Source organism: Diceros bicornis, chromosome 9 (assembly GCF_020826845.1).
Source record: "Diceros bicornis minor isolate mBicDic1 chromosome 9, mDicBic1.mat.cur, whole genome shotgun sequence".
Classification (NCBI taxonomy): domain Eukaryota; kingdom Metazoa; phylum Chordata; class Mammalia; order Perissodactyla; family Rhinocerotidae; genus Diceros; species Diceros bicornis.
This window is the reverse complement of record NC_080748.1, coordinates 33863016-34007194: the sequence shown is the minus strand read 5'-3', so window position 1 is coordinate 34007194 and position 144179 is coordinate 33863016. Positions and strand designations below refer to the sequence as shown.

Sequence of the window (144179 nt, the reverse complement as noted above, 5' to 3'; positions counted from 1 at the left end):
AAGCCATGTCTCCTCTCCCTAAGGGGGAAAATGCACCTATGCATATGAACACACAATTTTGAGTATAATTTCAGGATTTGGATGGGGGATGTTCCCCCGGAACTCATGCTTTAGAGAAATAATTTTCCTGTACGTAGTCTGAGTGCTCAGCCTGGCACTATGGGGGCACCATCTATGTTTCTTCATGTCCCTTCACCAAGACGACTCCATCAGGATCTCAGCTGCTTCTCTCCACAGACAGAGACAGAAATTTAGCTCCGAGACATTGGTATATATTAGCCCAGTGTGTTCTCGGAAGGCTGTATTGCAAAACGGTTCTTCCGTTGGCCATTCACCTCTTCCTTCCTTCTCCGCCTCCACCTCCTCCTCTTCTTCCTCAAAACCAACCTTTTCCTCTCATTTTACAAAGGCACATCATTAATTTTGAGGTGGCTTAAAAATTCTGATGTGCCTTTGAAAAACATCTTAAAAAGGCACACCACGTAATTAACATAAGCTCAGTGAAATCTTTTAGTTTTGTAGGGAAAGAATCTAAGGTACTTATTACATCCCTGCAGGTGAGTGAACACTGTCACCTTGTATAAAAAACTGACCAATCACTCCCTCCAGCGTTTCACTTTGTTGCAGAACTGCTAGTTTAGCTCCCCAGTATATGTTACTGGTTATAGATGGACATAAACTCAGTTATCATCCATAGCATCCCACCTTTCAGGAAACTTAAAATTATAACCACTGAAGGATGAGGATAATTGGAAAAAATGAGCCAGGCGAAGAAGGACCAAGTGCGGGAAAAGAAACTATGACTCCAAAAATTCACAGACCGTGACAATTGCAAAAAACATGATATCAGCAAATGTGGTGATTTTTCTACAGCACTCAAATTCCTGTCCTGTATGTCAACTGAAGAGAATTTTGTCAGAAGGATATCACACAATAATCCACACACACCCTGAGGTTTTGAAATTTTTTAAAATAGCAGTTGAATAAAAAATTTAAATAGAGTCAAATGTCCCAATTTGTCTGTTACCTCTCTTGGTGATATTTTCTGATGATAGACAAGTGACCACTTTGTTACACTGTTTAGTGTCCATATCATTTTTATACTTATTGTACATTATATTGCTCAGACTTAATTTATGAGCAATTGAACAGAGGTATTGCCCTTTTAAAGTATCTTTCTAGGTGTTTAAAAGTTGCTGAGTGAAAGAAAAGCAAAAGGAGGGCATTGTTGAGCAATGGGTTTTAACAATTCTTCTGCAGTTGTGGACTCCATCAAAGATCTAAAGAAAGTGATGGCTCCTCTCCCCAGGGGATAAAATGCCCCTATGCATATGCACACATAATTTCAGGGTTTAGGTAGAGGAATGCTCCTCCTAGAACCTCTGCTTCAAAGAATTAATTTATTTTCCATGCACTGGTAGGAAGATCGCAGTTTTTCTAGCTCATGCATCAATGATCATTTTCTCCTCTTTCAGGCAATAAGGCTACTGAAAATAAACATTAAATAAGCAAACCAGGTGAAGTCTAATAGAAAATAGTCAATCTACTTAAAAGAAAATGAGGGTGAACAACCACACCTTTCTGTAGGTTTTTATTTGGCTTTTATGGAAATCTTTTGGGTGTGGGAATTCAGTGTTTGTAACTGTTAGATTCTCTCATCCTTTGAACCTGGTTATGTGTACAGAGCTGGAGAAAGAGGTACAGGTCATGGGTAGAGGATTAATCATTCATGCAAATTACATTTCACTGCATATTTTACCACAGCATTTCAGAAGTATTTCAAATAAGTGCCTGCCTATTTGAGATGTCTGGTAAATGTGAAGGAGATCAAAGAAATTGCATGGACCATGATTTCCATTCCATTTGCAAGACTGTTGAAAAACTCTCACTGCCATTAATAGTCGTTGCTCAGAAGTGGTCTGAAAGGGGTGTGGTTTGGAAGAAATATTGTTTACTCTGCAAGAAATATTGTTTTCTTTGTTCTGCTACTACTGAGAAACTTGTAGTGTTAGGGAAAGATCTCATCTAATTGCTCTCGTTAGATTTTTTCTCTGGAGAAACTGGACACCCATACCGTAATGAATGCAATAGATCATCTGTATTTTTTTCTTCCATTTGTAAAGATTAAATCAATAAGCCCTGCCATACTACACTAAAATAATTTACAAATAAAAGAAATATTAACCAGATGTCCATGATCTAGACTTCCAGTTCTCCTTCTTCTCTTTTCTTGCCTGCTGTTAAGGAAATGCACTTTGAATAAGTGCCTCCACTAAAGGGTAAGCTGGATGCTGGGAAAAAGAATAAATCACCTCTCCTGTTGGTTAAGAAAATGTAATGACAATAATTTGAGAAGGAGATGTTTCTCCATAATAGTTGTTGTGGTCACCACCACCACCACCACCTCCACCACCTCTTCCACCTCTACCTCCACCCGCACCAACACTACTAGCATCACCTCCACCTTCACCTCCACCACCACCTCCACCACCACCACCACCACACCACCTCCACCACCACCGCCTCCACCTCTACCTCTACCTGCACCTCTACCACCACCACCACCACCTCCACCATCACCTCCACCTTCACCTCCACTACCACCTACACCACCACCACCACACCACCTCCACCTCTACCTGCACCTCTACCACCACCACCACCACCTCCACCATCACCTCCACCTTCACCTCCACTACCACCTCCACCTCCCCCATCCCCACCACCGTCATCACCACCGCCTCCGTCTCCACCTCTACCTGCACCTCTACCACCACCACCACCACCTCCACCATCATCTCCACCACCACCTCCACCACCACCACCACCACACCACCTCCACCTCTACCTCTACCTGCACCTCTACCACCACCACCACCTCCACCATCACCTCCACTACCACCTCCACCCCCCCATCCCCACCACCATCATCACCACCGCCTCCGCCTCCACCTCTACCTGCACCTCTACCACCACCACCACCACCTCCACCTCTATCACCACCACCACACCACCTCCACCACCACCTCCACCTCCAAATCTACCTCCACCCCCACCACCACCATCACCACCACCTCCACCTCTATCACCACCACCACACCACCTCCACCACCACCTCCACCTCCAAATCTACCTCCACCCCCACCACCACCATCACCACCACCTCCACCTCCACCTCCACCTCCTCCATCACCATCATCATCGTTAACACCATTAAGCATTACCATATGCCAGGAATTGTGTTGGGTGCTTTGTTTGCACTATTTTAATAAAACCTCCTCTTTCATGTGAGGAGGGGCTTTTGCACATGCTAGTTCTTTTGCTTATAATGCTCTTCCCTACCTTTTTCTGGTTAACACTGACTGACTCATCCTTCAGAGAATCACTCAGACATCACTCTCCCCTGAGAAGACCTCCCTGACTGTGTCCTTCTCTGCCCCCTTACCTTTCACCACCACTAAACTGCAATCTCTGGGAGGGCAGGGACCATATCACTTTTTGCTCACTAGGCGGTGTGCAGCATACAGCACACTACCTAGTACATGGGACTTTGTAATTGTTCAATATATGTTGTAGTTGGGCCATATATGCAGCCATATAGCCAGGAATTCAGGGTTCATTCCAGTACTTTTCTGGCACTAGAAATTTAACCACTGTTATTCTGCCTTCCCCCCTTCCTCCTCTGCCTTCCTGCTCCTCTTCCTCCTCATCACAACAGCATAGTGTAGTAGTGAAAGTGGTGGCTTCACATTTAGACTTTCTGAGTTTAAATCCAGATAGTACATGCAAAAGACACTAACTGCTCAATATTTATTACTATTACCAAGATTGCCTTCCTCCCACTTCCAATCTGTGGGTGGGGTTATGTCAAATCAGATATGCAGTTGTGTCATTTGAGTTAGGCGGGTCCCCTGCTAATGTACTGATACTTTAAGACTGACAGTACTGATCCAGAGAGGCGTATAACACATGGAGAATTGGATGAAATCTGTTAAACTAATAGTTTATTATGGCTATGGAAAAGGGAAAAGATCGAAGACTACTTATGCAGATAATGGTGATGGAGGGAGGATTCTGATTAGAGGGATCTTCAACCTATGAGGAAAGTTTGGGAACTGCCTGAATGAATGGTTTTAAGTTAAGGTATGGAGAAACCTTGAATACACTGCCCTAAGAACTGAGAAGGGCTGAGGATAGTGGATGAGAGAAGTAAAGTGTACCTAGAAAAGTTCTGAAAGTGAATGGTGATTATTAGTAAAGATACGAAGTGTGATGGGAATTCATCGCAAATACAGAGATGGATCCAAACACTAGGTGACCAAGATAAGTATTGGCTAAAATGATGATGAATTAAGATAAGCATGGATTTGCTTCATGTCATTTTCTTTTGTTTGTTTGTTTGTTTTTTGATTAGTGTTTTCAAGAGTAGGTTATACTAATACATTGAATATATTATCACCCTCACATTAAAAATCAACTAACAAGGGAGGTTATAAGAAGGATCAAAAGCTGTCTTAAATTTATTAAACTCATCATGACTTGACAAACTCTGGATTTGCAAGGTCAACATGTGAGAAATAAATGAGAAAATTTTATATATCTGTGTACATGTTGCAAAATAGAGAAAAATCAACATATCCTAGAAATTGGTGCTATAATTGCAGGTTTAATTTTACCAGTGGTTATATTTCTCATAGTTTCCTGTGTTGGAGTTGATGGCATGGGAATGAATGACCACAGAATTAGCAATTATCCTATAATTTAAAAAGTGTGGTCAAATTTGTTTCTGTTAGCATTAAGTTTTCCGCTTGCATAAAAACTTGCTACACAAAAGATTTGTGGAAAATGGATCAGTCTCATGTTCCCTAGCGTTAGAAACTAGTGAAGATAGTGATATCATTAAATTCACTATCTTTATGAAAAAAAGAAAAGTGATGGCTGATTTGTATCTCTAAATAGCTACATTCATTAAATTCCACTCTCTTACAACACTGAGATTTGGGAGAATACAATAAAAAATGTTTTTCAATTTAATTTTGCTCAATAAAACTGATTAAGATGATTTTGGCCATTCTATGTAGTTTAAAATAAAATAGTTTAAAATAAAAAACTGGAAGTCTCCCAGAAATTTATTCCACCTACGGTAAGCTCATGCTCCCATATTGTTATTAACTTTCCCCTGGTTCTAATTCCTTGGGGCAGAAAATTCGCAGTCATTTCTTTATACCTATGACTTTGCCAGGTGCAGAGAAAGTACCCAATGAGAATTGGCTGATGAGGATGAGTACATCTCTGTGTGTTGAAATTCAAGTTCTGGACCACTGACTTAGTGGCTAACTACCTAGACAGGAATGTAGGCAGGGAGACCTGGATTCACTATCAAAGAAAATAGTCACTATGCCATTTTCTCACTCAAACGTGCCTTGGTTTTCTTAAAGCAAATGAAGCTGGAAGTGTGCAGTGTTGGAGAAGCAGGAGAACTAGGTGCTTTTCTAGAACTTTGATCAGCTCATCTTTATGTACCTGGGATTCCTTGTCTGGAACATTTCGGTCCATGTTACCTTTCAGTGATGGTGGGTGGCGGTGGTGGCGGTGCCCTGTTCCTGTAAGAGAAGCTCAGAGGTGGGTCGTGGGATGCAGGTGTGTGTGTGAAGACACTTCCTGCCTGCCTGGCCCAGGAAGAAGATGGAGAACAAAGGCCAAATTGTCTCCCATCCAGAGATGCTTGAGAAGCCAAATGCCTTGAAAGACAAGGAGCCTGGTTAGAAGTTCACTGACCTTCAGCTGCAAGGGAGGCAGAGGCACTTCACTTCTCTCATTTGTAACCGGACGACCCTGCCCTCAAAGGGCCGACTTAACCATTATGAACACAATTAGTTCTTTAGGTATTGGAGTAATTGGCTTGTTTGAATTTGAAAGTAATAAAGAATCATTTTCTTTCCTGATTCTAAACATAATGTATAGTAATTGCAAACATTTTGTAGAATACAGAAAAATATAAAAAAGATAAAAATCACTTGGAATCATCCAGAAATTATGTTTAACCTTTTGGGATATTCTTTTACTTTTTCCATAAATAAATATGTAAAAGCAAATGGGAACATAATGTTGTTTGGAACCTTATTTTTTCCCTCTTAATATACTGTGATCACTATCCCATATCCTTAACTGATTGTTAATGACTGCACAGCATAGTTATATTTATCTAAACTCTATTTTTGACCATTTACGTTGTTTACAGTTTTGGAATTAAAAATAACACAATGATGAGTCCTCTTGTCAATAAATCTTTCTGAATATCTCCTTGTGGCACATTGTCTACAGTAATAACGTTTTTTACTTATAATCAGACAAAAACACTTTTAAAAAATCTTTAAAAGATTATTTTTAAAAATGCTATTGACCACACACATATATATACAGACACATGGTAGAAAAAGATCAATAAATTTAAGAACACCTCAGGCCTGGCTCAAAAGCTGTAGCTGCAGAATTTTCCAATCTTAGCCTTCCCACGCAGTTACCAGCGAATTGTGACTAGACAAATCAGAGAAAGAATACTTCGTTTAAAAAGCATCACCTGGGGTGAGGTTACCCTGGAGAGTGGTGTATTTGTGATATAGTGAGAATAATTAAGTAAAGTCCAATTTGATAAAATCTCTCCTTCTGTACTTCACTTTTTTTGGTCTTAGGGGATGAGGGAGAAGGACAATTTCCAGAGCTGATTTACTGAGATTTTCCACAAGCTGGCATTATGCTTATTTCCCCTCAGCCTGGCACTATGGAAGTCTTTCATTTTTAACTTCCTAGTCCCTGTCTTTTACTCAGGATGGAAAAAGGGATCTCAAACCCTGCCCTTGCATTGTATCTACAAAGGTTTTGCAGTTTTGAAGAGAAATGAAGAGTTTAGCAAGTCACCAGGTATTAAATTCCACCCATGTCATTACTCACGTGCATCACTGAACAGCCTTTACTGATTTTATTTCAGTAACCTGTAAACCTGCCATGAGTCTTGGTCAATGGGAAGAACTTGTCTCACGTGACTGCTTCCAGGGCACCCTGATGTGACAACGCTGGAGCAGCACCATGGGGACCTAGAATAGTGGCAAGGGGGAGAGATGGAATGAAACAGAAACTGAAAAGTGTTGGCACTCCAGAAGAATCTCGGTTCTGGGCTAGAATGGTGAGCCCTTTGGACCCTGGGTGCTCTGCTAATATCAGGTCTGCACCCACGGCTGTTGCGGTGTAAACCCAAGATGGTGGTGATGTTGGTAAGATGCTGAATCCTGGCTCTTCAGCCCTTTTCTACTTTTTTCCTACTTTGGTAGCTTTATTTCACTCACATGCTCACTGTTTTTTTCACATCTCTGCATTATCAAGATCTCCTCTCCAGAAAGAATCTGGTAGATTTATTACCCCCACACTTTAGCAGAAGGCAGGGATTGCTAAGCTGGTAGGGGAGGCAAATTCCTGGCTTGCCTCTGAAATTATACCAGTCGTAGAGGGCTCCCTTTCTCCTTGTAAGGAGAGTGATGATGACTCTTTCTTCTCCACCATCCATGGAGAATGGTAATTTGTTGGTAAAAATGGAGTGAGGGTAGAGTAGGTGAATATTCATTTCAAGTTATAAATCATGATACTTAGAAAATAAAACACTTGCTCCACATGAGCATTTTCTGTGTAGGTCATTTGAAGCCAAGAATAGGAGTGATATAATAACAGGGCTCCAAATTGATCAGCAGATATATTATTCTCTTTTTTTCTTCTCTTCTTCTGGGTGTCCTTGAACTCTGATTCTCTGGACAGGGTTGTTCAGGCATTCCTCACTGCATAAAGATCCACCTTGGGACTTACATTCAACCATTGCTGTTGGGGTCTGTGTGAAAGTCACTACTAGAGTCAGTCTATAATGCTAACAGCATGCACCCTCCATCAGCTAAAAAGCAATGTCCTTGAGGCATACATTAATTCATAGGTAATAGAACTGTATATTAAATTTTTTCTAATCACTGGAGTTACAGTGAAGTGCAGCTCAATAGGCAAGGAGGTTCGTAAATCATAACTGATGAGGAGAAGTCGTTTATTAAACATCTTAAACTCTGAGATTCCAGGTGGGTTGCAAGGATGCTGGGAAGAAAAGCTCAGGAAGGGGAAGAAGCTAGAAGTTCAGCATGCAGCACTGGCGTGAGTCAGGCACGGGAAGCTGATGGACACCTGTATGATCTGTGCAGATGTGTCCTGTGCCCAGGTGCACCCCAAAAATAGAAGACAGCCAGATTAAGCCTAGAGGTGAGAATCCCAATGGGTCAGGCTTTTTGATGGATTTTAGCATTATGTCCCAAGAAAGGCACACTTTCACAAACTCATTTCCTCATATTCAGGATTTTAGACAGTTTGTCTCCATGGCTATGAGAAAATGAAAAAAATTAACTGTGAGATGGAGACTCTGTCAGTCTTGGGATTACTGCCATTGAACTTTCTGGCCATGCAGGAGTAATTTATTTCTCTGGTCTGTTAGAGCCTGGATGGGGTCTACCTCAGCATTGATATTACTCCTGGTCAGGTGTGCCCTGTCTGTTTGGATAAGTCACAGTCTGAAGTTCATCTTTATTGATCATCCCATCATGAAGTTAATTATTTCTTAGAGTCTGAAGTCAGGATTTGTTGTGAGTTCAAGTGGGATCAACCTCGAATTGTTGAAGAATGGGAGGATTACTTTTTCTGTAGACCGGAGAGTGATTTTCAAACACTCGTTAGCAGTAGAATCTTTTGACCAAACACAATTTTATGTGGAACCCTGGTATAAAATAGATAAAAGTGTATTTCTCTGGTACCCCTGGAGTCTAACCGTGGAACTTTACCCTAGGAGACAGCATGAAGCCTTCTCAGGATGAGATATACTAACCAAAGTGGAAAATTCCTCTCCGAATTTGTACGTGAGCAGAACCTGCTTGCACTAAGTGGTAGCACATGGAAAGAACTTGGCAACGTTGAGGGATGTCATAGGAAGCAACTCTATGAAACTCATTTTTGTGTTTACTATAGGGATGTTGTTAAGGATGTGGTTGATGACATCCCACAGTGTTTCCTTTATGAAGATCTGCTGAAGAAATTTTTCTCTTCCCTCAGGACTACAATTAACCACATTTCTCCTGAGCAACTGGGTAGTTTACACATTGTAGGTACTGTAAAGTGTGGTCTATCTCCATGCATACCTATAGGGTAGGGTTCTCAAACCTTACTGCACACTAGAAGGATTTGGGGAGCTTTTTAAATACAAATGCCCAGGCTCACCCCAGAACAATTGCATCAGCATCTCAGGAGGGGTATCAGTATTTTTTAAAGTTCTCCAGGCAATTCTAATGTGTTGAGAACCACTGCTATGAGGCCTTATGACATGTAATTATGGGCATTTTCTTTTTCTAATTGCCAAAGTGTTCATTTCCTGTATGTCTTTGTTAGCCTTGTAAATCTTGCTTAGAAAGTGAGTGGATGTGCATACATATATACACATTAGTTTATGATGATTAAATAAAAGAGTAGGAATAGTCACTTTCTTTTAGAGTAAAATTCAGTTATTCTTACCACTTTCTCCTATAGTACACATGCTAGTTTGGGTCCTTCAAGAAGCAGATGCTAAGATGGGACTAGATGTGCAAGAAATTTCTCTGGGGAGTTGCCTGGGAGGGAAAATAGAGATGGAGCTGAGAAGGGCTAGGAGAGCAGTCAGTGCTAGATGTAGATCTGACCTTTAGGAGGGAGGGAGAGAAGGAATAAGACTGGGTGAAGAGTCTCAGCTTGCAGGGCAATTCTGGGTAAATTTGGCAAGGCCAATAAGGAGCCCTTGAGTCCAAGTCACAAGCCAGAGGAGCTCAAGGCTCCCAGGGACAGGCCAGTCTTAGCATCCTGTCACTCTCAACCATTGTCTGGGAGCACCCAAAGGAAAGGCTGCCTCGCGCTGCTGGGATGGTGGATTTCAGAGCATAACACCTGGAGCCATAGGTCAATTATGCTCCCTGCAGTTGGAGATCTGAGAGGCATGTGTTTATGGCGGCCATAGTACATCTCCTGATTCCCTTCCCACTCTGATTCTTCCCATTATTTGTGTTTAGAAATAGCAAGGGATTATGAGGGATGAGGATGTGTGACAGGAGGATGAAAGAAAGCAGCAGAGCCAAGAAAGTGACAAATGAGGATGCAGGAAGGTGGCTGCAGGGGGCGGAGTGGGCATTGCATAGAGCATTAGTCCTGGTTCAGCAACAGATCAAAGAGAAAGATGTGGGGTGGGCGCAGGAATGACAACTGAGGGAAGAGCGATACTTCCAGAATGAAGAATTTGGACAAGGAGTGAAAAGGACCGTGCTGGTTAGAACTTGACAGAAACCATCAGATTAAAGTATGGCTGTCACTTGCACATGAAAAATGGAGGCATATTTCAACCTGGGGCGGCTACCTCACACCCGTTACTTCAGCAAAGCACGTTTTGAACTTTAATATTAAGAAACGTACTTTATTTCTCTAGCATAGTGGCTTTCTTTCCTCGTTTCATGTTGTAATCACTGAAGAGCTTAAATATACTGATGCCTGAGACCCCATCAGAATAATTACATCAGAAGTTGTGAGGGCAAGCACGGACATCCATGTTTTTTAAACGCACCTCAGGTGACGGTAATGTGCAGCCCGGGTTTAGCTGATTTAGCAAATGGATCCAAAAACTATTAACAAAACATGCGAAGGGCCCACGAAGAAAATGTACATTTATTCACATAAATATCTGAGAATAATTTGAGGGTATGGGCATTGTATAAGTACTTCAAAGTGCTAAGATTTAACATTTAAATAATCCATGAAAATTGTATTTTCAGCCTGACTCTCCCTGTTTGCATCAAAGACCATAATAAAAACATTATCTGCTCTGCCACACCAAAATTATGGAAAGAACCACCTTCCACTCCCTTCTCACATTTTCTTCTGGAAGCAGGATGAGAACAGGTTTCCATTTCTTAACAGGCCAAAGCAGATATGAAGCAAGGATGTTGCTTGCATAGAGAGCACCTTGCTAAGGGTTTGTTTCAACAATCATTCATTAAAAATTTACCCTGTGCCTGGTACTGGGCAGGGCTCTGGAGCAGATGTGCCACAGAACAGAACGAGGAGTGGTGCTCCCAGGACACCTAGACCCAGCCCTGATTGAGAATGGGAGGGCCTGGGGGTGCAGCTCTAAAAAAGGCCGGGGCCTTCATAATGGAAAGGGGAACGCCATTTAGATAGAGATGAACCACCTGGAAGGCGGTACAACATTGACTAAAGGACTGGTGGTAGGAGTGTAGTAGTTTCATTTTCAGTACAAATCAGCAATCAATCGTTCATAAAGAAGATCCTGTGAACCAATAATGTGCGAGATACTTCAACTGATTTCATAGGGGAAGCCCTGGGATCTGTCTCATCTGCTTTTTGGGGATTCCCTGGTTCTGGCATGGAGAGAGTTGTCTCCTTTTCCCTGAAAATCCCTGTGGTAGGCAGAATAATGGCTCCTCCAAAGATGTCCTAATCTGGAAACCTGTGACTACGTTGCATTATTTGACAAAAGGGACTTTGCAGATGAGATGAAGTTAAGGATTTTGAGATGGGGATTGTGCAGGTAGGTCCTATCTAATCACATGTGTCCTTAAAAGAGGAAAACCTTTCCCAGCTGTAGTCAGACAGAGAGATGACAGTGTGACCTGCCATTGTTGGCTTTGAAGATGAAGGAAGGGGCCATAAGCCAAGGAGTGCAGGCAGTCCCTGGAAGTCGAAAAAGGCAAGGAAAAGGAATCTTCCCTAGAGTTTCCAGAAAGGAAAGCATTTCTGCTGACAACTATTTTAGTCCAGTGAGACCCACGTTGGATTCTGACTTACAGAACCATAAGATAATAAATTTGTGTTGTTATAAGCCGTTACATTTCTGGTAATTTTTTACAGCAGCAATAGGAAACTAACACAGTCTCTGAAGGATCCCAAAACCATTTGCAGAAAGAAGAGACAGGATGTTAACTTTTTTTGGTTTCTATTTTTTAAACTTTTTATTTTGAGATAATTTTAGACTTACAGAAGAGTTGCAAATAGAATAGAGTTTCCATATGTTCTTCACTCAGCTTTCCATATTGTTAACATCACATATAATAATAGTAAAATGATTAGTATTAAGAAATTAATGCTGGTACAATACTATGAGTTAAACTACAGGTTTTATTCAGATTTTGCTAGTTTTTCCACCAAAGTTCTTTGTTTCTGTTCCAGGGTCCCACTTTGCCTTTAGTCGTCCTGTCTTCTTGGTCTCCTCCTATCTACGACAGTTTCTCAGACCGTCCTTGTCCTCAGTGACCTGTAGAATTTCCTTAGTTTGGGTTTGTCTGATGTTTTCTCATGATTAGATTGAGATTATGTATTATTGGGAAGAAACCACAGAGGAGGTGTGCCTTTCCCAGGGCATCCTATAGGGATACACTATGTTGATTCACCTCATTACTGGTGATGTTAGCCTTGAACACTTGACTACAGGTTTTTCCACTGTAAAGTTATGTTGTTCACTTTAAAATTAATACATATATATTTTGGGAGAGATTTTTGGATTCTATACAAATATCTTTTTTCTCCTTAAACATTTGCCCACTAATTTTATCATCCATCAGTGAATCTCGCCTGAGGCAGTTACCATTGGAGTGGAATCATGAGACTTTGTGGTCCCTTACTCCTTCTACATTTATCAGTGAGCGTTCTTAAGGAAGAGGAGTCCCTTCTCAGCCTTTTATTTATTTATTCAGTTATTTACTTACATCAGCGTGGACTCAAGGATATTTATTTTATCCTTTGGGTTGTGACCCAATGCTATTGTTATTTATTTTGTTAATCAAATTACTTGAGAGTAGGCTTCTGTGCCCTTTCAATGTGCCTCCATCCATTTTTCTTTTCTTTTCTTTTTTTAGTATTGCTTGTGTTATATTTTTCCTGCCCCAGCCCTGGAGTCAACCACTTCTCCAAGGAGTGCCCTAGTTCCTTTTATTGGAGAATAATATTTAGAAACCAAGATCTGGCACTAGATGTGCTGATTGCTACTGGGTTGTCACTGCTCCTAGGCCCCGAGAGCAGACAAAGCTATCTGTATCTATTTATGTGTATATACATATATTTAAAAATCAGTTCGTACTGATTTCTCTAACTCTAATCCAGCACCACAGGGTTCATTCTAGCCTCCTCCTTTTTCTTGTTTAGAACTTGTTTCTCTAACTGTGAGAAACCTGGCTTTCATTATCTACAGTATGTTTACTTTATTTTTTATTTTTTGAAGACAGTATATTTTCCTTGCGAATCTTACCCCCTCCATCGACCATATCATTGACCAATCCAGGCTGCCAATGCTGGTCAGGTTCTAGGCGGAATGTTAGGGTGTTTTTCTGGCTTTATTGTGGCTGGTGGATCCATGGTTACTGAGTAGAGCCCTGTGGTGGATCAGCGCCATGGAGGGACTGCTATCATCTGTGGAGCTTGGACTTGGGCTAGTCCTTGGGAAGCTGGGGGAGGTGGTGGTGGAGCTGCTGCCCACTGACCTGAATCTACAACTTACTTCCCACAGCATCCAGTGGGAGACAGTGGTGTGTCCACTTATTGCCTTACTGATGGGTGTCTTATTTCTACTCAGACTCGTTCAGTTTGTTAGAAGCCGACTTTATTTAAGGTATATAAAGCAGCTCTCAGAAATACTGGCTGCACAGATCAAGGAGAAACGCCGAGTTGTTGACAAGCTTAGGGCTACTAAAAAGGAGTATACAGAGATTGAATCACTTTTAGAGAATGCCAGGCTAGAATCAGAGTCTTTAAATATAACCAGTCTTATAGAAACTTATAGAAAGGCGAAGAGGACCAACTCAATGTTGATGGAGGAATTAACTTCCCTGATTCAAGAACTGAAAGAAGAGAGATCCAAATGCTTGAAACAAAAAGAGGACGCGGTGGAGATGCTAAAAATGCTTCAGTCCCTAGAAGAGGTGATGAGACTCACCGCATCACGAGGAGCTTTTCCAAACCTGCCAGGAGGCCTACAGCCAAGCCCTGATGGTCCCTTCCACAGGAGTGGGCCAAGGCTTTAAAGCAGCCCTGTTCTGTCCCCTTCACTCAGGCCCCCCAAGCTGCCAGGCTGCATCCACCCACCCTGACCTCCATCAGAGAGTCATTGAGGCCTGTGGATCCAGGGGAGCCCCCTCTCAGATGCAGTTCCTCCACCTTCACATGCCGGATCCAGCAGTGAGCTCCTTCATCGTCCATTTCTCCAAATCTAAAGAATATTGGACTTCCTGAAGCAGACCAAGAAATGTAGGACTTTCTCTTCACAAAGAGTTTGAATTATCTCTCATTAGCAATGAAAAAACTGTGTACTGAAGAGACTAATCTTTTACTCAAATTGAATCCTCATTAAACTACATTTCTCAAGGAAATGTTTTGTTAATATTATTTACATAGTCTTATAAGTGAACCCTTTATATTTTACTCTCTATATAAATATTATAACTTGAAAACATATGCAGTTTATCAATAAAGACTTTTAGTTATCAACCGCAATATTTGTTTTCTAGAGTTGTATTACGTAATATGTTTACTTATTAGTTCAACCCTATTATGAATATAAAATAATTTCAGAATTGTGAACCCATATCCCTTGAGGAACAAATTTACCAACTACAGTGTTTGTGTGCAGTTCTTTTTGTATTTAACCTTACAGTATCCAGTCAAAACACTGTTTTCCAAAGACACTTAGGTCAGCTACTTTTTTCCCCACTGCTTAATTTTCTAGCCATTTTTGCAACTTTTCTATTATTTTAAAATATAAGATGACATGCAATTCACTCACTTTCATGTTCTCAACTTGAAAACATCCTTTTTGAGCAGGACTAGTGCTGTTGCATCTAGTCTAACTTTGTCTCAGAGAGGGGATTTGGAAATCTGGGCTCTAATACTTTGGCATTCAACTCCGCTGGTCCTAGAGGAAGCCATTAATTCTGTAAAATAAGTCCAATAAATCACTATGCAGGGCTCATCAATCTTGGATAGCTCAGACAGTTCCAGCCACAAGTGTCGATTTCCAGCCTTACCTGGTTATTTACTGTGTGTGCATTTCACTCTCATAACTAGATTTCAAGCTTCCTGAAGGCATTAATTGTCTGTACATCGTTTTAGCAATCTACCTTGGCCACAACAGATGTTCAAATAATTTTTCCATCTTTATCTATGATAATTCACAGTATGAGATTATAGACACTGAGTGAGTTGGGTTTTGTGCTACCAAAAAAGAGGCAATTTCTTCTTCCACCTGGAGCCCTCTTTCCTGCATCCCCTCCTGTCCCCCTCTTGCCTGACTAACACTTCTGGTAAGTTTAGACTCAGCTGAAGCATTCTTGGACTTTCCTCTTCCCTCCATTGTCATTGGGGAGCCCAAACTCTCTTTCTCAAACATTATGTGCAGACTTCCTGGATAAAACTTATGACACTGTGGTGTAATTGTTGGCTTTCTTGCCCATCTCCTCCACAAGGTAGTCAGCTTTTTGAGTGCCAGCTCTGGGTCTTCTTCATCTTTGTATCCCCAAGCACATGGCCTACAGGGAATAGATGTTCGGCAGGATTTCATTGAACAAATGGACAACATTAGTGCCTAGAGGAGTGATGTTTCAGACGCATTAACATGTGTTGTCATCTGGTCTTGGGAGCAGGACAGTCTGACCCTTGGGGACAAGTGGGCACTTGCAAACAAAACTCAAGTATGATGCTATCTAACTTGTGGGCATTGGACTCATTGGAACTGAAAAATAATTGGGAAGAGAAATAATATTTATCAAGCACCTACTATGTGCCAAGAATTACCAGATACTTTACATGTATCATCTCATTGACCTTCAACAACCTAAGTCAAGTGACTTTTTGTCATTGTCCAGAAGAGAAGCATCCAGTGTTGGAAGGTGGGTGGTTAATAACTTGTCTAGTACTCATAGCTCTTAAGTGATTTCAATCCACCTCCATCTTCCTCCAAAATCAATACACTTCCTGCTATACTATGTTTTTTGGAGGGATAGAAATGCATTAAATTAATCTGTGAAATTACTGGAAATGTAAATTGAAGAGCTTTATTTTGTAAAAATAATTGAAAATGAATAAAAATCCTTAAATTGAGGTCAAGCTGCATTTTATTAGCAAATTAGTCAGATGCAAAATCTCCTATTTTTGCCAGTAGTACACTTGACAAGTCCACTGAATACTAACTGAGATCCTTGAATTATTTTGTTTACTTTTTTTTTTTTTCAGTCTTTTTTTTTTTTTTGTGAGGAGATCAGCCCTGAACTAACATCCGCCAATCCTCCTCTTTTTTTTTTTTTTTTGCTGAGGAAGACGGCCCTGGGCTAACATCGGTGCCCATCTTCCTCCACTTTATATGGGACGCCGCCACAGCATGGCTTACCAAGCAGTACTTCGGTGCGCGCCCGGGATCCGAACCAGCGAACCCCGGGCCGCCGCAGCGGAGCGCGCGCACTTAACCGCTTGCGCCACCGGGCCGGCCCCTATTTTGTTTACTTTTAATACAGGCTTAAGGATAAAACTTGAAGGATCAAACTTGGCTGGCACTTAGACATCCCACATATCCATCAGAAGTTGTAGTTGTTGTTATTTTTGTCTAAAATTCATGACCTGTCACTCTTTTTTTCAGAAGATTCAAACAGCCAAAATGTCATGGTATCATTGGTTTCAGTACAAGAATCCAGCTGAGCAAAGGCTTTCCTCTGATTTCCGTGGTCTTACTTGTTGGATTGGAGCAGTTGGAAATCATTAGAATGTCGTCCAACTTTTATTGGGTCTAAACTTGGCTCCATGAAACTTGACAGAGAGTGGTGAGGAGTTATTTTTTATGCCCAACTTTTTTCAAATAGATTCTTCAAAAACACAGTTTTTGTTCTTCAAATTACTATGATTGGAATGGGGGAGATTTGTTGCACTTCAAAATATTCTCCAAATTTTTGTGTTGCAACTAGCTTTGTTTTCTAGCCAATTTTGTCTGCTTGGCAAGCAAGTTATTAGCAAGAGCATCTTCAAATGAAATACACGCTTTCACTTCCCCATGGCTGACCACTCTTCCACTTCAGAAGACACTCTTTGCCCTCCATTAGACTTGCGAGAGGTCAGGCCAATACTTTCCAAGACAGTGTCCCATTCAACAAAGTATAATCCTACTGTTTCATCAAGCTGATTAAAATGTTTTATTACATCCTGTGACAAATAACCTTCTTACTTAGAACAAAGAATAATTGGGAATGAGGAAGTGGAAAATGATTTAAATCATTTGCTGGATGAGAAATATAAACAAGTAAGAAACCTTAGAAAAATGGTTAGCGGTTATTCGTAAGCCTTCTTTACTGCAGCCGGTCTATCTAAAGAACTGTGTCTAAAGTGATAAATTCAACAATTTTTCTTAAGGAGTGAAAAAACAACCCTCAGCTTCCTTTCTCCTTTACTCATGATTATATGGAAGCATTTGGGTGATTGACTAAATGAAAGACAGATTGAAAATCTACAAAATAATCTCAATTTAGAAGCAAATCATGGGGCTACCTTTTTGCATTAGATATGCTCATGAAAAATAAAAATCCACCATTTGAGCTGAGAAATAATTTTAATAGCTTGTTGAAACTAAAGTCTTACAGCTGTGCTTGGTAAACTTTCTTCTATTCTTTTTTTTTCTCATGCAAATAAAACCAAAGAAAAACATACAGCCATGCAAACCCCACCTCAGGCAAGTCTGAGAATATATTATTTCTCAGAACTCAGTTGGATTTATGGTCTATCTAATGTGGACTCTGCTCTTAGAAGATAAATATAGGAAATAATTTCAAAAGGATAACACTTTTGCTTAAAACAAACACAGCTTTCTGGCTCTTCCTTTCTCTTACCATGCCTCTAGCCCCAGACTTTATTATCCTCATTCCTAATTTTTTTTTTCTTTACTTCAGCTTTGGGCCCTAAATGGGTTCTGGGTACATGATAAGTACTTAGTAAATTTTGTGGAGTGAATTCATGAGTTCTGGGGGAAATAAAAACCTCCTTGTTGCATACAGGAAAAAGCTGCCTCATTATTCTTCAAATTATCTCCCAGCATAAGCCAAGCCTCCATAGGCATTAGCTCTATTTAAGTCAGCATTGTATCACTGTATCACTTTGACACCAGAGCAGTAATGCTGGAGTATCACTCAGGGACTGTGACGGACACACCTGAGCCAAATCAGGTCCCAGCACAACACACTCAGAGCTGCCCTCCATCTCATCAGAGGGGTCAGGAGATTACACTGGAGGGTTTAACTGGAAAAAAGAATTACAGGAAGCACTTTTTCTCCAAACCCTCTTCCTATACTCCAGTACACACCACTCACACACACCCACGCCCATGTCACCTGTGAATGTCAGTTGTTTACACACATGCTATGGTATGTCTGTTGTTTTTGCTTTATCAATATTCTTTACCTATCTTCTGGTAATAGAACCTTATCTTTTGGGAATTACCTCTCTCTCTCTCTCAGAACATGCTGTTTTTGTGTGGCTAACCACACTACCCACCCAAGGAAGAGTTAATCATCATCATCATTATCACAATTATCCAAGTATCTAATTTATTGAGTGTGTAGTATGCACTAGATTTGTTCTAAACACTTTAAGTCTATTAGCTCTTTTGATTTTTGCAATACTCATATAAGGTTGAATGATTATCTCCATTTTACAGATAAAGAAAATGATTCACAGAGCACACAACCAATATAGAGAGGAAGTGAGAATTGAATCCAAGCTATTAGGTTTTGGAGCTTCATGCTCTTAATCATATGTTAGAATGCCCTGGGTCAGGCCAGTAATAGTATTTCTTATACTTGGCCATGGCAACTAGTTGACATATGGCTATGTGAGCCAAGCTTGGTCAATGAAAGCCTCCCCTGGGACTTAGGATGGAGATATCAGGAAAGAGATACATTCTTTTTTGCTGGAGTGCAAGACTGGTATGATGTAAATCTGGAGCTGCTTGTGACTTTCTTCCCCCTCTGGGGAAGAGTGTGTCTGACAATGATGCCACCACAGAGGAAAGCAGACCTTAGAGAGAAAGAGATTCCTAAGGATCTCATCTGAGCATCTGGATCTCTACATATCCAAAGCTAGACATTGCTTATTCTGTTTGTCAGCATGAATTCGTTTTCTTTTTTCAGCTAGAGTTTTAGCTGATACACACCAGAATCTTACCTGATAGACACATATACACACACTCTCTCTCTCCACTTGACAGTCAAGAATATTTTCTAAAATTCTTTGGAGTTCTAGCAGTCTGTAGGTCAACCATTGTTGGAAAGAGGTCTTTTGTTAAATGCAATTCTGCTTCTCTATAGCTGTCACCTGATTATCTTCTTTCTTCCCTGGATGCATCCCTAACAAATCCCTTCAGTTATTCAGAGCCAGCTATCTGTTTGGTTAGCATGTTTATGGATTTGTCTCTCGGTCTGAATCACAGAAGTCTCAGGTTCTGCCTACTTCTAGTATGAGCCCTAACAGGTAGAGTTAGGAAGGCTCAAATTGGAAATAGCATATAGCAGACTTCAGCTTGACTTGCCTCAGGGTCTCAGTGAGGCTTCAGTGGAATTGAGTTTTGACAGGCAGAGATTGACCAAGGCAGAACCACGGGCAGGGTCAACAGGGTCAGACAGGCTGTGGGTTGCTTACACACTAGAGTCAAGACCAGATAAGAGAGTGAGGCAGGCTGAGGCTGAGGCTAGATTAAGAACACAGAAACAAGCACAGCAGAAACAAAGGCAGCTGGGAATCTGGGATTGACTTTTGCTATTTCTCCCACCCAGATCCACTCTCCCTTCTTGGGAGTACAGCACTCTCATTGTATTAAGAGACCTACTCCTCCCTTGCTTTTTGTGCCTGTGGTTCCAGAGAAGCCGAAGCCGACTCCTCCCTGGGATCCTGGGTAGAGCTTGTGCACTAGGCTAAGTCAATCAGTGTATTCCATCTCCCAGCCGCTGGGATAGGTTATGGGAGGCACATGACCATCCAAGCAAGGCCAAGACAATGAATTCCAGAATGATTGTTTGAGTAGTTGGGAAAGTGGACTCAATATTTCTGGTTGGACCCGAAACCCAAAAAGATGTAACGGCTGAATCTGCTGCCACCATCTTATTACCATGTGTACCCTATGTCTAAGGAAGACAAAGATATGAAATTGAGGGAAAGAGAAAAACTATATCCTAATGACATTGTTTGGGCCCTGAATCCAGCTGAACCTGAAGCCATCAAGAACTCCTGTTAGACCTTTTCATTAACTGTGTCAGCAAATCCTATTTTGATTTAAGATAGGTTGGTTTGTGTCATCTGTCCTTTGCAACCAGATTGGTCATTTGCTGATACAGGATTTCTCAGAGTTGGTCTCATTACCAAATTTTCTACCCATGTACAGCTTTTGAGCCAGAGTGGCTCAGGCTCCATAAAAATGCCATAGTTGTACTTTTTTTTTTTCAAGTAAGTATATAAAGATCATTCTTTCTGGATGAGAGCAAACGGAGAAGGCACAGGTGAAAACAGGACTAGGTTGAGGGTATGACCATAAGGATGACACAGGATGCCCTCAACAGCCAAGCATCCTTCACTAATCACAGCCCTTCTTAGATAGAGATGGTCCAAGAGATGCTTCCAAATGGCAGGTCTGGTGTGGGTGGGCCCAGTAGTCCTGAACAATGGCTCAGCATTCAAACTCAGAGTTAAGACCATGGGATGTCCACGCAGTGGTCTGAGTCCTGGACACAGGATCCCAAGGACTATGAATAAAAAAGGTGGTTGGTTGAAGTCTCAAAGGAGTTGTCAACCAATCAATGAGAACATTGGTTTCCAGTGGTAATTGAAAGCTTCTGAGACTCCTGCATCCCAAGTATTCTTCAGTCTATTGCAAGTACCATCACGTGGCTGGATTTTAATTGCCTAGGATGTGTGTGTGGTTTATGAGGTATACCTCAGTGAAGTCCTCTGGACTTTCCAGATTGTCTCATAACCTTGGCCTTAGTGTTTTCTGACCTGGTTTTTCCTGCGGTTGCTGGTTCAGAGCACATAAGGGATGTAGCCCATTGGCAACCCTGCCTAGTTAGCTGGCTCATATGAAAGCTCACCCTGTATAGAGGAGAGAGATGCCTTGTCCACAGCTCTACGAACACTTCTTCCTGGGCTAGGAAATAAGCTGGGTATTGCTATGTCCTATTGCACTTGACCCAGGCATTTGTAGAAAGGAACCAGGGCTGGGACCATATAGTCTCAGGGTGATGGTCCTGAAAGCTCTAGCCATGGAGTATCAGATGATGGACCTGGTTCATGTCCATAGTCTTCTGCCCTGTACCACAGACAGTGTGGGAACTGCCATCCCACTGTGAAGGGCTGGATAAAGGCAGTGTTTTAGCTGTGGTGTCCGCAGGTTGAGTCACAGTAGACTGGAACTGAGATAAGGCAGGACATTGGCAACAACAGGCAGGCGGGAGTTAGAGTGAACATATTCACCAGCGTAAGTGGAATGACGGCTTGGTCAGATGGAGGCCCCTGATAGGACATGGAGGCTGGGCTTTATACACAAAAATCAAGGCCAGGGAGGGACAGAGACCAGGCTTAGTCGACATGGGAAATCAGGGCTGGAGAAGCAACAGAAACAGGAGCGTGATCAGGGATCAGCTCCAATGAGTAGACTTGCTGCTTTGCCGAGACTCAGGAGGCAACTGCAGACTTTTATCTTCCCTTATCCCCCTTCTAGAATTGTTCTAGGCCCTAGAAGTCTAAGGCCCTACCTCTTCCTGAATCACTTTTCTTCAAGAACTGTGTGTGCTGTTCAACATTCTCTAGGTGGACCCCTAGAGGGCCAATATGGGAAGTTTGGCTGGAGGGGAGCAGGGGCTGGTTCTTCCAAAGTCTCAAATTTCCAGTGGATTATTCCTATCTATACTCACTTAATCTTGGAAGGTGAGTTCTTGGAACATTGTTGTTTGTTTGAGCCTCAGCTGTTCCTGTCGGAGAAATCACTTTTAGAGCTTTGTTTTCTGTAATGATAGGACTACTTCAAAAATAGGAAATTTCTTGATGTCCATAGCTATTTGATTATTTTAAGCAACAAACTAATATATAAAATGCTACAATTTTTTTTTTTAGGATTTATATCCTTCTTCCTTATAAATAGGGTTTGGGGTAATTTGAAAAATAAGCATTCATAAACCGAGGCTACTGAAATTGAAAAGGAAAATTACAAGCTATGCAGAAGGTGAAAACCAAATGGGTTACATTATCTGATACTTCTAAATAAACCAGTTCCATGGGAGATACAATCTTTTTCCTGGTACTGAAAGGAACATATTGTATATGTATATGTCCTAACCCAAGGAACACATTCACTGGACAGTATCTTCAACAGCAGTTTCAGAGACAATGGAATAGTGCTCATGAGTACAAGCTCTGATGACAGGGTGCATAGGTTCATATCCTGGATCTGCTGATTTCTACTTGTGTGGCTCTGGGCAAGTTGCTTAACCTCTCTAGGTCTCAGTTTTCTTATTTGTAAAATGGGGACCATAATAGAACCACTTTCATTTCATTGTCAGAAAGATTAAATGAATTAATATATAGGGAAATTAGAATAGTGTCTGGCACATGGTGAGTGCCAATCAATAAATCTTCTCCTTCTTCTTGCTATTTCTTATAGCAATCCTAAATAGAGACTTGAGTCCAACAAACCACTAGTTCAAGAGTGGTCCAAGGGCCTCTACAGATGAGCTTAGAGGCTCTAGGCTAATTCTGTCGTAGATTACTTCCATACTCCTTCTTATCCTCCAACTTTCGGTGGAAATTTCTTTCCAAAGCCTGGCTTCCCATTTCCCACAGCCAAATTCCCAGGACCCTGTGCCCCCACTGTCCCTTCCTGGCCTTGGAGTTCTCTCTGCAGTGTTTGAATTACACTACCTATTGTCAGGTATTCCTGTCCTGTTGTTCTTTTCTCCCATCTCCTCTTTTATGCCTTGTCAAAGCTAGCCTTTCCCAAGTACTGACCGCTCAGGAAACTAACAAGTAAATATGGTGGACTAATTCAAGCTAAAGTGTTTGTAATGGTTAATTTTATGTTGTCAACTTGGCTAGCCTATGGTGCCCAGTTGTTTGATCAAACACTAGTCTAGATGTTACTGTGCAGGCGTTTCTCAGATGTGATTAACATTTAAATCATTAGACTTTGGGTAAAGCAGATTACTCTCTGTAATGTGAGTGGGCTTCATTCAATCAGCCAAAGGCCTTAAGAGAAAAGACTGAGATCCTCCAAAGGAGGAGAGAATTCTGCCTCCAGATTGCCTTTGGAATCAAGACTACAACATTGACTCCTGCCAGAATTTCCAACCTGCCAGCCAGCCCTGCAAATTTCAGACTTGCCAGCCCCAACAATTACATGAGTCTACTCCTTAAAATAAACCTCTCTCTTTCTGTATACACACATCTTATTGGTTCTGTTTGTCTAAAGAATCCCAACTAATATAGCATTAATACATACGTGGCTAAATGTCTTAGCTTCCTCATTAACATTTACATTTTAACAAGGGCTAAACTTTAAAAAGTGAGCAGTGTGAACATTTCTAAATAACCCTGGAGAGCCAGTTGAGGGGAGAGAGGTACTTCCTAGTGACTTTGAAATCATTTTATACAGGCAGCAGCCTATTCATGAGATGGGCCCTGGGCTAGTCCATATTTGAATTTATTTCCTCCTCTCCTGAAGCTATGCATGGGACATGTAAAAATGACTAGCTATCAGCGCATACCATGCACATTTCTTTTAGTCTGGGTTAATATTTGAAAATCATATATAAAGAAAAAGTCTTCATTTTGCTCCCTGCATCTGCTGCAAATGTCAGTGTAATTCACCTATTCGTCATAATCATCATAACAGCAAGGTAAACATGAATCATTGTTTCCTTAAGAGTCTGAAAGGAAACAAAATCAAATGTTTCTCTGAAACTTCTTGGAGGGAAGCCAATCTTCTACCCATTACATTAAGGCAGAAAAATCAATCAGTGCAAAATCAAAGTCTTTTTCTTTTTTAGCTTTTCATGCGGAAGACTGTCATCAATAAATCTTTCAGAGTCATCATTGTTCTTACAAAGGTAATATCACATCCTTTCAGAAATGAAAGAACAGTGATAACGTAGGGGCAAGGTGGACTTTGGAAAAGAAAGGAACTCCACCTGGGGTGTGATAAAATACCAAATGATTTTGGTTTCTACAATGCAGACCATTATTATGGGGATGGTGTTTTCTCTGCATGAAAATGTAGAAAATTTGTATTCACTGAGAGAACATAGTTACCATATTTCTTTTTTATTGTTGATGTTTTGACAACCACTTATCCTCATCCATTCTTGCTTGCTCACCCACTCTTTTCTCCAATTTTTGATCTGCTTTGTGAAACCACAGATATCACCTGCTGCATTGAGCAGAGTTTGTGATTCTGTATGTGAGTGAGTCAGGCGATCCTCTCTATGAGATTGAAGAAGGAAGTTTGCAATAGAAGGACAATAGGCAGAACAATTTTAAGAAAGGTTTACTACCTGGGACATGACTCACCTTTTGGGAAAAGGCTTAACTAACCCTGTGGGAGAGTTGGTTGAGAGTTAACTTTTCTGGGAGCCATCAGGAGAAGGTGAGTATTGGCTGATGGATAGGTGAAGGAGGAGCAAATCGAAAAGTGTAAAAGGGCCAGGGGTTTGGGCTGTAGTCTTCAGCCTGATTTCAAGGGTAGCATAAGGTATTGCCAAGTATCATGGAGCCAGTGAAGAAAGGCGAACTGTTGTTTTATTAGAAATAATATGAAAGGTGAACTGTTGTTTTATTAGAAGTAATATATTGAGATAATTATGCAAAGTACTAATTAGTAAATTTCTCCCCTACCTCTGTACTTCCCAAATCCCTTTGCTTATATCCTGAAGGCCTCTTGTCCCCCAAGCCTGAAGATACAGTCATTCATTAGCCACTCGCTGTGGCAGCAGAAACAAAGGCTGCAAACTCTGGACAGGAGCTAAGTGAGAGACAAGCATCTAGAAGCAAAGGGCAGGGCAAGTCTTTCCAGCTCTCGTAGACTTTGGGACAGATGCATGGGGTCAGGAGGGGAGGGAGGATGGCACAGAATGCCCCCACCTATAGCAATGAGCTTCCTTTGCCCAAGCTGGGAGCTTGGTGGATGCTGAGTGGCCACAGACTGCTCCTTCTTGCTGCTTTCCTATGGACAGTGCCCATTCCATGACTCAGTTACTCATCAGGGTGATGTGAGGGTGGAGATCTGTCCGTCTTCAGTGAGGCTGGGACTGGGTCCTTCAGTGAGAAGGGACAAGTTGGATCTAGACTAGGGTTTCTAAACTTTATGTATAAAACATACGCATTATATATTGATATTTTGGATTGGATAATCCCTTGTTGTAGGGCTGTTCTGTGCATTGTAGGATGCTTAGCAACACCCTTGGACTTTACCCTCTAGATGACAGTAGCACCACCATCTAAGTTGTAGTAACCTAAAATGTTCCCAGACATTGCCCAATGTTCCTTGGGGGGGCACAATTGGCCCCCCTGCCCCCCAGTTGAGAACCACTGGTCTAGACTGAACCTTTTTGAAATCTCCCACTGAGCCAGTACCTCCCTCTCTCTCTTTCCTTCTCTCTCTTCTCTAACCTGTCCTCTCTTCTCCATTTCCAAAACCTAAGCCTAAGTTACAATCTTCTCTCACCTGGACAGCTGCTGTAGCTTCTCTCCTAACTGGTCTTCTGTATCCCCCCTTTTACCCTCCAAAAGTCAGTTCTCCACCCTGAAGTCACAGTGATCTTTTTAAAAATGTCTGTCCTGTGCTTAAAACCCTTTGGCCTTCCCATTTCCTTAAGATGAAGACAAAATACTTTGCCACCTGACTTGGCCCTGCGTGACCAAGCTGCTCTGCAGACTCCTCTCCCCCATTCACTCTCTTGTGCTTTAGGCTCCAACAACCCTGCTCTTCTTTCATTCTTCAGATGGGCTGTGACTCATCCAGCAACATAGGGCCTTTGCACACGCTCTTCCTCTGCTTGAGACCCTTTCCCTCTACATATTCTGCTGGTTAAAGCACAGTGTTCCTTTATCAGCTCAGGCATCACTTCCTTGGGGAAGGCTTCTCTGCTCAGAAGGAATCAGGGTCCTCCTGCCAAATGCACTAATATCAGTATGGAGGCTCCTTTGTAGCGCTTACCCCAGCTGTGATTTTACACTAGAGGGTTATAACTAATTAACGTCTGTCTTCTCCTCTGCATTGTAAGATGTAGGAGGCTAGTGTTAACTGATATCCTCCCTCCCTCCCTCGCTTTCTTCATTTTCTTCCCTTCTTTTCTTTCTTCCTACTCCCTTCACTTTTTGTGGACACAAGTCCACATGAGTCTGCTGAGCCTGATCTGTAGCCACACCCCCCACCCTGACCCAGCCTGGGCCTTCTAGAATACTACATCTGTTCTTTCGGTTATTTATCTTTCAATCAATCTCCCTTTCTAGCAACCTACCATTAACCCTCCCACCCTTTCTGTGGGCTAAGAAGTCTTTTGAAGGAACACTGAGTTGCTGGAAAGATTCTGTCCAAAGCTCTCTTTATAGGACCCCTCTAAGGTGAGGGTAAAACCCCAGTCTTTTGTTCAAAGCAAAGGGGGTCCTGAGCCTTCCAATCAAGTCTCAGCCTGCTGCCCAGGGCCCTAGCCTGTGCAGCTGATGATAAAAAAAAGTTAAAAAAATTTAAAAATCAGACAGTGGCACAAAAGGGAAATCTAACTCATTGCGTGATTTTTCAGGCAAATTCTAGCAGGGCTTTTCGTGGTAGGCAAGAGAAAGTTAATGATAATGGCTGATAGCAGTACTGCTGATGGGTCGTGAACTTGTCTGGCTCCTCTGTTTCTGGTTTGTGGTTCTATCTCAAGTCTGTAATGACATATAAAATAATAGACAGCTTATCCTGGTCCTTCCTCCTCATTGCAAATCACATCTCTCAAGACAACACACGAATTTACAGTATGTGAACATGTCAGCAAAAGTCTGCATCGCTCAGTAGATTGCTACCAATTCGAGACCTCACACCTCATGTTTAACTGAAACCTATTTGCTCCACGTGCTTCCACTTTAAACTTGTGTTTCCATTTTATCTTTCTTCTGTCTCAGTCCCTTTAGGCTGTTGAAATTCACTATTTCCGGATGAAAGCTTCAAAAAGTATTCTATACCAAAGAGTAATGAAGCCATGAACTCTTCTAGTCTCGACAAGACAGTGCTGGGGATATAGAGATAATAATCCTATTGCAGGAATAACAATGGGAATTATTACAGATCTCTATAGGTTACAAGACACTTTTCACATCCATTATTGCATCACAATGACACTTGTGGGATGCTAAGAGAAAACTCAAGGCCCCAGGCAGAGATAGGAGAAATGTTCTTCTCCGTTGGAAATTCCGTTTTATTAGGATTTCTATCGTAAACACCTGGGGCCACATTCTTGTTTGCTTCACAAACTCAAGGAGAAATGCTCACTGAGAAAATTCATAGAAGAGCTAGATGGGGGAATTGGGCTGCTGTCCTGGTAACTGGTTTAAGTGCCATGATTGCAGAGACTGTGTCTGTTTTCTCCAACATTATATCCCTAGAGCCTAGCAGAGTGCTTGACATTTAATGTTCTTAGTAAATATCTGTTGATCTTCTGTGTGTGTAGCAAGTAACACAATATGGAGGTGGGTGGGAAGCATCCTACAGAGATGGGATATAGGAAGAATAAAATGTGAAAAATGAGAAAAAGGGGCAACAAATGAGCTTCCATTATCTTCCTTAAAAGTATTTCCTTTTCAATTATATTGTCCTTCTTGGGCTGTCTTTCAGAGGCCTCCCTAAACGATTGCTATTATTTCCATTTTTCATAGCTGGAGAAGGAACAACACAAAGCATGGATTCCCTTGGGTCATTTGGGGAATCCGTTCAATCTTTTCTCTGATTTAAAATATGCTTGTTTCCTTTTTGATCTTAAATAGATTCATGTCTGTCTAACATTGTTAGACAGGGACAAAAACTGTGCTACAGAAAACGTCGTGGTCTAGTCTAGTGTAACGTAGGATTACTTCAGTAGAGAGATTTTAGAAGAGTTGAGAGTCACTTGTTTAAAGGAAGCAACCTAACTTACAGGAGTGATCAGTTCTCAATTTGTGTGAACAAGTTAAAATTTTTCTTTTGAACTTCTGTGACCCTGGAGGCCTTAGTTCTGTTGGAAGAATTTTCCCAGAACTTGGGGATGAAAGTTTATCCACCTTCTTTTTCCTTCTTCACTAGCGTATGGTAGACATTATAACAGGAGTATGTTATAAAGTTTTTCTTAAGAAAGGAGATGTTCGTTAAGCACTAATTGGATGCCCAGCTCTTCAGGATGTAAGAGGACCCCTTTGTGGAGCTGAAATCTGGATGTGAAGCTAACAATCTAGTTGAGGACGGTATATATGCACAATAAAAAGGCTGGGGATGCAGCCCGGGCCTTTGAGGCTCAGAGCCTCCACAACTGTCTTTGCTGCTCGGGCTTGTTATCCAGCACGTTCTGTTTATAGTGCTTCGGTTTTCTTCTCTATTCCAATTCCCAGGCTGTGTCACGGTGCTAGAGATTCAAACCCACTCACACAGCATATACACAAGCAGTTCCATGGCTGCCCTTTTACAGTCTCACATTCTTTATCTGCATGACCTACTAGAGCCACTCCAGGATTTTTGAATCTAAATCACTCACTGCTAATTTGCAGAGTGATACCATTTAGATCACTAATTTGTGTCCATTTTTTACATTTGCATCTTGAGGATGTTCTTACTTATGCCACAATATAGTTCTAGAAGGAGAAATACAGGGAGAGATAAGGAGGATGAAACAAGTCATATTTTTATCCCCAAAGGAAACTCAAATAAGTTTGCAATCGCTACTACATTTCTTGGAACCTGTGTCACCATTGATTGTCAGCCTAGCAGTATTCATGTACTACGAAGAAAGAAAAAAGTGCTGCCCATTGAACTATGACAATGCTTTCTTATCACATCAATTTTAAGATACATACCAATCCTGGAGATATTAAAATGTGAAAAAAAAATTGACAAAACATATACATGCATTTTACCTATCAATAGAACCAGTGCTGTGCCCTGCCCAACGCAAGCCACTTTTCAAAAATTATAAAGTAGGGTTACCAATTATATGAACTGTTATTTTAGAGGCATTCTGTTTTACTGCATTTATTGTCATGTGAATTCTGAAAGCACAGAACTTGTGACAGCTGTTTTCATGAGTAGCGGATAGACATGCTCTAATGCTCAGCATTTGACTTACGTTACAGTTTTATTCAGCTTCTATGAGCCCATTTATTTATTTTAAATCCAACATTCTTTCTATGAGAATTTCTTTTAAAATAATAGCCACTCTTCGTGCCTCCCACAAATAACCATCCTTGCACGCTTGCTGCTGACTCGGCACTGGCAGTTAAACACAGCCTCTTTCCCAGGGCTGTCCTGGCTCTGCGTCCAGCAGGAGCGATGCTAAAGCAGCGTGGGCCACAACGTTGCGACTCCCATTGGCCTTCGTTGTACAAGCTCATCAATCAGACTGTTGTCAGTCTACACTTAAAAGTGCAGCGAGGTTTATATTTTCCAAGACAAAAATATAAGAGTATTGCCTGCTTCCTTTTTTTCATTTTATAATAGGAAACTCTGCTCAGTAAGGAATATACGCAATTAAAGTTGTGAAAGGTGACTTAAGAGCCACTGTGAACACCTTATAATAAACTGTCATGGAATTTTGATGGTTTGCTTATGCATCCATCAGCCCAACTTTCCACAGAGGGGCTGGGACAGAGAACATTCTATATCCCTTTGTTAATTTGTGGGACACTAGCTATTATTTACTGAGCATGTGCCATGCACGGTTAAAAGCAATTCATAAGCTTGAGCCACTTATTTCTCATAACACATACAACAGGCAGGTAATATTACTAGCGACATCTCACAAATAAGGAAACTGGGTGTTATGTGTTGAGTTGTGTCCCCTCCAAAATTCGTACGTTGAAGTCCCACCCTCAGTACCTCAGAATGTGATCATATTTGGAGATAAGGTCTTTAAATAGGTAATCAAGTTAAAATGAGACCAATAGGGTGGCACCTAATCCAACAAACTGGTGTCCATGTAAGAAGGGGAAATTTGGACACAGAGACAGGCATGCAGGGAGAACGCTGTGTGAACATGAAGATGCCATCTACAAGCCAACGAGAGAGGCCTGGTGCAGATCTTTTCCTCACAGCCCTCTGAAGGAACCAACCCTTCTCATATCTTGATCCCAGACCTCCAGCCTCCGGAACTGTGAGAAAACAAATTTCTATTGTTTAAGCCACCCAGTGTGTGGTATTTGTTATGGTAGCCCTAGCAAACTAATCCACTGAAGTTATGCAATTTGCCAAGGATCACCCAGATAATGGGGTCTGTAGCTCAAACATGAACCTTGGCGTCTGAGTCTGAAACATGGGCTCCATCTAACACCACTCTCTACAATCTCTACTGAGTCATAATGGAATCTCTTCCTGGGCTTCGTGCTCCGTGAAAATGGATGAGTCCATCAGCATAGGGTTAGTGATTCCTATATAATTTTAACATCACACAGTAACTGTTTGTCTCCTATGTCATTACTATTGGTGAAATACTGATTGTATTATTATTTCCCAGGGAGAAGCCAGAGCCAAATTAACCCTGTCCATCTCTCCTACAGTCTGTAGGCCCACCCTGGAGCCAGAAACAGACTTCAGGGACACAGTTGCCCAAGTCTTCCTCTGGGTCTGGTGATTAGGGTCACTATGACTTGTAAATGAGGTGCACTGCCTGAAGACATTTCCAATCTTAAAGTCCTGATCATGTCATTCAACTGCTTAGAGACTTGGAAGACCATCCACCACCTTGACATGCAGGATAAAGTCGCTAATCCTTTACCACACACAGCATTGCCCTGGCCTACGTTTTCAGTCCTCACCAGAGAACCCAGGCCTTTCCCCCCATCTGCAGGCACGTGCAGGGGTGTGTCCACACAGACACATCCGGGCTCACAGTCCTGCTGGATCACCCTCTTCATCCAGGATTCACCATGTCTTCTCTCACACTCAGGTTCTTACTCTAGGTGTTTCTTTGACTTGAAATTTCCTTCTTGTCCCTTATTCACCTACTGACATCCTACTCACTTGCAAAGTCCAGTTCAAACCTCACCTTCCCCAAAGGCATTTCTCTTATCCCTTCAAATAGAATTCTTTCCCCTCCAACTCAAAGTCCCAGGGCCTAGTTCACAGTCTGCCTTCAAATGGAGACAATTATGACTCTGTTATGGCCACGAGCTCTTAGGAGACACGGTCTTTGTCTTGTCAATTTTTCTGTATTCTCCACAACATCTAGAATGATCTTTTTTATACAGTAGGTACTCAGTTAGTTTTTGCTGGATTAAATGCAGGCTCTGGGTCACCCCAATGAAGGCTTCCAAATACACTCCAGAAGATTCACCAACCTTCAGGAACAAAAAGCAAAGACCTAGAGCCTTGCCCTTGGCTTTCATTTCAAGCAGAGCCAGCTCGTAAAGGCAGGGAAACTCTCTCTCATGTTTTTCCTGGAAGATAAAGTGTGGGCCTATGATCACCAAGTGTGCTTTGTGGTCTCAGTTTCATTGTCTACCAACTTATAAGGTTGTATTTTGTTTCTAGACTTAACTACTTTGTACTCTAGGAGTTGATAATACAGTGTACCCTGGCAACAATTCCTTCACCTTAGGTCATGAAATGACAGCTCAGATAACATGGTGGCCCCAAGCAGAAACAACATTCAATGCCAAATTGGAAGTGCATATGTCAAAGTCTATTTCATTTCTCTAGATTGCTTTCTTCTTAAGGAATGAGAAGGTAGCACAAAAGAAATATGCTTCCCAGCTCTTGGGAAGTGACTGTCCAGTTTAAAACCACTCCTGATCCTTGTAACTCAATCTTGAAAGCAACTACTTCATTAGCAGTATGATCAAAAACTTACATCCCTTTTCCCTATAATAAGTTCATTTTGAACTTGATGGAAATTTTCAGCTCTGAATGGCAGCTGGGTGTAATTGTTAAGTGCATAGAACCTGGAACCATATGCATGGGGACAAATCCTGGCTATACTACTTATTAGATCTTAGGAAGCCTGGATATGACTTAACTGTCTGGACTTCAGTTTCATTGTCTGTAAAATGGGGACAGGGGACTGTTTTAAAAGATTATTATGATAAATCAACTGAGTCAACAGGTTGAAATGCATTGACTAGTAACAAGGACATAGTCAGTGTTGGATTTAACGTTAACTGTTACTATTTCAAAGTGTTCTCTTCACCAAAGAAAGAAAACAGTAGAGAATATTATTGGCTTCTGTTATGGATTCCGTCTCAAACTTCTTTTCCTCTGCTGTTTTTTCTTTTCAGAATATGTTGGAAATTATAAGCAAACCTGCAAGTGATGCATGTCTATTTAGTTTCATATGCAACCTCATTGTTACTTCCTGGCGTCCTTCCAAGATATCTTACAAGTTATCAATCTCGCCAGGACAGTGTGTTTTCTGACCACTTCCCCTTTGCAATTAAGGACTGTGACCACTCGCTTACGCACAGACTGAGAACAGCAGCCTTAACCCCAAAGGAGGTCAGAAACTCCCAGCTCTTCCCGCCGAGGGGGCTAGCTGAGAACCCGATACTGTGTGTTTAAGGCTGTGGCTACGACTGTGACCATAGAAACTGGGAACACCCACCAACACCCTGTTTCCCCCTGCCCCACTTCCTTCACTTCAATGCCATTAAGCATGGTTGCAGTGCGTTTGTGAATGTTTTGAGTGGAGTTAGGTTTCTGGTGTTTATTGTTGAATTGCTAAAGATTTGGAGAGAAGACAAACAGACAAGCAAAGAAATAGACGGAAAACACCCCTGGACAGACTAGCACAATGAGCAGACATGCTCAGGACGATCGGGGGTCCACAAAGGTCTGGGCTCTCACCAGAGCCCCAGGATTTGGTCAGTTGCTCTGCAAATAAAACCTGCCCTAGACACACAGTGAGGAGGCTTTATTTGCATAGGAAACTTGCCAGTCTGGCCTTGCAGATAGTAGGTCACAGTCAGGGGGGTGGTGAATTTTCCTATTTACCATCTACCTTCATGGAAGCATTGAATGTGGGGGCTAAAAGAGGATGGGGAGGGCCATCTTCTCTTCTCTTTCCAGAGTTGGTGTGTCAATTAAACCCAAGGCTTTGCCTCTTTACTCTCTGTATTGCCTCTCCCCCATAGCATGCAAAGCATAGAGAAGTAAGATAAACTCACGAAGACTTCTGTTCTGAGCATGTGGGAGGGCTTGGGAGTAGGGCTGGTTGGGTTGGTGATAGAAAGGTCAGGTTGCACTGTGTTGTCCACAGGTTTCCCAGCTGGGCAGGAAGGCTTCTCCAACTGACTTCATCACAGTGCCTCTCACACATACTCACCCACATAAACTAAACTCCGCATGGGTGGAGGATGTGTCTACGCTGTTTGCCATTGTATGCTCAACATCTACCATAGTGCCTGGCACATATCAGACTCTTAGTGCATATTTGTTGAATAATAAATAAATGTCTATTAATAGACATAAATACATATCAATTGCTATGGTCTAGATTTAAAATATCCAGTCCCATTGTCTTCATATACTCCTTTGTGTACAATCATGCTAGTTTTTTGTGTAGTCAATATGGTCATTGTGTCTGTTTTCTCTTTTTTATTGTTGAACTAGGGACAGCAACCTTCCAAGATCAGGGGAGAAAATACACTTGAGAGCAGCCTATGAAGGCTGTGTGTGTGTGCGTGCGTGTGTGTGTGTGCGAGTGCACGCGCATGTGATTCCTGGGAGAATGGACTCCAAAGTCTCTTCCATCATATTTCACGAGTCTTATAGTATGCAAGCTGCTCCATCCAAGATAGATTATATATTCCTTGGGAATCTAGAATCTTATCACTCCTTTGAGAGGAGCTTAAAGTTTAAAGAAACTGAAGTTACTGGATCTGGTGAGGAGGAAGTTGAATGGCACACTTTAACATGGTGAAAGGTTATGCTCTTTGAAGATGATGTTGGCTGCAAGAGTATAAATTATAGCTTAATATATGAATCAAGAGCCTTAAAATTTTACCTTTTCATCTAGTAATTCTTCTAGGAATATAGCCTAAAGATATAATATGGAAATCAGTGAAAGTTCCATAGCCAGTAAAGATCATCACATCATTATGTATGAGAGCCAAAAGTTGGAAACAATTTTAATGTCCAGCAATGGGCAATGGCTAAGTAAATTATGGGGTGCAGCCATTGAAGTGGAAAGTAGGACACTTTGTTGTGGCTCTTCTGATACCATGGATATTTTCTGTCCCTAAAGAACAAACCACTGAATTCATAAGTTGACAAAAAAGTTATGTATTTAACACGTGCCTCATCTCTGGAACCCTACTTCTTCTTACCTTTGACCCTGATCCCAGAAACTTCAGCAATTGAGTGAGTTTTAGAGATTTAGAGTTTTAGCAATTGAGAGAGTTTTAGAGAGGCTATCTGATGTACAAATAATTTATAATTTAAAATCAAAAGCTTAATGATTTATTTTCAGTGTCACCAAGTAGCTATGGATGTTAAAATAAACATGACAACCAAAAAAATAGAGTCAATCCTTTACTTACGAGAGTAATATTTACAAAGAGCACTTATTGATGGGGAGGGATACTTATAACAATATAAAGCAAAACAACAGGACACAAATGTACATGTACAGTGCAATCTAAATAATATAAACACATTTATATAAATATATACAGATATTCATATGCTAAATTATTTACATTGATTTTCACCAGTGAGAGATTGTGAGTAATTGCTTTATTCTTAATATTTTAATGTCTTTATATAGATTGCTTTTATATTAAATTAAAATATAATAAAAATATTAAAAAGTAATTAAAATTACAGTGTGATGGATTGGGTTAACTATGAAGAAGAACTTTTTTTTTTTGTAAATAGACTTTTTTTAGAACAGTTTTAAATTCACAGAAAAATTGAGACGGTATTTCCTATATACCCCTTCACCCAATTTCCCCTATTATTAACATCCTACATTAGTATGGTGCATTTGTTATAATTAATTAACCAATATTGATACAATATTATTAACTAAAGTCTGTAGTTCATTCAGATTTCCTTAGTTTTTACCTAATGTCCTTTTTCTGTTTGGGGATCCCATCCAGGACACCACATCACAATTAGTGTCATACCTTTTTAGGGTACTCTTGGCTGTGACAGTTTCTCAGACTTTCCTTATTTCTGATGACCTTGACAGTTTTGAGGAGTACTGGTCAGGTCTTTTTTTTATTGAGGTATAATTGATATATAACATTATATTAGTTTCAGGTGTGCAACATAATGATTCGATATTTGTATATACTGTGAAATGATCACTACAATAAGCATAGTTAACATCCATCATTATGCATAAGAAAAACTTACTGATGGAAAACGTTTTTAAATATTTGAAGCGAGCTCCTCAAGTAAAATGTGTGAATTGTGGGGAAACGATGCCCACTTTTCTCTCTGAAGGGTTAGTGAATCTGAGGAATGGGCAATCTGGACCACTGAATACCTCTTGTGTTCTAAGTATCTGTTAAATTATGGAGACAGAACAAGGACAGCCTAGCGCTGCAGCAAGAAATGGCCATGGTTTTCCTGGCAAGTGCTTTACCAGTGAGGTGGCTTAAATACCTGTTCCCAAGGGCCCAGCGCTCTTCATAATTTCCCTATTTTTTACCACCCTTCCCCGTTCAAGTCCCCTTTCAGTATAACCCCCCATTGTAGATGGTGGACCCCCTCAGGGCTGGAGCGGATCTACTTCTCCTATGGTCTCCCATGCATCGTGCAGAGCTAGGTGATGAGCGATGCAATGACAGATTTAGATAACAAGGCCAAAACAGCCTAAGCTGAATGTTTTCTTACCTTGCACTTGGCTCTGACCCCTACTCTCAGTCCCTGAGGTCCAATTCTCTCAGGATATAGATTCAGACTAGCACAGGCCTCAGGAGAGGACAGGAGAGTCTCCTGTGGTCTGTATTGACATTTGGGGGTCTCTAAATATGGGCAACTCTTCAATGTAGTGGTAATAAAATGGCAATACTGAATAGCAAAAGGAATCACATACTTGTGATGGGAAAGGGAATAAAGACATCTCATCTTCTGAGTAAAATTAAAAGCAATACCATTAATTTCCTTAATAATTTTGACTATTTTGGGGCAATATATGGAGGAGGGTATTTTATGGAGAAGGTATTCTATTCCCATGGGTCTTGACAAAATACTCCTTGGATCAGAAGCATCTGGTAAGAGCTACTCTCCATAGCAGCCTGGGTTTTCCTAAGGCCAACTTTGGAAGAATTGGCCTGAATTCTGGGAACCCCTCAGAGCTTCACTGGCCTCCCTGGGGGCAGGCTGGATCCTGGGAGATGTTTTCTGGGGCTACTAAAGACTCGTTCATTCTGGGCAATGGGAAAGGTGGGAGCAAAGGGAGGGAGATAGCAAATGAATTGCCCCAACTTATTTGCTACATTTTGGATAAAAGTGTCCAGGGCAGGAAAAATAGCTCCAACCTGGGGCAGAGGAAAACCCTGGTGTTTCTTCTGGCTCTGTGTTCAAGATAGTAAAGGAAGATACCAGACGAAGAGATCATACTCCTGCTACAAAGTTTGTAGCCCTACAGAAATGGAGCTGGAAGACGCCTGTGTTAGTTTGCCAGGGCTGCTGTAACAAAGTACCATAGACTAGGTGGCTTAAACAATGGAAATTTGTTTTCTTACAGTTCTGGGGGCTAGAAGTCTGAAATCAAGGTGTTGGCAGGGTTGGTTCCTTCTGAAGGCTGCAAGGGAAGGATCTTTTCCAGGCCTCTCTCCTTGGCTTGTAGATGGCGGTCTTCCCCTTGTGTCTTCACATCATCTTCCTTTCATGTGTGTCTGTATCCAAATATCCTCTTCCTATAAGGACCGCAGTCATATCAAATTAGGGCTCACCCTAATGACTTCGTCTTAACTTAGTTACCTCTGTAAAGACCTTATCTCTAAATATAGTCATATTCTGAGGTACTGGGGTTAGGACTTCAAAAAATATGAATTTTGGGGGGTATACAATTCAATCCATAACAAAGCCCATTCATTTCTGACGATGGTAAACTCTGGCATAGAAGTATTCTCCAATCTTTAGCATCCGTAGGTGTGGGGTCCTCAACTCTTTACACCAGTGAGAGAGGGGTAGAGGAAATCAACCGGCAAACATTGCATGCAAGACTCTACTCTTATAGCGGGTACTGAATGAACCACCTACTCATTCCCAGCCTAGATTGGATGTGCTCTCCTTCTAAATGGAGCAGTTGCAGAAAAAGCAAAGTTTTATGGTGAATCCAAAATAGGCTGAAACTATGAAGCTGGGCAGTTTGGCTGTGTGGTAGAGCCCATTAATTATAGTGTTTCCTGATCATGTTTATTTGTCTAAACTCTTCTTGGTATTGCAGAGCTGCCCGCCTTGGACATTAAACAACAAAAAAGTGAGAGCCCATGCAGCAGTAGTCATCTACCCTCTGGCTCAGGTCTATGGTGGGGAGGCGCAGGGAGACACGCTGCAGCCCCCTGGGATGGGGCCCTGCACAACATGGGTTCACCGGGTCCCATGGAGAGAGACCTTCCTGAGCACAACTGTAGGGCAACTGGAGGGGTCCCCAGGACCAGCTGCCATTTCACTCATCATCAGCCGAATGCTTCACAAATTAAACTGATGGGTTGGGAGTAAAAGGGATGGGTGACAAGGCGAGAGAAACACTCATAAGTCCTTTCCTAAATGTCTTTTGTCCCTGCCCCAGACTGTGGTAAAATAGAACAGGGAGCAGCTGGCCAGCCTTGTTTGTTTAAGATGTTGACTAATCTCTGAGTTCATGTGCTGAGCTGGTTCATGAAGTTCCTGAGCTTTTATTATCCTTGGACTTTTGGCACAGTGAAAATGAAATAAGAAACTGGTACTATCTTTAAAAGAAGCCTATGAGATTGAGTGAATTAAATGTTTGACTCCAAATTAAGAGATACAATGAATTCAAAGAAATTTGCATAATATTTGTTGACAGTTACTCTGTGCCAGGCACTGTGCTAGGCTCTGGGATTGGAGTAATATTGAATTTTCTTCACAGCTCAAGGACTCTACTCATTTGGGCTGCCTCTAGAGTCATAGGGCCATACCAATCCTCAGTTTCTGTGAAACAATGTTTTAAATGCAAAATACCAATAAGCAGATATAATTCAGAGATAAGGAAAAGTGAATACAGATCTATGCTTTCCAATATGGTAGCCACTAGCTTCAGTGACTGGTGAGGAACTGAATTCCAATAGAATGTTCTATTGGACAGCACTGATGTAGATAATGAACAAATAAATATGGGTTCATATGGAATATTTTTCATTTCAAAACATTTTGCAAACTTCAGCCTATGACACCTGGAAGGGCCAGTTAAGATTGCTGATTTATATCTCAGGACTGGAAGCAACCTTAAAGATTACCCAGATTAACTACCCATCTGATGATTAATCCACTCTACAACATTCCCACCAAGCCTCTGACTACGTTGGGCTTTAAAATTCCAACAGCAAACATTTGCCTTTTAAGGCAGTGAATTTTATCAGTGAAGTCCCCCTAGTCCAAAATGGTTGGTATAATTTAGTACAAGGCTCTCAGAAATGCTAATTTTTCTTTGAAAATATTAAGGAATTCCATATTCTTACCAATGTCTTTATGGATGAGTAACACAATTTCCATTACAATTGTGTATAAAAAGAGTAAATGTCAAACGTAAATGCAAATGTCAAAAATAAAAGGAGGTTATGCAGTCGCCTGCCCACTTATCTTGCAGTATGCTAATAATAATTAAAAAATCAAGGTTGGAAGCATTAACACCCAAATAGACGACTTATTACTAATAGTGATCTTACACATTTCTTAATGATTTTCTTTCTCAAAAATATTTCACCATTGAAAAATGAGCAAATTTTCCAGATCAAAAATTAAGCTTACCTTTATAACATCCACATCTTGAGATTTATAATCAATCATAATAGAAATATCTCCTCAGACTATCTCTGCTTGAGTAAGCAGGGCAAACTGCTGTACTCCAACTTTTTCTCAAAGTCTTATCATTGTCAGAATTACAGTACTGAGCCAGGCCAGCCCACCACTGAGGCGCACTGGCTGCGTGACCCTGCAGCCACCCTACTGTGTGTTCCTTACTTGTTTGGTAATTCTTTTGATGCCTCCGCTGCTCTCACCGATCATTTCTAACTGAAGTTGGCTATCCATCACCATAGGGGAGATTTTATCGCTTCAATTCTTCTGTCTCTTTTCACACATACTAAATTTATGTTTGAAGATGAGGAACTGAAACGACTATTCTAAGATTCCTAATCACTGCCACTAAGTACAGTGCATAGACTTGGGGACAGCTCTTTTCCTCAGTGCCCTTCCTCTTACTTCCAGTACTGACTGGTGTTGACAGAAATCTGACTGGTTGAGAAATGATGATGTGTAATTGTCATAGTAATAATAACAACACAATAACAATAATAACACTAAGAAGAAGAAGAATGGTAAAAACAGTAACATGCATATATTAAGTACCGTCCTAAGGATTTTGGGTATGTTGACTTGTTTTGTATTCATAAGAACTCCATAAAGTACATATTGCTTTCTCTATTTTTCAAATGAGTCAACTAAGGCCTAGAAACATAAGTCACCCAGCCAATAAGTGGCAGAGCCTGGATTTAATCACTAGACATATGGTCCCAGAGTCCCTGCTTTTAACTGTTTTGTTTTAGGATAGATTTCTCAAGTTTTCACTGTTTAAATGAGCATGGATACATGCATATTCAGCAATCATTTATTTCTATCCTCTATTTTACATGGGAACTTTTGGTAAAACCCACGTACCATTTTATGAGAGGTAGCTTGGTATCACAGAAAGAACATAAGATCTATAGTCAGACAGAACTGATGTAACATTTGTTCAGGCATTCAATACATATTAGTTTGAACAAAGTGCCATTTGAGTATCTTCAGTTTTTAGTCTTTTCTTCTACCTTTCCTAGAAGGCTAATAGTGCCTTGGTTGCATATGACTGTGTAATACATATTTGTTGTGCTGGTGCTGATGATAATATCTGCCATACTGGATATTTCTGAAATATATTTGCTCAGAAATATCTTATAATACGTATTTTTGCATCTGTACTGCTGCTTCAATATTTCAAGATTCAGGAGGACTCTCTTTATTCAACAACGCTGATTAAGTGCCTACTGTGTGCCAGGCATTTTGCTAGGTGATGAAGGTACAGTAATGAATAATATGGATTCCATGTCCTCAAGGCTCTTAGAGTTGACTGGGGAAGACACTCATTATAAGTGACTGTAATGAAGAAAGTGATAGCATAAAGGTGAGTGAGGGATAAGAGAGGAAGGGTTCTTAGAAAAATCTAGGGATTTGGGAAACCCAGGAGGAGATATCATGTGGGCTGAGACTCAAAGTTTGAAGAAGAGTCAACCAAATAAACAGAAGTGGCAGAGAAGACTTCACAGGCACACCTCAAACCTGCAAGTGTGAAGTGGAGCTCCTCCAGCCTGCTCTTCCTCCAGGGTTTCTCATCTCAGTGAGTGGCACCCTTCAGCTGCAGAAGACAGAGACCTGCGGGGTATCTTTGACTCCTTCTTCCTCACCCTCCACAGCCAGTCACCAAACCCAATGCACTCCACTTCCTAAATGGCTCTGGGACCCACTACTTCTCTCTTCTACTTCTGCCGCCACCACGGTCGTTTCTTGCCTGTGTTTGGCAATGGTCTAGTAACCAGCTCTCAACCTCCAGACTTGCACTGCCCATCTCTTTCCACCCTCCCCTACACTCATTCTAAATTGCCAAAGCACATTCTAAATTGCAAGCAGAACATGCATTTCCCTGAGAAAAAAACCGTTCAATGACTCTCCATTGCTCTTAGAATCAAATTCAAATTTTTATCATGACTGACAAAGGCTTGGTGATTTAATCCCTGTCTATTTTTCTAGTCTCACCTTCGCTAATCCCTTCCTCACACCCTGATCAAGCTATACTGAATTTCTGTTAGTTCCTTGAATACATCCTGTTTTGCTTCTAGGCCTTTTATGTGTGTTTTCTCAATAGTTTTGGATAACCATTACTCATTCCACAAGTCTCAATTTAAATATGGCTTCCTCTGAAAAGTCTTTTCTGAACTCCCAAGTCTTAGTTAAGAACTTCTCTTATGCACTCCCAGTACACATTTTACTAATTTCACTACATGGTAAGTGTAACATGCTTGTGTAACAGCATGTTAAATTGGGCACAAGATATTAGGTAGCAAAAACTCCCATATTTCAAAGAAAGATACTTGCAGAAAAGGAATCTGGGAACCATATTAAGGATATAAGTGATTGAAAATGAAGTAATCAAGAGACAGTTTCTTTAGAGAATCTATGAGAGGGGTTTTGAGAGGACCAGTTGGGGAGCTTGATATTTGTTCTGAAGATTGTGACGACAAAGAGACTGGGATCTGTCCCACGTCTGAGAAGACTAAAAGTAAATGATTGTGGCTGAAGCTGTCTGTCTGGTGGCAGAGGTAAGATGAAGCTATACTGGGAGCAAAATGTTTTCACTGACAACAGGGCAGAAGTGTGTACCAGGGAGAAAATGTGGGCAACCAGGGAGGAGACAGTCTGAGGATAATATTTAAAGGGACTCCATCCAAGTGGGCTTCCAGCCAGAGACAGGCTGTGGCCAGAAGAAAGAGAATAGGATGTATTATTAGTTACAGAAATGGAAGGGGAGATTATAACTAGTTAGCCAGAGGAGAGAGGAATTCAGTCAGCTGTTTTTGGTGGGAAAATCTTCAAGGAAACGTGAAAGTGCCCCATGAAATAATTAGCTCTGAAAACTCATTCACAAGCCCAAAGAGCACCAATCTAGGTTATAACTGTACCAGTCAAATAAGACCTTTGCTATCCTTTGCCACTCCCTACCCTACCCCATCCAGAGCACCCCTTTCACCGATGGTAAATTTTCCAGACTTATAGTTCTAAACTGTGGGAAGGAAGAAGATTTAACTTTAAATGGAATCAAAGTTTTTATTATTAAACTGATTCCTTCCTTTAATTATCAAACTGAGTATGTTCTCAGGACTAAAAATGACCAGAGAACTTCTTATTATTTAAATGTGGACAAAGAAATTATAATACTTGCCTCAGCTTTCCAGCTAAAAGGAAAAGAAAAATATGGATTACTGAGTGGTTTTAAGGTTTTCTTCTTTACCTTTGGTTTTCAGCATTTTGATATGGTGTGCCTGGGCATGGATTTCTTTGTATTTATCCTGTTTGGAATTTTCTGACTGTTTGAATTCATGGGTTGATGTCTTTATTCAGTTTGAAAAATTCTCATTGTCGTCTCCTCATATGTTTCTTCTTCCTTATTCTTTCTCTTCTTTCTGGAACTCCAATTACACATATGTTAGACCATTTGATAATGTTCCACATATTTCTAATGATATATTCTGTTTTATTTTCTAATTATTTTTCCTCTATGTGCCTTGGTTTGGAAATTTTCTATTGAACTGTCTTTGAATTTATTCTTTTTTTGTATTCAGTCTGCTATTAAGCTATTCCAACGAATACTTGACTTCAGATATCTTATTTTTATTTTATTTTCTAGAATATCCATTTGTTTACTTTTAAACTATTCCATTTCTCTCCTGAAATTATATATCTTTTAATTTATTTTCTTTATCTTTTCCACTATTTTCTTTACCATACTTATAACAGTTATTTTAAAATCCTTGCTTACTATCTCCAATATTTGGGTCTCTATTGGTCTGCTTCTATTGGATGTTTTTTCTTCCTCTTGATTATGGACCACACATTTTGGCTTCCTATCATGTCATGTAATTTTTTAAAATTGCATACCAGACATCATATATAAAAGAATTTATGTAGATATTATTTTGCAGCTAATGTAAGGAGGACTTCAATCCAATCAGGAATCGAGCTAGGTTATAACTTTAATCAGTTTTAGTGCAACTCTAGTTTCAAATATCTTGAAGGCTCTACTTAGCACTTATTGTAAATCTTTCTCTTCAGCAATACTCTCTCACATACACCGTGAGACTTTTGAGACATCTTCTTCTATCTTCCCAACCCAGTCCCCCAGGCTTGTAAGCTGCCCAGTACTTAGAAAAAGTCATGTGGAGGAGAAAACAAGTAGTTGGAGAAAACGAGATGGGCATTTGGAGTTCCTCCAGATTTCAATGTGTCATGTCTTTTCCAGCAGTACCTCTGCCTGCAGCAAGCTTGACCCTACACCTGCCTGGGTTTGCTTGGCAAATGCTTCCAGGGAAGAAAGTGGCTATTGACACTTCCTCATCTAGGAAAGATTTTTTCCTATAGAATTTAGTCTCTTTGGATTTCTTTGCATCATTTTCATCTTTGCAGCTTGTTGATGTTTTTTAAAAAATATAATTTTTTTTTTTTAGTTTATCTGGCTTTGCCTCATTGTTATGGTTACGGTGCTAGCAATGGTCTGTTGAGATCTACTACCTAATAAATAAATAAAAGCAGAGTTTACTGACTGGTCTTAAAGGTCTCATTGCAGGGGGAAAATAATATACATCCTTTTCTTTTATTAGGTTTTATTCTTTCAATGTAAGTGCAACATTTGTCTTAGACTATAAGCTTTGTAAGGACAATAACTATGTATCCTATTCAGCATTGTACCTTCTATGCCTACCGCAGTGCCAGACTCATAGCTGGTATTCAGTAAATGTATGTTGAATGAATAAATTATCGGCATGAACAAAGACATAGGAGTTTGAAATAAATAACATAGTGTACAAGGAAATTATGTTATTCTTTATGTTCTAAAACTAGAACTTTAAGTACAAGGCAGAGAGTGATGGAAGATGATGTTAAAGATACAGATGGGGAAAAATTAAGGAGGGGTTTGTAAAGAGCTCAAATTTTATCTTAAGTAATCATGGGCCACTGACCAGTTTCAAATGGGGAGATTATACAGCCAGTTGCACATGAGAAATAGATCATTCTGGAAATGGGTTTAAGTGGGAGAAGCTTGGTGGCAAGGAGGACGATAAGGAAGCCACTTTATTAGTACTATAGGCAGGAAATGATGAAAGGCTGATTTAGAGACAGAGAGGAGGGAACAAGCATTCTGGGGAGATGGCAGCATAAGCAAACACCTTTGACACCCTCCCACTCCCATCTCAAGCAATAAAGCAGAAGTACGTGGGGATGGAAGGCTTACCTGAGGCTTCACATCCTGAGGATTCAGTAGGAAAATAGAAAAGCACATGCTACTTTCCAGACAAAATTATTTATAGCAATGAGTAGTCTTAAGCATTAATAGACTCCGGAAAATCTGAAAAAACAATCAATCCCATAGCTTACTGAGAGGTTCTGGGCAGGTGATCCCCATGCATCCTGAGAAACATATGGAATAATTTGAAAGTCCCAGCTCTGAGAGAATTCCGCCAGCATCCTTAAGCCAGCCTCCTGATGAGGCAGCATCAATCTTACCCATCTCTTCCTGGTGTCGATCACTGCCCAAGACACCTCCAGTAACCTGACATATACAGGTACTATGAGGACTCACATTGGTGGACATTGGTAGGGAAAGAAATGTCAAATGTCATTGAAAGGATCTCAGGAGCTTGAAAGAGGAACCCAGGCCATATAAACAGAACAGCTGCTTTACAGAGGAGATTTAGTAAAGAAGCAGATGTGAATTTAAAAACGATTGTAAGGAGAATTCTTAAGGAGATACAAGAAGGTATTGCAAAAGATCAATGGGAGAGAAAAAAAGATTTCTTGAAATAAAATTTAATTCTGAATTTAAAAATCCAACAGATGACCTGAATAATAGAATAGAAACTGCTGAAAAATGAAATAAAGATCTAGATCAAATAAAGAAACATATCCGTGATGAAAAGCAAAAATAAAATAAATGGAAATTATAAGTTAAACAATAGGGATCATGAGAAACACAGACCTAATATGGTGAAAATAGGAGTTCCAATGAGAAGGAAAGAAGAAATAATAAACAATTATTTCTTGAGCAAAACTGAAGAGGAAAAAGATTCAGGAAATCTAGAAGATAAATACAATAAGAGTCTTTAATATCATTAATACCATTTGATTATGTTTTTAGAAACAACTACAATCTCTCTGATTAATTTCTGTATTTCCCAAAAGTTTATTTAAGGGGCCTAATACTTCAGGTGTTTTCATTTTTTTCTTTTTTAAATGATGGATTTTTCTTATTAACAGGCACAGAGTAATGCTCTTGGGCTTTAACTTTGTGCTAAGTTAATGAATGACCAATTGTTGCTGATTTTACCTTTTTTATAGTTTTATTTATTTATTTATTTTTCCCCCAAAGCCCCAGTAGATAGCTGTATGTCATAGTTGCACATCCTTCTAGTTGCTGTATGTGGGACGCGGCCTCAGCATGGCCAGAGAAGCGGTGCGTTGGTGCGCGCCCGGGATCCGAACCCCGCCCGCCAGCAGCGGAGTGCGCACACTTAACCGCTAAGCCACGGGGCTGGCCCCTAGGTGTTTTCATTTTAAGAAGTATGAGATAACGCTAATTAATTAAAAACCTATCAAACACAGTTGCTTCCCAGAAAGCTGGAGGTAAATACTTTAAATGTTTCCAAAATTTGCGCAGAAGAGATATACAGCTGTGGACAGGTACACTTCCTTCATGCACGACAAGATGGTTTTTCCACCTCCCCCTCCCATTCAGGATTCCCTGGCATCTCATTATTTACCTTCAGAAATGCACGCCTGTAGGGATAAGGCAGTATATTTCGTGATTGCTGCAAACATAAAACTTTAATCAACTATCCATTGACACAAGTCAATGTTAATTTGTTGTAGTTTATTAGTTAATTTGTTAGCTCAAGGGAACATGATAACAGGTTGCTTGTAAAGGGTAATGGAAATGCTGGCTTAGATTTTCAGGGATGCCAGACCTAGGTAAAAGATTTCATTGGTCCTCAGTGAGCAGAAACAGCCTGGACCTGAGATCAGAAAAGGTAGAGACACTCAGAGGACGAAGAAGAATGCTAAAAGGAGAATTCGTAAGTACAAAAGACAAACTACACCAGCTTCATAAGATTGCTTGGGCTGACCCCGTTTCCAGAGGAAGATATTTTTATGTATCTTTGGGGTTCTGTAGGCCCAATTTCCTATTCAGGGGAGTGAGTTTCCCCAGACTACCAACAAGCAATTCTCAGATAGTAGCTGGGTGTCCTACATTTCAATTCAATTCTGACCCTATCTACCTGGAGACAGCATCAGATTCCACAAGTCAAGTGTTCAGTCTTACAAAACTGACCCCCCATCACCACTTCAGACACCAGTTGCAAGTCCAGGCTGTTACCTGTACTTCTGACCGACTGCCTGTAAAATCAGAAGATCCCATGACCCCCTCCTTCCATGGGTTCAATTAGTTTGCTAGAGCGGCTCACAGAACTCAGGAAACACTTTACTTACTAGATCACCGGTTTATTATAAAAGAATATAACTCAGGAACAGTCAGATGGAAGAGATGCAGAGGGCAAGGCATGGGGAAAAGGCACAGAGCTTCCATGCCCTCTCCAGGGGCTCCACTATCTCTGAATCTTCACCAACACCAAAGCTCTCCAAACCCCGCCCTTTTGTGTTTTCTGGAGGCTTCATTACGTAGGCATGATTGCTTAAATCATTGGCCACTGGCGACTGATCCAACCTTCAGCCCCTCTCCCCTCCTTGGGGGTCAGTGGGGAGGGACTGAAAGTTCCAACCCTCTAATCACTTAGTTGTTTCTCCTGGCAACCAGCCCCCATCCTTAGGTGCTTTCCAAAAGTCACCTCACTAACATAACAAAAGACACATTTATGGCTCTCATCACTTGGGTTATTCCTAGGGTTTTAGGAGCTTGGTGCCAGAACTGGGAACAAAGTCCAAATATTCTTATTATAAATCATAATATCACAATGTACTTATTATTTATCACAGTAATATATATTTAAAAAATATTATTAGCCTGAAGGGATGCATAAATATTTTATAATTCCCATGCTTATAAATTAGTTATAATTGTTTTCAGATTTAACAAGTATATCACACAGGGTCTTGGCAAGAAATGGGTGGTAAACCCAAGGGATTTAACTGAAGAGACTTAAATTTGAGGAGATGTGGTCAGGGTTAAGCAAATTCACAAGAGCTGGTGAATAACCCAGGGACTAGCAAAAGTAGAACACCTTTCCCACACTGTAGGAGGCTGAATAATGGTCCCCCAACGATGTCCACATCCTAATCCCTGGAACTGGGGAATATATTACCTTATATGGCAAAAGGGATTTTGAAGATGTGATTAAATTAAGGATCTTGAGATGGGGAGATTATCCAGGTGGGCCTGATATAATCACAAGGGTCCTTGTAAGAGGGAGGCAATAGAGTTAGAGTCAGAGAGAAGATGTGAGGACAGAAACAGAGATCAGAGATTGGAATGATGAGCTTTGAAGATAGAGGAAGGGGCTGCGAGCCAAGAAGTTTAGGCAACCTCTAGAAGCTGGAAAACACAAGGAAACTGATTCTCCCTACAGACTCCAAAGAGACAGCAGCCCAGCAGACACATTTTAGATTTCTGACTTCCAGAACTGTAAGATAATAAATGTGTGACATTTTAAGCCACTAAATTTGTGGTAATTTGTTATAGCAGCAATAAGAAACTAACACACAGCCCTTGCCATGGAGGGACAAGGAGAGAGGAAGGTGTTAACAGAGCTTAGAAGTAGGTGGAACTGTGGAGGAGGAAAGGCTGGACTGGAACTATGGCCACAGAGGAATGCAACTGTGACAAGAATCCCAGTGAGGTCGAGTAGGGGTGGGGAAGAGAATCAAGACGTTGCTTTCTCTCCTCTGTCTTGTAGACCACTGCCAGTATCTCCCATTGGCTGAATAGAAAGTCAGCCACGGGATGAGGAAGCCCAAGTGAAGTAGGCCATGGAAGTCAGCCTCCTGGCCACAGAGCAGGGCAGAGATTGAGTCTTGTGAAGAGAGGGAAGTTGGGCAAATGAAGAATAACGAGAAGAGCAAGATTATTATAATTTTACCATCCTTGTAACTATAATAATCTGCATTTAAACACTATTTTATACAGAAAAGGATTGTATCATAACGTATCTTAGCCTACTTATTAGAGATTGGAAAATCACTTTTTTTCCTTTCTCTTTTTCAGCCAGAAATTACTGTTGCAGTCTTGACAAAATAAATAAACAGATAAATAAATAAACACAGAGCTCATTATTGTATAATTTTAATGCTGTGGTCACATTTTTGGGGGCAGAATGCCAGACACATGCCACAGTCTCTGAGAGTTGGGAACATCTAACAGGCTTTTAGTTTTCACAGACCTCTAAGGGCTGGGGTCACACTTTCAATAATGTTTTAACTACCCAAAAAGTCTGATGTTGTGATTAAAATTCCACACTGGTTATGTTAAACATTGAGGTAATGGATCCTCATTGGAAGCCTCTTACAGAAACCTTCTTCACAGAGACACGAACTATAAGGGCAAATATATAATGGAAATACTGACAAATAATGTGAATTCTCATCCTCAGAAGCTGGATGAAAGGGAGGTCAGGGAATATCGTCATCTCAGTGAAGACTAGATCTAAAATATCTGAGTTTTTCCTATAGATGTTCAGAAGAAAATACAGTGCCAAGATGTGGCACTTTTGAGATTTCTAGTAAAATATGATTGACACAATAATCCTAGTAATCCAGCCCAAATACTTAATCTCTGATGAAAAAAAGAGTGCTCATGAAATAAACTGTGTTGGGGAGTAGCAGTCACTTCAAATTCAGCATGTCCAAAATAAAACTCTTTGTTCTTTGCACCAATCTACCTACACCTGATTTTTCTCTTGTGCTCTCTCTCCTTAAGACAGTATCACTACTCACTCATGCAACAAGAAACTTGAGTCACCCTTGACTCTGCTGCCTTTCTCATCCCTATTGAAGTTGTCTCTTCTTTCTAAATATCTCTGTGATCAGTTATCCCTTCCATTTTGACCCTTTCTGCCTTAATTCATGGCTCCATCATTTCAGCTTGGACAACTGCAGCTACCACCTAACTGGCCTTCCTATTTCTCCTTTCTTCCTCTTATATTCCATCATCCTCAATTATGTCAAAATAAACTTTCTAAAGACAGTCATATGGTTGTGTTGCTCCCACGCTTAAACATCATCAGTGACACGTGACGTTCACAGGATAAAATCCAGCTCTCTCAATGTGGTTCAGAAGGTTGTCCACTATCTGGCCCCAACTTACCACATCAGGTTACTCACCCAGCAGAGGTTCCTTGTGCTTTAGCTGCACTCAATGCACTCTCTTCTCCAAATACGCCATCTTCTTTCTGGGCCTCCACACCTCCGCTCATTCTGCCAGAAATGCCAGCTTCAGTTTGTTGACCCCACAGACTCCTCTCTCTCTGCCCCAGACTGAATGCTACCTCTGTGAAAAACTACTGGACCCCCTCGCCCCACAGTTAGGTGGACCTTCTTTGACTACTTGTAGCATTTGGTTCAGACTCCTAAGACGGCACTTAGAGAACCATATTTTAATTTGGTTTAAATCTCTCTCTTACTTCCTAAATTATGAGTCACTGAGGGTAGGAACTGGGTCTTTCTCAGGTTATTAAAAACGCTTATTTAATGAACAAACGAGAGGATTCAGTGTCTTCGGTGGTGGGTTTCAATGCAATTTTATAGAAAGGGAAAATTTATAAAGTCAATGACCATGTAGTTACACTGTGTTTGGTTTAAATTGTCTAGTCAGAGGATATCAGGAGTGATAGAATTTTTATATCACTAAATTAAAACTATAAAATATTTGTTTACTCTTCACTACAAAGATAATGTGTGTGTGTGTATATATACATAACACTTGTTTAGTCTTCACTACAAAGATAGTATGTGTATATGTATATATAAGTATTTGTTTACTCTTTACTGCAAAGATGGCAGATAAATAGATACAGATATAGATACTCAAGTAATGTAATAAAAAGAAGGAAGATCAAAAACTTTTTAAAACGAGGAAACATATGGAGGTATTGAGATAAATGGATTAAGTGGAATAGCACAAGTAAGATGACATTTGCAATGGTAAGTTAAGTGTGATCTTTGAGTCACAATGACTTCATCCTCTGTAGCATCACCACAACCTTCTATGTTCTTCACCTGGACTCATGGCACCAACATCCACCCAGTCACCTAAGCCTAAGGTCCGAGCATTAATCCTCCCACCAGCCACCTCTCATGTCCAGTCCTTGAGTTCTGTCTACTTTATTTCTTAAATATTTAAAAAGTAATAGCCACTAATATAGTGCCCACTCTCTGTTGGGCACTATTCTAAGCACATGATCTAGATTAATTTATTTAGTCCTACCCATACTCCTATGGTGTGGGTACTCCTATTACTTTTCCTATTTTGTAAATGAGGGCTCAGAGAGTTTAAGTAAATTGCTGTGGTTGCATAGCTAGGAAATAGTGGAGCTACACTGTGAACTCAGACACACTGGCTCTAGGCAGTTTGCTTAACTCTGCACTTGACTGCCTCTCCTCAGGCCCCCTGCCCCGACTAACACACACCATCTCTTACCTGGATGCCTACACCTCTTTGTAACTTGTCCACCTGCCTCCAGTCAGTCACATCTCAAATCCAACCTCAACTGAACCCCAGAGTCACATATTTAAATTGCCCATCCAATACCACTTCCATACTTAAAATCCACCAGTGGCTTCCTGTTTTAAACCTGTTTTTACTTCTGTCGTTGCTGGAAATTGTACGCTTGTTTGGAAATTGTACGCTTGTTTAAGTGCTTGTTGATTTTGGACACAGAACTTTTTCTTCAAATGAAAGTTTAATAGAAAACTTGATAAAAAAAGGTCTAACGTGAGTAGCTCAGATTGAAGCTTTATCCTTGTGATGGTCCAGTGGTTCAAGAAGGGCGTCTAAGGAATCCCCAAGTGGAGATGTGAAAGCAGCATGAGAGATACTTGAGAAAGCCAGGCCACTAGTCCCTGCATCAGCCAGCCAGGTGAGAAGCAGTCCTGGAGGCCTAAGGGGGATAACAGACACAACCGGTTGCTGATGAATGCGGGGCTAGGCATAGAGAAGGATCCTCAGCAGTGGCCCAACACTCACTGTTTTTCTACTCCAGGATCCTCCCTTCCTCTTGGCCAATTTCCTTTCTCCAGGCCTTGGGACTTTCTTCCTTGCTTCACGATCCCCAGATCTTAATGTCCCCAAGATTTTTTGACTGAATATTTGCCATATCTAATAGAACTAGACTGCACTAGGTAGAGCCTTGCCAAAAGATGCTTCCATCCAATAGATTAGTGGCTCTCAAGTGTGATCCTCAGACTCTAGGGTCCCTGAGACACGTTCAGGGGGTCCTTAAGATCAAAGCTATCTTTATAGTAACACTAAGATCATAATTTGCTTTTTTACTGTGTAGACATTTGCACTAATGAGTAAAATGCTGGAGCCATAGCACAAATCAAGTACAGTTAACATGAAAACTGTGTTAGTAGTCACTGTATTCTTCACTGCTACACACTTTATAATTAAAAAGAAAACAAACCAGTTTCACTTAAGAATGTCCTTGATGAAGCAGTAAAAATTCTTATTTTTTTTTTTGCAAGGAGGACTAGCCCTGAGCTAACATCCAATGCCAGTCCTCCCCTTTTTTCTTGAGGAAGACTGGCCCTGGGCTAACATCCGTGCCCGCCTTCCTCCACTTTATATGGGATGCCGCCACAGCATGGCTTAGCAAGTGGTGTGTCGGTGCGCACCCGGGATCCGAACCTGCGAACCCTGGGCCGCCGCAGTACGCACTTAACCGCTGCGCCACCAGGCCGGCCCCTCTTATTTTTATTAAATCTTAATACTTGAATATACATCTTTTTAAGGTTATGTGGGAAAAAACGGGAAGTCTACATTGAAGTACTTCTACTACATAACTAAGTATGATTGTCATGAGGGAAAGTACTCACATGATTGAGTTGCAAGATGAAGGAATAGGAGACAGACTATGCTTTTCAGACTTGGGTATTTGGCAGATATTGTCTGGTAAATGAACCAAGTGAGCCCGTCAATTTAAGAAAAACAACTGGTAGTATTTTTGCCTATGATACAATTCAAGCTTTCAAGGACAAATTAGAATTTTGAAAAACTCCTATCTGCCACTGTGAACTTAATAGCATCCCAATACTAAAGCCTTTCCTGATAAAATCAGTGGTGATGTTAGTGAATGCAGGTTTTTGATATTGTATAACGAAATATGTCAACGTTTGGAAGAGCTGTGGAACTCAGTGAATGAATATTTTCCAAACAACCAATACCTGTGTTACAAAATCATGGCTGGGTAAGAGACACATTCAAAGAGAAAGACAGACCAATGGATGTTATTGTAACAGAGGAGGAAAACGTCACTGAAGGTTTTAGACTCCACAGTGCAAATAATGGCTAAGAAATGACCACTTGTTGAGTTTGGTCTAGTAGAAAAGAACACCATAATTATCAGGAAAGGCGATTAAAATATTCCTCCCTTTTCTAACTCTGTGTTCTCCTGAGGCTATACTTTCTTCATACACTTCAAGAAAAACAGTGTATCACACCAAAGTGAGTACAGAAGCAAATAGGAGTGTACAGTTGTCTTCTAGCAAAGAGATTTGCAAACATAAATAATGCAACTCTATTCACTAATATTTTTATTTTTAAAATGATAGTTAGTTTTCATAAAATATACAACCCGTCGTTACTGCAAATGAGTAAAAAATTTATCTGTTTGAATTTCTAATATGGTAAATATTGATAGATATAACCCACATTAAAAACGCTTTTGGGGGTTCCCATTTATAAGAGTTAAAAGATCCTGAGACTAAAAAGTTTGAGAACTGCTACTATATAGACAATTACAGAAATCTGAGAGCCACTCAAGTTCAAGTTTTCTTAAGTTCTATAAGCTTGACATTAAAATTATACAAAATTAGCATTAAAAAAATACATGTATTTATTCCTCCTTGTTGTCCAGGCATATTATGCCTTTAAGTTTGCTGCATGTTTTCCTAGCTCAATTAGGCTATCAGTATTTTTAGAGAGGGACATAATTTGGGGCACTTTCCTCTTTAACACTTAGTCTTCTCCCGAATCCAGTCCTCTGCTATTGGAATGCCAGAAACGTGTATATTCCTTTCTTTTACTGGTTCATTCATTTTACAAACACTCTTCAAGCACTGTGTTGAGGTAGTAGAAATACAAAGATAATGATTTCTCTCAGGGAACTTATAGTTTAGTAGGTGAGACAGAGAAGTAAATTAAAGATTATGAAAAGAAGTTTCACAGCTATGATAAACATATGCTCACTGCACAATAAAGAATCATAGAGAAGTAGTGCCCAACCTAAGTAGGGCTATCAAGAAAAGTTTCAAAAAGACAAGGGGCCTTAACTGAATGTTTGAAGATAAGTCAGTAATCAGGTGAGAAAATCAGGGAAGATCAATCCTGGCAGGAGAGACCAAATGCCTAAAGGTAGAGAGGTAAGAAATGGGAGGGTACAAGAAGCTCTGTGCTGCTGGGGCATAAAGTGTGAGGCTGGAGGGAAAATATGAGGCCATAAATGAAGTAGAAACCGGAAGAGGATATAAGCCACGGTAAGGAGCTTGAAAGCAATCTGATCTGCCAATGATGCTCAAGGGGCTCCGTGAAGCCCTAGCAAGGACTGAGAACTGCAGGTCTGTGGAATGCTGGGTATGGCCAGCACAATGCTCTAAAATGGATTGGAATGCTTTTCTCCGATTTACCAGTCTTCAACACTCCCCGTGGTCCTGTCTTTTGTCTCTCCTCTTCCTGTTCCTTCAGTCCCTGTATGTTCCCCTGGCTACTGACCATCTTACTGACACTGAGGCCATTTGTATGGTACTGTCCATTCGTGTCCTACAGGGGTCTCTCATTTAGTTTTCACCAAATCTTGTTCATTAAACCCTTGATGTGTGAAGCCCCCTCCTCCCCCCACCACCCAAAAAAAGATTAAAAATTTTTGGAAATCAGTGAATACTAAATCCCTTTTCTGGAGATTTACAATATATATTTGCACATTAATGCCACTAACAAGATCTGCGTTAAACAAAACACAACCGATTTTGTTTAACAGAGTATTTTCCAAGCTAATCTGACCATGGAACCACCTCTTTTATTAACATCTAGAACAGCCATTTTCGAAGCGTGGTCTGGGAATGCCTGAGTCTCTGGGATCTTCCCATGAGTTCTGTGAAATCAAAAGTATTTCGTAATAAGACCAAGGCATTATTTTCCTTTTTCATTCTCATTCTCTCAAGAGTGTTCAGTGGAGTTTTCTAGAGGCTGCACGATGTGCAATATTGTAAGAGATGAAATACAGAAGTGGATAGGAGGATCAATTAAGCCAGATAGTAAAGAGGTCTGAAAAAATGTAAAACAGTTCACTTTTCTCCATACTTTTTAAAAAAAGAATCTGCTTACTTTTTATAAAACTGTCCTATGTTAACATGCTAATATGTTAAAAAAAATCTCTTAGTTTGGATTTCTAATATGCCAAATGTTTACAAATATAACTCACATAACCAGAAGCTCTTTAGGGTCCTCATTAACTTGTAAGAATGTAAAGGGTTCCTGAGACAAGAGTTGAAAACTGTTGATCTAGCAGAATTACTGGTAGTGGGTAACTATTATTTTTGGCTGCCCACCAGCACAGCATCAATTCCTTATCTTTTTGATATCTGCACTTTAACTCTTCTTTGGGAATTGTCTCTCCCCTCCTCTCGGTCCACGAAGTTCAGATTGGGTTAAGTCGATCCCTAGGCCCAAGCCAGGCCTGAATCTAGACTTAACATTACATTTTTCAACTACATGAAACAATAAATTATCACTTGAGTCCAAAAGAATACACCAGTCTTAATATACCAGTGTACAGTACCAGCAGATACAGTGTGAGAAATGTTGATCTAATCATTGTGCTGTTTGTAGCTGAGTATTGACACAAACTTGAGTCTTTGATTGTGTTCTTGGTCTTGGTATCTCTTAACACATATTAATTTACTAGGGCTTTGACTTAACTATTTTATGATTTTGTTAACAAATTAACTGGTTAACTAATATAATAATAAATATATTAATGAATTCACAGTAAATAAGACAGACATGTCCAATTGGGAAGATATATTAAACAAATAATTATAATAACATAATCATCCTCTGCTTAAGATAGCACCCTGGTCACTTTCTTCCTGAGTAGCTGTTACTCAGGCTAGTTTTAACCATATCTTTGCCCAAGAAGCCTTCTCTGACTCCCCAGAACAGGGAGAGAATAGGGCCCCACTGTTATTATAATGGTCTTATTGTACTTGCAGTTTGCCTTCCTCACGATTCATACAGCACTCATCACGATTTTAGTTAATTATTTGTGTGATGATTTGGTCAATGTTTCTTTCCCACTAGAGTGTAAGCTCCATGTTTATCTTGATCACAACTCTGTCTCTAGGATCCAGCTCAGTGCTTGGTAGATAGTGGGTTCCCACTAATATATCTGTAGGTGAATGAATGGATGCACGAGTGTCGTGATAGAAGAAGACAAGGGTGCTATCAGAGATTAAAGGAGGGTGGCCACCTTGGGTTTGGAAAACAGAGAAGGACTTCTGGAGATGTGACATTGAGCTGAGAGAAGAAGGACGAGTAGGGAAGTCATCCAGGTGTGCAGACATGGGAGATGGGAGAGCTAGGGGTAGCATTTGAAGCTGATGTAGAAAAGGAGTCTTGAGCCAGCTTGTGAACGACTATTTGAAGTTTTTATCTTAAGAGTTTAGACTTTATGCCAACAATACTTAGAAGCCATTAAAGGATTGGAAGTAGGGAAATGATACATCTTTTTGCTTAAAGGAAATCCTGATCAGTGTGTATAGAACTGTTCAGGAGCAAGCAAGATTGGCAGTGACTAATTCAGATGAGAAATAGTGTGGCTTGGACTGGGATAGAGGCACGGGCTCTGCAGACTCCTTCAATCATTTTTTATTCAATACATATTTACTGTGCACCTGCTAGGAAATGAGTTTATAGAGGTGAATAATACAGATAAAGTCCTTGACATATGGGGTTTATATATTAATTGGGGAGTGGAATGTTGACAAATGAATAAGTAAATAAATAGGCCAGAAAGGTTACCTTTGAGGAAGCAACAAGCAGACTGACAGTGGAGTTTCCAATCCAGCCTATGGATGCCAGAATATGATGGGATGACATCTTTAGGGCACTAAAGGAAAATAACTGCCAAGCAGTAGAAATGTCAGATGAGGAACTCTGTAGGAATGTAATATACAGCCCTCTATAGGAAACTGCTGGGTCAAACATACCTGAACATGGTCCAGATATTTGAGGGACCTTCTTGTAATCTGAAGATTAAGATGTCAAGGAATAAAAAACACGTATAAAACATTGAAAAAGAATGGAAGGAGCTACAATAAAGTCATTGTGAGTTTAGTTGTTATAACACATGCTAAAAATCTTTGATCCTAATAAAGATTTATAAAAAGAATGAAATATAGAATTGTTTCCCAAAAGAAGAAGAAGGAAAAGGAAGAGGAGGAAAACAACATCCATTTCCCAAAGTTAACAAACAAAAAGCAGGAAGAGGCCCAGGACTGCGTGGAGTAGAAGGTTAATGTTGTTTCTACATTGGAGTCTGAATTGTCTTTTTCCTTATCAAACTTGATATACATACTCATATACATGCTAAAAGCATTTTTGAATTTGAACAAATCATTCATTTGTATGAGTGCTGTTTAATCCAATCTAGTTGTTTTTCAACATGTGCTGAGTTCTAAGTGTTCCATTTAGAGCACAAGCTTTAATAACTCAGAGATGTGTCATTTGTGATAAATCTTGCCTATAGAAGTACCCGTTAGAGAACTATGCAGAAAGAGGACGCAAAATTAAAAAGTATTAATAAAAAGTGGAAATATCCTAAGTTTTTATATGTGTTTAAAATGGCCAGCACCTCCCTTCCTTCCAGCTGAAGATGTATCAGAATGTGTGGGCAAAGTTCATATTTTCATTTTCTCACTGAGGGGCACAATTCTGAGCAGAGGCTTTTAAAAAGCCCTGGAAAGTTTCCGTTAGCAACGAAACTAACATTTAACTACACTTCAACTTTGTGTAACATCCCTCGTTCCTGATTGACAGTTGGATGAGGTCTCCTGGGTTGCCTACGGTCTGAGCGTACACCCCTCTTATCTTTGGGGTACTACTGAGCAGTAAGAATGGCATATGGCAAACTCTGTAGGAATGTAATATATGGTCCTATATATGAAGCCGCTGGGTCCTACCCCTCTCTCTGTACTTTTTTTTTTTAAAGCCAGAGTTGATGTCTATTGGATCTCTGCCGCCACATTCAAAACCTGCGTCACTCAAAGCCACTTTGAGGGTGCAGAAACAGGGATTTGGGAAGGAGGTTCTGGAATTTTCTAAGTCGGCCAAAATACTTAATTTGGAACCTAAATTTGGAACCATGACAGAGGCTGCACCCTTAGGATCCCTAAGGACGTTCCTTGCTGAATTTTTTTGGGGGCGTGAGGTGGGGGAAGAGGCAGACAGGAAGGGCCTTCAGAGATCACCAAGTCCAACTTTCTAAATCCTATAAGAGAAACTGAGGCTTAGGGATGCAAACTGTCCGAGGAATGTCTGTGATGTCACATTTCCCCTTTACCAAGGCACTCATCTGCATCTCCCTCAGCCCATCTCTTTGACCTCCAGACAGGCAGCTGAGGATGGGCAACTGCCGTCTAGAACCCTGGAACAACCCACAGCCTCCTCCTCTGAGGGCCCCGATGGGGAGGAGGACTTTAGTGAGAGTAAGAAAGAGAGGGAGGGCGAAAGGAAGGAAGGGGAGCCAGAGGTGGGAGTGGAAGAGGCAGCCTCGCCCGGGGCTGATTGGCTCCCGAGGCCAGCCCTCTCGAAGAGGTTTATAAGAGTTGGGGCGGCCGGGCGCCCTGCCCGCTCGCCCGCGCGCCCCAGGAGCACTGCCCGGCTCGGAGCACCCCACGTCGAGGCCCGCCTGGCCCCGCGCCGGCTCCTGCCTTTGGAGTTGGCGGCGGGAGGACGAGCACGGACCGAGAGACGGAGGCGAGCGCCCGAGCCAGCGGGCCGAGCGCCATGCGCCGCGCCAGCCGAGACTACACCAAGTACCTGCGCGGCGCCGAGGAGATGAGCAGCGGGGGCGCCCCGCACGAGGGTCCCCTGCACGCCCCGCCGCCGCCCGGGCCGCCCGCGCCGCACCAGCCCGCCGCCGCCTCGCGCTCCATGTTCGTGGCCCTCCTGGGGCTGGGGCTGGGCCAGGTCGTCTGCAGCGTCGCCCTGTTCCTCTACTTCAGAGCGCAGGTGAGTGCCCGCCTCCCCAGGGGCGCGCGGGCGGGGCGCACCCACCTCGGTCCTCCCGCACTCGTGGGAAACTGAGTCTGGCTGCCTGGCCCCGCTACCCAGATCTTGCATATTCAGGAGGGGAAAGTGACTCTAAAGCGGGGGCGTCCGGCTCGGGCACAGCCTGGCGCGGGGTCGGCGCCCTCTCCTCTGCTCTCGGCGTACGCACCCGCCCCGCAGCGCGCTGAGGCTGGGCTCGCCAGGCCTGGTGCGTTTGAATTTCCCCCGGTGAGACAGCATTGGCCGCTCACCTCTTCTGGAAATGATTGCACACTTTACCTCCCCTTCCATTTCTCACTTGGAGCTAAAAATTAACTCACGTCCGCTCAGGAAAATAGTTTGAGCGCCTTCATTTAGTCATGGACCCTTTCCCTCCCGCCCACCACCTGGAGGATTTGGGTTCCTGGGGCTGGCTGCTTGGCAGGTATGCTCGGGGCCACAGGGCTTGAGGGGCGCGCCGAGTGGAAGGTGCATGTGGTGCCGGCAGCGTCCGGAGCACCAGCGGTGATGCTCAAGTCGCCAGATGGGCCAAAGGACGTAGGGCGACGAGACAAGCCTGGTCTCAGGGCAGGGGCTCCGCTCGCGCGGGGTGAAAGAAAGATCCACGTGCCTTCCCTTGAGGTGGGCGGAGGAGGGAAGCGAGGTGTGTGTGACGGTAGTGAAGTTCTCTCCCTTGGCACAGCCTCGCTACAACCTAGCAAATAACCAACCTTTTAAAAGACAAGGAAGGCGGCTCAGAACTGCAGAGAGAGAGTAGAAAGGAAGGGGTAAATTTGTAATATTATGCTTTCTGGCGGTTTATGCTCTTGTGTTTTCTTGGAAATTGCAGTGCAGTCGGTTGGATTCATTCAAATATTCTTGTCTGGTGCCGTGAACTCTTTCTCAGAGGAAGTGGAGGGCTGACTGTGCATTTTTTTTTTTTAATGGGAAAAGAGAGTTGAGTTTGGACTTCATTGGTTTTCAGATTCAAAGGTGATTACTAAACCAAACTGGACGCATCAAAACGTGGCATTGCTTGGGTTGTATGGGTTTTCGACATGTGCCAGAGTCTTGAACTTTGTTGCTTGTAATCGTAGGCTTATTGTTAAAAATTCATTGTCCACTAGTTTGCGTTTTATAGAACTAGTTTGATTATCTACTGAAACAAAGTTAGAAATACTGTGAGCAATACTTTAGAAAATTTGTATTTGTATAGTAATATACATAATGTTTACCTATTGAGAGAGTTTTTTCTAAAAAGACAACTTTTGAGTGGTTTACTTGCAACATCGATTACACAAATCTAGATGAAACTTATGGAACGTTTTTCTTTCACTGCAGTACACTGCAGTCAAGAATGAGTGGTTTAATCCATTTTCCCACCCAGCATGTTGTTTTTCCCTCCGTTTAATGCTTGTGCATCGAGCGCCTGCATTGCTCATGACACTATTAAATGCTGTGGAATATGAGTTAAAAATCATTTATTTAACATACAATGTCCACCTACTGTGTGCATGGCATGGTACGAGGTAACAGAGGGGACTGCAACAAAAGACTTAAAATTCTCAGTCAAACAAGAGAGCAGCCTTCAGAAAACGGACAGAAGATGCAGTAGTTCTCTATCTTATCTTTTCTAACACCTTAGGGATATGACATTTTCACAGCAGTAATAGTCTAGTGAGTGTTCAGCATTGAAAGAGTGGTAAGGAATGAATGAGCTTTAGAGACCACGAGCAGCTTAGATTGGCAGGAACGGTGGAAATTGGTGTGGCCATGGAGGAAAGAGTGACCTGCTGGGCTGTTATGACAGTTGTTCAGCTTCTCCGTAGGAATTCTTGATATTAATGGTCTGGCGGGCTGAGGGGTCTAACCTTCTGATGATCACTTGTCATAACTTAGCAGTTGATGTCACATGGATAATAGTGAAACTCTCAAAACCTTATTCTGAAGTAAACATGTCAGTTAGTAAACCTAGCTAGAAAACTTTCATTTGGAGAATTTAATGTCATCAGATTTCTGGGTACAATTTTCCTAAATGCATGAAAATTGGGTTTCTCTAAGACTTATGCAAAATATATTAGCCATTACTCTGAACCCAATTTTGTACTGCATTTCTAAAAGGTCATCACCTTCAGTAAAGAAATAATATTAGGAGCAATGTGTTCATAGGACTATACCACTAGATCTAGTTGCATTTTATTGAGTATGGTTTCTACATTTGATACCTAAAGGAGTCCTAATCATTTAGATACATTCTGAAGTAGTTACAAATGAAATGCTATAATGACTGGAATTTGTTTCAAAATAATAGGTGGGGAGGGTTGGGGGTAAGGAGGTGGTTGTCTATAGATGAAACAAGATTGGCCATGCATGGTAATTTTGGAAGCTGTGTGATGGGTACTTGGGGGTTCACTGTACAATTCTTTTCACTTTTATATATGTGGAGGCCTTCTTTCAAAGTTCTAGCTAAGAGAATAGACTCAATTTAACCTGTCACTGATTTGATATTTTCATATCAGCTCCTTGGATTAGAACTTGGTACCAAATAAGAGAGAGCTTTTTGATTTCCACTAAAGTTGGGGGTCAACTACTTGGGATTTCTGAATGCATTTGAATTAGAATGAAATCATCTAGTATCAGTAATATATTTGCAGTTTACAGTAAAAAACATGAGAAAAGGGGGAGCCAGTTTTATTGTTTTTGTTTAAAGGCAGCGGGGGACGCTATGCAAATCCTCAAGAAAAAGCAGTTTAATTTAGTTTTAAATGCAATTAAAAGAATGCCTAGAGTAGTGTAAAAATTACAGTGACTTTTCAGAAATTCTTTTCCTTCTTAACTCCTGTTTGAATAGTTAAAAATGAATCAGCCTCCTGAATTTTTGCAGATTGCCTGTGCCTAGATTAAAAAAAAAACGCACTAGATCCAGTGTAGATTGGCTTTTCCCCCACCAACCTTGCCAGAGAAAAAAATAGCATGTGGCTTGTGCTATATATTTACCACATAGTATTCATGCTTTGGTTTACAAAGAAAAAAAAAAAATTCTTCCAAAAAGTTGCTTGTGAAATTGATGTGCGTGTTTTTTTTTTAACATCCACACAACCATATTCAAAGTTTAGAGTTTAGCTACAAGATAAGCTTTTCAGAAAACTCGAGCTCTATTGCCCTTTTAACTTCTTCCCCCAGCCCCCCAACATGCACCCCAACCTCCCTGGCTGTTTGTTCCCCAAACAGGAGAGCAGTCACTGCTGAAAATCTGATGTAGAGGTACGCAGGCTGCCTGTGTGAAAAAGCAGATAACAAAGCAGCACAAATGTCAAGCATCCTGCCTCATTTAACCCTACAAGTGATTAAATTCCAAGGAAGTTTAAAAAAAAAAGTTCATTTCATAGGCACTATGTCATCCGATAAATGCATTTTAAAAGTGGATTTTAAATCAGATATTCAAGATTTAATGTTTTCAGGCATTTCTAGGTACAATGAATTCACTTGTAACTCAGTTTACTGTGATTCTTTGATGAGTTTCTGTGTTCCTCTGTCGAGTATAAGTTCCATGAAGGTAAGGACTGCCTGTTTTGCTCACTACCGTGTTCATAACATCTAGCCCAGTGCCTGGCATGTTTAATTTACTGAAAAAGCTTTTCAGATAATTTGCAATGCTAGAAATGTAGCCATTTCTAATTAACATGTAAGTTATTAATAACATGTAAGTTATCTAATCAGTAGGTAAAATAGGCTAAGAAGTATAATTTTTCAGTCGTGCAAATTCTCTCTCCAGACTTCTGTGTCAGGAGATAGGTTGTGGGGTAAGAGATACATTCATTCAATCACTTGATGAGCATTTGTGGAGTGCACAGCGCAGAGACCACAGGAGCACAGGTTGTGTGCGTGTGTGTGTGTGTGTGTGGTTGGCCCTGCATCCCTGCACCTCTGCTCCTCCCTTTTCTCCTGGTCTCCATTTTCAGGAAAGGAGAGCTGCAAGAGCATTGGAACAAGAAAGACATTTGGTTGTAGGTTAAAAAGAAATTTCTAATGGATGATCCTTAAGTAAACAAAATAAATGAGTATATCAAAATTAATTATGCCAGGCTTTCATGATTTCTTTTGGGAAAACAATTGGTGACATTTTTTTAGCTCTAAAGTTACCTTCTGAAACAGTGATTCTTAACTGCACATTCGAAGCACTCGAGGAGATGTTTATTAAATTGGCCGGAGGTGGGATCTGGGCATGGACATTTTTTAAGAGAGAGGGGGCAAAATCTTTGCATTATATTTCTTTGCATCAAATCATTAACTATTGTTAACTGTTGCAGTATTTTTGTACTAATTGATGTTTCTTGTGAAAACATTTTTAAAATTGGTCTCCAAGGAAATTTGAAGTCATTTTAATAGCGGAAAATCTATATTTGCATACCTGATATTTGAAAGCATTACTTCTCAAACTTTAATGTGCATCAGAATCACCTGGGATCTAGTTAGAATGAAGGTTCCCAGGCAGTGTGCCAGGGCGGGGCCTGAGATGCTGCATTTCTAACAAGCTACCGGTGAGCCCAGGACACTGCAGGTGCTTGGACTACGCCAGTGGTGAGAGTATTCAGGACTGCTGTTTCTGTTGGATGATGCTTAGCTTGTCAGCAGAATTCAAGCTTAACCAAGTTTAGGGTCCCCAGGCATTTCCCCACGGACACCACATTGTTCCTTCAGCTCAGCAGTTTTTGGGTGGTGAGCCAGCGGAGGCCTGTGCATGATTCTTCTTTCTTGAGGTCTGAACCCAAGGACCCTTCATATCAGTTGCCCAGGCTTCTCTGGTTTTGTGGGAAACATTGGCATAAGTGAGCTTATTTTTTTAAGTACGTGATTGAAAGCTTTCCTTATATAAAAACTGATGTATTCTGATTCATACTAGTTATTTTAAAGAAAATGTGAAAAATAAATGTGGATTGCACATAGTTTTGCTTCATGAGTGATATCTCTCCCATGGTTATAGATAATCCTTACATTTGCAAGACTGGAATAATAAAATTCGTATTCGTGGGTGCACATTTGTTGAAAGACTATCATTTGGTTTTGAGAATTTCAGAGATGGATAGGGTACTTTCCATTTTATTTCTGGTGGTTGGTTAATAAACTCACACACCTTTCTGATTTCTTTAAAAAAGATAATTAAAACAGGGAATGCGAGACCTGGTATTAATTGACTGAGCTTTGGTTTTTGTAAACTTATGTATTTTTTCCCTTTTTCACCTGGTTTGTACCTACTAAAAGCAAATGCACATGAAGTACCTTGAATTTTTGAAGGAAGAGGACAATAAATTAAACTATTATTATTAAAACAATTGATGGCTAATTATCTCTACCCTTTACTTGGCAGTTGAAACCACTATAAAGGTTTAACAGAGCCCCGGGAGAAGCGGGCAGACAATTTAAAGATAAGAGTAGTATTTAAAGAAATGCTTATGCTGGGACCTGTTTCAGCCAGACAATCAGCTAGTAACTTGATGAGGATATTTTGGGTGGAACAATCCATACAATACAAGAATTTTAGCATCCCCCCCAGCACTTATCCGTACAGCCTGCTCACCCCATCCAGCCCTCCTCATCCCAATGTGATACCAAATATCCCCTGCATGTATTCTCAACTATGTCTGGCAGACGTACCACTCCAGGTTAAGAAACGCTAATGAACATGATGTAATCTATGCAGAAATAGAAGTATAATGATGTACACTTGAAATTTATACAATGTTATAAACCAATGTTACTGCAATAAACAAAAAATTAAAAAAAAAAAGAAACATTAATGAAAGGCTGAATAAAAAGGGAAATTATGCTTCTGGCTTCAGGTGCTTTTTGGGACTAGGAAATGGATTTCTCTGGCTGATTAAAATATACATTGATTAAGGAAAAAGGCCCCGTAAACATGGTGGCTAAAGATGATGTTAATTTCACCTGATTTATGTAGGCTTCTTGCTTTGAACATCCAAATGGGCTTCATAATCCCATCTAGCATGCTGCATATGACTTAGAGACAAAAATCTTCCTCTACCTGCACTGACCACGTGTGATTTCCTTGATGCCCTTCCCATCTATGAGGACTTGCATGTCGTCAAATGATTTTGATCATTTCCCCATGAATCACATGTGTGCACTTGTGTTGTGGATGATAGTCACAACTCATCAAAATGAATTAGAAGTCAGTGTTTTCACCAACTTGAGGGTAATTGTATTAACTGTTAATCTTTGGGGACATAGAGACTCTTGCAAGAATGAATTCTTTTGTCCTTAAGTCACACCTTATAAAAGAGCAGAATGATCAACGATAACCACTCTAACGTACTTACAATTTTTTTTCTCAGATGGATCCTAATAGAATATCAGAAGATGACACTCACTGCATTAATAGAATCTTCAAACTCCATGAAAACGCAGATTTGCGAGATACAACTCTGGAGAGTCAAGACACAAAATTAATACCTGACTCGTGTAAGAGAATTAAACAGGCCTTTCAAGCAGCTGTGCAAAAGGTGAGTCCACACTGAGGCTATAAGTCAAGGGCTCCTGTGTCTCTACTAATACTGAAAATCAAAACTAGCTGAGTGCTGTTGACTTTGTTCTTTTTTATTTTAATAATCTGCAAAAGAGCTAAAGAGAATTTTTAAAAGGGATTTGCAAAATTCTTTTGAAGTTGGTAGTGGTTGATTATGGTGACTGGAGACGTTCATACAAATGTTCTTTTCTTTTCTTTTCTTTTTTAAGAGGAGGGATTTAAACTTACACTTGGACGGAGGACAAAGATGGTTTGTGGTAGTCAGTGGGTCAGTTTGCTGGTTTGAATTCCCTGGCCTAGAAACCATTCCCTCAGTTCACAGGACTCTCTGGTAGCTGTTTTCTTTATATTTAGTTTTGTAATGGTAGGAGCCCCTATTCCACGTCTGTTGATCCAGGGCTCTGTTGAGAATAATTGTAACTGGTCCATTTTTGTCATCTGTGGTGAGGAGGTAAGCAAGCAGAGCAGAAATGATGCGGTGGGTGAGACGGAAATTCTATGTCTATTTTCTCATTTTTTGGGGAGCTGGGTGAGAAAGGAGGAGATGGGGACAGAGAAGACCAGTGACTTCTCTTATATCTCCAATTGAGAAACACTGTAATAACTGTTTTACTTTCCTGGATATAGCCACTTGAGAATTCTGCAGCCTGGGAATTATTTTACTTATTAACTCCACCAAAAACTGGGTAGAACTCAGTAACTCTAGTGCGTGCACACCTGCATGCATGCACACGTACATGGATTCTTGCATCTACCCATACATCCCAGCCTCTATTTTGCAACTCCCTGGCCTACTTTTGATCACTTTAGAGTAGATCCTAAAGTTCTCAGAGTCCTTAAATCTAAATTGAATTTTAATTTAGTTTATTTTTTAAAAATCCACATATAATAAAATTTTTTTAAAAAGAGGATGTGTATTGAAAGTAGAAATAGGGAGATGAAGCTGTTATGTAAAACCAACTGATAAAGGTAAATGTCTGTAACACCCTTAAAGTTGATAGTTGCTGTACGTTATCAAATCTAAGATACCCCAATTTTCAGCTTACGTCGTTACTTCATGAATCACAAAGAAAGAAAAAAAAAGTTGGCTAAAAAATTAAATATGATCGTCATAGATTCTAGTTGCATCTTTGTTTCAGAGATACTAAAATGTAAAAAAATGTGCATCATAGCATCAATGTACATATTGCTGTAATATCTATAAGAAAGCATATTGCTTATGAAAATCACATCTTCATTATAAGTAGTCTGGGTGCTTAGTTTATGCAGTAGATGTATATTTTAAAATGTAGGCTTAAAATTGGTGGTCTTTTTATCTTACATTGTAACTTTTGAGGCATAGTAACAGCAATTCTGCTAGTCTATTCATTTTTGTTGTTTTGTTTTATATTTCATTTTCATTAGTCTGCTTTTTATCTCACTTAAGAAGCTTATCTCCCAAATATTGAGTAATCTCTCTATAAACAACTATATACACGTACTAGAGGTATTCTATTAGTTCAAAACTGAATCCCTTATTAAGGTAATTCTGGTTAGGTAAATGATTGTCTCCTAATTTTTTGTTTAGATCCACCCATATTGTATCTCTTTAAAATGAAGAGATAAACTTTTACTTTTATGGGTGTCCATTCTTTTTTTTTTTCTGGCTGGGGAAGATTTGTCCTGAGCTATCATCTATTGCCAATCTTCCTCTTTTTTGCTGAGGAAGATTTGCTCTGAGTTAACATCTGTTGCCAATCCTCCTCCACTTTGAATGTGTGCTGCTGCCAGAGCATAGCCATTGACAGACGAATGGTGCAGGTCTGCACCCAGGAACTGAACCCGGGCTGCTGAAGCAGAACACACTGAATTTAACCACTAGGCCACCAGGGCTGGCCCTCGGTATCCATTCTTAAAAACTATCTCTTGGGTTTCTTTTGGAAGAATAAGTATGCAAAATCAGCCAAGATAGTTTTGAAAATAATAATATTAAGAAGAACAGATACTATTAACATTTATTTATGGGAATGCAACAATGGTTCATCTTAATAGTCAAAGGAGAAAAATGTTATTATCTCATAGAAACTGAGAAATGATTGACAAAATTTTGCATTTATTTCTGATGTTTAAAGTCCATCAGAAAATAGAACAAGATGGATTCTTACTGTTATCCTACGTAGCTCAAACTAAAAGTTAGCTAATGATGAAAAACAGGGACATTTCTCTTAGGCAAGAACACATCAAAGATGCCCACTGTCCCCATGTTATTTAACATTATTCAGAATGTGCTACCTAATGTAATTACACAAGAGAATGAAATAAGAAAAAAAATGTATGTATAAGAGGAGAAGGCAGAATTTGTGTGTGATAAGATTATATTCTTGGGAAAATTCAAAAGAAACTAAAAGGCTGCAAGCAAAAAAAAAAAAAGAAATCAGTTTATAAAAATCAAGTAATAATCACTAGTTGTCCCTATTTCAAACAATAATTAGAGAACATGAATGAAATATTCCTCTCATAATTTTTTAAATCCCTAAAAATAAACATAATAAGGAACATACAAAGCTTATGGGAATAAAACTAGAAAACTCTACAGAGGCACTTAAAATAGGATTCAATTATGTAAATACAGAACTATGCAAAGTGATAATCCATGAAAGAGAGCAAACACCTTAGAGTAGAATTTATTATATGCATGTGAATGTATTTGTGTATATAATTTGATATAATACAGAATTATTTTAAATAAATGGACATAGTTTGAATTATTCAAGAAAAGTACAGAGGGACAATTTATTTACTATTTTTTAAAAAGCCATAACTGGGGGCTGGCCCCATGGCATAGAGGTTAAGTCTGGCACACTCCACTTTGGAGGCCCGGGTTCATGGGTTCATTTCCCGAGCGTGGACCTACACAGCTCATCAAGCCATGCTGTGGTGGCATCCCGCATATGAAGTGGAGGAAGATTGGCACAGATGTTAGTTCAGGACTGATCTTCCTCAGGCAAAAAGAGGAGGATTGGCAATAGATGTTAGCTCAGAGTGAATCTTCTTCACCAAAAAAGAAAAAAAAAACCAACAAAAAAAGTGAGAACCTTATTTCATGTCCTAAGTGAAAACAAATCCCAGCTGGAGAGAGAACTTGGTGGCCAGTCTCTGCTCCTTGGCAGTCCAGCAACACCTTCTGTTGCTTCAGTGAACTTTTCTGACCCTACCTGCCCCATCAGACCTTACCTGCCCATTGTCCCATTTCCTTTGAGTTTTCTAAGCAGTTGCCTAGATGGTGTGATAAACCAATTTGTACTTAAAGATGTTGATGAGCAATGAGGGCAGAATTTTCACTATTTTAGGAGACTTTTGTAGACATGGTGACTCGTTCCAAATGAGTAACACTAATTATGAGAGATTCAGTCCCTGGCAAGCCACAGGGATTTTCAGGCAGACAAGAAGAGTCAACTGCTCTTATTAAAGGCACACAGTTTTAATTACACTAATAGATTAGTATGACTCACAGGATTAGTAGAACTTTATTTCATTAACTTCACATTTGTTTTTGTTGTGCTATAGAATTTTACTTCTTATGCATGGGTAATAATATTATACACAGGTAATCTTTTTTAAAGAATAAGGAGCTGTCATGATATACCAGTGCGGGTATGGAGATAGAAGATGCCATTTCTTCCCCTAGACAAGAGGATCTTTAGGAAGGAGACGAGTGTTATCCATACTTTATCGTTTGAATCCACCAATGTTTATTAAGTGCACATACCATCCTAGGCACTTTGCATAACTTCTCTAGCCAAAGATTTACTCTTCTTTTACCCTCACCAAATAACGATTTGCTAATGTGTTATCCTTTGATGAAGATTGTTGGTTAATGTGATGTTCTACACATCTTGCCAAAATAATCAGATTTCTCATTTCTCTTGCCAGTGCTGAAAATAGGATGGATGTATCAGGCATTCATAAGTAGGTTTGTATCTTAGTTTTAGTTCTAATATAGATATTGAGTGAACCCGTAAAACAAAATTACATGTGTGGCTGCAATCATTATTGAGAGATCGACCCATCTAGTGGTAACAAATGCTAGACATAAGCACAATATCACATTATATGTGTGCAAAAAGTGATGTTTATCCAGTCCGTCTTTGGTCAGACAAGTAATGCTGTTTTTTCCCCCTTTTTTGCTTGTGGCTGGGTTTTCTTGGCTTTTTTTCCCCTTTAACACAGAACTCTGAAAGCCTCTTAGTGATCCAAGCCTACCAACCACAATTTACAAAGTCTGTCATAACAGTCTATGACAATAAAGAAAACACTAGTACAAATACGGTGCTGATTTATAAAGCAAATCTTGTTTCCAGCTTTGGCAGCCTCTCCGGCCTCTGCCAGCCTCAGGAGTGGAGTGGTGAGCTCAGGCCGGAGCAGGGTCCTGCTCTGCATGGTAGGGAGGGCCCTTAGCCCTCAGACCTCCCAGCCAGTCTCAGTGGAAAGCCATCTGTTTATGCACTAAATATACATTCTGAGCACTCGGGGCTGTGACTCTACTTGACTTCAGTATGCCAGGTTGTTGATTTCACATTGGGTACCTCCTTGTGAAAAACTTCCTGAAACTTACTTTCAAAAGTGTTTGAAAGAGAAATATGGAGGAGAGAGATCAATATACAAATTACACAGTCACCTTGCTCTCCAAAGTCGGACGTTCAGTGCATTCAAGATGACCCCCTAGGATGTAGAAAGGGTGCATAGGGGCTCACATGTAAATGTATTTTTTAATATTACCTTTTAAAAACTATGTTTTTATGAATATTTTTTAATGTAATAATATACAGGAATGCTTTTATTTAATATTTAAATAAATAAATGTGCACCTTTGGGACCATTAAAATTTTTTCCCTGCGAGATGCACAATCAGAAATGTTTAGAGATCATGGGACAGAGCTGCAAGCTCCATCAGGACAAGAACTATGGCCACATTTGCTCACATTTGAATATATCACACCTAATTGAGTCTCAGGAACGAAGGAAAGGAACAAATAAAGATTGATGACTTATTGAACTCTGTAAACTAATATTGTTAAATAAAAATGGAACATCAGCCAACTCATAAAGCCATTCAGAATGTTATAAGCCTGGTTCTCATTTATCTGATGTCTTTTCAATGTTACAATTGATAATTATTAATATTATAGCTTGAAGCAATAGTGCAGGTTGATTTTTGTTGAAGGTTGTCTTCATCAAGACTTCTCCCTTTAGTCACGTTTTCCTCAGGTCTCTTTACCTCCCCATGGCCTGTACACTGTACAGGGTCAGGCCGATGATGTGAACTAAAAACATGGCTCTGGCTTCTCATAAAAGTATGATTTTATAAAACTCTCTGATTTCACTCCAGAACATGAAAAACCAATGATGATAATGACTACCAATAAGTTATCTGGTTGGCGTATTCTTGACTAACCATTTCCTAGATTCAGTAAGCTTCTGGGTCTCCAAACATTTACTGGAAAATGATGGGTAAGACCAGAGATCTATCATTATTGGACAATTAACTCTTCTCTGGAATTCTTTTTTTTTATTCCCTGGGAGTTGGTACATATTTGGCCTCATCTCCTGCAGAATTCACTGTATAAATGCAAAATATCACCTGATATTAAGAATGACGTACCCAAGGATTCACAATGCTTTGATCCTCAATGAAATATTCACTATTAGTTTTGTATAGTCTAAGCTGCTGTCACAAAGAGACTCATCATTCAGTGATCTAAATAAGATAGAAGTTTTTTCTCTCACATGCAACAATCCAGAGGTGAGCAGTCCAGGGTTAGCAAGGAGGCTTCTCCGTCCTCAACATGTACCTTCCATCTCTGGGTCCAAGTCAGCTTCTTCATTTGTTGTCATTTCCAGACAGAAAAGGAAGAAAGGAAAAGCCAGGGCAGTAGCTGGGAGTTGAGACATTGTCACTTCTAGTAGCATCCTATTGGCTGGAACTTACTCATAAGACCACACCTTGCTGCAAGGGAGGCTGGACAATGTAGTTTCTAGCTGAGTGGCCATTTGTCCACCAAAGCTTGAGGAGGAGGGTTGCCTGTAACTAACTGGAAAAAGGAGAGGATGGATTCTAGAGGACAATGAGTGGTCTCTGATATTCACTAAACGCTATGTAGGTGGGAAAGTGGGCTCACTATATGAACAAGGGTTAACTCTGTGAATACGCAAGTCTATGAAAACATTTAATTGTCAAGATTTTATTTTCTGAAGGTTAAAGTGCTTTAGGATTATTTAGATTGCAGGAGAGAGAGAAATTTAAAAGTAGATTTATCAGCATGCATCTTTTTGAGGAATTTCCAAAGGTCTATTGAGGAATAGGCATCTGTGATCTTTGAATAAAACTTGTCACCTGCTTAGTTTTTAGTAGGTCTTGTGGTTTCAAAAACATTAATTTAAAGCCAGAAAGTTCAGATTAAGTGGTTGTTTTCCCCACATCTAAACTGATCCCTTAGAATTCCAATGTCAATTACTAGTAGCCTATTCTCATTTTTAAAACTAAAGGACATAAGAAATCAATTAAAATTTGAGTAGATCTTAACTGCTTATGAAATTGTAACCATTGGAGTTGTTATGTAGCCGTTATATCACATTTGCTTTCTAGTCAAACACACACACATACACACATACACACACACACACACACACACACACACACCAAAACAAGGGGAAAAAAATTAAACCCCATTCATTATCTCTTTGCCTTTGTATACATGAGCATATGTCCCAAGAAAGTTTCATGTAAACCCACAAAGAAACTTGGGGTTTGGGGGCACTGATGTTCCCAAATCACGATGTTAGTCATGTAGTGGTTTTCCAATGGGATTCATCTCTGTTTGCCATAACAGTTTTGGGAACTGCAATTCAATCAACCCCAATCATATCTAGCATTTATAAAAGCTGTCTTTATGGGAAAGCTGAAGTATGACCCACAGAATTTTCCTACAAAACCAAGGCCATATACTGCCTTTTGCCCAACCATAGACTATTGGCTGTGATGTGCTCAATCTCAGGAGAGGCCAAGGGCACAAGGTAGGAGGGTTTGCAAGAGGGAAACAACCGGTGAGTGGTGTTGTCAGAGATGGGATTATCTTTGTGCTAGAAGTACTCCAGGATGGAATAAAAGATATTCTGGGCTGACATTTTTAAAGAAACAGAGAAAAGAAAGGATATGCCTGAAAGAGGAGCATCTCATTATGTGGCATGGGATCTTGGGCTAAGATTTCAGAAGTGAATAAAACAGATAGTCCCGGGTTGGAGAGGTAGGTAGCGCGGATAGATCGGATTGCTCCACCAGGAGTGGCTTATCCTAGAGGAAGTACAGCCTGTGGAATTGAGAGAAGGATTTTCCCTACAGCAGTGTTTCCCAAACCTGATTGACCTTAAGAATCACTTGGGGACGTTGTTTAAAAAATAAATAAAAGGATCTCAGATCTGTCACAAAGATTCTACTTGGTACTTCAGGAGTAGACTGTGATTTCAGAAACCCTCTCCTAGAAGGGCTGGTCTGTCTTTAAAGAAAGGCTTCAGAGGGCCACTGATATAGCACCTGGGACCATGGAGGTGTTCTAAGCATCTTAAAAAGAGATGAAAGCCACCGGAGGACAGGGAAGCCATTGGTGAATGAAATGACTATATGTGAGAAGTAGGATCAAGCCTGTGTGGTGCAGAAAAGGTGAGTCTTGGAAGTTGCAGAGAGCAGTCTGTATCTGAGATGACAGACACCAAATATTTGCTCAAACTTTTTGAGATTCAGGGTCTGAGAGAATTCCATTCTCATGTAGCTTCCTAATCACTAGGGTGCTACTCCAGTCTTCAATCTTTGTCCTTTGAGAACACTAGGCGGTGGTGATTGTAGGAGTAGGAGTAAAAATAATAGTGATAATTATAAACCATAAGGCTCATATTCATCAGAAAGTTTTGGTGAACTCCGAATCTCTTCTGCTCGGTGCTGATACCTGCTTCTCATCTGCTCTGCCCTTTCATGGTGGATGACAACACCATCATCTCCTCACCCCAAAGCAGAAGCCAGAAGATGGTCTTATAGTTTTACTCACCAACCCTTTGCCTCACCTGCATCCTGTGTATTCTATCTCCTTACAAAACCTTCACTGTACTCTGTGTCACTACTGTTGTCACCTTCATAGAGGTGTCACCATCATCATTTCTTGCCTGAGTCACTGCATTTGACCACCCCATCCATGGTCTCACTGCCTCTAGTCCATCCTCTCCACAGCTGAGTGACTTCTAAAATGCCAGTCTGAACATGTCGCTTCCTTTTGTGCTTAAAAAGTCCTTCAGTGGACCCCTGTAGTCATCAGGATAAGTCTGAGCTGCTGAACACGTAACATGAAGTCCTGTGTTCTGGAAACACTCCTTGCAATCCCAGCCCCTCCAGGCTCATTTCCTTGGGCTCCACCTTGTCACCCCCCTCAGCTTGTGCTCAGTGGCCCCACCACAGCCAAGTGCCGTAAATTCCCTAACCTGGCTGTGCCCTTCCCCCTCTGCCTCCCTGCTGTGACCATAAACACAACGAGGACAAAGAGAATATCTATCCTAGAAACATGGCATCCTGAGCACCCACGGGACACCTGGCCCCCGGCAGCCACCAGTAAACTTTGTGGAATGGATGGATGAATGAATTAGGGATCTTTGTGCATGGACCTTTATATGCCATTCCAGGCCCTTCTTCGGGTAGTCAGTGTAATAATTGTCTTTCAAAATTCAGGTCAGGCATTACTTCCCAAAGGAGGCCTGCACTGAGGGTCACCTGCCCTCCTTTGGAGTTAGGAGCCCCTCTTGTGCATACACGGGGCCTCTTGTAGTCACCTCTACCATAGATCACACGAGCCTGGCGTTGGTCTGGCTCACACGAATGTGAGCTTTCCAAGGACAGGGGCTGAGTGATCTTTAGTTTCTCTCCCCAGTGGCAGGCAAACAAAAGTTTAAAGAACCAGTTTAATGAGTAAGTGAGTGATCTGTGCCCATCCCTGCTCTTGGTGTCATCAGATGGCTGGTGGTTTAATATTGCCAGAAGCTCGCCACATTACGAATGCCCAGCAAGGTTTGTACAGGGCTGCAGGCCACTCTCAAGCCTGGTGCTTTTCCTGCTGCTTCCCTCTTTGGGGCATGAACCCAGCAGGAACCTGGAGGCTGGAGGAGCTCCACTGGCCGCCCTGCCCCTTCCCTCCCTAGCCTCACTTGTCCACGGTGGCTGGCCTGGTTCCTCTGCTCCCCTTTGAGTCTCACTCCTCGCCGTTAGAAATACTATGGGAGGGTCTGTGAGACTCAGCCTCCTTCAGAGGTGAGGCTTTGTGAATGTGAAGGCTCTGCCAATGTCAGGTGGCATTTTTATGCTTCAAGCGGTGGAAGAAAGCAGAGACCTGGTAAATAGCACAGTTAGCCCAAAAGGCCACCCCACAGGTACTCTGCCAAGCCCTTAGAATAAACTTTTTTAATGAGTACCACAGTGCAAGACATTTTAAAATTGGGCTCTTTATGAAGACTAATACTGCTGTCATAAGGCTACTTTATGAAACCCTGAGGGGACCTTTAACTGTAGCAGAAGCTTCCTCATTTAAACCGGGAAGGTTAAACAATAAAAACTAATTTTCTATTCCCAGTCTAGCCATCACAAGGCCGGGAAAGCATCTCTCTGCTTTAGGAAAACAAAGGCACACTATTCTCCAGCCCTTCGGTGGGTAAAGTTCATTATCTGTTTGCAGAGACGTGTCTTTTCCAATCAGCAGACTTCTTTTGGAAGAAATGAGACCCGCGTGACTGTATCTGGAGTGGGAGGCGGAGGCCGGTCCACATCTTGGTGAAGTTCTCCACTGAGGATTTTCAGAGATGGTTGTGGCTGGTGGCAGCTGATTCACTTAGGAGGCAAGGAGATTAGGAGGTTAAGAGCGGGATGCTCCAATGGTGGGGAGGTAGAATTGGTGTTGAGAAGACTTTCGCTTTGGCAGAATTCTTAAAATTGGTAATTGATATTAAAAAATGAAGAATTTTAGAGTTCAAAATGTAAAGTCACAAATTCAGGATTAGTAGGGCCTCTGCCCTATCTACCGTCTCCCCTCCCCTGATGATTTCTGCGCCACTGGACCACCCTTCCCTGCAGTGAGGATGTCGAGGAGCTGCCCTTCCCGCTTCTCCGGTCTTCCTGTCCTCTCCCTTCCTGGTACCCTGTAGACTCTGCTCCCAGGGACCTGGGCTGAGAAGTGCAGGCTCCACGAGACCTGTCATAGTATGTATTTAGGTGACAGAACACTCAATGGATCCCGCTCTTAAAGTTCTTTGAGGTGTTTTTGAACTGTCACCATTGACTCTTCTTAAGGAACCAGAGAGTCACCAGCTCCATCCAGGTGCAGATAAAGTGTCCCCCAACACCTTGTGGGTTAGAGGGTCAGTGTGAGCTTTAGGGGAGGAGGAGAGCAGGAGGCTGAGACATCTATTCTAATCCTGTCTCTTTAGTTGCTGCAACACCCCATGGGCATTCTTTCTGTACCTGGTAAACCAAGAATACTGTAGAGATAAAAGCTTTGCAGTTAAAGATGAGCTATGAAGAGGGTAAGACATCTCTCTGAGGGAGCAGTGTACATAAAGCTGCATGAATGGGAGGGCAGGGTGCTTGCAGGGAGACCCGACTATAAGTAGTTCTGTGTTGCTGGAACCTGTGGCATCCTGGGGGGTCCTTAGGGTGGTGGGGTTTGGGAGTGCAGGGGAGGAATAGCAGGAGAGCCTGGAGCAGTCACCAGGCCCAGTCGTGCAGGGTCTTCTAAGCCCAAATAAGGGATGTGGACTTATTCCTAAAGTCTGTGGCAGCCCCTGGAGGATTTTAAGAAGAGAGAGGGCACGTGTACTTTAGGATGCTCACTCTGGCAGTGACAGCTAGGTTTGAGGAGAGCAGGAGACAGAGAGAGGAGGTAGGAGGCTATTATTGTAATCCCAACGAGAAATGATGAAAGCTTGAAGGAAGGCAGTGGTACTCTGGCTGGAGAGGAGGGGATGGATTTCCGAGCTATTCACAAGGTGGAAGTCTGCAGGACTTCTCTGCAGGAATAGGAAACTGGCTATTCATTTTCAGAAACAACCCGTGTGTGGCATTCATGTGCTAACTCGGCTGATGAATACACTATTATTGTAAGTAGGTTGGAGAAGAATTACATGAAGGGTATCATTAAGATGTTAAAATGAATGCATTACATATGTTAACAAGTGTATGAACCCTGTATTATATCTGGCAAACGGGGTGTTAAATCCTTGTTCAACCAGCCAGATGTCCCTGCAGCTGCTGCTGGTATTGCAGAGGGAGGCAGCCACCTGAGACCCCAGCTACGAGCTGGTGCCAGTGGTTTCCGAAGCATCTGGCTGTTTAAACTGCTTCTTCTGTGCTCTGATTGACAGGTACCACATGGATCACACAATGCACATCACCACACACAGGTGGGATTTTCAGTCTGATCAGCCCAGACTCCAGCAACTTGACCTTTTCAGGGACTCTTTATAGCTGGGAATGTCCTCAGTGGGTACTTAAATCTATTTATATCATTTTGCAAGACAAAAAACACTGCAGTCAAACAAACTTAAGATCAATTGAATAACATTCGCTCTTGAATTGGAATGTTATCCAAGTCTTGTTTGGAGCAGTTATCGGGCTGAATTTGCAAAGACGGGCTTAGCGTTTGCTGTAAATGTTTAAATTACCTGGAGCAAAATTCCCATAACAACTCAAAGGAGTTGAAAGTACTCGTAGATGTTTATATTTATTTTTATACAGTACAATCTCTCCTATGTGGTCCAGACTTATCAAGATTGAGCCAGTTCTGGGATGTTTCCCTCTTCCCTACGTTTGGCAAAAGGTCATAAAATATTTGAAAAGGGAGCCTGGTCCCAGCAGACTGAAGACACGGTCTGCTCTCTTCATGTTCCCTATCACACTCCTGGGAACAGCGCTTCTTGGATATTGAGTTCAGGAAAGTTGAAGAGAAGCGGTCCTAGAGACCACAGTTACACAATCACATTGATCTTTCGTATACTTGCTTTCCTGGAGGAGAAATTGTGAAATCCCAACATTTTTCTATGAGTGAAGTAAAAGTTGAGATTAAAAAAAAAAAAGTCCTATCTGTTGTTTTCTTGTCTGTTCAAATGTAGTCTGAGAGCAAAGATGAAAAGTTAGTGCAGTCTAAATAGGAAAATACCACAATGAGAAGATTAAAAGAATGTTGTGAAATTTCCTCATCTCTATTGTTTTTAGACTTCGGAGAGGGGGCGAACGACAGTTTCAAATCTGCGAAGCCAGGCTGCCGCGTCTCAGGCTCGTCAATGTTGGACAGCGTCCACTAGGTGGCAGTATGTGAGAGGATTTCTTTTATCCTTGACTTGGCAGCGATTTCTTTGGCTGCCTACCAAGAATTCCGTTTTCCTTTTTGTCCTGTTTTGAAGGATTAAATGAAGCTATCATAATTTAGTCTAGTCCCAAATTATGCTTATCTAAAAATGCATAAATTCTCTGGAAAGCCTATTTGTTACAGTGTGACCATAAATAACTTCATTCACATGAATTTTCTTAGTTAACTGTGTAGGTAATGATCCTAGTTGTCATGGGTAGTTTATAGAAACCAGGGGGCAATTCTTTTTGTCCCTTGCACGTAACAGATGCTAAACATGCTGTATTCTGAGAAGGCAGATCACCGATTTTCCTGGGGAGCAGAACACTAGGTTCTCTTTAGTGGCTCTCAGCCAAGAGAAGATTGTGGGGAGGGCCATCTACCCAGCTTCCTCACCCTGGAAACTGTTTCTGGCTTCTGCTGGAGGCTGTTTGCTGGGAGGTGTGTCAAAACTACCTACACTTCTTTATGCAAATCTGTGGGCATTCTGATAGTGTAGACGACATATAATTGCATTGGATGTTTATCCAGAGAGTTAAATATTTTTTTTTTATTTACAGCTAGATTTAAAATAAGATAAAACACATATAATATATTTTTAAAGATCTCTTTCATCTGAATAATTTGTTCAGCGTAAAAGACTTAGGATGTTCTTTGTAGTGCTTTCCCCGCATTAGATGATCAGAACTTTCTGAATTCAAAGAAACCAGAAGCGATGTCTGAATGATAAGGTTTGAGAATAAAGAACTCTACAAATTTGAAAACACTCTAATTAATGTGACAGAAGTAGAGGACTAATGTGGATGAAAATAAATGTAAATGCAAAGCTTAGAAAATAAGTGGAATTGTCGGTTGGGGTGAACTTTGGGTACTCCTTCAGAAAAGTTTCCTATAATCTTGAAAATGAAAAATATTAGGGCAGTGTTTGAGAAAGATCTGCGTTGGGATGTACACAGCAAAGTATCTGATCTTTGAGAAAAATGACAAAATGGAATGGCTTCTGCTTTGTAGAGTGTACTTGATGGAGTCACATTTGGAGACACGGTGCTCCTCATGCCCAGGGTCTACAGGGCTTGGTTTCAGGGGCTCACCAGCCAAGCCCTGAATATGGCTCAGCCACTTCTGAGCCAGTTGTTTTCTGAAGCCCCTGCAAATTCTGAGACCATATTTCCTGATGTCGAGGCCCCTTTTTGTCACACCTCCAGTCAAAGTGTGCCTCGGTTCAGAGTTACTACTTCAGGGAGGGGACCACCCTCTGAGGATTTCTTGACAGGTGTAGGGAATGAACAAAAGATCTTTTTCCCTCTACCCTTCTAGGTTCTCCAGCTGGGGCCTCTGTAAATTTGACTGACAAAACACAGAGGAACAAGAGAAAAGCATGCAAATTTGTTTATGTGGCATGGGAGCCTTCATAAGGAAATGAAGTCTTGAAGAAATGGTTAACCTGAGTGGTTATACTAGGCTTGATGATGAGTGGAAAAAATGCGATAAGACAAAAAGGTCTAAGTTAAGGGCAGTAAACTGGGGGAAACTTAGCAAGACCTGTTCTTTCAGATTTCTCTTGTCCTATGCCTATGGAGATAAAGATGCTCCTTTCCTGCAGGTATGGGAGGGCATCTCTCACATGAGGGTCTTATGACCTGCTTTAGGGGAGAAGGAGGAGGTCAGAGAGTCCTTCCTTTACCTGCTGTTTCTCAAATTCCTTCAGCTTCAAATGTTCAATATGCCAAGGTGCTGTATTTTAGGGTAGTGTGTTCTGAACCCCGTCACAGGCTGTTTTTCTCCCAGCTTTCAGGAGTATGTTTGATGACTAGGTCTTGCAAAAGGTTATAGGCTCATAGCTCTAGAAGAGGGAGTTGGAAGGCATAGGTTCAAGTCCCAGCTTTATTAGGTGAGTTCTTACTCACTCTCTGCCTCTATACCCCAGTCTGAAAAAGGAGGTTAGTAATAGTTACCCAGCCTCTGATTCTAATAAGAATCAAATATGATAATACAAGGGGAAATACTTTGTTGGCTATGAACGTAAGGAATTATTTAATTTTCAATATGTGGAATATATATATGTTGTGAGAATATAATAAATCTATGAATTAATAGAGATGTCACCAAACAACCATTCATGGGAACACTCGATTAGTAATAATGTTTCTCAACACCTGCTACATATTAGAACCACCTGGGGGAGCTTCTTTTAAAAACTATTAAGTCAATATCTAATTGAGTTAGATTGGCCAGGGTTGGGGCTAGGGCAGCCTAAAAGTGTAGTCTTAGAAGAATGTTACATTTGTGGTTATCTAGACAACAATGTTCTTAGAGCTCAAAAAATTAGGGGTGGGTGATATAAGAACAGATATTGAGAAGACAGTTTTTTGTAGCCTGAGGTTGTAGACACATCATGTACTCCCCTTTTCACACAGAAACTACCCTACAGGGTTTCTGAGAGGAACTGACGTTCTTGGGTACCCAGCAACAGAGGTAACATAAAAGCAGGAATACCTCATAGGTCTCTAGCTAGAGTTTTAATTCATCCTGGGCCATGACACTTTTTTTTTTTAGCAGACATTGAAAGTGGTTTTGAGTGGTGATGGTTATTGAATTTTCTTGTAATGGAAATGTCCTGTGACAGCTCTGACCTCAGGTGGGAGAGAACAAGCTTCCCCTCCCCACGTAATCAATGACTTCAGTCTGCTGCTGCTTTGGCCTGGGTCTCAAGCTTCAAGAAAATCTCAGATTTGCCGGTATCTGAAATATTTTGGGATGTGAGAGGATTGCTGTTCTCAAATTGAGGCCCCAGACCAGCAAGACTAGCTCACCTGTTAGAAATGCAGATTCTCAGGCCCAACCCTAGAGCTACTAGATCAGAAACTGTGTTTCAACATCCCCTCCAGGACACTGTGTTGCATGCTCAAGTTTGAGAACCACTGAGCTCGCACAAAGGCTCTTTCCTTGTTTTTTACAATTGTTATTAGTGTGTTTTTCTCAGTAGAAAAGCGTGAAACAGGCATTTGTAGGCATATGCCATACTTAGCTTTTCTTCCTTCTCCCCTCCTCCCTCTCTCCTCTGATGATGCGGCAGATCAGGGCTAGAGGGAAAATGAGGGGTAGCTTTAGATCTCTGAATTACTCTTTCATCAGGGTTCCTATTCCAATCTTTTAAAGGATAGTAATCAGGTTAAGATGCATTTTATATATAAATGTATAAAGATATACACAATGTATAAAGTTATATTGTTATAAATGTATAAAGATACATATAGTATATAAGTATACATTTTATATATATTTCTCCAGTATAAATGTATAAAGATATACATAATGTATAAAGATATATTGTATATATAAAGGTATAAAGATACACACAATATATAAAGATACATTGTGCATATATAAATCTCTCATGTAAATACAGAGGAGTGCAAACCAGGAAATTCTAGAAATCAGGGCACCATTGGGAATTTGAAGGTCGTGAGAAGAAACTTGGAAGATTGGAGGTCAGCAGGGGAGAGAAACAAATGTTGGATAGATTGGAGAGAACAACAAGGCCTGGTAAGGGCCACTGCATTGCACAACTCAAAAGGGGCCTGCCACCATTTGCCTAGAATTTCCTGCAAATGGTGCTCCCACAGCTGCGTGGCGCAGGGCTGCAAGGGCAGAAGGCAGCCCTGGATGAGCCCCTAAGGTTTCTAGTCGGTCACACTGTGACTTCTTTAGGACTTTAGAATAGGTAGCTGAAGACAGCTGTGCTGTCTCCTCCAAGAGTCTTTAAAAATAGAATAAATTCTCATCTCTCTTGGGGGTCCTGAAGGCAGAGAGAAGAATCAGTGTTATCTTGTCTTTAGAACCCTTCCAAACATTAACAGTTGAAGTTGTGTTGTTGCCCTACCTATCGTCTATATTTATCTATCTGTCTGTCTATCTATCTATCTATATATCTGTCTACCTACCTACCTATCTATCTGTCTATCTATCATCTGTCATCTATCTCAAAGCACTTCTCTCCAGACACTCAAATATATGGCCTATCTTTTAAACATCATGAGGGGAGTTAGCATGGATGGTCATCCCAATAACGAGAAATTAGGAATCTGTCCAGAGTGTTTCTAGTATCTAGTTACGTGAATTTACCAGACGCTCTGCTAAGTGCCTATGTGCGTCATCTCACTTAATCTTCACAGCCACCTTATGAGAGAGGTGCTGTTAATATCCTCAGTATATGTAGGTAGCTGAGAAGGGGTTTGAAATGATGTCAAAGCCTGAGGCTTTGTCTCTTCCACCTTACTATTTAATGATAGCTAAGGTCTTGATTCAGTGGGATTGTGGTTACCTGTTGGACCCTTCGTTCTCAGGGCTCATATTGAGACGTGCAATTACCTGTGCTCTTTATGTACTTGTGTTCTTTTTCTGGCTTGTGCTTCTAAACCTCTATTTGTGGCAATATTTTAAGTTAATTATTAGTACTCTAAAAGCTCTTAGACTTCCATGTAGTACTTTAAATACGCTGTGACTTTTTAAAATAAAAAATTAAGCACTGAGAGTTAGGCATCATTCTCCTTTCTATGGGCTGAGCTTCAGTGTTATAAGAGGAACTCACTAATGAAACAGACATTTAAAAAGCCTCCCTAAAGATTTAAGAGGGTCATATATTCTGTGGTAATTGTTATTTTCCTAGTTAACTTCATCTCCACTTGTGTACCTGCTACAAATGTTTAATTATGTTCAATTATTCCGTGTCTTATAATTTACATTGTCTTTTATATCCTCTTATTGTCTAAGTATTTTGTTAGATGGTATGTGTGGTCTATTTTTTAAGCACATCTACATAATTCTTTGGAGTGAACTTTCCTTAATAGCTACTTAGAACATCAAAGAATTTCACTGCCTATGTACTTCTGGCGTATTTTCAAGGAACCGAGGATTAATTTATTGTATGTCCAACAGTCATGAATTCTTACTGCTTTATTGAAAGAAGAAATGTATAAATAAGATTCTTTCTTCTTTTTATTTCAGGAATTACAACATATTGTTAGATCACAACACATCAGAGCAGAAAAAGGTAAGCATGGATCTGTATGAATGTTTGAAATCCCGTAGGGTGATTATTCTTCAGGCTAATGTGGTTTCTCTCATCTCCAGCTACGGTGGAAGGTTCATGGTTAGATCTGGCCAGGAGGGGCAAGCCTGATGCTCAGCCTTTTGCTCATCTCACTATTAATGCCACTGACATCCCCTCAGGTAAGTTCCATTTGCATCCAGCCTGAAAAATATTTCAAGAGTCATTTATCGGCTCATTTGCATACCCAAACCTATTATTAACCTGTTAGTAACATTTTGAGAACCCTTAACTTCTAGACCAGAAGAAAGACCATTTAGACTTCAGTTGATAATCCATGTCATGGAAACAGTGATTCTCAATCATGCCAGAATGGACATCGTCACCACATTCATTTTCAGATCATCAGAGTGGGTTTATTTTAAATGACTGCCATTCAAGTTGCATACCTGGGAAGGACAATCCCTTGTTATTTTCGTCTATGTTTACCCAAGCTAAAGTTGACACATCCCCACTGCTGACCTGTGTGGTGCATGGATTCATCTAGGTAGCCATATACTCAGCCATCTCCTGCGGGGTTCCAGGTAGGGGCCTAACAGAGTGAAATTTAAGAGACAGTAGCCCTCTACAAAATGAGACATACTCCTTCTTCTCCAGGGAGTTATCATTTTTGGGGTAAGACTTTAGCTCGATGGACTGGAGACCTGAGTATCTTTGGGAAATGAGGAAACCCAGAGCTCTACACATACATCTACCTTAATGCACCAGCATTAAGCATTAAGCATTGTACAATCCCCACTGGTTACTTCACATTGGGATAGGTGAGCATCAAAAAGATTACAAAGAACATTATGATAGAGTGACCCTTGGACATTGTTGTTATTGTTATGCCATTTATTGAACACACACTATGTATCAGGCATTTTGCTCTGTATTCATTATCGCTAATCCTTACTACAACCCTGCAAGGTAGTGATTATCATTCCGATTTTGCAGACAGGGAAACCAAGGTCCACATAGTTTAAGTTTTCTGCTCAAGGTTGCAGTGGTGGCAGGATTAGAAGTTGAATTCCACTTGAGGTGATTCCCAAGTCCATGCTTTTTCTACTATAGGTTATCATATAAGCAACTGTGGCCAGTTGGCTTTGTCAGAGGGAAATAAAACCAGAACTCGTGTATTTCTCTTTTCCCGTAAGAAGTAGATTAATGTAGTTTTAGTAGCAGGGGCTCTAAAGTCTGACTGCCTGGGTTGGAGGCCCCACTGTACTACTTACTGGCTGTGTGGCCTTGTGCAAATTATTGGGACCATTTGTGCCTCTGCTTCTTTGTGGGGATAGTAATAGTATCTACCTCATGGGGCAGCTATGTAGATTTAATGAGATAACGAGCCACTAACACTTATAGGGAAGCTGGCATATAGAAAACACTCAGTGAATGTAATTTGTCATTATTATTCAAGTTTAATTAAATAATTATACATATTCTAATTTTTTTCCAAAAAATGATTCAAGGCAAGTTTTTCTTAGAGTTATAAAAAAAAAAATCTAAGCTTTAATAAATGATTTTGAAGCCACTATCATAGCATGGGCTGTGGAGGGATTTTTCCTGACTGCAGACAAAGAAAGTGAGAAACCAACTCTTTGGTTTTTAGAAGATTTTCCTAAACTATCTATCCTGTCCTGGGTACTTGCTTCATCAACAAATTTTTCTCTCTGTGTGTGTGTATGTGTGCCTTACAGTAAAGCTAATTTTCTGACTGGAAAACTATTTTGCATGTTAGCAAAGGCAATCAAATTAATAGTGATGTATCAGCTGGGTGTGCTGTGAATGTACTCTGCATTTATCTTTTCAGTTCATTTTAAATGGCACATGATAAATATTGCATTAGACTGTGTGCCAAAATGTGTTTGGCAATAGCATGTTTGAGTTATAAAGCTCTCCCCAGGTACCTAGTATCAAATCATTGCCAAAAAATGAGGCAAACTCCTGGTTATTTTCTGATGGTTCTTGAGTTGGAGACTGAGGGAAATGCGTAAGTGTGTGCTTCTGTTTAAGAAAGTAGAATTTGCTCCTCTGGCTGGGCCAACAACCTCTTGAGTCCATTTATCTCCAAGTTTGGGTCAGTACTGGATACTTCAGAGGAAGATGGCTTTAATTTTGTATGTTCATTTTGGGCCTCTGTTCTATACTTATTTACACATAAGAAAGAAGTCAGAATCTGCTTTATGTTGGCTGTTAGCTGACGCATTTTCAAACTTCTTGAAGAAATGTACTGGGAAGTTTTAGTGAGGTCAGAATATGTGGCTCTCTTCAGGGGGGGTGCTCAGGCTAAATATTTGGAGAGGCTTCTTCTCCAACATCTAACAGCACAGACCTTGGGGCTGAGGAGCTGGAGGAAGAGGTCATCAGCATGCCTCGTTAGTAATGGAAACCCAGGTTTGCGTGTGAGGTCCTTCAGCCTGATCGCTGCATATTTTCTCATCTTTTCTCCTGTGTATTCCTATTCATGAGTCCTCCAGTTCACACTGACAGCTTTTCTCCCTTTCTCCTCTCCGTGCTGTGTGCATTCCATCCATTGCTCGAACAGTTTCCTTCACTGACAGTACTCTCCCTTTTCTCAGCCCATCCACATTTGACCCGAGTCCTCCCTGTCCTCTGGCTCCTCTGTCCCCTCATTGGGCTGAGCTCTCCTGATCGCCATTAATTTCTGCAGCTTTCACTTGGCAGTTGCTTTAACTGAACTGCAACCACGTGCTATGTGATATGCAGAAATGAAAATGTTATGTTTTTCATTTTATTTGCCCATTTCTTATTTTCTCCACTACTAGTGGTAAGTGCCTTGAGGGTGCCTTGCTTGATATAATTCTTAATTATGGGCAGAGTGAATGCCCACAGAAAGCACTATTCAGATATTTATTGAATGACTGATCAACTGAATTGATCAGAGAATGGGATAAAAATAGAGATACATTTGGTAGAAAATAAAGACACTCCTTGCACTTGACTTTAGATACAATGAGAGTAGTATGTGGTCACGGTTGCTGTCTTCTCCTCTCTATTTCATATTCCTTCCTTGCCTTCCCAGACCATATCTCCAAGCCCTTGGTCTAACACTAGCTGACTTTATCTTAGTCATTCTGCTGCTCTCTGTTAAGAACAATCATAAGAGGTAAACTGTAAGATCAATAATTGATTGAATAAAGGATTGAATACAGGAGTAGGGTAAGAAGGAGGGGGACATGGGCTGGTTTGAGATAGGAAACATCTTGAATTTTATTAGCTTTGTCAATGGATTAGGTGGCTATTTACCAGCCTGGAGGAATTACTTTACTAGTGTTTAGGAGGATATGTTAAACAGAGTCTTGTAGTCTCATTTTGACTCACTGGGGACCATGGAATGATATTTACATTTGCGACACTTTAAACTGGCATGACCTGAGGTCCGACCTCCGATGAAAAAGGACGTGTGCTGTGGTGGGACCTGGAGGCAGCAGTGTCTGAGCTGGCTTCTCAGGCTCGCTCTAGCGCCCTCCTGTGGATAAGGTGTGGAGTTGAGGAAATATGCCGTCCCTGGACAGAAGGATTGGAACCATTGGCTTCTTTGCCTTTACTGGCCTTTCTAATGATGTCTCACTACAGCTGGGCCCTTGCTGCATTTTTTCCCTCCCATTTGCCCCACCCCCTGGTTGGTTCTTGGAACAGCTGGGTATTGAGGTCCCCAGACCGTAGCCTAGCTGTGCAGTGGCCCTCCAGAGACAGTAGAATATTCTCCTTTTTGTGGCTCTCTAGAGAAAAATGCAGGTGTTCAAGGTTCCCCAAGATTCAGGCCAGTCTGGAAAGGTATCCAGTGTGAGTTTCTGATTCTACAAGGATCTCCCAAGGACCCACTCTAACTAAAGCATTGTCAGCTCCGATGGATCGATGGAATCCACTTTAAGTCTAAGTCCTGTGGGCTGATTTCTCTTGGGTGACAAGCAGCAAAGAACTTCTCCCTGATGCAGAAGCTAATCCCAACCCAATTCTGAGACTCCTGTTTTGCCTTGTTGAAATCCTAACAGATGACAACCTTAATTTGGCATAAGTATTGACAAAATCCTCTGGAGGACAAATGTGTTTTTGGACTTTTCACAGTATAAAAACTTTTCCCCCACTAACTGACGCCTTTTCTAGTTGGACAATAGGTGTCCACATAAATACAAATGTTTGATTAATTGGGTTTATCATGAAGGTATTGCCAATTCTTAAAGACCTAGTACAATACACTAAAGACCTGAAATATTTAATCACTGGATACATTGCTGATTTAGAAGATTTTTTAGAAACTTCCACTGCTCTAGAAACAGTAACGTGAGGCTCACTTGTCACATTTCAGGTGTGAAAAGGGGCTGAAGGAGAATTCTGGTCAATCAGGAGAGATTTTACCATGCTTGGGTCACAAAGGATTGTGTGAAGTTGTGAAGCTAGGGAGTGCAAAGCCAGGAATATTTTCTTCATGAACTTCTCCCGAGACAGCTTTTCAGTTGTGTGAGCCTGGGAGGCATTTGGGTTACTGGAGGAGGGGAAAATTGATGGTGATGAGAATAGTTTAGGAATTTGACCTTTTGGTCAAAGTTATTGTGACCCAGATTTTCATCTCCTTCTACATATCCCTCTCTATGAATTAAAAGAGAAGATGGAGTCAAGTGAAGTATGAAAGTTCTCTTCCTACACTTGTTTCTTGCTTTCCTGTCTCAGATGCCTTTGGCCCACTCTCTTCCTTCAGCCTTGAATGACGTTCCTGCTTCTGTTGGCTGCATCCTATTCCTCCTTAAGTTCTCAGGCTCAGTAGCACAACAAAGTTGCTCTTCATTCCTCTGGGAGGAGATAGTCTCTCCTTCCTTTGAATTCCCATAGCAATTATCTGCACCTTTCCTGTCAGGGCTGGCTCTCCTTGCTTCTTATCTGAACACATATCATACTTATCCCTCACATACTGTAGGTTTCCTGAGGGCAGGAAAAGTGAGATTTTGTCTTTGTACCGTCTCAAGTGCTTAGTAGAGAGCACTAAGTACATCTTAATGTGTTTCTCCCCTTTTAGAAAATAAATTCTGAAAGTAATTCTCCCATTGGAACAATGCTTTTTATAGTATGTTTTTCTCCAACCTCATAGAATTGTGAGGATGTCCTTCTCATAGAAGGGGTGGATTTTAAATCACATGCCCCTCTTCTCCTCAGGTTCCCACAAAGTGAGTCTGTCCTCCTGGTACCATGACCGAGGTTGGGCCAAGATCTCCAACATGACTTTCAGCAACGGAAAACTAAAAGTTAACCAAGATGGCTTTTATTACCTGTATGCCAACATTTGCTTTCGACATCATGAAACTTCGGGAGACCTCGCTACGGAGTATCTTCAGCTGATGGTGTATGTCACTAAAACCAGCATCAAAATCCCAAGTTCTCATACCCTGATGAAAGGAGGAAGCACCAAGTACTGGTCAGGGAATTCTGAATTCCACTTTTACTCCATAAACGTTGGAGGATTTTTTAAGCTACGGTCTGGTGAGGAAATAAGCATTGAGGTATCCAACCCTTCACTACTGGATCCAGATCAAGATGCAACGTACTTTGGGGCTTTTAAAGTTCGAGATATAGATTGAGCCCCATTTTGTGGAGTGTTATCATGTATTTCCTAGGATGTGTGGAAAACATTTTTTAAACAAGCCAAGAAAGATGTATATAGGTGTGTGAGACTACTAAGAGATATGACCCACAATGGTACAAGAAGACTCTATCCATGCTTTTGACTCTGTAGAAAGCACATGTATTTACAGCCAATGGGAGATGTTGGACTCAAGGTGTGTTACAATCGAAAGGCTTTCTTACACAATGGTTTTGAAATTTTGTAATGAATTCCTAGAATTAAACCGAATCAGAGCAATTATGGTTGCCTTCATGAAAAACTGCATTTGGGCTATGAGATGGGTTAATTCTCTGGGTCTAGCCTGCAGTTATGTGCCACTATGCAGCTAATTGCAAATGGATGATCATCAGAAGGGTTAAGTTCTTTTGAATTGTTACATCATGCTGGAACCTGCAAATAAATACTTTTTCTAATGAGGAAAGAATATATATGTATTTTTATATAATATCTAAAGTTATATTTCAGATGTAATGTTTTCTGTGCAAAGTATTGTAAATTATATTTGTGCTATAGTATTTGATTCAAAATATTTAAAAAGTCTTGCTGTTGACATATTTAATGTTTTAAATGTACAGACGTATTTAACTGGTGCACTTTGTAAATCCCCTGGGGAAAACTTGCAGCTAAAGAAAAAAATGTTGGTTGCTAGTATCAACTGTATTATATTTCTTCATTCTTTTTAACTTAATAGATTTTTCAGACTTGTCAAGTCTCTGCAAAAAAATTTAAATAGATGCCTTGAATAATAAGCAGGATGTTGGCCACCAGGTGCCTTTCACATTTAGAAGCTAATTGACTTCAGAAAGCCGACATTGCCAAAAAGGATACATAATGGGCTACTGGAATCTGTCAAGAGTATTTATATAATTATTAAACAGGTGTTTTTTCTACAAGTGCTGCAAATTGTAAATTTTTTTTAATGGAAAAGTTATCAGTGGCTTATCAGCAAAAAAAATCCTGTTTTTAATTTAGTGGAAGTTATTTTATACTGTACAATAAAAACATTGCCTTTGAATGTTAATTTTTTGGTACCAAAATAAATTTATAAGAAGACCTGCCTTGTGATTTTGTCCTTCTCTTTTATGTCTGTCTTGCTCTGTGATCCTATTCCCTCCAGTATGGTAATATGGTTTCCATCTTTCCAAAGGTTACTGGGAGAAATGCAGATTTAATTAAAAATTAGGAACAGATTCAATTAAATTAATGAACCTTGGAATTTGAAAAATAATTTGTAAGAAATTTGTATGCAAGAATGTACCTAGCTAGAAAAGAGTCATCTTCACTTGAAAAAGAAAGGTTTATGTTATGCTTATATCATGAGAAAAATATGGTGCCTTGTAGAAGTTCATAATGCCCTATGAACAACTGTTTGACTTTGAGAAACCACCAAACATTTTATACCCTTCCCCAGTGGAGAAGGATTAACAGTAGACTGGATGCTCATCCTCATGGAAGTTTATGTGGACGAGCTGTCCAACCTGGGTTGGTTACTCACGTGAGAGATATAAGAAAACAAGCAGCTTCGAAGGCACAGGAAGCCATAATTTAAGGCACTTGGCCATTTGTGGATAAATGTTTCTTGATGGTTGTAACAGGAGAGAAGGAGAAAAGAAACAGCAGATGTTACAAAGAAAAAATTGTAAATTTTAAACAGCAGAGCTTTATTGGCAGGTCTCAATCATTGACAAAAATACACCTATTGTTTCAAAACTATCAGTCAATTTGAGGTAGGTGGGCACAAAATATAATTTCAGTGTTGCTATCCGAATTGCTGAGCCTTGGTTTGAGGAAAAATTAATTTTGATAAGCAATCGGAAACTTTCTCCACTCTCCATTGATAGAAAATCTTGTTATGCAGAGAGCCTTATTAGTTGCCCTTGCTCCTATAATGTGATTCTGTCATTTCCAAAGGTAAAGAACATTCATTCATTTGTTTGTTTGTTCCACATTGTTTATTGAGCACTAACTATGTGCTAGGCACTGTTCCAGGCACTGATGATACTATGGCACTCTTCCTGCCCTTGAGAAGTTTCCATTCTAGTAGGGAGCCAGCCACATAAGAGTTTGGTAAACCCCAGGGTATGGGCATGTAAAGCATGCTGTGGGAGCAGAGAGGAGGCCATCAAACCCAATCTTGGGGATCACAGAAGGTCTAGAAATGAAATTAGGCTGGATAGGAGATGGGCTGAAAGACTCCAAAAGTGGATATAGAATATTCATTATTATTTTTAACTTAGAGGCAACTAACTTGCCATCCATCTAAGATGTGCTAAAACCCAAGGTCTACAGGTGGAAAGAACCTGGGATCTAGTGAGACAATACATGGTGGCACCAGCCAGACTGGGGAACTAACATGGCGGATGGTCTGCAATGCTAAGGGAGATCCTCTGTAGAAGACCTTGAAAATTCAACCTGGCTGGAATGTGAATTTTGTGTACGTTAACAACCTGGTAGTTCAGGGATTTTAAGAGCTTTGCTGGAATGACTCTATGACTTAATGAAATCTTGGTGTGAACTGGCCTGTGCCTCGAAGGAGGCTACTGTAGAAAGTGGGTGTGGCAGAAGGTATGGGAAAGGCTTTCCCTCTTACCCAGGGATGCTCAAGGCTTTCCAGGATCTGATACCCTACTTTCCCACTCACATGCTACTTTTTTCTCCCGTTTTTTCTTCTCACTCGTCCCTTTTTCCATTTCCACTCTTCTGTATGTGTTTTAATCCTTTCCTTCCCGCCCCCCTGCCCCGCCCCATTTCCTCCTAATCCCTGGCTCTTGCTTCAGAGGACAATTTAGTTTCTCTGGTGGCCCTTGGGGAATAAGGAGGCTGTTGCATCTGAATGAGATGGACCCAGATCATGTCAACACTCAGCAATAGCTAAGTGAATGTGTTGAGGAGTGACAAAATCATGTCAGGAAACCAACACATACTGGAGGCTATGGTAAATTGAATTGTTTGCTCATTTTAAGTACTCCATTTCAATCTCCTTCCCAATATATGCCAAATCTGAAGGAAGGAAAGTGTGCCAAATTTGAAGTCATCTGTCTTCTTGAGTCGACTTTCACAACTATACCAGCTTCATGCACTTGCGTCTTTCCAAAACGCTACCTGGGCAGCGATTCTTGTTTAGTGAAGTCTCTTTCCTCCTTTTCCTCTTGCTTCCTTTTATCTCATCCATCTCCATCAGGCCATCCTAGAAAAGATATATCCAGAAAAGACGACCTATTTCCCTGGCGACTTAGGTGGGAACCCGAGCACGTCATGCCTCATCCTTTCTCTCTGTATCTGATTATTGATTTGGTTTGAGAGAGTGGTGTGCGGTTACACCTGTACATTCTGGGAACACAACTTCGACTCAACCTGCTGTTCCACATTCAGCCTGCGGAGTCATCGGGGGCACAGCAAGCATGTGCTAGCTTCACTTTTGGCTTTGTTCATCGATCCTCTAGCTTTCTTGCCATGAAATTGAAATATGTTTCCCAGTAGCTACATTTACAAATGCTAATTAGTTATTGATTCACATTATTATGGTTTAGTTTTGTGTCACTTTTTACAATAAAAAATTGTACACAGTGAGTGTTAGATTTTAGCTATAAAACAGAAATCTATCCTTTTGATTAACAACACTTTTATGATACTTCTGTTCTATTTTTGTAATTTAAAAATTCTATTTCCTAATCATCTACCCTCACATCCTTTCTCCTTTCTGGACTGATTTTCTTCACAGGAGCTTGTTGTCACTGCATCTTGACCAGTACTCTGGCTATTTGTAGTGACAACCTCTTTGATATTATCAGACGTGGACCAGTTATAACATTATTCATATTACTAGTGGCTTTCAATGTCTGTAGAGAAATCCTGCAGAGTCTTCCGTCCTGAAAACTCTAAGAGGTATCCCTTCCTGCTGGCAAAGGAATGAGCTAGAAGTTGCTTACTCAATGAGTATCATCCAGAGCTGAGAACCTGGGGATCAGGGCTGGTTTCAGAGATAATGAGGTCTCCTAAAAGAGATAACAGATATTTCAATCTCCCTTATCAGGGTCTTAAAATCACGAGATGTCACTCTCTTGGGCAAAACCCATTTTCTCCCTTTTCCTATGGATTCTGAAGAAGCTTCGTTTCCTCAAAAGACTGATCTCAACAATCTCAGGTTGGTAGAATGAAAGCTTCTCATGAGACATGAACATCTTTTGGAAGAAAGATTGCAGATTCAGGCATCAGCCAGAACGAGGGTTGGGAGCTGAGCTCTGCTGCCTGGTAACCTCGGGCAGGTGGCCATCATGTGCATTTCAGTTTCCTGCCTTGTAAAGCAGGTGTCACCTCTCTGTGTTGAGGAGATGTGAGGACAGGCACAAGGGAGGTGTTCAAATAGGAGCCATCATTATCATCCTGCCATCCCATTTGCTACGTCTTTAGTGCCCAGGTCAAGCACACAGTTTGTTCTCTTTTTCTCTATGCATGCCCATGCAAGGCCCATATTGAGCAAAGCACTGTGCTCTGAGTTGTGGGACACACCAGCATAGATACTGTATTAATTTCCTAGGGCTGCCTAGGTGACAATTAACCACGAATGGGGTGGCTTAGAACAACAGAAATTTTGTTCTCTCATAGTTCTAGAGGCTAAATGTCCACAATCAAGGTGTCAGCAGGGCCACACTCCTTCTGAAGGCTCTAGGGAAGAATCCTTCCTTGCCTCTTCCTAGCTTCTGATGGTTGCCAGCAATCCTGGGTGTCCCTTGTCTTGTAGCTTCATTGCTCCGATCTCTGCTCACATTGTCACATGGCCATCTTCCCTGTGTGTCTGTGCTTCTCTGTGTCTCCGAATCTTGCTCTTTTCTTAAAGACACCAGTCATTGGGTTTAGGGCCTACACTAATCCTGTATAACCTCATTTTGCCTTGATTATATTTGCAAAGACCCTATTTCCAAGTAAGATAATGTTCACAGGTTCTGGATGGGCATAAATTTTGGGGGCAACACTATCCAACCTAGTACAGATATCAAGGCACTTAGAGTCCAGGAACGAAATACATATCTAAAAACCAAACCATAACTAAACTAGAAGGACATTCATGCCACAGTAGAAGTACAAGCAATGTGCTGTTCAACTCACCTAATCCAGTGAGGGCTTATTTTCATTGACATATGAATGAAATCACATTTGGATTCTAACAACTACGATGTGTTTGTGTTGGCTGTGTATTTTCATGAGATTATATTGGGATTAGGACAAGGCTGTTATGCACCCCCTTCTACTCTCTTTCCCTGTGACGTTTCCCCATCTCTGCCCCCAGCTCACCCACCCTGCACCAGGCCATCCTGGCTCTGCTGGTGACCGCTACCAGGATTTGTACCTCCTCCTTCCTTCTAATGGCAAATGTGGTTTTGTTCAGGATTAGGAGTTAAAAAGAGCTGATTTGAAACAGTTCATCTTTCGAGTAAACATGGAACAAGATGGAGAAAATGTCACTCACCTGAAGTTCTAGAGTGTGGAGGAAGGCAGACCAGCTAAGTGGAGCTTTGCCCAGGGAGATGTGCAGGGCTGCCATTTAGCGAGGACCTCTTCCTCCATGCCAGGGGCTGCAGCATGGTCTTGTGGGTGATGGCAGGAAGGGGGCAGGGAGGTTGAGAAATCAGAATCATACCTGTGACTGCGAAATCTTTGGTAAAGTTACCAGCATCCTCATGAGTTTGTTTTTATTGCTCTATTGGGAGCCAGTGGAAGGGTAGCATTTGCTCAAACACTGTGAAACGCAGAACAGAGCAGCCTGCAGAAGTAGAAGCAGAGGGAGGCGTGCAGCCACAGCCATGACCTCGGGGTGGAGGTGCTGGTACTTTGAGGTGGTGTTCTTGAACATTCTCTGGGTGGGGAAGCCTGCGCTGAGGACACTTGGTCAGGTTTAAAGTCGCATATTCGAATTTAGAAGGAAAACGTCCTATACTTTAATAGGTAAAGGGAGAAAGTTCACATATAACTCTAGGGCAAGTACAAATAATAAGTGAGACATCAAAAATGCCTAAATGAGGAAATAAGTGATGAAACAGGGGAGGGGTATCTAGAGGAATTTACCTAAATCCCAAGGTTCAGAGAGACATTATCCATAAGAGCAGGGGACAAGCAGATATCCACAGAGCATCAGACATACATGAGAGACAGGAGCAGCACCTTCCATCCCTTTCTCTTATACAAAATCACCCACACAAGTGGCCCATAATCCAAAAGGCAAGTCCCATCCAAGTTCAGGCCCAGGTCAATAGCACAGGAGCAGTGAGGAGTGTCCGGTCCATGAGCATGAAATAGGAATGCAACTTGGGGGTGAGAGCCCATGTTGGTGCAGGCACGTGATGTTAGCGTGTGGCCAAGGGCTCAAGCAGGGATTCAGCTCTGAAAGAAGACTGCAGGATCCCAGAAGTGGCTCAGACCCCAGCCGCCTGAGGGTGTAGACGGTGTCTCTTTGAGACACTGGGGAGCCTAAGGGTGGGAAGAACCCCCAAGTGCCCGTGAGCTCCAGGAGGAAAGGGCCTCACAGGCAGACTCCCTTGTAGGGAAGAGCAGGAAGCTGCCATGCAGGTCTGTCCCTGAAACTACGAAAGGCTGTTACTCTCCGTATTAGCGTCCCGTAGCTGCCGTAACAAATGACCACAAACTTGGTGGCTTCAAAAAGCAAAAATTTATTCTTGCAGTTCTGGAACCAGAAACCTAAAATCAAGGCATCGCAGGGCCGCACTCACTCTGGGGGCTGCAGGGCAGAATCCTTCCTTGCCTCTTCCAGCCTCTGGGGGCTCCAGGAGTTCCCTGTGGCTGCTTCATGTCAGTCTCTGCCTCTGTCTCCTGTGGCCTCCTCTCTCCCTGCGTCTTCTTTGCCTCTGTTTTTAATAAGGACACTTGTCATTAGATTTAGGGCCCACCTGGGTAGTCCAGGAGGCTCTCCTCTCAAGATCTTTAATTATGTCAGCAATGGCCTGTTTCCTAAATAAGGTCACATCCACAGGTTCTAGGGGCTAGGATGTAGACATATCTTTTGGGGACTACCATTCAACCTACTAAACTTTCCAAATCCCAACCATTCATGAGGCCAGTCTCCCTGATGTCCTCCTTTTTGGGTCTATGGCTTCTAGGAGGGGACAGAGAAGCCACTGGGAAGAAGCTGAGGCCAGGACAACAATTAATAAGTAAAGTACTGAATAATATAAAATCCCCAGATCTACGACTTTCTTAAAATGTGAACGCATGGAGATAGGTCCCAGAGGGGATAGACAAATAGGAGAATGTTGCTTTGTTAGAGAGAGAGGATTATGGATGTTTTCTTCCTTTCAAAATTTCTCTGCCTGCTGTTACACTGCCGCTGAATTCAATAATAAAGAGCATTAAAACTGATCTTTTCAATAGAGAAACGACATTGCAGCTTTTGGCGCTAAATGAATCTAGGGCCCACGATATAGGCCTGTGTGCTTTTGAAACAGAATCCCCTGGAGGCCTGGGGAAAGTGCATCAGCTGGATGAGTGTGGAGTCAGCTTTCTAGAGTGGGAAGAAGTGCCTTTCACTGTTGACAGCCTTTGACTTAGATTACATTAGGAATCAGGGGCTAAAATACCCTGCAGGCACCAGGTTTAGCATCGAACATTCTCTTATTCCCTCCTAATAGTTGTTTTACACCATTCTCCCTGATTTTAGAAGACAAGATGAGGAAGCAGAACAGTTTCAAGGAAGAAGAACGTTTTCCGGAATGTGTTCAACAAATCCAAGAGGCTCAGAGTTAATTTTTTAAAGATAACTTGACAACTTGTTTCCCTTGTTTTCTGCCCTCAACAAGGGAGAAAGCTTGACAGACAGAAACAAATTAATTGAAAAGTCCCCTCAGCGTGTAAGCTGCTTGGGTAAAGATGGTATCCTAGCAGCGTGGCTGTTTAATAAGGTGCTTCTTTTTTTTTTTTTAACTGGATTGTTGAAAGGAACTCTAAGTGAGCTGAATATTTTTGTCTGTGATATAATAACTGCTGGTGATAAAGGCTTTCTTTCTTCTTCTTTTTTTTTTTTTTTTCATGAGGGAGATCAGCCCTGAGCTAACATCCGTGCTGATCCTTCTCTTTTTGCTGAGGAAGACCGACTCTGAGCTAACATCTATTGCCAATCCTCCTCATTTTTTTCTTACCCAAAGCCCCAGTAGATAGTTGTACGTCATAGTTGCACATCCTGCTAGTTGCTGTATGTGGGATGCGGCCCCAGCATGGCCGGCGAAGCGGTGCATTGGTGCACGCCCGGGATCCGAACCGCGGCCGCCGGTAACAGAGCGTGCGCACTTAACCGCTAAGCCAGCAGGCCGGCCCAAGGCTTTCTTTTAAAACAGAAATTTAGTGTTTAAAAACCTAGGAATTCTTCTTTAAGCCTGAGATATTGGCTCATAGAGGTCCAACCCTGTGAGCTACAATGTCTGTAGAGCATCTACTGGCCTGAAAAGAGGGTAAGCTTCCGATCCAACACGAGCGCAAAAATTTTGATTTTCTATTAGTAAAAGCTGGCTAAAGGGAGGAAAACAGGTAAACATGGTTAGCAAACCTTTCTTATCTGTACTTTACAGTAAAATCCTTTGGAATTCATTGTGCACTGTTAATATTAATGTCTACAGCCTTTAAATTATTTTTAAAAAGCCATATGTGACATAGTCTTGTTTTTATAGGTGACTTAGGGAGATTTCTGTGGTCATTGGTGTCCCTGGAAGGAAGAAGTTGTTCAATGCCCTGTGTCTACCAGAATGCAGGTCCTGAACCACAAGCAGTTGACTAATTCAGTACACTTTAAATGAATGTTTTAAAATATCTTTTCAAGATTCATTTAGAAGAGAAGGAGAGTGATATAGATGAAAAGGCAGAGAAGGGGGTTCGTGGTGGGATCATTAAGTCTCCTTTTGGCTGTCCTGAACGGTTTAGATCTGGCCCAAATTTGCATATAACACTCAATAAAAGGGTTCCTGAAGTTCATCAGAACCCCCCTAAATAGTTGAGCAGCTCCCTTTTGATAGAGGAACATGTCCCGTAGGAGCCTGACCCCCACGGATGGCCCCAAGGGCCAAAAATGAATTTCTTCCTGGCACAGAGGAGTAAATATATTCTCTCCATCTCTATCTTCCTACATTTCAAGTGCCCCAGGCACCAGCCTCTCCAGCCCGTCCAATTTGGCTCTATAAAACATAGCAATACCATCATTAGTCTTTCCACAAAAAATAATCTCCCTTCTCATCACTGAAAAGGGTTTATGGACTATATTATGTCAAATTGTCAAAAATTATCAGTAGTCTATTAATGCATTTTTCTTTGCCTGGATCAATGATTAAGAAATATCTGGATTTGTCTCTTCTCTTTTAGGAGATCCATGCCAACATTCATCTTGTGATTAAAAATTGTGCATTGGGCAGTAGCAAGACTTGCTTCTTTTCTCTTCAGGTTTAGCCACAAAGTGTTGAGAACCTCCTATGTATTGAGCATGGTGCTAGGGCTGTTCTCGTACGTAATCTTTTTTAACCCTCACTACAATTCTATGCAGTAACTGTCACTATCCCATTTTATAGACTCATAAATATTCAGTGACATCTAGAATATGTGTGTGTGTGTTTAGGATATGACTATAAGATTAAAAGCCTTTCTTTTGCACTCCTGCTGTCACAGACAATGTGACTGATGCAGTTCCTTCTACCTGATATGTCCTCCCACTTCTCACCATCCTTCAAGTGCTTGTGTAAGCCCCACCTCCCCAGTGCATCCATCCATCGTCTTTTCCTTGTGAACTCCTATTGTTCTTTGTGTTTTAACTACACGGTCTAAGACTCAGTTATCTCTTATCTTCTGCAAACTTTCGATTGTTTTCCAAGTGTTGGTCTTGCCTTCCAAGAGGAGTGTGAGCTGCTTCAGCACAGGGAAAGTCTGTTCTCTGTGCTTTTCTTATATTCCCAAAGGTGCTGAGCAGATAATAGGGGCAGAGAAGAACTCGATACAGGCTTATTGAATACATGATTGATGAATTCACCGTGTCCTCTGTCAATCATGAGCATCCACAGCCCAGCCTTTGTTGTGTGGCTCTTAAGGGCCCCTTGAATTTTCACCCCAATTTCTTGCTGGAGCTACATAGAACTGGGTGGGTGGTGGGAGTGAGGATGGAGCCAAGGGACCGCTTTTGCATTATGAGCTTTTCCAGGTACAGAGCCTCTACATAGAATCCCATGGCAGGGAAGTATGACAGAGAGGAATGATGAGCAAATTTGTTGTTGAGAGATCAGAGATCTAGTCCTGCCTCTTCAATAATTGTTTTATAACTTTGGATAAGACACTTAACCTTTCTGTAATTTCACTTTTTTATTCATAAAATTGAAATAAGAATAGCCACATCACCTATCTTGTGTTATTGAAAGTTCAAGTAAAACAATAAATGTGCAAACATGTTACAAAGATGTACTATGAATTGAGTAGTGTCATTATTCCTGAAGTCAGTTACACCAGTTACACAATTTGACCTGATGGACATCTAGCAGCTTTCCTGAGGCTGCTTTCCCACTCCAGCTCATTCACACCCCTTTGGTGCCATCTGCCAAACCAGCAATCATTTCCGGGGATGATCTTAGAAGTCCGTGGGGTCAATTCATGCCTTGGTCTCTATCGTGACCCAGATCTTCAAATTAATTCTACTTTGACTTGATATTTCAACTGGTGTTTCTCCTGTTGATCTCTGGTTTCACATTCTGGAGACTGATCTTCTCTCTTCCAACTTTTCTCTTTTCTAAAGTAGAAGAGAAAGAGGAAAGGTGGAAAGGAAGTGCACTTTGATCATGCTTGCAATGGATCACACTCTCTTTCCTGCAGGTAAGTAAAAATGTCCTCCAAGTAGCAATGAATTAGTCTCAGAGCCAAATCCATCTTCTTCTCCCTCTCCACAGAGCACTTCTGTACTCTCTTCTCTCAGCCGATGGAGCCAATCAGCCTATGGTGAGCCCCGTGTTGAAAAGGAGCAGAGTCCAAGAAGATGGCAGCCTAGACAATTCTTCTTCATTTTTTTAAAACAGGTCTTTAAAGACCGCTCCCATCTATTGGCCTTTTCCCTTAACCTAAAATCCTTACAGTCTACAGTGTCTAGCACTTGGTAAGGGCTCGATAAAATATTGAACAAAATTTAAACCAATTTTTGGAAAAACGAAAAGACTTAAAGAGGATCTCCCAGAGATATGTGCCTTATAGAAAGAAAATTCCTCAGAGAAAAGAATGGTTCATTACAGAGAAGCGTTTCAAACAGCAAAGGTTGGTTAGAGAAGAGATATTTTGGGGTGTGAGTGTGTGTGTTTTGTGTCCATGTGTATTTAGGGGGTATAACTTAGGATAGTTTTACCTGGAATGGACAATCCTGACTCACAGTGGCTTAAACAATGAAGAAATCAGGACATTTGTTTTCTTGCATGATAAGAAATAGAGCACTCGATCAGGCTGCAGGTGTAGTATGTCAGGGCACTTGCTTCTTACTGTTCTCTTTGATCTGTTCTCCTTCACGTGCTGGCTTCACTCTCTTGATGTTAGCAAAATAGTCACAGCAGTTCTGGGCTTCAAATCCAGATATAACAGTGTTCAGAGGAAGAAAGGGGCTATCCCTTCATATCACTTTGTAAGGAGCAGGGAAAACTTTCCCAAAGCAATGCAGGCAATATTGTCCTACTTCTGACTGGCCAGGGTTTGGGTCAAGGGTCCATTCTGAAATCCTGTGTAGTGCAGGAAATCAAATATCTGAGGGTTTAAACTGTAGGACAAGTTGCCACATCTTAAATTCTCTATTCCTAATGAGAGACTCAACACTTTGTGAACAATCTGGATTCTGAAGGCAACATACCCCATTTGGAGGTTCTCAAACCCTTCTACCAAGTCACTTGAAAGGCTTAGAGCTTTGAATGAGGACTGAATTTTAGTTTCTCCAACTGACCCAGGCTGCAGGGACACCTAACTGTTCATCAAAAGTGTGCACCTCCCTTTTCTGGGGTTGTTGCTGGGAAGTGGCTGCCTAGCTGGTGACTATATTTCCTAATCCCCATGTCATGGGGCCACATGATACATCCTCACCAATGACATGTGAGCCGAGTGAAGCGTCACCTCTAAGCCAAGGTGGTTAAGAAGATCTCCTTCCTCTCTGTGTTGACTGGAAGCAAGAAGACTCTAAGGGTCCAAGGAATAGCAGACCCACAAGATGGAAGGAGTCTGGATCTCTGAATCTCCATGTGGAGGAAAGACATCTGCTTGTTGGAATACCTGCTAAGTGAGTGAGAAGTAAATTTTTATCATGCTAAGCCACTGATATTTTGGGGTCTATTTATTACTGTGGCTAGCATTACTCTAGCTAATATGACATATTTCAAGGCAAAATGCAGCAGCTAAGCCCTTCTTAAAGTTCCTGTCATGAAGATCCCAATCTCCAAAGTTATTTCTCTGTCCTAGGTTTTGCACATCTCAGCATCAGTGTCTCCTTATTCTCGTCTCTCCATGTGAAACACTCACCTATCAGGAGACTCCAGCCTTTCACCCCAGTCTCATGCGCACAAGCAGTACATCTCCCCAACTTTGTCAGATGCCAGCAGGACAATTCTTAGTTGGTCTTGTTGGTGGGGGCAAAAGGGTGAGTAGGAAGCTCTTTGTATTCTGAGTCCCACAGAGAGGTCCAGAGGGTGGGACTCCAAGTCCAGTCCCCTTCAAGATCTCTTCACAGTGGGAGGTGCAGACAGCTCTCTTTAGTCAACTACTTGTTCAGTGAGTAATTGTTAAATAAGACACACACATGCACACATGCATCTCCCAAAGACGAACGTAAGTTATTAGGTTCACATAGTATAAATCCATTACAAAAAATAGAAATGTATTACCAACTGTCCAGACAATTTGCAAGACTGGCTTTCTCTCAATGGAGTAAGTACCAGTTCTCAGAACAGTTGCATGTGTCCCGTTTTGCAGAGCAGAGTTAACCTCTTTTCTTCATGTTCCTCTTCTTTCAAATAGTGTCATTTTGGGTCTGCTGGGAACAATAAACTGGCTATTGCAGATTTATATGTAACTTAATTGTGGCTGCCATAGCTACTAAAGGAACCCATGGAAGTTTTGACAAGTAGAAGACTGATTAAATCCTCAGTGGGGGATAGCTGTTGCTCCAGTATGGCTGGGTGATATAGGAATTGGGGTGGGTGGGGGCTCTGGTTGGTTGTGCTCTTACAGCGGGAGCTGTGTGCCTTCAGTTGGGACAAATCAGTTCTCCTGAGAGCTGGCATCTTTCTCACTCTTTATCTGTATAGGATGAACTCATGTGATCCCACTGTGGTCTAAAATCCCTTTGACAGTGGTCACAGGCTCTCCACTCTCTTTCTCACTCCTCTACCCCCTACTCTCCTTACCATATGATGGGTTGCTAGCAGAACAAGGGACCATGGTGGGAGAATAAATGTTGGTAGTGCTTGGAAAGCTTTCAACTCCCACAATGGAAACTGCCTTCCTGGTTCAGATGCCTGCTCGCTGCCCAGAGCTTGTTCTAGGTATGAGATGAGTAGTCAGATCTCAGGAATGCCACAGCCTCATCAGGGTTGCAACTTACAACCCTTGGAGTGCTTGAATTTTCCACCCAGAGGAAAGGAGCCTGAGAGGTCTCTGCAGGACATTTGTGGGCACCGTCCTGAGCCAAGAGGCTTAGTGGCAATTTAGTCCTCCATTAATTCAGCATCTACTGGTGGCAGACAGGCAGTGGGAACAAAAGGATGAATGACAGAGTTCCTGACTTCTAGGAACTTCGAGGAGGAGACTGCAAATTTCCTGGGATCACAGCGGAGAGGCACAGTGTCCATCCCAGGAAGTTCAGAGAGGGCTTCCAGGAGGAGGCAACAGCTAAAACAATTCTTAAGGTTTGGGTGGTTGTTAAGCAGGTAAAGGACTGGAGAGAGAAGGAGTGGAGAATAGCACTTAATTAGGAAAGATGAGAAGAAAGTTGAAAGAATATGAAGACATTGGGCAATTGAAGAGAGAAAAGGGACCCCAATTACGGTAGAGTGGTGAAGGAGGAGTGGAGAGCAGAGATATGAGAATGAGCAGCAACGGTGGGTTTCACACTGTTTTCCTAGGTCTTCCTTGTCACATCGGGAGTAGTTGTCCACCCTACTTAACAGTCAAATGTAGAGTCAAACACAGTAGTATTTCCTGCAGAAATGGGATTCTCTGGACCTCAGTAGTACAACGTGCCCTCAATTCTTGGGGGGAGATGCGTGCTCTGTGGAAACTGAGAGTGAGGTCTGAAAAGGGCAAGCCACCAAATGGAGCTGTCACACCTGAGCCCTTTGGGAACCAGCCCCTCCATGGTACGTTTCTTTTCGTGGAGACACAATAGGAAATTTTCCCCAGGGACTCAGCTCAGTAGAGGCCTATTTCTGCTTTTGGAAGTTGTGGCAGCAACCACTAGTCTTCATTTACATTCAACTCCCCTCTCCTTTGTAGCACCTGGGCAGATTATACATCTCTACTTCCTTGTAACTGGTTGGGGTCACATAACTAGTTCTAGACCATGGGTTCTGGACTAAGTGGCATGTGTCACATCTAGGTAGGAGCATTTAATTCCTGGTTCAAAACCCTCTTGAGGTCTCTTTACTTTGCTACCAAAATCATTGGCATTCCATATGGCCTAGCTTCCAACATCTTGGGCTCTGGAGTGAGTAGGATGTGGAGAACAGCCTCTCACTGATACATAGTAGACACGCAGCATGAGCAAGAGATAAACCCTTGTTTTCCAAATTTGGAGTTATTTGTTGATGCAGCATAACCAAGCCTATCCCGACAGAGACAGAAGGATTACCTCTTCCCTTGGACTTGAAAAGCTGCCGCCCTTCATGGCGGTTGATCAACGATAAGCACCACTGGTCCAGGCTCAGCCTTGAGGAGTTCCTTGACGGCTCCCCGTGGTGAGAATAAGTTTTGCAATTCCCAGAAACTGGCTTGTAGTCAGAAGTCAAACGAGAGCAGAGGGAACAATATGCTTAGCTTATGGAAAACCATATTGATAAGGATTTTTATGCCACTTTTGTGTACAGAACACAAACTGGAAGATTTCTCTGCAGCAAAACCCCACTGAGCACTAATCTGCTCACAGTTGTGTGACCTTCACCTGAACCTTTCCCACCATGCTTACTTGGCTCACAAGTAATGCCTTGGGGCTAGATTTCCAGCATGCATGCATTTTTCTGAAATCCGAAATTCCTCTTAAATTTCCTTCTCTAGCCAAGACACTGAGGATCTGAGATAAAAATTTCCATTCCTTTAACATGAGCCCTTTCTGGCCTGATGGAGCCCATTCAAGGCTTGTTCTTCCAAACTTGTTTGGCTGTTCAAAACATGAGGTCAATAACCATTTGGGTTTCCTAGATGACTTAACAACTGTTTTGGATGAACTGCGCAACTGGCCCAGTGACTGCAGAAATTGGTCATTAAGATGACTGAGAAACATGTCCCAACGGAACAACAGCTGATTTCGTGTCAGCAAGTTGATGTGGCCAAGCCCTACTCTGCTCTTCCTACCCAACCCCCGCCTCTGCACTGCTCCCAGTCCTCCTTCATAGCACTAGGCAGGACAATTTTCCAAAACAAAGTTACAGCCATGTCACTAACTTGTCTCAAAGCCTTACATTATTTCTCGACACCAACAGATTAAGTGCAAACATCCACTGGCATCGACCTCTTTCTAAAAGTTTTTCTCCTGAAATCTCTGTCTCCTGGCCTCTACACACTATGCTCCAGTCACACCAAAAATAGCCTCATTGACCATGAGTGCACTTTCACAGCTATGCGATTGTGCATGCAGCACTGGGTGGCCTTTCCTCCCGCTCTCTGTCTCATACCTGCTCCTCATCCTTGAGGATACAGCTCAAACATCACTTTCTGCATAAAGCTTTTTTTATTCTTATGGCCATCAGGCAGTCAGCCCCTTCTCTGGGCCCCTGTGGCACTTTGGTTCAGTGCTTAGAGATTGAATTCTAATTATTTATCCACCTGTTTTTCCCCTCCCTAGTGCAGGGACTGTGTCTTATTCATCTTGTGGGCATAGTACCTAGCACAGTGACCAGCAACTAGGAGCTGTCCAAGGAATATTTAATGAAAGACAGAGGAAAGGAAGGAAGGAGGGAGGGAGGGAGGAAGGGAGGAAGGAAAAAAGTAGGAATGAAGGAAGCTGGTCAACATGCTATCCTAAATCATAGTACTCTTCATCTCCCTCTCGAGTCTTGTCTCTGGGCAAGAGCACAAACTAAGCCTGAAGGTAAGGAGAGGACCTGAAGGGTCACCTCTAGAGGATGTCTAGCTTCCCAGGCAGCTCTTCAGTAGCCAGCCTAAACAGGACAAGCAACAGCCTTCTCCTTTCTGTGGAACAGATGCTCCTCACTCAGGAAATGTTTTACTGAGAATCTCTTCTGTGCCAGGCATGAGTTAAGTGCCACTGGTATTAAAAAACAAACACACCAAAAAATAATTAGACATGGTTTTCGGTGGTCTACAACTTAGTCGTCTCAATCTTCTTTTCTGGGTACATCAGATTCTGTACCCTTTTCTCATCTCATAAAACTCCCCCTTCTCTTAAGTTCTTTGTTGTTTCTGACAACCCTGGATGTCGCTGCTCAAAGTCCTGAGAATGCCCCTGTTTTCACACCACACTGAACTTTAATGCATAAGTCAGATGATTAGCCTCTTATTTTTTTTTCTTTTGGTTTTTCTTCTCAAATCTGCTTTTCTAAATATTCTCTCTTTCCTCCCTTTCTAGGATTCCAATTACACGTATATTAGACATTTTTACTGTTCTCATATGCATCTCACACTCTCTTCCTGTACTTTCCATCCTTTTTGGTCTGTCTCCACACTTCACTCCTGGTATTTTCTACTGATCCATCTTCCAGCTCACTAATCCTATCCTCTTTTGTGTCTTATCTGCTGCTAGCCCCATTTAGTGAGTAAATTTGTTATTATATTTTTTAGTTCTAGAATTTCTATTTCATTCTCTTTTATAACTTTTAGTTTTCTGCTGAACTTCTTCCTCTTGTCATCTATTTTTTTTAACTGATTAGTCTGTGTTTGATGTTTGATAACTTCAACATCTGCATCACTGTTCTGGTTACTATTGCTGTGTAACAAACTACGCCAAAACTTAGTTGCATAAAGCAACCATTTGGCTGGAATCATTCAGAGACGTGTTCGCTCATGGCTGGCAGTTGATGCTGGCTGCTGGCTAGAGCACCTTCAGATGTCTTCTCAATATGGCCTAGGCTTCCTGGTAGTGTGGCTGCCTCAGGGTGCTTGAATTTCCTACATGGTATCACTTTAGAGGTTAATTAGAGACTATAGGGGTGGGAGGGTGGGAATGTAAGAGTGTGGGGAGAACAGTTAGAAGGTTATTGCAGCAAGGTCAGATTTCAGCACTGAAATATTGATGTTCAAATGTGGTAAGGAAGCATGGGCACCTCATCCCCTCTCCCCACCAGCTGCAAAAATAGTGAAAGATTGTCTTGCAATGATAATTATATATTATTATATAATGAAAGTTAACATTTATTGAGAGCCTAATGGATGCCATCAAGCCTAATATTCCTGTGAAATAATTGCTATTATTATCCTCACCTTATAGAATAGGAAAACTGAGGCAAGAGAGGTTCAGCAACTTGGCCAAGGGCACACGGTAAGTGGTGGAGCCAGAGTTCAAACCTAGGTAGTTATACTCCAGAGGCCACTACTCAGCACTCTATTATGTATAACACATTGGGCCCCATATACGCTGACTTCCATTTTCCATCAGTTTCCTGTCTAAATACCTGGCAGCAGAAGTTAATGAGAGCTAAATGCAGTCATTCATTACATTTACACAGGAGAGGTTGAGCAGGATTCAGGCTTCAACATCGTTTATTAGTTCCCCTAATCAAGGGCCTCGGCAATGTCACAGGGGAAGAAGTCTGGATTTGGATTCGGATTTAGTCACAAGTTCTGACTCAGGTCTAGGCTCTGCCATTTGCTAGCTCTGTGACCCTGAACAAGCCATTTAACCTCTCTCAGTGTAAGGTTTTCTCATCACTAAAATAAAGACACTAATACTGTAAATGATGACTGTTATCTTCATGACTGTGGAATTGGAGGGGATACAGAAAGAGTGAACAGACACACCCCTCACTGATGAGATAGGCTGGGAGAGGTGGCAACAGACAGCCAGAGGAAAACAACCTTCAGACAGGGATCCCTCTGACCACTGACAGTACTAAATTAGTAAATAATTTACTCGGGGCCATGCCCTGCTCTGGGCAGTCACAGAGTCGAGCGCTCTGCAGCAAGGCAAGGCAGGCTTGGGCAGGAGGTGGGGTTGATTCCGCCCTTGGAGTCTCTAAAGGCAATGTCAAAGCAAGCGTTTTGAAATGTGGAGTCCCAGTGACAAAGGAACATTTATTAGGTTCTCTACTTCAGATCTATGGTCCAGCCTCCTCCACCTTTAGGGAGACCAAGGATGGTCTTTCTTTGCATTGGTTTTTCCTGACTGCCACCCACTGGGAGGAGGGATTGGGCATTGATGTTCTAGGGCTGAAGTGGTTATGCTAAGTGAAAATAAACACTAATAAATCCTGCTTTCCACTCTGGGGTCATATGCTGGCTTTAGGGAGACCTTTACATCTATCTATATTTTTTTACCGAGGCTTATAGTGGTGAAATTACATTATTCAGATGTCACTGTTCAACATGCATTTTATTAGACATAAGCCTTCTAAAAATCATCACCTTCCAGCCAGCTTTAACTCCTCTGCTGCCACACAATTGCTACTAACTTCACCTTCAAGGAGGGCCTTGTGTAGACAGGGACATTCTATTTTTGGATCTAATTCATTATTAAAAATGGTCCCTCAAAATAAATTGCTATAGGGGCTGGCCCAGTGGCATAGTGGTTAAGTTCATGCGCTCTGCTTCTGAAGGCCTAGGGTTCATAGGTTCAGATCCTGGGCGTGGACCTACGCACCGTTCATCAAGCCACACTGTGGCAGGTGTCCCACATAAAGTAGAGGAAGATGGGCATAGATGTCAGCCCAGGGCCAATCTTCCTCAGCAAAGAAATGAAGAGGAGGATTGGCAACAGGTGTTAGCTCAGGGTTAATCTTCCTCACATAAAAAGTAAATAATAAATAAATAAATAAATTGCTATAGAAGTGGGCTGCATTTTTCCAGATGTAAGAATCAACTTATATCTGACTGTAGGTCCAGCCAACGATATACAACATGAAAGCATAAATATATCGTGTCTTACATAAAATTCCACGTCTGTCTATAACAGGAGGGTCCCTTGTTCAGTTTAAATTTTATAAACATTGCCTAAGAGTACATTTCTTATGCATTGTATATTTTATCTAAAATTATAATGTTGGCTATGGGACATATTAATTAAACTCAATTAATTAATAGAATTTTGGTGGGTTTTCATTTCACTTTATTTTTTCAGCTTTATTGAGATATTATCAACATATAACATACACAAGCTTCACGTGTACAACGTGATGATTTGATACACATGTATTGTGAAATGGTTATAGTACAAGAATTTTTTTTGTGTGTGAGGAAGATTAGCCCTGAGCTAACATCTGTTGCCAATCCTTCTCTTTTTGCTGAGGAAGATTGGTCCTGGGCTAACATCCGTGTCCATCCTCCTGTACTGTATATGTGGGATTCCTACCACAGCATTGCTTGATAAATGAGTGTGTGGGTCCGCACCTGGGATCCGAATCTGCGAACCCCGTGCCACCAAAATGGAGCGAGCAAACTTAATTGCTTTGCCACTAGGCCGTCCCCTAGAATTTTTTTAATTAATAGAATTATTTGGTTTATTCTTTAAAAGTTAGGGAGTCAAAATGCATCAAGTTCCTTAAAAAGTCCATATCCTTTGACAGAGAAATTCTATCTTAGGGAAATCAGAATGGGAGATAAACATATATGTAAAAAGATGTTTACCAAAGAAGCATTATTTGCAATTGCAAAGTACAGAAAATAACTTAGTTATCCAACAGAAGAATTATTACATAAATGATGGTATTAGAAAAACCTTAATCTAGAGGTTAAGAATGGGCTATCCAGGGTCAGCCAGATCTGAGTTTGAAACCCAGTTCTTTGACTTACTAATTTTGTGTTCTGGAGAAAATTAGTTGTCTCATCTGATGTATTAACTAGCTATTGTTAAATAAAAAACTGCTCCAAAACTAAGTGGCTTAAAACAACCATCACTAAGTATCACAGCTTCCCTATGTGCAGATTTGCTGGGGTTGACCTGATCAAGGCTGGGCTTGACTGGGTGCCTCTGCTTCTCACCGCAGGTCCACGTGTCTGCTGGGTGCCCTGCCACTACGCTGCCCTGCTCCACATGTTTCTCATCCTCCTTTCTTAACCTAGTGGGATAGACAAGCATGATTTTGGCATAGTGATACAAGAGCCACAAGAGAGAAATGTGAAAACACATAAGACACCACGTTACAATTTCCACCTCATTCTGTTGGATAGAGCAAGTAGCATTGACCAAACCTTAAGCCAAGGAGTGAAAAAAATCACACAGTAAAGGTAATGACTCCATAGCAGGGGTTCTCAACCTCAGCACTATTGACCTTTTAGGCCACATAGTTCTTTCTTGTCCTGTGAATCATTGGATGTTTAGCAGCATCCCTGGCTGCTATGTACTAGATGTCAGTAGCACCTCCATAATTGTGACAACCAAAAATGTCTCCGAACAAATGTTCCCGGGGAGAAAATTGTCCCCTGGTTGAGAAGCACTATTCCGTAGGGAAAGGTGAAGAATTAGGTACAATAATGAAATCTGCTACTATGAAGGTTATGATATTATTGACCTTATATTGTTTATCAAAGGATTAAATTCAAGTGCTGATATTTTAATATGTTTAATAAATGCTAGGTTCTATTATGTTACAGCCATGTAATGTACTCATTGGAAAATTAGATTTTTGAAGGATTTTTAATATCATGGGAAAATGCGTAAATATGTTTTTAAGTGAAGATGAAAGGATATATACACCAAGAAAACAAGTTTGTAAATAATATAAATATAAATGTAAACATAAATACTTAGGAATAAGAATAGATAGATATACAATAAACTGTTTAAAGCTGATTTTCTATTGTGGTGTAATTAGGGATGATTCTTATTTTTTAAATATTTTTCTATTTTACCCCCAATTTCTTCCAATGAGAGATTGTATTTATTTTTTTAAAGTAGAAAACGAGTTTCACATGCAAACATACACAATTTAAAATTTGTTTCAGGTGCTTCAATCTGACTCTTCTCTCCTCCCCATATATTTCCTTAAAACAAGGACAGCCCTTTAAAAATCATTCTAGTTACTTTAGTCCTTCAGAGAAAGTATTGTTATAGGTGGTCAGTAAATATTTGTGGTTGCTGATTTCATTTCTTGCAGTCAAAATCTCTTCTAAAGGCTAGAATGTATTAAATTGGGGGAGATTTTTAAGATCTAAAATGTTTTGGAGATTATGTAGGGAGGCAGATTTACATACTGCAGCTGGAATTACAAATGTCTACAATCTTTCTAGAAGGCAATTAGTCAATCCTTTAAAGTGTTCATACATTAACGTTTCTGTTTCTAAGTATATCTCTTAAGTAAATCATCCAAAGAGAGATGTTCAGTAAAGCATTGTATGCTACAGCCAAAGTCAGGAAACAACATCCAATGATAGAGGGATGTGGTAATATATTCTACAGCCAGTGAAAGTTTTATTTGCAAAATCATTTAAGATTATTGGGAAATACTCATCATTCATGAGTGTAGAAGAGCTCTAATTGTCCCCTACTATCCACATATTTAACGGTCTTGCATTTAGTAATAGATCCCCACTCCCACCAAGTTTTACCAAGGCACATGGTCTCCCACCAGCCTCATAAATGAGATGTGAGCAGAAATGATGTGCACACTTGAGAGGTACACCCATAAAAACAAAGGAACTGCTTGCCTTCTACTTCCTTTCTGCTCGCCCCAGGCTGGGGTACATGTGTGGTGCTTGTGAGCAACCTCAAACCATGCATCTAGGGCAGGGCTTTAGCAGGTGAAGGGGCAACAAGACAGAAGAGACCTGGGTCCCTGGATGACCTCATAAACAGAGACTCTTTCATGTTCCTAACTCCTTATTTTGTGAGAGAAAACTCAATCTATTTTGCAATATTGTATTTAGGGGTCTTTTGTAACAGTAGCTTAGTCTGGATCATTAAAAAACATAAACTGGGTCCGGAAATAGTATCCTGCAGGGGTAACAAAAATGTAAACTACATCACTTTAATGATTGTGTCATCTCTTAACAATTGTATTAAAATTAATTGTGTCTAAAATCAATCTTTTAAAAATTGTGGCAAGGAAACAGATATTTCAGGCTGAAAAGCCGGTGACTTTTGTCAAACCATAGCAAAGCATTTGGTAAAACGGGTCCCTGTGATAACTTTGAAGGCAGGTTACATGCTTACTGGGCCTGGAGCTCTGGGAGAAACAGCGAGACAAAATCAGAATGTTGGTTTCTGTTGGCTGCTTTTAGTAGGGAGCAATGAAGAGAGGGATGAAGTTTGGCAAGAATTTGTCAGCTTGCCGGCAGAGATGAAGGAAATACAGCTTGGATAGGGATGTCCCATATGCTTGGGACTGCAATCTGAATTGACTAGCAGCCCAGTAATTTAAGCTTCATGGAGTTGGAAAGTTGAACTGCTTCAGTACCACAAACAGAAAGAGATAATACTGTGTCTATGAGCCTTTCTCCAGAGCCTGTTGTTAATGGAACCATAGGAGCCAATCTGATGGCAAATATAGAATTAAGCGTATTGTTGTCTCACCCAAGCCTGTTATTTCAAATGGCCTCAAAGTTGCTACTGAATTAGAGAGAAAATAATCCAAATAGAGAGATGAGTAAACAAACGAGTGTTCATAAACTTAAGATTTATGCAGACAAGATCTTTGGCTATCCTTACATGTTCATGGAAATGACTGGTAGCAAATAGTCTAGAAAACTGCTAAGAATTTTGAAAGAATTGTGTGATCAAAGAAACCACAAACCTGGCTTGTAAAAGCTGTAATTTTCAGATCCCTAAAGCAACCCCCTGGAGAGTTGTGCATCCCCAAGTAAGGCATGCTCTCCCACACTCACTTTAGTTGTGGCCACAGAAGTTAATGGACAAGCAGAGTCTCTGAGAGGTCAGTGGACAAAGGACTTTCTCCCAGAGACCCAGGAATTTTCTTCATTGGCCGTGGCGGAGACTTGTCACGGTTCCTTCCCAGTAAGATTTCGTCATTCTTAAGGACCGTAATGATTCTTTCTCCCATTCACCCTTATCCCAAATGGGAGTTTTTATCGCAGCTATCCTGTTTGACTCCACTGTTGAACAGCAAGGATGGGAAAAGTGCCAGAAAACACGCCTATTAGTTTAAAAGTCCCCACATCTGGGCACCTCCAGCCCTGATGGAGAAGACTTGAGGTCATCCAGAAATCTTGAACTTTGAATTGGATATAGGCACTGGATGGTTCTTTAGGCTGTCTCCTTGGCGAAGGAGCGAGTATGTTCTGTGTGTGGTTAGGAGGGCACAGATGAGTAACTGGGGGACTTGAGGCAGAGACCGGCAATTGTTCCCAGTATTCATTTTTTCCTTACATTTAGTAATAAGCTCTCCCATGCTGGGGTGTTGCAAGATATATGGCTGGGCAATGGGTGACTAACTTTTCCCAGCCTCCCTTATAGCTAAGTGTAGCCATGTGGTTGAATTTTGGCAAATGTCAAGTGGGGAGAAAAGAAGTAAGCCACTACCAGGACACATCCTTAAAAGAGCAAGTTGCTTGCCTTCCACCTCCTCGGTATCTCCTTCCCTTTGGCTGGAACGAAATGTGGTGCTGCTGTGGGGCCTGCTTGAGCCGTGTGGACTAGAGCAGCACCCTGGGGATGTGGAACCAGAAAGCATAGACCTAGTCCCTGAGCAACTGCAGGAGCAGAGCTGCCTAAGAGCCCCGGCACCCCTGTCCACATCTGCATCTATCCATGAGAGAGAAGAAAGCTTATATCCTGATGGGGCCACTATATTTTTGGGTCTCTTTGTAATAGTAGTTTCCATCTACCCTAAAAACTAAATCATTCAGGTAAGGAAAAAAAAAACCCAAACCAGGATGTACATTATCATCTCAAATCTTTTAAAAAAGGTACGTATGCATAGAAAAAAAACCTGAAAGCGAAACATTAAAACATTTATTTCCGGATAATGATAGTAGGAATAACTGCATTTTCTCTGTGTTTTTCCATATTTTCCACTTTTTTACTTTGCATATGTATTATTTTTATAACTAAACAGCACCAATATACGCTATTTTTAAAAGATAGATAACCACGATCCCTCGTTTCTCTCTCTCACACTTAGCTGCTACTATTTTCTCCAATGGCCACAGGTTTTTCAAAGCTGGGAGCATTAGACCAAATAAATGCCCTGAGGAAGCTCTAAGTGCTTTTTCTTATCTTTTAATGCCATAAGACCTGCTCAACACTTGGTTGACATCTATTAGAACACTTCGAATTTCATGGAAAAACTAGAAGAAGAATTACCAACCGCGTGCCACAGCTTCAAGAAGGTCCTCATACAGCTGCGAGAGCACCCCAGACTGACAGAGTGGGCGGGTGCAGGGAAGACAAACGGCCTGTTGAAGAATTTGCCTACATTTTCTTTCCCTCCAGAAGACCCTTTGGCAAACATAATTTCACCCTTTATACATAGTTGTTATGATTGTTTTTGAAAAGCGTTTTTATAATCTGCTCATAATCCTTTCCCCCTTCCTACATCTAACCATCCGATAGATAAATCTATTCCAGGTTCAATAATCTCGTTACTCCATCCCCTTCATTGTGTCCCTACTGCCATGATCCTAGCACTGGCCACTCGTATCTCTCCTTGACGACCGCAACAGTAACTGGCCGCCCTGCCTCTCCTCTTTCCTCTTTCTAGAGCAGTCTCTCCACTGCAATCAGAGCCGTCCTTTGAAAAGGCGTCTGATTTCATCACTGCTCCACTCGATGGTTTCTACTGCTTTTAAGGTTGAGTCTAACGACTCACAGACCTTTCAAGATCGGAGCAGTGCCCACGTCTCCAGTCTCCTCTCCAGATGTGATTCCCCACGCCTCCAACCCAGCAAACACACCCTATCTGGTACTCGGTTCAGCTACACTGAAAGTCTTTTTCATTAATACACTTTAATTTTTAGAGCAGTTTTAGGTTTACAGAAAAATTGAGCAGAGAATACAGAGAGTTCCCATATAGTCCCTAACCACCACCCCCAACACACAGTTTCGCCTATTAGTAACATTTTGCATCAGTGTGGTAAGGTTTTACAATTGATGAGCTAAAATTGATACATTATTATTAATAAAAGTCCATAGTTTACGTTAGGTTTCATTCTGTGTGTTGTACATTCTGTGCGTTTTGAAAAATGTACGAGGACATGTAACCACCACTAAATTATCATACAGAATAGATTTACTCACCTAAAAACCCCTGTGCTCCACCTATTTATCCCCCCCTCCCCTTGCGCACTGGCAACCACTGATCTGTTTCTGTCTCCATAGTTTTGCCTTTTCCAGAATGCCATATAGTTAGATCATACGGTGTGTAGCTTTTTCAGATTGGCTTTTATCGCTTACTGTTATGCATTTAAGGTTCCTCCATGTCTTTTCATGGCCTGATAGCTTGTTTCTTTCTATTGTTGAATAATATACCAGCATAGGAATGTACCACAGTGTGTTTATCCATTCCCCTATTGAAGGACATTTTGGTTCCTTTTAGGTTTCGGCAGTTGTGAATAAAGCTGCTATATTTATGTGCAGGTTTTTTTGTAGACATATTTTCAACCACTGAATGTCTTTTAATTCTTCAAATGTCTTTTAGTTGGGTCCCTTATCTCTGGTCCTCCAAGCATGTTGCCCCAACGTCCTAGAACATGCTTCTATCTTTTGCAACCTGGGTGACTCCTATTCAACCTGGGTGACTCCTATTCACTCATCAGGTTGCAACCTAGAAATCACTCCTCCCAGGAAGTCTGTCCTAACTCCTCCACCCTCCCACCTTCCAGTACGTTAGATATGTCGCCTATGTGCTTCTGCAACCTTCTATTCTACCCCTAGCATAGCATTTATTGTCTCAAACAGAAAATGTCTGATTATTTCTTTGTATCCTGCCCTAGACTCTAGGCTCACTGAGGTCAGTGACCAAATGTGACTTGTTCATCATTGTATCTCAGCCATGTAGCACAGCCCCTGACACATAGTAGGTGCTCAATAAATATTTGTGGAATAAATAGCCACTGGGCTCTTGGCTTGCACTGCCTAATTTCATAGAAGTTAATATATATGCATATACACACACACACATATATACTTATACATAGGAGTAATACATATTAATATATTATAGTAATATATATTATATTATCATATATATTACTACATATATAATTGTATATTATAGTAATATAGTATATATACTAACATATATTATAATGCTCATATATATGAACATTATATATTACATATAGGAGTAATATATATTATAAAATACATATAGGAGTTTTAAGTATATATATAAAATCGGAGTATTTTATGTTGTTTGGTAACTGTTATGAAGTCATCATGATCTTTATTTCTTTCATATTTCTTCCATCCTAAATCCAGAGCCTTGGTAGACATCAGGGATTCAGTAATGTTGCTGACTAACCAAGAGTTGTTGATACTTTCTCATTTCTTTGTACTAAAATAACCCTGTATATTTGCTCCTTTTCCTCAGAATATTTCATCCAGTGAATATTCAGTTGTCTCTAATCACCCAGAGATGTTCTCATCTAGGAATAGCCTCACTCTATGATTACAATAATAGAATTGCTATCATTTATTGAGAGTATTAGGCTTGAGTATTGTGCTAGGCACCTTCATAGGAACTCAATATGTGGTACTAGTAATTCACTCTGTTCATAAAGATTCCTGGAGGACCCAGGGAAACAGCATGTTCTTCTTTCTAAATTAGAATAGAAGAATCCTAAAGTTTTCAGTGATTTGCTTGAACTCACCCAGTTGGGAAGAGATGGTAAGAGATAACTATCCTATGCACGAGAGCTGTGCCTGGTATAACCCATCACACTCCATTCACTCTCTCACGTGCTCAGTAATCAATATTTTTGGAGAACCACCCCACTGACAGCCATCACACTTGACTCTAATTCCTATAATGACCCCACCAGGAAGACATTATTTCCTCTATTTTTTTTTTAAGACAAAGAAACTGCAACTTAAAGACATTAAATAACTTGAATGTCACAAAACCACTCAGGTCCCAAGATTCCAAGGTCTTGCAATTTAAAGGATTATATTGTCCTTAAACTTTCACCATCCCAAAGTGCTTTGCTGCCTAAAAAACATTATTTAACCTTCAGTAACACCATGAAATTCATAGGGATCACTGAACTATAATTCATATAATCACAATCATAGCAAGGTGAGGGGTAGAAGGGAAATGTCAAAGAAATGAAGACATCTCACCCCCTCCATGAGTTGACAAGATGATTTTATAGATAGAAGTCATGTGTAAAGAACATGCTAGAATACATGTCAGCACAGTGTATGAATATCAAGAACATAGCCACACACACCCACGATATAAACCTATATATACATGGAGAGAGGACATAAATCGTACGTAAATGTGCCTCTGCTCTCCACTAAGCAAACTCAGATATTGAAGTTGTCCTTTTGTATTTGCATGGGTGAGACCATTGCCTTGATGAGGGTCATTTTAAAGTGAAAGCAGTTGGGCATTTCACTGATCTGTTTGCACTGTGAACCAAGGAGCAGGGCTCAACCAGGTGCCCTCCAATTCCACCCTGCACCAGTGGTTCTTATTTGGCCTGCATCAGCACACTCGTATATTCTTAGTAAGCTGCCAGATTTCATGAATATATAAAGCTCAGGTTTTTTATAATTAAAAATATATCCTGTAAAAAAGATGATTATCAGTGGGAACATTGTGCTGTATCTGTTGTGTAACTATGTGTTGTGCAGGGCACAATTGACTCCAAGTAAGAGATACAACAAAGCAACTTCAGAGAAGTTCCAGTGCTTCTTGAACGTGTGTGAACTTGTTCTCTGGGTCAGGGCAACAACTATTCTGTTCAAACAGCCACCCAAAGCTGAAGTGCTGCCAGGTGAAGAGTATGGTAATGTGGGTACTCTTACGGGAGTCTATGCCACAGTGAAATGATCTAGTATGGATGATATCTAAATGATTGCTGACTTAATTAGTGCAGTTTTGAATCTTAAAATCCCTTTAAGTCACTTCCAAAAATTCTGTTATTTGAGAAAGTATGCACAAACACAAAAGTTAAAAATTAATGTTTCAGCCTGACAAAATAGGCCGTTCTTTATGCTGGTTTCGAGTATGTATTTTGGAGTCAAACAGCTCAGATTTCCTCTCTTGCAACCACTTTCTACTTGGGGCATTGGTTTCATCTTCACCCCTTTGTTCTGTTGTAAGGATCAAATGACACAACACATGTAAAGCATTTTGCACCACACCTGGCAGATGGTAAATGGTGGATCTCAAAGAGCATTGATGGGAGCCAGCCTGGTGGCATAGTGGTTAAGTTTGCGTGCTCTGCTTCGGGGGCCCAGGGTTTGCAGGTTCGGATCATGGCCGCAGAACCATGCACCACTCATCAAGCCATGCTGTGGCAGCATCCCCTATATAAAATAGAGGAAGATGGGCAGAGATGTTAGCTCAGGGCCAATCTTCCTCAGCAAAAAGAGGAAGATTGGCAATGAATGTTAGCTTATGGCCAATCTCCCTCACCAAAAAAAAAAAAAGAAAAAAGCCCCCATTGATTACTGATCAAGTGGTAGAAGGAATGAGATGGGATGGGGTTTTGCCAAAGCTCAAACACATTGGGAAGTTCCCTTAGGCCCGAAAACTCTGTAGGCTAGTTTTTTACCATCTCTTCCCAACTAGATGAGTTCAAGTAAGTCACTGAAAACTTTAGGATTTTTCTTTTCTACATTTAGAGACAAGGACCACGCTATTTCCCTGGCTCTCCGGGAATCTTTATGAGCAGAGTGAATTACTAGTACCACATACTGAGTTCCTGTGAAGGTACCTTACAAGAATGAAAATGTCTACAAGATTTCTCTTTAGTGACAGGAAAGAAAACTGGGAATTCTTCGTATTACACTCCACACGGCTTCGCAGAGTACTTGTGTTTGGGGCTAGAGAAAGCTGCAGGATGTAAATGTTCTGTGTGAGCCACTTGCATGCACATCTAGAAATCACACTGAAAGAATAAACTTCTCAAATGTGGTCCTTAGCCCTTTCCTCAATAATTTCAGTTTCAGCCCTGTCAGACTCAGTAAGTATAGCTTTGCAGGCAAGCTACTTCTGCTTCAAGCATCAATAAATCACTAATAAGCACGAGGAAACTCAGTTTTCTTCTCAGAGCCTGGTCTCAAATCATCTCTCAGCGCATGCCCCCAAACTGGCATATTTTAGCTCACTGACAAAAAAGAGGAATATATCAGAAAGTCATTTGACCTCTGACCTGCACCCAGTGATGAAATCTCTGTCTCTAACGACTTTCATTTGAAGCTTGAAGAAGAAAATAAATGTGAACATAAAATACAATAACATAAAGATTGGCCACACAAGAGAATTTCTTCTTGGCTATCTTCAATAGTTCAGTTATCTCTCGCTGCATGCCTGCCATTCAGAGCAGAAAAACTATAGATTGCAACTCCTTCAGGTTCAGTGCTTCCGGCTTCTTACCTCTTGTTTACTGGGGCAGAAGAGAATTTAGGAGGCTGAGCAGCTGCCTCTGTTAGACAAACGTTTATACAGACTATATAAGGATTAGTCACGTCCTGGGTTATCACTGTAGGTTATACAGTGCTGTATTCCAAACCCTGGAAAGGCTCTGGCTCTTGACCAGTCTCCTTTCTTTCTGTTAATAGTAATGAGCTTAAAGAAGAGAGAGACTACTTCTAATATAACTCAATTATATTAGAAAAATTCCTCAAGACAAATTTGCTACAATCATAGGCAATTCAACTGGTAGATAAGATCCAGGCGGCAGTTATCTCTCCTATATTCCTTTCCCCAATTGTCATTGTGATTGAGAGTTGACTGTGCAAAGGCTGTGTAAATCACAAAGTGGGGAGACGGGGACGCCAGACATCTTCTGTGGGCTTACCCAGTATAGTAGGAGTTCAAGAATATACCTTGGATGATGGTCTCTCATGTCTCAAGAACTGTCACTTTTAGGACATGACCATCTTTTATTTGTAAGACGGGCTCCTTGTCTGACAATCCTCCTGCCCATTTCTGCTTATCCTAGCCCCCTGCCAAAGAGATCATGTCCCTCTCATTAAACATAAGCTCCACACCTTTCCAGTGACTTCTCACTGGCTTGGCAGTTGACTGTAGTAGAAAGGACTCTTAAGGTGACATAAAACTTGGATTTGGATCTGGCTTCTATTACTCACTATCTAGATGACCTAACATAATTCAGTTGTCTGCAATTTATTTCTTAATCTGTAAATTGGGAGACAATCTTTGCTCTGCCCAGCTCATGAGCTCATGCCCAACTCATGTGGGAAATAAGTAAAGCAATGGTTCTTACATGCTTTGTGGATGCCAAGAGCTGTAGAATGGAAGGGATGGTGGAGATGCTGAGTTATTGAGAGTGTATGTTACATCAGTTTTCAGTGCAAGTCAGACTGCGGACATGGGACAATTTCTGCCCCTGCTTATTCATTTCTGTAGTCGAGAATGACCAGTTTTTCATCAAATTGTCTTTCTTTTTCTTGTGGGCCCATGGAAGACTGCATTTCCCATCCTCCCTTGCTCTTAGATGCAGCTATCTGGCAAATTTTGGCCAGTGGATTGTGGATGGAAGTGATGTACATTAATTCTGGGCGTGGCCCTTAATTATTTCTCAGCACATCCTCTATTCTCAGTTCATGGTGCTCTTAGAGTCTTAGTAAATTTTTCACTCTACTCATTGGCCAAAGAAATATCTAACATTTCCAATTATAAATTAGTAAAGTCCTAACAACTTAAAATATTTGTGTTCTAATAACTTCACGATGTTGGAAAAAATAGTACATATGAATTAAAAAACAAATGGTATTTTTATTTAATTCTTAAATCACCACAATTTCTTACTAATGGGATCTGTATGCCTGTTTGAGCATTGCATAACATCTTAAATCTGGGAATCAGATTAGACACAGCCACCCTCATTTCCTGCTGCATATTAATTTCCATGTGGTACCTGCTTTTTGTCACAGCAATGGCTGAAAACCTGGATTCAAAAAGATACAGCATTATCAGTGATGCCAGCATCATGGAGGTGTAAGACATGCCTCCTTTATATCCCCTCTTTTAACAAAAAATAGACGTCCACCCATGAACAAAGCACCTTTGTGGGTGTTGTGGGATCTAGCACCATATGTCTGGGGACCTTGGAGGAGTCTTGCCAACCTGTGTATCTGGTAATAGGCAAACAGATCTTGGTACAGGCTACAGAGCCAGGGGAGCCAGCAAACTTACCCAGACCCCTCTTGCCACAGCCAGGAAAAAACCTGGACAATGCTGACCTGAGCAGATTCCCATACATGAGAGAGAATTTGCAGAAGTTTAGCCCTTCTGAAGGGAGATTCCAGCACATCACTGGAGGAAAACAAATGTGAGTTTGGTCACAGTGGAGGCAGCAGTAAGAGAAAGATTTCCATTGCTCCTCCCCACTTGCAAGGATGCAAGAAAACGCTGCACAGGGTTGATCTATGCAGCAGCAGCAACCTCTCCCTCAAGGGAAAAGGATAGCAGTGAGTGAGTGCCTCAGTTGTGCAGGATGTGACTGTGCTCAGCAGGAAGTCTACCCATGAGTCTCTAGGAATACTACACCTGGGGATCCCCCTACCAGGTCCTTGGGCACCCGCCACACCCCAAGTACTAAACCCATACCTTCCTTCACTCTGCAGTGGACTCCTTTCGTGTGCTTCCATGTATGGTGGTAAAAGCTCCAGTAGACAGGAGGCACGATCAGAAAATAGGCCATAGCTTTTGGGCAAGGGAGAAACCACAAAATTGAGCTATAGCGCCACCTTCTGGAAAACAAAAGAGATATTTCCAGTGGCCAGGCTGGTGACTTGTAAGAACCCAAGAAAACATGAAAGCTTAAGAATCCTGCCACAAGAGGGAGCAAGAAGAATGGAGCAGGTGTACCTATATAAAAACAGATGAAACCCCAGATAGCAGCACCATCCAACCGAACAGCCTATCTGATGGAGGTGTCTACTACTTCAAATGCAAAAGCAGCAATGCAAAACCACAAGGAACATGAAAAATAAGAAAACATGCCATCGCAAAAAGAAAACAGTAATTCTTCAATAATTGAGCTCAAAGATGCAGAATTTTGTGATCTAGCTGATAAAGAATTCAAAATAGCTGTTTTGAAGAAAGTCAGTGAGAGACAAGCAAACTCAGAAAGACAATTCAATGAAATCTCAAAAAAAAAAAATGATCAAAATGAGATTTTTTCCAAAGAGATAGAATTTATTAAAAAGAATCAAAGAGATTCTGGAGCTGAAGAACTCAATGAATAAAGTTAAAAATGCAATAGAGAGGGGCTGGCCCGGTGGCATAATGGTTAAGTTCACGTGCTCTGCTTCAGCAGCCTGGGGTTCGCAGGTTCAGATCCCAGGTGTGGACCTATGCACCACTTACCAAGCCATGCTGTGGCAGGCATCCCGCATATAAAGTGAAGGAAGATGAGCACAGATGTTAGCCTAGGGCCAATCTTCCTCAGCAAAAAGGAGGAGGTTTGGCAACAGATGTCAGCTCAGGGCTAATCTTCCTCACCAAAAATAAAAATAAAACTTTTAAAAATGCAGTAGAGAGCATCTGCAGTAGAGTAGAGCATATAGGAGATAGAATAAGTGAGTTAGAGGATAGGAATTTGGAAATAAGCCAGTTAAAGGAGAACAAAGGAAAAAGAATGAAAAAGGTTGAAGAATGCCTACGTGATCTAAAAGATTCCATTGAAAGAACAAATATTAGAATAATTGGTACTACAGAAGGGAGGAGAGGCAGAAGGAAGCAGACCATTTATTTAAAGAAAAAGTAGCTGAGAACTTCCCAAAGCTGGGGAGAGAATTGGACATCAAAGTTCACGAAGCTGATAGATCACCCTTATTATCTCAATACAAAAAGACTTTCTCCGAGACATATTATAATGAAACTGCCAAAAATCAGGGACAAAGAATTCTAAAAGCAGCTGGGGAAAATAGAGTGTAACCTACAAAGGAGCCCCCTTAGGCCATCAGCAAATTTCTCAGCAGAAAACCTACAGGCCAAGAGATGGTGGAAGAACACATTCAAAGTGTTGAAAGAAAAAAATCGTCAGCCAAGAGTATCCAGCAAAGTTATCCTTCAGATCTGAAGGAGAAATAAAGACTTTCCTAGATAAACAAAAGCTGAGAGATTTCATCACACTAGACCTGCATTACTAGAAATGCTGAAAGGAGCTCTTCAAGCTGAAATGAAAAGAGGCTAATCAGTGACGTGAAAACATACAAAAGTATATAATACACTCGTAAAAGTAAATATACAGTCAGACTTAGAAAACTCTAGGTCTCTAATAGGATAGTGTGTTAACCACTTAACTATAGTATAAAAGTCAAAGGAAAAGAGTATTAAAAAATCATAGCTACTAGAATGTGTTAACAAATACACAATATAAAAAGAAGTAAATAATGACATCAAAAACATAAAAGGAGGAGTAAAAGGGTGCAGCATTTGTAGATGAAGTGAAGTTGCTATCAGCTTCAAATGGACTGTTTTATCTATGAAATGTCTTATGTAAGTTTCATGGTAACCACAAAGCAAAAACCTAGAGCAGATGCACAGAAGATTAAAAAAGGGGAAACAGAGCATGTCACCATGGAAAATCACCAATTTACAAAGATAGGCAGAAACAGAGAGAAAAAAAAAACAATGGAAATACAAAACAACCAGAAAACAATTAATAAGATGGCATTAGTAAGTCCTCGCATATCAGTCATTCTAAAAGTAAACAGATTGAATTCACCAATCAAAGGCACAGAGTGGCTGGATGGATAAAAAAACAAGACTATATGCTGCCTACAAGAGACTTACTTCAGCTTTAGAGCCACACATAGGCTCAAAGTGAAGGAATGGAAAAAGATATTCAATACAAGTGGAAACCAAAAAAAAAAAGCAGGAGTAGCACTTCTTATACCAGACAAACTAGACTTTAAGACAAAAATGGTAAACAAGAGACAAAGTCATTATATAATAATAAAGGGATCAGTTCATCAAGAAGATATAATAATCGTAAATATATACACACTCAACATCAAAGCTCCTAAGTATATTAAGCAAATACTAAAAGATCTGAAGGGAGAATAGACAACAGTATAAAAATAGTAGGGGAATTCAATATCCCATTTGCAGCAATGGATAGATCATCCAGACAGAAAATCAATGAGGAAACAATGGACTTGAACCATATATTAGGCCAAATGGGCTTAACAGACATAGAATATTTCATTCAACAGAAGCAGAATACATGTTCTTCTGAAGTGCACACAGAACATTCTCCAAGGTAGATCATATGATAGGATGCAAAACAAGCCTTAGAAAATTTAAGAAGATTGAAATAATACCAAGTATCTTTTCTGACTGTCATGGTATCAAATTAGAAATCAACAACAAGAAGGAAGCTGGAAAATCTACAAATATGTGGAAATTAAACAACAGACTCCTGAATAACCAATAGGTCAAAGAAAAAAAATCCAATGTGAAATCAAAAAATATCTCAAAACAAATGAAAATGGAAACACAACATACCAAAACCTATGGGATGCTGCAAAAGCAGTTCTGAAAGGGAAGTTTATGGTGATAAATGCATATATTAAGAAGTTAGAAAGATCTCAAATAAACAACCTAACTTTACACCTCAAGGAATTAGAAAAAGAAGAACAAACTAAGCCAAAAGTTAGCAGAAGAAAGGAAATAACAAACACCAGAGTGAAAATAAATGAAAGAGAGACCAGAAAAACAATATAAAAAATCAATGAAAATAAGGGCTGGTTTTTTAAAAAGATAAACAAAATTTACAAAGCTTTAGCTAGACTAAGAAAAAAGACAGACTACTCAAACAAATAAAATCAGAAATGAAGGAGGAGACATTATAACGGATAGTACAGAAATACATAGGGTCATGAAAGGCTAAAATGAATAATTATACACCAACAAATTGGATAACCTAGAAGAAATCAGTAAGTTCCTAGAAACATACAACCTACCAAGATTGAATCAGGAAGGAATATAAAATCTGAATAGACCAATAACAAGTAATGAGATTGAATCAGTAATCAAAAACTTTCCAACACAGAAAAGCCCAGGACCACAGGGCTTCCCTGGTTAATTCTTCCATAAATTTAAATAAGAATTAATACCAATTCTTCTCAAACTGTTCCAAAAATTTGAAGAGGAGGAAACACTTCCAAACTCATTTTACAAGGCCAGCATTGATCCTGATACTAAAGTCAGATAAGGACACTACAAGAAAAGAAAACTATAGACCAATATCCCTGATGAATATAGATGCAAAAATTCTCCATAAAATATTAGCAAACCAAATTCAACAACACATTAAAATGATTATACACCATGACCTAGTGGGATTTATCCCTGGGATGCAAGGATAGTTCAACATACTCAAATCAATAAATGTGATACACCATATTAATGTAACGAAAGATAAAAATCATATGATTATCTCAGATGAAGAAAAATTGTATGATAAAATATAACATCCTTTCATGATTAAAACCCTAAATAAATTGGGTATAGAAGGAACATATTTCAACATAATAACCATATATGAAAACCCATGGCAAACATCTTACTTGACAGTGAAAAATTGAAATCTTTTCTTCTAAGACAAAGGTAACCACTCCCACCGCTCTTATTCAACATAGTACTGGAAGTCCCAGCTAGAACACTGGGCAAGATAAAGAAACAAAAGACATCCAAATTGGAAAGGAAGAAGGAAAATTATCATTATTTGCAGATTATATGATCTTATATATAGAAAATCCTAATGACTTAACCAAAAAGCTGTTGGAACTAATCAATGAATTCAGTAAAGTTAGAGGATAGAAAATCAACTACAGAAATCAGTTGCATTTCTATACATTAACAATGAAATATCTGAAAAAGAAATAAAGAAAACTATCCCATTCACAATAGCATCAAAACAATAAAATACTTAGGAATAAATTTGACTCAGGAAGTAAAAGACCTGTACAATGAAAACTACAAGACCTTGATGAAAGAAATTAAAGAAGACACAAACAAATGGAAAGATATCTCATGTTCATGGATGAGAAGAATTAATAATGTTAAAATGTTGATACTACCCAAAGCCAACTGCATAGGTTCAATGCAAACTCTATTAAAATTCCAATATTTTTCACAGAAATAGAAAAAACAATTCTAAAATTTGTATGGAACCACAAAAGACCCCGAATAGCCAAAGCAATCATGAGAAAGAAAAACAAAGCTGGAGGTGTCACACTTCCTGATTTCAAACTATACTACAAAGCTATAGTAATTAAATCAGTATGGTACAACATAAAAATAGACACATAGGCCAATGGAACAGAATCAAGAGCCCAGAAATAAACCTCTGCATGTACGATCAACTAACATATGACAAAGGAGCCAAGAACATTCAATGAGAAAAGGATAGTCTCTTCAATAAATTGCGTTAGGAAAACTGGGTAGCCATATGCAGAAAAATGAAATTGGACTCCTGTGTTACATCACTCACAAAAATTAACTGGAAATGGATTAAAGACTTAGACATAAGATCTGATACTGTAAACTCAGGGAAGAAACTCTTTGACATTGGACTGGGCAACAATTTCTTGGGTATGACACCAAAAGTACAAGCAACCAAAGGAAAAATAAACAAGTGGGACTATGTCAAACTAAAAAGTTCTGCACAGCAAAAGAAACAATAAAAACAATGAAAAGGCAACCTACAGAATGAGAGAAAATATTTGCAAACTCCATATCAGATAAGGGGTTAATATCCAAAAAATATAAAGAACTTATACAACTCAATAACAAAAAAACCAAACAATCCAATAAAAAATGGGCAGAAGAGTTAAATAGACATTTTTCCAAAGAAGACATCCAAATGGCCAACAGGTACATGAAAAATGCTAAATGTTACTAATCATCAGGGAAATGCAAATCAAAACCACAATGAGATATCACCTGTTAGAATGGCTATCACCTGTTAGAATGACTATCATCAAGAAGAAAAGAAATAAGTATTGGTGAGGATGTGGAGATAAGGGAATCCTTGTACACTGTTGGTGGGAATGTAAATTGGTTCAAACACTATGGAAAACAGTATGGAGGCTCCTTAAAAAATTAAAAATAGAACTACCATATGGTTCAACAATTCCAGTGCTAGATATATATCCAAAGGAAATGAAAACAGGAGTTCAAAGAGATATATGTACTCCCATGTTTGTTGCAGCATTATTCACAATAGCCAAGACAGAAAAAGAACCTAAGTTACAGTCAACAGGTGATGGCTAAAGAAGATGTGGTATATATACAATGCAATATTATTCAGCCATGAGAAAGAAGGAAATCCTGCTATATACAGCAACATGGATGGACCTTGAGGACATTATGCTAAGTGACATAATTCAGACAGAGAAAGAATACTATATAATATATATATATATATATATATATATATATATATATATATATATAATTTCACTTATATGTGGAATCTAAAAAAAGCTTAACTTGTAAAAACAGAGAGTAGAATGGTGGTTACCAGGAGCTTGGGGGTGGAGGAATTGAGGATATGTTGTTTAAGGGTATAAACTGGGACCTAGTAGATAAATAAGTCTTGGAGAGCTAACGTACAGCATAGTGATTATAATCAACAATACTCTATTATAAACTTTAAAGTTGCTAAAAGTGACTTGATCTTAATTGTTCACACCACTAAAAGGAAATGATAATTATGTGACGTGGTAGAGGAGTTAGCTAATGCTACAGTGGTAATCACATTGCAATATATAAATGTATCAAATCAACATGTCGTACACCTTAAACTTTTACAATGTTTTATGTTAATTAAATTTCAATTGAAAAAAGATATAGCATTATTGAAATAAGTACAGCATGATTTAATGATGATACTGGGAACTACCTTGAGCTGGTAGTTTTTGCAGTGTCCAACAGATGCTGAGTATTGCTGAGTTTCCCTAAAAATTTTAAAATGGGGTGTGGCGCCCTTGTGAATTCACTGAAGCACCCCGGAGCACATTGGTACACCATTTGGAAACCACGGCTCTCTTATTTTTCTTTATCTGCTAGTTGGATGGAGAAAACTTGGAGGATTTAGAGGATGGTGAAGACAAAATGAAGGCTGGATCTCTGAGTCTCCATTGAAGGACAGGCATCCAGGAGAACTGCTCAACAAGGAACTCCTATTTCTGCCTGTGGCAAGAATAAGATATAATTTTTTCTTTTGACATAGTGCTGATTTTTGAGGGTTGTTTGCAACAACAGTTGGTAAATGCTGACTCATACAATCTCCAAATTCATGAAATATCACTATGGCTACTTTTGTAAATCCAAGCTTTGCTTCACATTGATGGCTCTCTCCCACAGGGAATTAATGTTAGACTAGTCAGTCTCTATTCATGGTGACTTGGTTTATCTATAGTACCCTGGGTAAGCACAGACAATAATCTGAGGAAGGGAGTCTTTGTCTAGAGACAGGTGTTCTCTGAATCAATGCAATATTTGTAAAGAAAGCAAGGGTATTACCCAGTGACCACAGTATCAACCAAAATGCAAATGTTCTTGGGGGCTTTCGGGATGCTTGTTTTCCAAGAGAACAAAGTATTGTTAAAAAATGAACAAACAGCAGAGAGTTGGTCTGGCCTTCATCCATTAGCATGGACATGCACTCGGAGCGGTGAGAAATAAAATGCACCTTCACAGGAAGTCACAGTTTAGCAGATTTACAGTCTCAGATTCTTTCCCTGAAGGAACAACACAGCTCACTTGTAGAGCATCAGCGTTCAAGTCAGTGTTCAGGGCTCAATGCTGGAAACACATGGGCCATTTCATCTGAAGCAGGTCACATTTTCAATTTAGGTTTTGTTTCCTGACCTACCTAGAGAAGATGGCAGTTCAAAATCAGGCAAATATTTCTGGGAAGGTTTCCATTTGATTATAGCCTTATTCATAACATCTCTGAGAATTTCCCCCAATTATCCTGGAGGAGCATAGAGCTGAAAGGAAGTCATTCTTCTCCTTCTCATGAATATTTAAATGTGATGGTGCTTCAGGAACACATATGTCTATGGTATCTTGATGGTTTAATCAAGGTACTGAGACTCTTTGATGTCAAATGATTAGCCCAGATCTTTCACTTTTCACTTGTTTATCAACTTTCTTCATGCCCAGCCTTCTTATTGGCTGAACAGATATAACACACTGCTGATTGTGGATGGAAGAATCAGGAATGGAGCTTCCTTGGCTCCACGACTTTCAAAAGATATTCCAGAGAGCGTGTCGTACTCTGAAGGTGTTTTCATGAAGAGAGGTTTGGGAAGACTTTCTGTCACGGATCTAGTCACACCACTGAAATGTCTCCATTGTGAGTCTCTCTGATGAGAAAATAACTGTACTTTAATTTCTGATTTTTTCAGCTTTATTGAGGTATAATTGAACAATAAAATTGTAAGATATTTAAAGTGTACATCATGGTGATTTAATATTTGATTTTTTTGTCACACAAGCAAATTTAAGAAACTAAATTTTTTTTTTTCTGAATTTTATTTTTATTGCCACTGAATCAAATTAAAAGATGGCAGGTAACAAAGCAGGTGGCCGATGCTGAGGCTGGAAATATGCTTGAGGAGGGGGTAGGATCCAGAGTGCTTGGTATGGAGATCACAAGTCTATCAGAAATATTTAAAGGGAAATTGGGTTGTTTGGTTCTGTTTCTGGACAGTTGGGGGACTGTGGTTACTTCACAACATTTTCCAACTCCCCATTTGTAACAGATAAAGAGAAATGAGCTATATCCTTATTTTGTGTGACACGTCATGTACTCAGCAGAATTTTGGCCCTCATGACCTTCACCCTGTGGTGTTCCACCCATGAATATGCTATGCTACGTGGCAAAAGGGACTTTGCAGATGTAATTAAGCTGCTCATCAGCTGACCTTAAGATGGAAAATTACGCTGAATTCTCTAGTTAGGCCCAATGTAGTCACACAAGCCCTTGAAAGCAGAGCTCTCTCTCAGCTCAGCGCAGGAGAAGTCAGAGAGGTTTGAAGCACGAGGAGAATTTGATGTTCTGTTGCTGGCCTGAAGATCTAGGGGGCCACATGGAAAGTGTGAGAAGGAATCGAATTCTGCCAATAACCAGTGAACTTAGAAAAGGACCCTGAGGCCCAGATGCAAACCGCAGCCCCAGCTAACACCTTGATTTCAGCCTTGTGAGACTGAGCAGAGAATCTAGCCACAATGGGCTGAACTTCTGACCTACAGAAACTGAAGTAATTAATTTGTTAGTTTTAAGCCACTAAATTTGTGGTAACTTGTTACAACAGCAAGAGGAAACTAATACACATCATGAAGTTTATTTGGATCAGGAGTTATAACCTATTGTTAAAGGGGAGTGTTGCCTCTCAAAGTGATAAGGATGTTGATGAATGTGGGGGTGGGTGGAGCTGGAAAAAAATAGATACTTTTCTGCTTTTCTATCTCTCCACTAAGGTTCAAAAGACATTTGTTGATCCCTTACAGTGTGCCCTACACAACATGCTTCTCATACTTTCTTTCATTTGATGTTCATAATCACCCTGTAAATAATAATTTACCTTTTACTTAAGAAATGGAGATTCTGAGAGTCCTGATAATTTGTCCAAGTTTCCACCACTAGAATTTGTGAAATTTGAGCCCAGATCTTCTGACTATAGGCTCAGGGCTGTTTCCGTTACTACACTAGGCCAACTTCTGAATCCGTGGAGGTGATCTAAATATTAGTTGACAGTCATGAAGATTAATAGAAGATCACAAAAAAGGAACTATGGGATTTTTATTCTAATGAAGTGTGGTAAATGCACCAGATCAAAGGTTATGAGCTTCCTCAGCTTGTTTGAAAATCTGGCTCTCTGTCAGCAGCCAGAAGCTGAGGAAACCTAGAGTTCTTACTTCTCAGTTGCTGGCTTCCAACTGTTGTTTCCATGGAAACATATCAGATCTTCAAAAACAACTTAAGTGCTTTAATATCATCACTACCCAGTGGCTGGAACTTCCCATGTTTCAATCTAGCTAATATCTACTTCCAGGGGAAAAGAGAGGACAACTGCGTCACAGACTTGAAAGGAAATAAACATATCATCTCAGTGGTCTGTTGCTGGCCAAGAATGCTTTCTAACTGCCATTTAATTTTAGGTAAAGACTAAAAAGAAAAGATGTCTGTGAACTCTGCTTCAGAGGATCATTAACAGGAATCTCCTACTCACTTCTTTGTTGTCATCAGTCATCATTATTGGCTGGTGTTATTTACATGTTGCTATAAATACCAAAGACCAATTTATGGTCTCCCGACAACAGATATTACTACATTAAAAAAAAAAAAATGAGATGATTATCATTGGCCAAAGAGATCAAAGAAGACTTCAAGGAGTAGGGGAACAGGAGGTCTCTCTGTCAATGGTCCTGTGAATGTTAGCAGGGACACACATAAAGTAGGCTCTATACCCTCTGTTACTCCTTTTCTATGGAGGATTAGATCACTCCCTAGCCACAACAGGAGGGCTAATCAGACAATATGTCTAAAAGGCTTCGGATGCTACAAATTGACTTTCTCTTAAGAAGGCTTGTAAACAAATACTGTGTCATTATAAGACCATTACAACATCTTGGGGGGGCTTTGGCTTTCTTCCCAGAGTTTGGAGGTTGAGACAATCAGCAGTGTGATTACACTACTCTGTGGTCTGTTGGTTCATGAGGCTGTTGAAGCTTTCATTACACCTATCAGTCAACAACAACTCTGGGGCACCCACAGTGTGCAGAGCACTGAGCACTATGGGGAGCATCAGAGCAAAGAGAAGGCATCACTCCTGCTCCTGAAGAGTTTAAACGTACTGGGGCACGAAAATGTGCAAGAAGTGATAGAAACAACCATTTCACCACACCCAAACACAAACTCCAAACCACCATTTTCCTGACATAGTTAGATGTGTCAGGTTGGTTTGAGTGATTGGGTGATCAGAGTTATATGGAGTTAGAAATGGAGTTAAATGGAAATGTGGAGATTTTGAAAAAGAGGAAAGAGGAGGAGGAGGGAGAGAAGGAGAAGCAGCTGTGTTTATAAAAGGAGCAGAGGTTAGTGGGGGAGCTCAGGGGTAAAAACAAGAGGTGAGAATAGATGAAGCCAACAAGGGTTGCTTAGATTAGAGACATGAGCTCAGCACTGGGAGTGAGGGTAATGTGGTATTATGGGGAGGGTAAGTTATAGAGCCCAGCATTCTGAAATTCAAAATTGAGAGTTTTCATTTGCTTTGAGACAATTAGGTGTTCTTAAAGGTTTCTGAGGAAGGGCCAGATTTCATAGAACAGAGTCAAGAATAGAAGCAGAACATAGAAGAGACACTGTCTTCTGCATCACTTGGTGGAGAGAATTTGATTTCCAGCTCTTCTATGATGCCTACCATGCCTCATCTGTTCTTTGAACATTTATAGTACTTGGAGGTTATAGCACATAATTTAGCACTTGCTCATTCACTAGTTTAGCCTGTTCATATTATATGAAATCAATTGGGGGCCATGGCTGACACAAGTATCATGGAATTCAATGATTGTTACCATCAAGGAAGTGTTTTCTAGGAGAAGGGGCTATGCAATGTTTTTTTTGAGGTTAGGGAAGAACCTTGTGAATGAGCACCATGACCATCTTATTGCTTTGGATTAGAATGTAAACTTCACAATACTGAGGCTACCCATTAACTTGCCTACTGGAGCAAAATGATAATACTGGTATTTTGTTATTTATTTTTCTTAACATTGGCATTTTAAAAATTAGATATGGTCACCATTGTCTTCTGCTCTTGTTCTCTGATACCATGAGAAGAGCTAAGATCCAGAACCAAGATTCCTTTGTCCTCTCAGCTTGAGTCTTGCCTGTGATGTTGATTGAAGAAGATCCTGGTTAAAATAAGTTAGTCTACGGAAGGGGATTATACTCTGTGAGCCTGGACCAGACTCTCAGGAAAAAGGGTAGGCTGGAGGAGAGCGGAGGGGATGTAGCCCAGGGAGAAGGAAGACGGTAACACTCCAGAAGGTTTGTGAAAGAACCTGAAACCCCCTTGACTCCCCTCCTTCTGCAGGTAGATTTGGGCCCCAAACACTTCTGGTTGAAATACAAATAACCATTAAAAATATGGAAAAATGCTCGACCTCACCAAGGACTCAATAAATGGAATTTAAAATGACATCAAAAAGCCATTATTTTGGAAAGTTTTTCAATGAGAAGGATATAGTGAGAATGCTTTCTAAATCATGGCATCTTTGTTTGATTTGAAATTGTAACTCAGATGTTGAACTCTCTAGGTACAGCTTGTAATTCAGATTTCAGATTTTTAACATGTTACAAACATTACAAATATACATTTTCTTATTGAAAAACAGCACAGTAGACCAGAAAATCCAAATCTGACTGTAATGACTGCTTCAGCAGACTCAGCTGAAGTCAGGCACACCTAAAACGATGACTCCTAATTAATGCCCCTACTGTCCGTGATAAAAACAGCTAACACTCACCTTGTGTCAAGCACTATACTAAGTCTCGACAAGTATTATCTCATTTGATTTTCATAGTAATTCCACAAAGTAGGTTCTTTTACTTTGCCTCTTTTCCCAGAGGAGGAAACTAAAATTTACAGAAATTAAGGTTGAACCCTATGAGATTGCTACTATTCGACAGTTTTTGACATACAGATACGGTAATCTCATATGGTTCAACCTGATGACATGCGCAAAGTCACACAGTGGGCAAGTGGTAGAGCAGAAATTATCCAAGGCATCTCATTCCAAGGCCTCAGGACCTTAACCATTTGGCAACATGGCCTGCATTTTGCTAAAAGATAAGGGTGGGTGAGCCTGGGGTCAAGATTGTAATGAAATAGATAAGCCATTGAAGGCAAATCACATCAGGACAGTTCAGAAAAATAAGTTTATATAAAGCCTAGGGAGGCAACGTGATTTACCATGGGCTAACAACAATGTTGGATTAAGCAGAGTTCTGACCATTTGGTTTTATATGTGCCACCAAATTGCTGAAGGTGACTTCCTCTCTGAATCTCATATTCTTTTGCTAAATGGCTATGATAACCATGCTCATCTTGAAGGATGCTTTGGAAGAAATACATAAGCTGAATGGACCAGGAGACAGGAGCCACTCAACATTTCCAACATGGAAAGTTCAAGCATGAGGGTGCTTCCCAAGAGCTTGGCCTCACTGTTGGGGAGAGAGCACAGGCCGGGCTCCTATCAGTATTCCGCAGGATGGATGAGCAGCCATTTTCCGTTGCTAGATTGTTTGCTCCTTCAGAGCTGGAGACCTACAACGATTCAAGAGTTCTGACTCATTTTGATGAGCCAGCTTGTCGTTAACATAAATCAGATGAAGTCGAAAACCCACCTCAACATCTAGGAAACATTGGCTGTTGTCACTGGAAAAATTCCCGAGGCACTCGCTTTTATAACTGTCATTACTAAGAAGAGGTTCAAAGAAACGTTTAGGCAAAAGGATCTTTGTACTTCCCAAGGTGTATGCAGCCAGGCTGCAGATGAAATTGATAACAATTTATTTTGAAATTTACTCTTTAATTCTGATGTATTTTCTAAGCAAATGATTCTGAATCCAACAGCTGCTGGGTGAGCAGTACGTACCAGGATAAATCAATCCTTCTGCTACCTCCAAAGTGGTGAATAATATGTCTTAGATAGTGCAGTAAAGATTCCTGCATTCAAGATACAGAGCACCAGGCACAACTTGCATGTGACTGCAAATATTCAAATGAAATATAGGAGCTCCTGCAAAGACTGAGTAATAAATCATCTGGCAGGCAAGCGCCCTCCCACTTACATGCATTTCTGTTGAGTTGAAAAAAAAAAAGAAGCAAACTAGAGACCAGCACAACACAAAAGCCAAATCAAGATGTCTATTACTGTTTGTGACCTGGCCGGTTCTCGCAAACATGGGACCTGGCCTGCTCATGCAAATTTAAATACAGGTTAATGTGGTCACTGCCTGGAGAACAGCTGGCTGAGAAGCAAGTTATAGAGTATGCACCTTGCCTCCATCCCCACCCACCACAGGGTCAATCCTACTGGCTCCGGGTGAGGAGAACATGCGCTTAACATAACCCATAACGGAAAAGGATGTGGTGAAGTCCTATCCTCCTCCTCCAAAATAGTATCTTGGAGTAGAGGGAGTAAAGGAAAGAGAAAAGAAATGTTCTCATTATATGGAGGGGAAAATAAACAATGGTCAATGGGAAAGAAGAAGAAAAAATCAGAGAACCAGGAAAACGAGGTGGATTTTTAATAGTGAGATATCAAGTTTTCACAATGGAAATGCTCATAATACTAAAGGGAAAGTCTGCATGACATAGTGAGCATGTATTTATTTATTTATTTATTTACCTTTGAAATCTCTCTAGATTTAATATTTTCAAAAACTGTATCCAGCTATTCCTAGAAGGCCTGTTGCCTATGAATAAAAGAATGTTCTTTTTTAGAAAATCAGACTCCTTTACCCCTTCTCTGTCACCTCCTCTTTTATTTCTCAGAGACCAGAAAGATATGTTGAAGGATCAGGAGATCTGTGTTTCAAATCTAAAGATTTTGACGCAAAAGGAAAAAGTGTAGGAATATGAAAAATAAATGATGAAAGGAATGTATGGATTTTGAGTCTTTGGATATCTCTGCAAGATTGATTCAGATGGTTGTAAACTTGCAAAACACAGTGTGTGTGTGTGTGTGTGTGTGCGCGCGCGCGCACGCGTACGTGTAGAAGTCAAAACATGGTCTGTCTTTCTTTTGGAAACCTATTATTCCAAGGTCTGGGTGTTTAAAGTGGTCAATTTGGCTTTGGTGGCTTTGCCTTCCTGGCTCCTTCTTCACATCAACCAGGCAATCATGAAATGCATCCTCTTGTGGGATGCAATGCAGTTGTGTTGTGGCAGCAATGGAAAAACTTGAAAAGGCTCCTACATATAACAAGACGTCATAATTCCCCATCTTACATTTCATGCCACTTCAATCAGATTGCTTCAGGCATCCAGGTTCAAAAATTAGACCTAGCAGCTGGTGTTCCTACTCCATCCATGATAAATACAGAATCAAAACAAATCCATCACGTCTATTAACAAAACAATATAAAACACGTCCTGAGGCAACGGTAAGTTAGTGCTGCTTTTGTACATTCAACTCTCTTAGATTTTGCTCAGGATCCGTCTTTTGCTAAAGGATATCCAAGCATACCTGTGCACATGAAGAGGTGGGGTTGGAAAGCTGTCTACACCAGTATTGATCTAGATTTGGTCTGTGTTTGCAGGCTGCTAGCTCACCCAGAGATTCTAGCTGCAATTCTGCTGGCTATTTTAGTTTCTAAGTTTTAAGACTTGTGGCCTTGGAGAAATCACTTACTGGGTCTTAGTTCTCACATTTATTAAAAAAAGAGCTTGGATTTCCAAAATGTAGACATTATGCTAAGGAGTTTATATAGCAAACCTCTACACAGATTAAAGTTTCTTTGGCCAACTGTGATTACTGTTGGGAAATATTAACCTCACAATAACTGTCTCCCGCCTGGCCCAAGTCTTCCACAGGAAACACAAATCCTTTGCCCCTAAACCCCCTGGTTAGTGTAGGCCCTTGGCAATGCAGCCACCACTATCCACCACTGTCACAGGCAACTCGAACTTTCCCAGAAGTGGGTCAGGCATTGGTCCTCATGGTTAATACTTTCTAAGTAGTTTCTAGCAAGTCCTCCTCACTAGGCTTGAGGTAAGGGAACTAGCACCCTTCCAGGTCCTCTGAGGGAGTTGGGAGAGGGAGAAGTGTTGGAGAATTAACACAGCAGTATTCTTCAATGAAATTGCTTCAAAAGTTCTCTTGTTGTAACCTTTCTATATCAAAGTTGAAGGGGTTCCAAGTATGTTGAAATTCCACATGTGGAGAGAGTCTGCCTCATACTTTGGTGTCTGAACCAAGAAGAGACCTATTTCAACATTCTCGCAAATAGGTAAATTATCTCATCCTATGTTGAAATCGCTCCACCAAGCACTGGAAGAGATGCACATCTATGCTCAAAATGTCTCCTTAATAAAAACCTTCTGCCACAAAGTTTCAAGATTTATATTATAAACACTTTTTCCAAAGACTTTTGAAAGACATAACCCATTCAACTAAGAATCATACTTTCATTCCAATTTAAAATAATACCCAGCAATCCAGAAGCCATTTACAGCATCCACAGCCAAGAATTTCAGAAAGGTCTCTTATGTACTTAATTCTATATTTGTGCAAGGATGTGTACTTTCTTTGTGCATTTGCTTAGTATTTATTAATTGGTCTCACTGTTCATTCTTCATGTTCTCTGAGAATGTGACATTCAGCCTTCTAGAGGGGTACAGAAAAAGGTACAAATAAATGTGAATAATGATGGTGATGATTACCGAAACACGAACTGAGGACAAAATCTCCTTATTATATACTCAAATTAAATAATCTTCACAAGAGTAGGAAAGGGTAATTCTTTTAAGCAGAGGGGTACAATGAAATAAACTGATGTGACAGATGGCCACACCATAATCCACCCTAATTAGCCTTTATTAGCATACCAGGTTATATCTTGTCCAGGCACTAAACACGAGGTGTGCACAGATACAGCATCTCCATTAAGCTCATCCAGAAAAGATGCACCTCTTCATCTTGGTGGGGGAACTTGGTAGGAAAATGATGCTATGACGATCAGTGTTGAATCCTGTTCCATGAGCAGAAAGGGTTTCAGGCTCGGGCTGAGCCAACCTGGAGAGAGGTGACTGTTTCTAAAGAGAAACTTAGGCTGCGTGGGGCACTGAGGAAGGTGAATCATAGGAGACATGAAGGCCCTCAGAGATGAGAGAGGATTTAGAAGGGGAGCAGGGGAAAGCATTGTTTTCACCTTTGTCCTTGAAGAAAAGCCACTCCCTGATATTGAGGGGAGAAATCTTGTTTGTGTATCATATCAACATGTCTATGTTGTCTTTGCTGTTAGTGTGAACAGCCTTTTACTTGAGCTAAAAAGCAACCAGTGGAGACAGAAAAAAGAAGGGAAATGAATGTGCACCACCACCTGTTTTCCTAGAAAGACAGAAAGCGTCAAAAGAAAATACATGTAAGGTGCTTTGGGCATAATAAATATATGGTATTTTTTAGCACTGCCTTTCAGGATGCTGTTGAAGAAACACTTTTCTCTCCTAGGGATGTGTGATCATCAATTTAACAGAAATTGCTTCCGCCAGCTGATGACGCCCGAATCTATATCTCTAATTTCATATCCCTCTTTAGAGTTTGGCACCCATATATCTAGAGGTTTACAGAACACTCATTCATGGAGGCATCCAACAGCATTTCTTATGATGTGCCATGTGGCAGGAACTGTGCAGTGAGGAATCCAGGCAGTTCATTGTTTAGTTTGGAAGATAGACAAGTAAAAAGAAACTAATATGGCTGAGGGAGAGAGAGAACAGGGTGCTGAGTTGCCTTTAGCAAGAGCCTCACCAGCCTGGGGTCATGGAGGCCATGGAGGAAATGACATTGAAGCTGAGACCTGAGCTATGAGGAGACATTACCCAGGAAAACCTCAGGGAGAGAAGGCAATGAAGACGGGGGAAACAGGAAGGGGCCGAAGCCTTTGCAAATGCCTGGAAGGTATAGAGATTATGGGATATTTAAAGAAACAGTGGTGTTTGGCTTAGCAGGACCATCATTCATTCTTCAGGCACTCCCAAATTCAAACCTGCCCCTCCCTTTTTATCTCTCTTCTTGTGACTGACACTACCATCTTCCCAGTCACCCACGGCGGCAACCTGCACATCCTCCTGTTTTCCTTCCTTTCCATTCCTCCCTCAAATCCAATAAATCACCACCTTTCTTCTGAGAGTCTTGCAAATGGGTTCCTCTTCTCCAAGCCCATCGTCTCTCCTCTAGGTGGCTGTGACAGTCTCTGTACTTATCCTCCTGCCTATACTTTGTCCCCTCTAGCCTATCACTTATGTCACTGTTGCCATGCTCTCTTGAGAACGTGGAATTCACCACTTCTTTTCCCATCAATAACCTCTCAGTGGCTGCTCATGGCCCTCAGGATTAGCACCTATTCCATCATAGGCCAGATGAGGCCCTCTGCTCAACCTTCCAGAACCACATGGTTCAGGCCACTCACCTACACACTTCCTAAGATCCCGCTATATGGAGCTGCCTTCATGTGATGTAATTTTACGTGTCAACTTGACTGGATCACCGGGTGCCCAGATATTTGGCTAAACATTATTTCTGGGTGTATCTGTGTTGGTGTTACTGGAAATTACCATTTAAATCCATGGACTCAGTGAAGTGATTTGCCCTCTCCCATGTGGATGGGCCTCGTGCAATCCATTGAGGGCCTAAATAGAACAAAAAAATGGAGGAAGGAAGAATTCTGCCCTTTCTGTCTGATTGTTGAGCTGGGACACGGGTCTTCTCCTGCCCTCGGTGCTCCTAGTTCTCAGGGCTTCAGACTAGGGCTGAATTACACTACTGGCTTGCCTGGGTCTCAGCTTGCAGACGGTGGATCATGAGACTTCTCTGCATCCATAATTGCATAAGCCAATACCTTATAATAAAATATATGTATGTATGTGTGTGTGTGTATATATATATATATATATCCTGTTGGTTCTGTTTCTCTAGAAAACCCTGACTAATGCACTTCGGTTACCAGGTCTTGCCTGACTCTCAAGTTTTGTGTTTTGTCCTTATTCTTTTCCAAGGCATCCCCACGTTTCCTGTCTAGCTAAATCTGTTCATTCTATAATTCTCAGTGGAAACGTCACCATCTCAAAAAGTCTTCTTTGAAACCTCTATCTCAGTCTAGGTGGGGGCCCTATGTCCTTCCAGGCAGTCTGTGCTTATCTCTCCCACAGCACAAGTCACAATGTATTTTTTTTACTGAGTCTGTCTGTCTTCCTCATCAAGCTTAAAGTTCTTTGGAGGCAGGTATCAATTATTTAATCTCGTATTCATTTGAACCTAGCACAGTGTTCTCAAGCATTCTCTAACTCTATTTCGCTTTCCTAATAATCACAAGATATTATAGTATGTTTCTGTGCATTATCTGCTCCACTGAGGCAGAATTTGCCAGGGAGTTCGTCTGTTTTGTTCAACTCTTAGCTCTGACAACAGTACCTGGCATAGAATAGGTGCTCAAATAGTTTTTTATTTGTTGAATGAATGAACCATTTTGTCACTCATGCCATTATTCTAGCTTTGGCCCATTACTTCTGCTTCATGGCAAACCACTATTTTTTCAGTTTTATTTGACAGGAGATTTTTCTGGTAAGCTGTCACCGACCATGTGACTTTGGACAAGTTACTTATTCTCCCTCTGTTTCGGTTTCCCCATTTGTAGAATGATGATTATTATAGAACCTACCTCATTAAATTTTCATGAAGGTTAAATGAGTTTACACATGTACAACATTTAAACAGTGCCTCGCACATGGTAAATGCTCAGTAAGTGTTAGCTGTCATCATCATCACCATCACCACCATCTTCAGAATTACCTCCATTTTCACTTTATGTTGCATAAGTCTTTAAAATCACACCTTTGAAACATTTTTCCTACTACAAAGCCTTCAAGTAACAACTGTCTCAATAATTTTAAGGGCCATGGGACTGTTTCATGCATAGTTCCTAGCACCATGCTAGGTGGTTATTAAATGCTCGACTGGAATGACAATTTGAAATTCTTCTTTTAAAATACTTGCATTTTTCTGTACAGGTCATATTTTCAGATTGCCCAATACTGAACTGATCTGCACTAGTCAACAGAAAATGAGTTTGGGTGAAACAGGCTTTTCTGGTCTATTCTTCCCACTTTAGTTGTGAATAACAGTTATGAGCAGAATAACAATAGCGTTTCTATTTTTATACACGCCATTCATCCACCTGATTTTCAAAACTTGACACCTGAGCCAGATACATTTCACCCTAGATTTAGAAAGGAACTTAAATTGTGGGGGAAAAAAATGTCCTCAGGTGCTCCAGGAAGCAAATAAACACGTGGCCGCGGTGGCATTTTCGTGGAAATGTTAAAAAGCCAATCTGAGCACACTCTTCCAGGTAAGTTGGACAGGTGCAAGTCAGACTATTTTTAGGCATGGTGGCTTGCTTGCCAATAAAGGTTTTCATGCCCTGGAAATTCACTAAAGTTAAAAATAAGATATTTCTAGCATTTGTGATGGATGATTGTGGGTACTGAGGACGCTGCCTGACACAGGTATAGATGACTGTATATATGCGTAAAGTTTAAGCACTGTCCAAAAGATGGCACTGTTTATTTGTATTCTTATGATGCCTAATTGCAAACTTTATATTACGCAGGCACATTAATGAACTAAATTACGACGGAGTGGAGATATCATCCTCCACACAAATCAAACTGTCACTTTATTATAGGCCTTTTCAAACTCTTCATTTTGTTCCTCGGCAAATGAATATGCCCAAGCTGTTAAATGTGATAACTGCGATGTCAGCAAAACTTTTCCTTATTAAGTACTTATTTTTTTCTGTCTTAAAGGGGATTCTGGAATCCATTTTTGAAATCATTACAGAAGCACCGCAGAATATAAGTAATTGAGACATATTTTCAATCTTAAAAAGCTAGATTTTCAGATGTAAGTACTTCTCGATGATCTTTTAAGTGTTACTGCACAGGGAACACACTACTGGGAGCTGCAGGTCACTGGCTATTAAAGAGTATTGTTCTTTTGAAATTACTTGTGAAGCAAAAGGCGAAAGCTCCAAAATAACTTTATTAGAGCAAATAGGAAATTAAGACTGATAACACAGGTTCACTTTCAAGAAGTACCAGGGGATACTTCCATGCGGAGTAGGACATAGTGACACGTGGCTTTTTAAGAGCACTCTGACATTGTGGTGCACATAGCTATTTTTTCTGGCCCAGCATATTTTTAGGAAATCGCCTTCTCCATTCTAAGTCACTTTTATTCACAGTTTATTGGCTAAAGCAAGTCAAAGGGTGACCCTAAATTCAATGGCTCAGGGAAGTACAGGGCTGCCATGTCCCTAAAGGGGAGGAAAACCAAATATTTAGGTAATAAGCACTGTTACCTAAATTTGGGGTAGGGTCTGCATGAGGCTTAGAAGTAGAAGCCAGTGAACCGTTTCACCAAGTTGAGGGTACACATTGTTAGATACGGAGATGAATAAAATTCCTGACAAAAACCTTTCCCTAATGAGCAAAGAATCACCATGGGGAAATGACACTGAATGTGCATTAATGCTCATATTGGGATGGCTGGGAATGGTTTTTACTCCAACTCCTACAAGAGAACTTACAGCCAAGGCTAGATCAGATCTTTATAGAGCAGAAAACATTTCCCTTTTATGCAAAAACATTCAGGGAACTAACATCCTTTCTGATACCAGCAGAAAGAAAACAATGTTAAGATATTTTTATTATGTAGGTAGTATTTGAAATACATCAATTATTTCCAGCAATGTAAGAGCAGGGAGGGGGTAGGCTGCTAAGAGTTTTGTTGCAATTAAGAATTTCCAAAGAACCAATAAAGATTTCTCTTATGCATATTTAATAGCAGCTGAAATTTTATGGGAGAAAGTGCCAGAAAATTTAATTGTGTCTACAAGTCTGTTTTTCTTTATGCCTTACTTCCTACTGCATTCTTCCGTATCTATAATACTCTGTAACATTCTCTCAGTGGTTTCAATATAATAACTTGTATTGAGGTTATCTGTTCACATTTTATGTTTCCTGAAGAACTGAGTGTAAGGAGATAAGAGTAGGACTCATTGACAAAGGGAAACTGCTCCAACGCAGAACAAGCACTGAAGAAAAACCTAAGAGCCTAACTGGGATCGATTTGTCCTCTGTTAGTTTCTTGGCAGATATGCGTTAATGCTGTTGGGCGTTTGGTTTCCCTTAATGCTGTGTATCAAATGAGAAGTGTTCCATGCCTTTTACAATGCACTTTAGGTGATCATTAAAAAGTGAATTTGGTTATATGGTTCACTCGCCTCCAGCTACATAATGAATATGAATGCATAATAAATCTTAATATATTTAAATACAGTAAAGTTAAATCATGGGCTTCAGAGGCAGACATAGCTCACTTTGAATCTGAGCTGCTATTTATTTGCTGTGGGAACTTACCCAAGTTACTTTACCTTTCTGAGTTTTATTGGTCTCATCTATAAAATGGTATCAACCTCACAGGATTGTTTTCGGAATTAGGTAATTTATGTAAAGAACCTGACATAATGCCTGAACATAATGAGTATGCAATAAACATTAGCTATTAAAATGTATGATTTTTTTTTCAAAAACTTTTGCATACTTTATCTCCTTAAACCTCCTGATATATAAGCAGGAAAATACTATTATCCCCCACCTGAGAAAACTGAGACTGAGAGTTTGAAGGATATACTTCCAGGTTACCTAGGGAGGTGATGCAAAGCCCAGGTCTACTGATGTCCAGCTCAGTGAAATCTCCCTGCCATCTCTGTGTAGATGACTAAGAAGCTACTCCTTCTATAAGCCATCTTCCTGTGTGTGATGGTTACTTTTATGTGCATAGATAACTAGGCTATAATACTTAGCCATTTAATCAAACATTAATCTAGGTGTTGCTGTGAAGGTATTTTGTAGATGTGGGTAGCATCTACAATCAGTTGACTTTAAGTACAGGAAATTGCCCTCAATGATGTGAGTGGGCCTCATTCAATCAGTTGAAGGTCTTGAGAGCAAAAATTGAGGTTTCCTGAAGAAGAAATTCTGCCTCAAGATTGCAGCATCAGCACCTGCCTGAGTTTCCAGCCTCCTGGCCTGCCCTACAAATCTTGAATTTGCCAGTCCCCACAGTCACATGAGCTAATTCCTTAAAATAAATCTCTCTCTCTCTCTTTCTCTCTGCACCATGAATTTTAATCTTAAGTCATTTCTAGCTAGTGTAGTCAGGATTCTCCAGAGAAACAGAACCAACAGGATATAAATGTATATACATACATTTCCTGCGTGTATATATATATGTATGTATATACACACCCACACATATTCTGTATATATACACACACACACACACATACATACATGCGTGCATATATATACATATATATGCAAGATATGTACATATATACATATACGTATGTCCATGTATATATACACATATATGTAAATATAAAATCCCCTATTGGTTCTGTTTCTCTAAAGAACCTTGACTGATTCAATGCACAAAGTAAAATCCCCTAGAACGTTCTTCCTGAGAGCAGGACTAACGCTGGTTATAGGCACACTGTGTTACTCCGAGCCTCAACTGTCTGTGATTGCTATGGGAAATGGAGCCAATCTGCAGAATAGCAGCCTCCTCCAATTAGCTGCACTGCCTCAGAGCGCTTTTGAGTTAGGATTTTGTGTTGCCTCTTCAGAAGCATGACACACGACATTAAATGACAATACAGACCCGCGAATGATAGCACTTAAATGACAACACAGACCCACAGATATGTACATCCATTGATGTCTCAATATGTGGAAGCAGATTATTGACTTTGAACACAAATGGTCCATGTTGAGACCACCCTCCCTACCACAGACATACGGAGCTTCTGGATCCCAGCTCCTGCAGTTATATGATAAAGGCTTAGGAAATGATAACTATGCTTAATATCATCTAAGTGAAACATTAGGAGAACGAGACTTTCATAAGAAAGTCATCTTATGATTTTCTTCAAAGACCAAAGGCAGCTGGCTTGTCTCCTCCCTCCCCCTTGGGTAAGTTTCCTATGTTTGCCTCCATCAATACCTCATGGCAGCAAATCTGAGAGGAAGAGGAGTCCTTCCTGCTGTCCCAGGATGGCCTCTCCACTTGCATGTTGGTTTTCACTCTTTCCTGCCCCTTCAGGAGCCTCATTCTATCAATTATCTCCTTCTTCCTTGACAAATTTCGTTAATAATTATGATGACGATAATAATAATGTCCATGTATAAACAATTGCACTGAATCAAGTTGTAAGTCTGTGAAGCCGTTGTCAGTTTTCTCCTTTTTCTAGCTACACTAGCTAGAAAAGACCTGGGATTCAGAATCAAGCATGTTTGAATCCATTAGCTCCTTCACATCTTGCTCAACTTGCTCGAGTTTAC

The 144179-nt window shown here is 40.7% G+C and overlaps 1 protein-coding gene across 1 annotated transcript; it reads left to right on the top strand.

Moving 5' to 3' along the window:
• The first annotated feature begins 58423 nt into the window (after positions 1–58423).
• Positions 58424–89533, top strand: TNFSF11 (TNF superfamily member 11). Its single transcript, XM_058548231.1, has 5 exons — positions 58424–58781; positions 65153–65320; positions 82761–82806; positions 82887–82985; positions 88018–89533. The coding sequence occupies exons 1-5, from the start codon at positions 58557–58559 to the stop codon at positions 88437–88439; spliced, it is 960 nt and encodes a 319-aa protein (XP_058404214.1). The 5' UTR covers positions 58424–58556; the 3' UTR covers positions 88440–89533.
• Positions 89534–144179: the final 54646 nt, after the last annotated feature.

What these genes read in the sequence shown, in the direction of transcription:
- TNFSF11 (XM_058548231.1), top strand. Translation starts at nt 58,557, where the DNA reads ATGCGCCGCGCCAGCCGAGACTACACCAAGTACCTGCGCGGCGCCGAG. An exon ending in ACACATCAGAGCAGAAAAAG is followed by an intron (nt 82,807 to 82,886) that starts GTAAGCATGGAT and finishes TCTCATCTCCAG; the next exon opens with CTACGGTGGAAGGTTCATGG. An exon ending in TGCCACTGACATCCCCTCAG is followed by an intron (nt 82,986 to 88,017) that starts GTAAGTTCCATT and finishes TCTTCTCCTCAG; the next exon opens with GTTCCCACAAAGTGAGTCTG.